At 36.5% G+C, this 121,896-nt stretch overlaps 2 protein-coding genes and 1 pseudogene across 7 annotated transcripts; 1 reads left to right on the top strand and 2 right to left on the bottom strand.

The window, feature by feature from the left end:
* Positions 1–3,836: 3,836 nt before the first annotated feature.
* On the top strand, positions 3,837–24,327 carry DIMT1 (DIM1 rRNA methyltransferase and ribosome maturation factor). Of its 3 annotated transcripts, XM_090276306.1 has the most exons (13): positions 3,837–4,118; positions 4,465–4,538; positions 5,863–5,949; positions 8,575–8,636; positions 8,719–8,812; positions 8,898–8,947; positions 10,006–10,129; positions 10,265–10,357; positions 11,412–11,476; positions 12,110–12,173; positions 13,231–13,337; positions 14,812–14,837; positions 24,219–24,327. In XM_090276306.1, the coding sequence occupies exons 1-13, from the start codon at positions 4,040–4,042 to the stop codon at positions 24,317–24,319; spliced, it is 1,026 nt and encodes a 341-aa protein (XP_090132432.1). In that variant the 5' UTR covers positions 3,837–4,039; the 3' UTR covers positions 24,320–24,327. The 3 variants fall into 3 exon arrangements, with proteins under 3 accessions (XP_090132432.1, XP_090132433.1, XP_090132434.1); XM_090276307.1 differs by lacking the exon at positions 24,219–24,327 and having other exon boundaries at positions 3,839–4,118; positions 14,812–15,889; XM_090276308.1 differs by lacking the exon at positions 4,465–4,538 and having other exon boundaries at positions 4,055–4,118.
* KIF2A (kinesin family member 2A) lies at positions 16,753–81,489 on the bottom strand. Of its 4 annotated transcripts, none has more exons than XM_090276301.1 (21): positions 81,120–81,489; positions 48,587–48,681; positions 48,100–48,219; positions 46,085–46,139; positions 44,905–45,027; positions 44,242–44,342; positions 41,735–41,830; positions 37,985–38,039; positions 37,470–37,632; positions 34,884–34,974; positions 34,686–34,749; positions 34,039–34,130; positions 33,542–33,684; positions 32,971–33,175; positions 32,103–32,213; positions 30,900–30,967; positions 27,297–27,410; positions 26,245–26,395; positions 22,860–22,961; positions 20,497–20,632; positions 16,753–18,446 (listed from the first exon to the last, which is right to left on the bottom strand). In XM_090276301.1, the coding sequence occupies exons 1-21, from the start codon at positions 81,181–81,183 to the stop codon at positions 18,361–18,363; spliced, it is 2,235 nt and encodes a 744-aa protein (XP_090132427.1). In that variant the 5' UTR covers positions 81,184–81,489; the 3' UTR covers positions 16,753–18,360. The 4 variants fall into 4 exon arrangements, with proteins under 4 accessions (XP_090132427.1, XP_090132428.1, XP_090132429.1 ...); XM_090276302.1 differs by having other exon boundaries at positions 44,962–45,027; XM_090276303.1 differs by lacking the exon at positions 27,297–27,410.
* On the bottom strand, positions 56,356–57,088 carry LOC150008415 (large ribosomal subunit protein bL9m pseudogene; annotated as a pseudogene).
* Positions 81,490–121,896: the final 40,407 nt, after the last annotated feature.

Below are 121,896 nucleotides of genomic sequence, written 5' to 3'. Positions count from 1 at the left end.
TGAATCAATTGTGCAACGCAAATTGAAAAAATAATTATTTTTAATTAATAAAGAATATAAACATGAACCAGAGAAGCATGAAATTATTTCTTATAATTACTAAGCCATTTGTAGCTGCAAAGATAACTAATACATTCCAGCCTAAATTTCCAATGCTTATTTCTTTATCACAGCTCATACCCCAGCACCACACAGTTCCCTAGGACTCATGGCTCCATGTTGCATCCAATATTGTCTCACTTCTGCATGCTGCCTTGGCTAACAGAAAAAAAAAAAGAAAAGAATGAAATTTGGCCAAAATAATGTGATCCCAATTATTAGAACAATTTCCCTGTATTGACGATGGTAGCGCTCCCCACCTTTTTTCATTCTTATAGAAATTTATCGTTTGTTATCTTAATGCAAAAAAGTAGTGAATCCCCCACCTTGTATGTGGGCCACAAACTCCTAGAGCAGTGGTTCTCAACCTGTGGGTCGCGAACCCTTTGGGGGTCGAACGACCCTTTCACAGGGGTCACCTAAGACCATTGGAGAACACATATATAATTGCATATTGTTTTTGTGATTAATCTCTATTTGTGATTAATCTCTATGCTTTAATTATGTTCAATTTGTAACAATGAAAATACACCCTGTATATCGGATATTTACATTACGATTCATAACAGTAGCAAAATTACAGCTATGAAGTAGCAACGAAAATAATTTTATGGTTGGGGGTCACCACAACATGAGGAACTGTATTAAAGGGTCGCAGCATTAGGAAGGTTGAGAACCACTGTCCTACAGTGTCAATTGAAATGCATTTCCTGGAGTCCAATCCTACTCTGATCCAGAATGTTTAAGGTGGGGTTTGGTAATAGGAATTTTCATTACATGCAATATGAGTTTACTAAGGCTGTCATAACAAAATCCCCCAGACTGGGTGGTTTAAATGACAGAAATTTATTTTTTCATAGTTCTGGAGACTAGAAATCGATGATCAAGGTGTCAGCAGAGTTGGCTCCTGCTCAGGCCTCTCTTCTTAATTTACAGATCGTTGGATTCTCCCAGTGTTCTAACATAGTCTTTCCTCTGTGCACACACACCCCGGGTATTTCTTTGTCCAAATTTCCTCCTTTCACATGGGCACAAGTCACTGAATTAGGTCACACCCTGAAGACCTCATTTTAATTTAGTCACTGTTTTAAAGATCTAGTCACATTCTGAGGCACTAGAGATTAGGGCTTCGACATGTTAATTTTGTGGGGAACAATTCTGATGTAGGAGGCTCATGGGTCACAGCTAGATAAACACCAGTTTAGTCACTATGCAAACTGAATGTGTACATTCACCTTAGTCATTTAGTTTATGTGGCTTAAAATATGTGACCTCTTCCAGGATGGTCTTGCTATTTTACTTCAAAAGAGAATTATTATTTGGCTTCCATTCTTATTGTCAAAATAGCCTCATTCACTCACCCTGTTGGTCTCTTTCTCCTTTGTTTTGCTTTTTTCTTCACACCAATCACCACCTGACATAATGTCTGTTTTCTATTTAATTATTTTAATTTATTGATATTGAGAGAGAGAGAGAGAGAGAGAAACATCAATTTATTGTTCCACTTATCCATGTATTCTTTGGTTGATCCTTGTATAAGCCCTGACCAGCGATACAACTTGCAACCTTAGATATTGGACGATGCTCTAACCAACTGAACTATTCAGCCAGGGCCATAATGTCTGTTTTTCAATACTAGGATGTAAGCTCCATTTTATTTTGCTTATCACTATACCTCCAGTGTGTAGAATAGTGACCCAGGAAGAAGAGAATTTACTTAAGTTGATCTTGCATTCCTTCTGTGATATAAAAGGCAAGGTCTTCTGCTGAGGAAGTGGGTGGGTGGTAAGGAAGGAAGAATGAGAAGAATCAAGAAAGTCTGAAGATCCTTTATGGAGAATAGGAGAGGAAGATTAGAGGGTATTCAAAAAGAGAGGCGGGCAGGGTTCAGAAAATTAGCTAAATGTGGAGGCCAGTGAATGTCTATTTACACTGCTCTGTCGTCTTCGGCAGTCTTACATCCTGGAGGAGCGCAGTGAGGACAAAGCAGTTATTTTGATTCCTCAGTGACCACCATTCTTTAGCATAACATATTAACTCCTTCACAATAAATGCCTATTTACCTAACCTACTTATTCCTCAACTATACCAAGTTTCTTTCTCTTCCTTAAATATCTTTATATCTAGGCTTTGTTAGTGCTGTTCCTTTTGAAGTCCCAACTTTCCCTTGGCTAACTTTTTCTTTTAATGTATTTTTAGAGCGAGGGGAAGAGAGGGAGAGAGAGAGGGAAACAGGATGTGTGAGAGATAACATTGATGGGTTGCCTCTCTAGTGCCCTCAAGTGGGAGCGCAGCCCGCAACCCAGGCACCTGCCCTGAGTGGGAATCACATGGGCGACCTTTCGATTTGCAGGCTTGCACTCAACCCACTGAGCTATACCATCCCTTGGCTAACTTTTGTTTGTCCTTTAAAGACACAGCTCAGAAAAAAAAATTTTTTTAAACTAAAAAACCCCGAAAACTATATATAAAAAATAGAATAAAGACTAAGCTCAAATATTTTATTTTGAAATATTCCCCAATTCCCTCATATATTAATCACGGTGCTATGATCATACCTTTTTTAAAGGCTATCTTCATAATATAGACCTAGGTACAAAATGAGGCTGTCACCTTTACAATATGATCTTCAGCAAGGTATTATACTTTTTTGTCCTTCAGTGGACAAATGGATATAATAAGACCTATTTCAGAGAACGGTTTTAAAGTGTTAAATGAGATAATATAACTAAAGCACCTGGAACCCAATTGATGAAGAAATAGTTCCATTATTGCAATTATTTTCAGGTCTCCATCTTGACAGAAAGTTCTTTAAAAGCAGGGATCGCGTCATGTTCATCCTTTTATTTCTAACATTTGACACGGTGGCTGGCACACTAGATTCTCTTGATGAAATAGGTAGTTGAAGATGCTATTAGGGTATATGAATTTTCTCCTGAGTTAAAATTACAGCAAAGAAAGACTAAGGTTTGGGAATGCACACAATTAATTGCACAGGGAACAGTCAGCTTTGGTAATGACAGAAAAAAACTTGCTTCAAGGAAAATAGGGTACACACAGAAACATTATAAACTGAAGCCATTAATCAGGCAGGCAAAACAGGCATTGAGCTTGAACTCATGAGCTTATGGTTGTATACACTGGCCTATCACAACTATACTTACTGAATTGAGTATTTTTGTCTCTCTCGTTGGAATAAACTTTGAGAAGAGCAGTTTCCTATTTAACTTTGAATCTCCACTACCCAGCAGTATTTAATAAACAGCTGAAGCTCAATAAATGTGTAGGGAGAATGACATAGCACAAAATGAAGCGAAGTGACTAGTAGCTCTAGTGGAACTAGACACTTTACAGTCTCGGAATTACTTTCCACAACGCAAGAAGCAGAAAATTCACTGCCACAAAGGAGCAAACTCCTCATTCTAAGATCTTGGGTTTCCCACTGCAACATGTGCTGAGAAACGGAGCGAGGTACGTGACAGAAAGAAGCCTTCTTTGGACATCAGTGATCCCTGGCGTGATAAAGAATCCGCAAAGCATAAACACATTATATAATTCAAACCTCCTCCACAATCTCGAAAATTAGCTGACCAAAACCTATTTAATTGTGCGCAGAGACAGGCCACGCCCCCATATCCAAAGTGGCCAATCCAAACTTCCAGAATCGGTATCGCGGTGTCTTCTGGGATCTGTAGGCTCCCAACGGTAGGCTTTCCTCTAGCACGGACTACAATGCCCGGCGGCCACTAAGCTCCAAAGTCTGTCCTTTTCCTGTGTGTGGAGCCTAGGAGATACCGGGGGCGGTTACTCATCTCTCTTCCCTAACCCGGCTGGGTGTGGTGTGGTTTGTGCGAACTGTGATTCCCACGTGGTGCGGAGACTTGGTACCCAGCGTCGGTTTTCGCTGACCTCCGGGTTTGTGGGCCGGCTACCTGCACAGATGCCGAAGATCAAGTCAGGGGCTAGCGGCCGCCGCCGCGATCGGCAACAACAACGCCGCGAGCTGAAGAGCGTTGGAGGTGGGTCAGTCAGGGGGGAGATCAGGGCTGGTCTGGTTTTCCGGCAGTTCCAAGCCTGGGGCGCGGACAGAGTTCTGGGCCCGGCCAGAGAGGGTAGATAGGAGCCGTGCTTCTGCAGCGCGCAAGTCCCGGGATTCCGGGGGCGCCGGCCGCAGGCCCTGCTCGCTGTCTCTGGTTTACTTTCCTAACGGGATGGACTTGGTGTGTCAGTCCCGGCTCCAAGGACGACGTTGGTGCCTCTTGGCGTAGAAATCTTCCGTCCACCAACCCGCTTTCTCCTCTGGGACGGCCTAATATCTGTCGAATTTTAGTTGGAAAATTAAAGCTGTTTCATGTTTTCTTTCAGGACTCATGTTCAACAAGGGGATTGGGCAGCATATTTTGAAAAATCCTCTCATTGTTAACAGCATTATTGATAAGGTGGGTGTGGAAAAGGAAAGGGAGAGTTATTGGGTAATTATTATTAGGAATATTGAAGTGCTGAGGAAATGCCTAGAACAAAATAGATGCTCTATAAAGACTCGTTTAATGAATTGAAAAATTGTCTAGGTTTCACAAGCTGGCTTTGCCATGATTTGCGTCATTCTGCGAGTCTGGGCTTCTACTAGTTCCAAGTTATTTTTCTTTCTATAGATTGTTTACTTCGTAGCTGAACATTTGTTCAATTCAAGATTATTATTATTCCCAATCACTTTTTCTAGGCATTATCTGTAACTATTTTTATATACTTCAGAGCGTAAAGATACATCTAAACAGACATCTTAGGAAGTTTATTTCCCCAGAGACATTTATATGATTCAGTTACACATATAAACTATTTGGAGTATTCCACCTGTAGAATGTTCCCTTATTGTTATGGATGATTCGGTGCGGACATGAAATACAGGAGGTGCAAATTACTTTTATAGCTATGAAGGAAGCATCCCTGAGCTGTAGAAAGAGCATTACACAATTAAAGGATCTCATCCTGACTTTCTGTTACTTACAAAATGAGTGTGGTCCTAGCTTTGTAACATTTTTGGCTCATGGATTCTTTTGAGCACCTGATAATAGCTGTGGACCCCAGAATACCACAGCTGTGTAAATACAGACACCCACTATTGTGTACAATTTCTGGTTACTCCTGCATCCCTAAAAACATACATGGGTTGAGAATTCAGAAATCCTGGTACAGCATGCTATGATTCTCAGGCAAGTTCATTATATACAGTCATTTCCAGTTTAAACTTACTGATTACAGAACTGGTAATAAGATGCTATTGAAATCATTTCCAAGGTAGAAAGTAGAATGCCAATCCCAGAAAGAACTGCTTTTCCTTTTTTAAATTTTTAAAAATTTATTGATTGATTTAAAGAGAGGAGAGACATAACAATTTGTTGTTCCACCCACCTTTGCATTCATTGGTTAATTCTTTCATGTACTCTGATCCAGTTCAAACCCACAACCTTGGTGTATTCGGACAATACTCCAACCAACAGAGCTAGCCGGGCAGAGCTATTCTGCTTTCCTCACTCGTAATGTTTTCTGACTCCTATTGCCCCAAATTAGGATAGGTGTCAGTTTTCCACTTGTACCAAATGTTTGACAGGTTTTTTAAGTGTATAGATTATGAAGGAATTCCTAAAAATGAAGTTAGAATAAACTTTTAACTGAGCACTTCCTAGCAAATCTATTCATGTGTAAATTAAATTACGTGTTCAGATGTGCCAGTAAAGTAACGTGGTGGTTTGGTTTTATTTGCAGGCTGCCTTAAGACCAACTGATGTGGTGCTGGAAGTTGGACCTGGAACTGGCAATATGACAGTTAAGTTGCTAGAAAAGGCAAAAAAGGTAAAAAGGACTTTATGTTTGGTATCAGAAATGATTATGTGAGTAAGCTCAGGTGGTTTACAAATATGTCTATTTTAATTAATTGCTATTATTTGAATAGTAATTCTTTATCCTTTGCCAGAAACTATCTTAGAAAATATGGATGCTGAGGGGAGAGAGGTATAAGGAGACTAAAGGTAATATTTAAAAAAATACAATAAATAAATAAAGGTAAAAATATAAATAAAAGAAAATATGGGTGAAATTGGTAAAGGTGGTCAAAAGGTACAAACTTCCAGTTATAAAATACCTGGTGACTATAGCTAACAATACACTACTGTATATTTGAAAGTTGGTAAGAGAGTAGATCTTAAAAGTTCTCATCATAAAACAAAAAATTTGTAGCTTTGTGGTGATGAATATTTAACCAAACTTATCTTGGAATATATACATGTTTTCATTATGTTGTATACCTGAAACTAATATAGCATTACATGTTAATTATATCTTAATTTGAAAAAATTGAGTAAAAGAGGCCAGACCGGTGTGGCTCAGTTGGTTGAGTGTCACCTGCAAAGCAAAAGGTCACCGGTTGTATTCTGGTCAGCGCACATGCCTGGGTTGCAAGTTCAGTCCCTGGTTCGGGTGTGCACCAGAGACAACCAATCAATTAATGTTCCTCTCTCACAGTGATGTTTCTCTCCCTCTCTTTCTCCCTGCCTTTCCCTTTCTCTATACATAAATAAATAAAAGCTCATAAAAAATTAAAAATAGATTAAAAGAAAATATGGGATATATTGATCAGTAAAAGAGAAACCATAATAGATATCTCAATACAGGAAAATTAGTATATGGGTTGGTTACATAGTTGTTATAGGACTAAAAGAATAAAATAAGAACATTGAGGTAATCCAAGAATAATAATTGCAAAGAACAGCTATTATCTCTAGGCTCAGAGAAACAAAGTTAGAAAGTTGGAGTTATTGAAACCTAGAACTTTGGAGGAGATCTAAAGAGCTGGAGCACAGGCCCATGAGTTTGGAGTGCTACCTGGCCACTGCTGGTACCTTCTTTGTCTCTTAGCTGACCCAATGTCCAATTAAATGAAACCACTATTGTGTCCTCTGGTAGAACTAGGTAGCACATTTTAAAGCACTTATTTGAAGAGAGTTTAATGAAGAGACTATTTACAAATTTATGGCAGAGGTGCCTCACATACCCTAGGCTCAGTTGGAAGTTGCTCTGTCCAGCAGAGGCTTCGTGACCACGGCGGAACAAACTTTTACCTAGGACATTTCATTATGTCTGGGGGAAGGAAGGTGGCTGCCTCTCTAGTGGAGAACAGCAATTAGACCTTCTTCCCTCATGCCTTTTATTGAGGAGGACACACATGAGAGATACAATTTCAAGATTCATGAATCATCAATAGTTTGGAGGCGTTAGGATTACAGTTAACAGTAACAGATTACATGTACTAGTACAGAGGGTACAGTGACTAGTCTGTGTCAGGGTCTATCAAACATCTTGACGCCACACTGGCATTAGGTGCAAGGTTTCATAAATTCCTTGCTAGAGATTGTTTATGTTACATTAATGATAAAGCAGAGCAAGTTCTAAAGCATAATAAGCATTCTTTAAATCTAATTCCCACGGAAACCCTGAGTGGCTTTCGGTTATGTTTCATATGTAGCCTTATGTTGAGACTTAAAGACAAGCACAGCCGGAATGCCGGCAGCAGTCATGCTCAGGCCGGGGCTACAATTTCCTAAACCACAAGGAGCTGTTCCCTGCACAGATTGATACTTTGTAATGGTGGGAATAGGGTTAAAAGGAACCAGTAAGCATTAGTGAAAGACACAGGGACTAGCAACAGCAGGCAACAGTTACCATTCAAAGGACTCAAGGGGCAAGAGGAGGCCACTGTGTTACTGAACCACTGAACAGGGGCCACTGATAGTAGAACACAGCCTCTGTCAGAACACCTCCAAGGCATGGGCAAGCCTTAGGAAATACTCAGCCTCTGTCCTTGTGCTCTGTAATACTGGTTCCTCTCTGGCCGATCCCAACCAAAAGTCAAAGAGCAAGGGAGCTGGACTGCATCACTCTATGGGGCACAGGAAAAGCTGGAGAAAGGAATCAAGAACCACATAAGCTAAGCAGCACATAATCTACTCTGTAGACATGGACTTCCTGCAAGTCATTAAATCTCAGCTGTTCGTGAGTTAAAATTACATTTTAAGCATCACCTGGTATCCCTGTACATTTACTTCTGAAAATATCTATTCTATGTACTGTGGACTTAGTAGTTGAGAGAAATGATGTACTCATTCTAGCAACAGTGCTCTTGTCTGCTTGTGTCTAGAACATTTACTACACAGACTTCTTGTGTAATTTTTCATCTTCTGTTCAGTTCCAAACCATGGAGCGAGATGAGCATGATAATTCTGTCTGTTATTTGGGTAGAACTTTCTAGCTGACCACATTTCTAGGTGGTGTTTTTTGTTGTTTGAAATGGTAGAGAACAACTGAAGAAATATTGATGATAAAATTGGGAAAAAGAAGTTTAATTCATGTAAATCATGTGAGAGTTACTATTGAGATGAGAAAAGTTTTATACTACATAATTAAAAAAAATTTTTAATTTAGGTAATTGCCTGTGAACTTGACCCAAGGCTAGTAGCTGAACTTCACAAAAGAGTTCAGGGCACGTGAGTATTCATAATAAAATTAAAGTGCATTTGAATTTCATGAAACAATATTCTTTTTTAATTATGTTTTTCTTATTATCAGACCTCTTGCCAGCAAACTTCAAGTCCTGGTGGGTGATGTGTTGAAAACAGATTTGCCATTCTTTGATGCATGTGTGGCAAATTTACCTTATCAGGTACGTTTTCAAATTGTCAGGAACATTATGTTAAATGTTTCTCTGGTGTGTCTTTCCCAGAAATAACTAGTTAATTCTCTTACAGATCTCTTCTCCTTTTGTCTTCAAACTGTTGCTGCACCGACCTTTTTTCAGGTTTGTGACAAATACCAAAGTGACTGCCAAAAGATTGACAGTTTAGGCCATGAACACAGACAGCCAAAGATGGAACTTAGTTCAATTGAAAAACTACTGGACAATTTTTGTTGTTTTTTTGTTTGTTTGTTTTTCTTGTAGAAAATACAATTTGTGTAGAGGTCTCTCTCTCTTTTTCTCTTTATTTTTCCAATTGATAGTTATTTGGGGGAGGTGTGGTGTAAGTCCTGCTTCTGAGACCAGACGACCTTTCTCTAGTTTCTCTAGTTTCTCCATTAGCCTGGGTTAGACTTTTCATTGCCCTATGTCTATACAAGCTCAGGGGCCTTCTCAGGTGTTTCTAATACAGTCTATACCAATTGTTTTCAAACTGCAAGTCAAAAACCTTAGTGGTTATAAAATAAATTCGGTGCATCATGACTTTATTTTTTAATGACGCGGAATAGAATATATCTGAAGGTATTACGTACATGTGGCCCAGGTGATTATAGTTTACAAAAGTTTTTTTGTGTGTTATCTGGGTTGCAATGCCAAATGTATTTCTTAGTGTGGTCAAAAAGTTTGAAAGTTGAAATCCAGCTGTGAAAATGATCATCTTATGTTTAAGAGCCTCCAAAAGTCTTCCCATTGCTTGCTGAATAAAAAAGAAAACCCACATTCTTTAATCTGGAAACCACTGATTTCACAACCTTCCTCAGCTCTTCTGTAAGGGTGTTTGTTACCCCATGAATGCAGTTTGTCTATTGTTTGTTTGGGTTTTGTTTTCCTAAAAGGGGTGATATAAATGAGTGCTGATCTGAAATACTTTCTCATCTGATCATTGAAGGCTTACATTAGCAAGGCATGAGAGGTACAGACATTATAAAATAAAAAAGCCAACTGAATCATTTTGTGGTAATAAAGCTCAGGCTCAGTATTCTGCTACCTTCCTGCTGGACTGTCATGAAGTGCAGATATTGCTTTGCTCTGTTTCCCACCCAAGAAAATCTGTTGGAAGTTCAAACACATTTATAGTTGAAAGTAACCCTTTTCCATATTCCTTTCTCTTGTCTTTTCAGATGTGCAATACTTATGTTTCAGAGAGAATTTGCTCTCCGACTGGTTGCAAAACCTGGAGATAAGTTGTACTGCAGACTTTCTATTAATACACAACTGTTAGCACGTGTGGACCATCTAATGAAAGTTAGTGGCTACTATTAAAATAATGTGATTTAACTCATCCTTGAGCATCTAGTGGTGCTGTCTGTGAGGACAGCATATTTGATTACTAATTTCGTTTTTTTTGAGAGGACTACTTAAACATTTTCTGATTAACAGGTTGGGAAGAATAACTTCAGACCACCACCAAAAGTGGAATCCAGTGTTGTCAGAATAGAACCTAAGAATCCACCACCACCTATCAATTTTCAGGTGAGGTCAAAATATTGGGTCATTCAGCATCAGCCTGCTAGCCAAGTGTCGCTGGTTCGATTCCCAGTCAGGGCACATGACTAGGTTGCACGTCAGGTCCCCAGTTGGGGGCACTAGTGAGAGGCAACCACACAGTGATGTTTCTCTCCCTCTTTCTCCTTTCCCCTCTCTCTAAAAATAAACCAAAAAAATAAATAATTAAAAAAAAAAATCCTGGGTCATTCAGTAAAGGGGAAAAAAGATTTCCAAACTGGACAATGTGTGTCTATAGCAGCAGAAAAATAGAGTCAACTTAAATATCCTAACAGGAAGGTGTTAATTTGACACATCTCCCTGATGGAGTAGAAGGAATAATTTGAGTCAAAATAGTTGTGAAAACCACATAAGTGCATAGAAAATGTTTGCAAAAGTTAAAAAGATTAGAATGCCATTGCATTTTCCTGAAGGTTATAGCTATGGAAAACATGTTTCTATTTGAATAAGACTTGGAAAACAAGTGAAAATAGTTATAGTAGTATTATGGGTAACACTTTTTAATCAAAATTCTTGTCTTTGCGATTTAAAAAGAGAAAGAAACCAGATCACTATATGAAAAACTTTAATGCAATCACTTGGAATAAAAACGTGATTGCTTTTGTGGTCACTAACTGGTGGTAAATGCAGTGATCTGTCAATTACCCTTTCAAGGAGGTTTAGGTGTGTTGCCCACAATATATTCTAAATCATGTTTGTTTTGAATCATGCTTTTTGAAAATAACAGATGCCATATGACACTTTAGATGCCAAAATGCCATATTGTTTTTTGTTCAGGTGTGGAACAATTATGTATTTTTTCTAATTTTTAGAATTGAAGATAAAATATTCAGTGAGGTGTACAAGTTCAAAAAAGTGTGCATCTTACTTTTGCATATGTGTCAGCCAAATCAAGATAGAGAACATTTTTATCTCTCCAGAAGTTTTCTTCCAGTTTTATATATTAAATGACAAAATAATACCTAGCAGTCCTAGGAAGGAAGTTTGAGGTTTTTAAGAAAATATCCATCTTCTGTTTCAGGAATGGGATGGCCTAGTAAGAATTACCTTTGTTAGGAAAAACAAGACGCTCTCGGCTGCATTTAAGTAAGTATTTAATAATTTACAATGTCTGAAGAACCTGTGCTCTGGATACTGTGCTAACTGCTAGCATTTGGTCCTTTTCCTGAACAGATATCCTGAGCATAACGACTGTCCATGTCCAGACACACTTTAACTTTTTAACTGACTTTGTACTTTGGGCAACAGTCAGTTAAAGAAAGTTCCTGGAGTTGGGAATTAGATCAGGTTTTTTGGCAAAAAAACAAACAAAAAATACCATACATCTGCCTAGATTTTCCTTGGAAAAATGGAGTGATGATGAACCCCTTCCACATTTGTGTACAATTCATTGAATTTTATTAACTTGGAAAAATGTAACAGCATTTTGGGGCCTAAGAATAAGAGAGATGAAAAGCCATAATATTAATTTGTGTGTGTGTGGATGGTAATGTTTTGTGGAGTCTAGAATTTCCTTAAGAATTAGAGATGTTTATTAGGACTTTCTTTAATTTTAAAATATAACTATAGTTTGTAATTGTTTTATAAGATTAAGTATTCAATACCTTTTTTAGTTTTTTAATTTCATCATATGAAACATAGATTTAATCTTACCATAAACTGAAATTATTGATAATCTCTAATTTTGGAATAATAATAGTGATGTCATTTATGCTACAGGTCAAGTGCAGTACAGCAGCTATTGGAAAAAAACTACAGAATTCACTGTTCTGTCCATAATACAGTAAGCAGAAAATATTTATTTCAATTATTTGTTTTAAATGTCCCTCTCATTTCTTTTTATCATTAAAAGATTCTTTAATTTTGTACATTCCAAAAGATTCTTAAAAAACAGCATGTAATGTATAACTAGCACAACTTGAACAGATCAGTGCTGATGTATATTCTGTGGAACAGAGCTGAACAATTCCACTCTATCTTTAACCACTGACGGTTGTTTTAGCCAGAGATTCAGCTGAGTCACAATTTCCTCAGAGGTTTAGGCATGTGCAGTTTGTTGAGTTTAAAGTAATTGTGACCATTCCTTCTTGTTACCCATATAGCAATTATAAATTTAAAGTTACCATTTCTCAGTAACTTTAATACCTAGATATTGATTAAAGTACAGACTAGATTTCTGGTTGTGAGCCTCATGCTTCTTAATCATTATCAGTGCAACATTTTTCTGAACCAATTTTGTGTTTGTGAGCACGCATACATATCCATATATAACCACTATGTGATAACTTATTCTTTCAAATTAAACAACAGATAGATCAAAGCAAATTTGCCTTCTATATTTGGACTCAGATCTTATATGGTTTAATGTACCACATTGCTACCTCCATTTTCTTTTATGGACATTGCCTAAGAAAATATTAAGCAAGATTAATAAAAATCTTTGGATTAAAAATGTGAAGTGTGATATACTTAGTATTTCTGAAGGGCTGGAGAGGCCATCTCTTAAGAGGAAAATTAAGCTGGTAAAATGAGATTTGTGCCAAGAAAATGAGTAAGAATTGCTTTAAAATTAGTTTACAGCACAAATTATTTTTTTATGAAGCCCAAAACTGATAGAATATATGAGGGCAATATACTTAACTAATTCAAGGCCTTCTAAGTATTTGGTATGTGCTAAAGATCACTTAGAGATCAAGTTTTATCTGCACAAATAGGCTTTCTAAACTGACGTGGACAGATCATAACTATTTTATGACTTACTGAACTAAAAAACAAAAACAAAAAAGAGTCAAGGTGACTTCATTAAAGATATGTTGTTCATTTATTCCGAATCTTGATAGATAATACCAGAAGATTTCAGCATAGCAGATAAAATACAGCAAGTCCTAACCAGCACAGGTTTTAGTGACAAGCGGGCCCGTTCCATGGACATAGATGACTTTATCAGGTAATTACATTTTTCTTTTCCTAGGTGTTTACATTTCTTTACTGTGACACCTTCAGATTAGAAATGTAAAGGCTTTTAAGCGGTGTAAGGTGCTACCTGGGAATTATTGCATAGCACTTCCATGGCATGGAATAATATTTGGTGTAGAAGATGGATGCTAGGTAGCTGCAGCGGAACGAACATTTTCTTTAAGAACAGTAATAAGTAACAGTCCTAGCCTGGAGATAGCCTCTATGTCAATGTGTGTTGTATGCTCCTACCCTAACTCCCGTTCCTAGTCATTTGTTTGTCTCTTCAGGTAGCTTGTAAGGCAGAAGAATGATAATACTTAAGAGCTGGACCTCACTTTTTTCCTTTATTGCGCATAGCTATTGTTAAATAGACCTTAGGCATAAAATAGTTTGTTACAATCATATTTGGTTATCATTTTTAAGTGGTTTAGTAATAGTTACTTTTTTTTGTTTTTTAATATTTATTTTTAGAGAGGGGAAGGGAGGAAGAGAGGGAGAGAAACATCTATGTGTGAGATACATCAATCGGTTGCCTCTCGCATGCCCCCAACTGGCCTGCAATCGAGGCATGTGCCCTGACTAGAAATCAAACCAGGGACCTTTTGGTTCACAGGCCAGCACTCAGTCCACTGAGCCACACCAGCCAGGACTTAGCTAATTCATTTTTAAAGTGTCCACATTCTAGGGGCTAAATAAAAAATGAGGGTAGATTGTTACAAAAGCCATTGATTGGTTTGGTTCTTCTAAGCTGGAAACACAGTTCTATATAACAAATAAATAGGGTTTATATTTTATACTGGCAGGTTAGTAATACTACTGAAGTAATCTTTGTTAAGATGTTAATCCTAGGAGTTGAGTATTATTTTTAAGTACCTACCTTCCTTTTTCAGACATCTTAACCCATCTTGACCTGTTCTTACAAGACATCCTAAGTCATCTCAGGTCTAAATAGAAATATTTCATCTTAATTTTTTCATTCTCACCAAATTTCTTCAAGGTCAGTAAGCATATGTAGTTTGTTAACTCGGATCTGATTAAGTATATAGGTACACAGATTTGAACTTTGGCAACAGTGAGCTCAGAGAGGAAGAATAGACATATAAGATTAGCTCTTCATCTTCTTGTTTCTAATTCCAAATAGGTTCTTTTTCACCTACCATGTTGAAACAAGTGCTCATGAGCTCTTAGGCCTGGGATAGTAGAGGTATAAGATAATTCATAACTTAAGACATACAGGCTATGTGACAAAAGGGGGCACCAAAAAGATGTGATTTTAACCAATATATGTCTTATAAATTTAGTTGACAAACAATGTTCCTTTAATGACTGGTGTTAGAAGTGGGTGAGTTCATAGGTTTGCTGATGTGTTCATGTTTTAGAATTCATGGTATGGGAACTATATGCCTTATTATGTGGTGTAAATTAGCTTTTCAATACCATTTCATTTTGGTTTCTTTTTTCAGATTATTACATGGATTCAATGCAGAAGGTATCCATTTTTCTTAGGTCTGGAAGACACAATTTTTCAAACTCAAAAGAAACTGGAATTATATATTTTTAATAATTTGAGAAGCTGAATTATGCTTTTCCTCCATTGGGATACTATTTTTGATTTAATACTACTGTTGTTATCAATTATCACTCTGAATTTCTAGTTAAGTCGATTTAAGTATCAAAGTTTTTTGGCTTGAGTTAGTTTTTAATTCTTACATAGGCCAGGGGCCATTCTATACATGATTACGTTCAAGTTCAAGAGCCGCAGACACGCACAACTTTACCCTTAAACTTACCATTTCTAACAGGTTGTTGTATAAAGATGTTACTCTTCTATTTTCTATGTTATATATTACTGTGAGGACCTCTTTAGACTCTCAGCTCTTTAAGGCTTTGTCCCTCAGGTGTGAAGTTGAAATATGCTTAACTGAGTTGCTATTCCCCATGCCATTTCTTCTTGTTATTTGTGTGTAGAGCAAAACGATTTTCTTAAAATGTTTTAATTTTGTTCTGTTTATCCTACACAATTTCTGTCATTGCTTACTCCTAGCCTGTAGCATTAGTGTATACATTAGGGCTCTGGGTAAGCCTGCGTTGTCTACTGAGGCCATATGATGCCCCATATATTACTTCTGAGCATGATGCCTTACCTGTAAAAATGAGGATGCTCAACTAGAATGTGAAATGAATAATAAGAGTTATGTTTTTTTTTTCCCTTGGGGACATAGTCATAAGTTTAATGAAATTTTCCAGAGGTTTGTAAATCAGAACTTGATTTAAAATTTAAAATCTCTGTCCGTTGACTCCAAAACAAGCAAAAAACCTCAACCAGTCATTTTCCCACAAGTATTTCTGTCACTTCTGGATAATTACTTTAAGCCAGTTCAAAAATGTATGGTTGAGAATTTCAATAGATGTCATTACCAAGTCTTAATTTAGCTACTATGTTTAAATCATTATCAATAGAATACTGATTGTTAATGCTCTTTATTAAAGAATTATATATAATAGCTGGTTATTTATATAAGGAAATAAAAATATCTTCATTGATACTTGGCTTTCTTTATGCCTAACTTAACAGGAGTGTTTCCAAATTATTTTAACAAAGATATACTGAGTAAATCTAGAAGGGAAGTTGTTTACCTAAACAGATTTTTTTTGAAATCTGGCCTCAAAGTGATATATTAAAATATTCCTATATAGTGAAAATAATGTATGTTCTAAGTTACTTACTAATAGTGATATCAGCTTTCAAGACTGAGAAAGTGAAGAATGTTTAATTCAGATCCAAAATTTTATTTTTAAAATAGCTGCATCAAGCTACTTTTGCTTTATAAATATTAAATACACTTAAGAGTAGGTTTTTAAAAATATCACAGAACTATTCTTCACAAAATTCCTTTGTCTTATCTTTATTCTTATAGGAAAATTTTAAGATTTAATTCAGCCTTCCCTCTGCGCCTTAGTAACTGCTGGGTTTGTCCCTTTTCTGGCTTTTAGTTTTCCCTATCTGTAAAACTGAAGGGCTGGATTATACTACCAAGACCATTTCTGGTATACTGATTTTTTATATACTTTGATTACTGATCAGAATGAAGTCATTATAGGATAAGGCAGCAAATTTGGATATAAGGGGACCTTCTAGAGATAGTGCCCGTCTATCTTAAATAATGAATTAAGACTAATTTGTTGTGCTTTACAATGAGCAAGCTCACATCTTTTTATTGCCCTTTGAAGGCTGGTTAGGCTCAAAAACTACCTTTTTAAACAGACTCGGCAAGGTCAATAGTAACAGCTCTCCATTCTTCTTTGAAATAAAAACAAATAGAACATATCTTACAGCTGCAAGAAAACCTGAGTCCCTTCCAAAACAAAGGTGATTATATTGAAAAAAATTATCTCTAAACTCATTCCATAGATTCCATTTATTAATAAGCACATTGTGAAAATCTACATTTGTTTTAGATTTCAAGTTTACAGAGGAGCATTTCACCACGGTGTTAGGATTTCCCACAACTACCCTCTTAGTTCAATGAAGTGAAGTAGGGAATCTGGCTCATGTGACTATTCATAGTTTCCCTTTGGCCCATAAGAGTGAGCTAGTAGATATCCTTGGGAGACTTTTTTGTTGCTGTTAATCTACTCCTGAACTCTCCTAGGAAACTGAGGGAAACCTCCTAGAGAGATATATAAATCATTTAACAAAATATTTACATGAAAAGTGGCCAGTTTTCTTCCTTGGAGTAGCAATCTGTAAAAATAAGTGCTACCATTTAAAAAGTAGCATACCTTAGACCAGTTTATTAGTGAGAATTTGGTGATTCTCATCAAGTAATGGTGAGACAATCACACATTAGGTAATGGATGGAGCTTGTGTTAGATCTGCCTTTTAAGGCAAAGTCAATTTCTTTCTAGCTTAATTCTTTTTCAAGGGAGTTACTGTACTGTCTACACTTGGCTTAAACTAACAGTTCTATTATGGACTACTTTCAATGTATTATGTAAATTTTCATGCATCAGAAGCCAATTTCCTTTAACAGTACATTTAAAAGATACATTTTGGGGTGCTAATGGACACTTCAACTTAAGTAATGGTATTGGTAAGGAGCAAATTGCACTATTAGTCTTGTTAATAACACACTGGAACACACTGCATATATATGTATTATCCTAAGATAAAACTCTTCTTGGAATTTCATTACTTTTTATTATACACCAACTAGTTTATATTTTAGTTTTTTACAAAGAAAATGCTAAGAAAATTATATCCACATGTTATATGTTTTAAAATCATAATTCCAGATTTCTTTACATATAAGATGGAGTGGTCCAGCAGCTATGTCCACTGTCACAGACTTTAGTTCCATTCAATAATATGGCACATCCTGCAAAATTAACTAGCAACACACAAAAAATGTCTCAAATACAGTAAAAATGTACACACAATAAAGGTAATTTACAACAACAAATAAGGAATGTAATTTAAGTTGGCTGTGCTTCAGAAATTTAGGGTCAATAGCCTTCGTCAAGGCACAAAGCAGGAAGAGGTGAGCACAGCTGTCTCTAGGAGTGGGCAAGGTATGTACAATCACATATGAGGTATGCATGCACGCAAAGGATTCAAAACTGCTCAGTCTTGCTACGAAAATTGAACTGAGTTAAAAGGAAATGCTGTGGCTTCCCCCTACTATTCACTCCTGGATCAAGACCACAATCTTCATCATATAGAAAATAAAATTGGCAGGGATCTCCAAAAGTAAATCACTATTTGGGTAAATGAAACAAAATGCTTCACCATCCCCAAATCTTGGTTGTGCCTCCTGGACTAAAAGCACTTTGTAGATATAAGTTGTGTTTCACAAAATTGAAATGTCATTCAGGTGAAGGGACAAGACATTTTCCACAGATACTTTAAATTCAAACTTTCAAATGGCCCTTACAGCTGAAACTTGTATGTTAAAATAGTGAGGGTTCTAGGGTTCTGGGGTTCTGGGGACCCATTAGCAGTGAATGCCAATTTAAAGGGCACGGGGTCTCTTCGGGTTGATTTGCTTGCTGGCTTGCTCCTCTTCTTGTAGAGCTGCACGAAAAGATTTCACTTTATCTTGGAAAAAGAAAAGAACAGGGAGTAAGTATTGCATTATACGCAACAGGGTATACAACTTTATGGGTCCTATCAAGTCAGCACTCTCATAACCTTAACTCAAGATTTTTCTTTTTGTTCTTTGTTGTCCAAAAACTCGAACTACAATAAATACAATGCTCAACTATAGCAGCAGTTTAATTATGAATTCCTGGAAATACCTATTTTTTCCTGTTGCCAACAGTTTTCTGTTATGTGACACATTTTACAGTGTTTTACAGTGTTCAGTTTTAATTTATTTACATTCCCTTCTGAGTGTAGACAGGCTATTACCTATATGTGTAAAATATGTATAGTCAATCTTACTAAACTGTAAAATAGACATTTCTCTCAATTTTAGAAAATTTCTTTTCCCAATTACTATTTTACCTTTTTCAAGCTATGAATTTTAAAAAAGAAATACCACTTTTCTTTATCATGGATTGTAAAAGGGGAGAGGGAAGGGGGATTACAGGGTAATGCATTTCTTGGTCTTTAAATTCTGTCTTACCATCTATCATGTACTGATTCAGAGTCACTTAAGAACAAAAAATTGGTAATTAAATTAAATTGGCAGAGGCAAATATCAGCTATCGGCTATAAAGATGAGGTATCTTCCTATAACAGTGGTTCTCAACTGGTGTGATTTTTGCCCCACCTCTCCACTCCGGGGACATTTGATAATTTCTACATTTTTGATTATAAAAACTGGAATGGTGCTACTATCATCTAGTCAGTGGAGACCAGGATGCTGGAAGCACTGTGCAATACACAGAACAGTAACCCGCAATGGAATTATCCAACAAAAAATGTGTTAATAGTGCAAAGGTCATGGTCTTCTGGAGAAAGATAAAAATTTATTTTCCTTCTCTAGAACTACAATGATGTTTTTTCTAAAGCTGACTTCTAAAATTTAGGAAGGAATTTAAGGATGCTGGAACTGGTGACTGCTAATGTAATAACTCCCAAACTTCTTATATTAATACCAAAATTATCTTTGGATAGTAAAAAACTACTTTTCTAAGAAAGGACCAAATAATACAATATCTAGATAGTAACTTCTTAAAAGTTATGGATATGCTTGATATACATGAATTCTGATAAAACTAATGAACAGAAGTCAACTAAATTGAATGCTACATATTAACAAAATATTAGAATGCATTATGTTCTATCTTCTGAATAAAATGCCTACAGAAAAGTTGTGAGTTATGGCAGATTAGAAAAATGATCAAAACACTTAAAATCAAGACTTGAATATGAAGAACATGAAAAACAAAAGTAAATTTTAGAAACCCTACATCTGTAAAAATAGTTCTGGAATTAGGGGAAATGGTCACTGCTGACTTCATAGGGTACAATATCAAATAACTTCACAAAGGACCTGGTTTTAAAAATTAAACTGCTTCCGATCTGATTTCCTGTTGCATTGCATGTACACACACAGATAATGACTTGCATATAAATGGAGATAGCTAATTTGCCAATGCCGAAGAAATCAGTACATACAATAAATGCATATCTGAAGCTGCAGATAAGCTAACTGAAAAGCCAAACTGACATGATGTGCGGAAGCCACATACTTCCCTTCCTAAGCAAAGCAGAATGGATATTTGTCTTGAAAGCTTCCTCTTTTTCAAAACAAGTGTTCAAAGGGAAAACATGACATAAGAAAGGAGGTGTGGGTAACAGGCTATAGATTTAATCCCAAGAAAATAATTCTGAAAAGCACTGACCTACTAAACTAAAAACACAGACGGGTATATAAAATTTATAAATTTCTTAAAATACATTTTCCCTCTATAATCATATCTTCTCAAAAGACTGAAAGAAAAAGAAAAGACTAGGGAACAGTTGAAATGATACTCCATGTTTCTTTTTTAGAAAAACCAGAATGGTTAGTGTGTCTATTTACCTTTAAAAAAGATGTTAAATGTTGCCCATAATTTTCACTTAAGATGTGCTCTTGCAAATACTAAATACATACAAATATTAAGCAGATTTCAAAACACTAAAATGAAAAAAGAATTACCCCGCAGTTCTGTTAAAATGTCTATTTTTTGCTCAAGAATAGCTTCAAGTTGTGTAGCATATGAATCTACATCATAGTCTACTTCTTCAGTCATCTCTAGGAGAGCCTTTTCATCTTCTAACCATCGAATAGATTCCTAAAAGGACAAAAATTCAATGAATCTAGTAAGCCTCATTGTAAGATAAACCAATTCACAAATTTTATATATCATCAAATATACTCAAGATGGTTTACTCTAAAACATTAATAACCATAAAATACCTTTACTTACAGAGAAAAATTAAGTATTTCTAGATTCAAACACATGACAGGCCATGCAAGATGACTTCATTTTTCTACCTTAATTCTACCTTATATATGTGCGTGTGTTGGGGGAGGGGGGAGCATGGGGCAGAGGATGGAAGTTTCAAAACCTCAACAGCTATCCCTAAAACAGGAAAAGAATGGGTATAAGAAAGCTACTGAGCAATTTAATGAAGTCTATGGTAGGTAGCCTAGAACTTGTAAATCATCTGTAATTAACACATCCATCTGGGACCTCACAGAGGCTGAGCCAAGAGGTACCCCTAAATTCTAAACACTAATCCTTCAAAATAATTGTGACTATAAGGGACCAATGGATAATCCAGTCTTACAGGAGTCAAATGAACCACTAAATAGTAGTTACTCACCGTTCATAAATGCTTCAAGGAAACTCATGCTTAAATGATTTTACATATGTGTAATTTATGAGTTTCCCTATCAATGTCTTGAATCATCTGAATTATTTAACAAGGTCAGATCATTCTGAATTAGAATTTTTGAATATAAAAAAGGACACTGTCTAACTTTTTAGGGTACATACAATTTAAAATTTCCAAACATCAATGCAATCTAATGGCTAATTATAACCAGACTATGTATCATTAGGCAGAAAGCATTAACTTAGGTATAGATATGTATTAGAAAACTACATATGTTTTGATTAAAACACACCCCAGGAGTTTTTCTTCCTTCAGCTACATACTTAATTTTTAAAACACAAACCTTATTTTGAGAAATGGCAGATCACAGTATGGAGGAATAATAAATGGAATTGTAAAAAGAATACTAGCTTGAAAGTCAGAACATGCAGTTCTGCCAATAACCAAATAAAGAACTTTTAAAATCCATCATAAAATAGGATAGGAGGAAATAATTTTTAAATGACACCCTGTTCCAAAAGGACATGATTTTTAAAAAAAATTACAAAGGCTCTTTCATGATTTAATCTAAACACAGGCCCTCTAAAGTGATTCTCACGATAGGGTTTGACTAAAACTAAGTTTTAATGTATATCCTATCCGAAAACAATAAAAGTTTCTTATATGCAAGTGCTTGAATGCCCTAGAGCTGAGGCACATTAATAATTGTTTATAGAAGATTTCTTCAAAATCAGAGAAGGAATACAGGTCAATAGGGAGAGAGTGAATTATTGTTTACTCTTTTCTCAGGTTTTATCGTACTGTAGAAAGGCAGGGTGCGAGGTGGGGGTGGAGAGACAAGCCAGTTGTACAGTTTCTGTAACGATGTCCCATCACTTCCTCATAGACATCACCCTCCAGGACAGTTTCTTGTTTAAAGGGGGGGTTGGGTTGGGAGGAGGATCATACAGTAAAAGTGCTTCTAATAGGTTGAATACACAGTGAAATGAATACTGTATCCAAGGCATTACTGCTACACCCCTCACTCATCTGCCACAGACAGCTCAGTCAGAGCAGTAAGTCTCCCTTTCCTAAAGCAGTTTTCCTTTTCTGCCAAGACAGGCACCTCCTCAACTGTTCTGATACCCATTATTTTTAAAGAACACTTTGTTAAATATTTTTATAGAGAAGGGAGGGAGAGAAACATCAGTGTGAGAGCAAAACATTGATGTGTTGTCTCTCTCACACCCCCAACCAGGGACCTGGCCCGCAGCCCAGGTTAAGTGCCCAGAGCATGAAGCGCACTGGTGACCTTTTTCTTTTAGGATGACACCCAACCGAGTCACACTGGTCAAGACGCTCTGATACCCTTTAAAAAATTTTTTTCTGTACTGCTGTCCTGACTTGAAGACACTCCAATATACTGACCTAACATAAAAAAAGGGATATTGGAGAGCAGTTCAATCCTCTAAAAATGGACAACTGATAAAAGCAAATAAAATGGGACAATGGTAGTAAATAAACTAGATCTTTAAAGAAAGGTTATTTGTATTCAAAGTTTGACATGTCATATGCCCTACAAACACACATCGGTATACATACAAATGTTTTTTAGACTTGTGTGATAGTCCAAAAGTTATGAAAGTTTTTAGTTAATTTCTCTAAAGAAACATTCTGATGAAAGGTCCTGTCTTATTTTACCTGGAACACTGCCCTGTGATCTTCTACAACTTGTTCTTCCATTTCTACCATTTGTGAGACAGCTTCATGGAAAGTAAACAGTTGTGGAGAAACCTCTTCTTCCTTAAAATAAAAATAGTCTTAAAACTAGGACAGTTTATATTTTAAATGTTATAAAAAAAGTAAGTTTTCTATATCATTTATAAAAATGTATTTAGAAACTGAGGAAGCTTGAATGGCAAAGCCTCCTAAAATATACTATGAAAGGCAAAGCCACAATTTCTTTTTACGGGTCAAAAATATTTAATGTGACATTCAAAAAGACAACCAAACTTAAGCATATCAGTAAATGATATTTTTCACTTAGTCCAGGTGCAGTATTGCAAAATTACCCTAAAAAAAGCGATCTCTTTTAAAATAGTACAACTTCTCAAAAATATCTTTATTGCTGATCTCAGTATTGTTTAATTTTCACTAACAATTTAAGTCATAAATATCTTAAATTTCTTTTCCATTGGAAGAGAGATGTATGTTTTTCATGACCGTGACTATCAAATTGGTGTTCTGAAAGTCTTAATTCTTATTAAATCTTAATTTCTAAATTTCATTACATAATTTGTTTACTAGTTTTCACAGAAATTTTAATTGACAACTCAAAACTTCATTTAAAAAAACTACATACATATACAACATATTCATATTTTGTTCCTACAAACTTCTCTGGCCTTGCCTTCTTTTTTGAGTATCTTTTCCAACTCCAATGTCTGTGATTTGTTTGTGTAAAATGTTGCTTCAAAATTGTTTTATCTGAGTAGAAAAAGCAACATTTTAAAGCTAAAATACATGATGATAAATATTTGTGCATATTTTGGTTAAATATATAAGTAGACATTTGATTCCTTCATCAGTAAGCTACCACCCCTAAAAGTTTATATAGTCAAGTCGGCCAAAGAAGTTTCTATCTTCTTTTTGGGAAAAGAGGCACCTGTTTTTTTTTTTTTAATTGGGACATGTAGGCATTATTCTTTCACATTCTCTCTGATAAACACACACTCAACTACCCTCATTTTATCTGCCCACCTCTCCCAGCCAAGCCCAGAATGTCTTCTTTCTTTCCTTTGCTTTACGATTTTATGCAAGTTTGTAACACTTCCTACTCAGAATTATTTTTTGTCTATACAATTACTTCTGGAATTTTAATGCATTTGATTATTCTCCCTGTTTGTTTACCTGTATTAGTTTTATATCTAGCACATGTCTTAGACCCTATCCCATTTTAATCTACCTCGTTAGACTTAATATGGCAATAAGAATGTGTACACACTAGTATCAATACTTAACTAAAGGCTAATGCTGATTCATCTCACAATACTTCCCTAGGGGTGGCCAACTTGAAAGAAATCCACACTCTTAAATATGGAGGAGGCTGCAAGAACTCATCGTGGCATGCTCAAAGCCTCTGCATTACTTCTTCAAATTAAGGTCCTGCACAGACTCAACAGATACGAGAATAACATGGAAAAGGTCTGCTATAGGGAGTGTCTATATTGATAGTTCTGGTTTTCCATATCTCAGGTAGGTACCATACCTGGTGCAATGCAGGGTTTTAATAAAGGTTTTATAAGTAACTGTAGTCTCCTTCAAAACTTTTGGGGACGGAGGACAGACTAAGGTCAGGATATCATTTTTAGTTCTTTATGTTCGACGGTCCAAGGTTTAGAACTTTTACTTTAAACCAGGTTTCTCAACTTCAACACAGCTGACATTTTGCGGGGAGGAAGACTGTCCTGTGCATTGTATGACGTTTAGTGGCTTGCCTGGCTTCTACCTTCCAGACTTGGCTGTCACTCCAGTTGAGATAACCAAAGACGTCTCATACATTTTTTTCCTGAGAGGCCAAGTCACTGCTGGTTGAGAATTGCTACATTAAACCCTGCTTTATTAATAGAGAGTAATTTGGAACATGAAAATAAAAAGTATGTCCATTTGTATTATAGACTTTAATAATTGCTAAGAAAAGTTATATTGTTTCCAAAGAATACAGGGGTGGGCAAAAGTAAGTTTACAGTTGTGAACAAAGAGTTTATTTTTGTATTATTATTATTTTATTAATTGTATTATTTTCCATACAAACAACTCTAAACCTACTTTTGCCCACCCCTTATATTTCTCTGCAGCTAGCAATAAATTTAGTTGACATAAGATTTAGCTCTGAAATAATAAAGATCCAAGTTTCAATCCTGCCTAGCTTTAGTACTTACCACTTGTATGATCACAGTCAAGTTATTTAGCCTTTTAGGAAGTCAGTTAAAAAGCAAGGATAATTATAGTACCTACTACATCAAGTTGTGAGGATTACATCAGATAATAAACGTTTAGCAAATGTCTTGAAGTAAGCAACTAATAAATGCTACTTTTTATCATTATGAGAAAATGCCAATATAGAACTTAGTGTGAAATGAATGATACAAAATGATCCAGATTATACATTTTGAAAAAAGTAAAACAACTATATTTGTATAAATAACTTTTACATCTTACATACAGTATGGAACCCCTCAATACAGTAAAGTAATTATGTGAAAATGTATATTATGTGTCTTTATTTCTTTACACATTTGTCCTTATGTAGTGAGCACATATTTTTGAGTAACTGGGGAATCAAAATTTTAAATTATGAAATGTCAATAAACAATTCAAACATAGAGAAAGCAATCAGATTAAACAAATAATAGCATTTTGCCATGTTTGATTTTTGATGTAGTTCATGCATCCTTTTAATATATGTGCATGAGTCCACAGTTAATTTTGTTTTTAAGCTTAATATATGTTATAGTGTATGTATAATTCTTAAACCTTTTCCCCCTACATTACTTTAAAAATGCCTGAGTGTTAATATCAGTATAAAATCTGAGAAAAAGAAAGTTTAGATTGGGGGCCAGTCAGCATACTTTCTTAAAGGGCCAGATACTACAAATTTTGAGCTTGTGAGCTATATGGTTTTTGTCACTTCTGTTGTGGTAAGAAAGCAGCCAGATAGTCCATAAATGAATGAGCATAGCCATGTTTCAATAAAACTTTATATGTAAAAACAGATGGCTGGCTCATAGCCTATAAAGGCATACTTTAGACGTATTGCAGTTTCAGTTCCTGACCATTTCAATAAAGTATCTTAATAAAGTGAGTCCTAATCTTTTTTCTGGTGGAGGGTCTTGCTTTCAATTTGTAGAAATAAACTGCAACATCTGAGAAGTGCAATAAAGAGAAGCGCAATAAAGTAAAGTACGCAATAAAGTAAGGTATGCCTGTAGTTTGCTGACTCCTGGTTTAGATGATAGATTTCAATGATCAAGTTGTTACTGATGAAATGAAGATTATATCATTACAACGGTACTAAGTCACTCACATTTTGTTCACAAAGAAGTTTTAGATCATCTCTCTGAGGGGAACTCCCCACACCCCACTGGGCCTCTAACTCATCAATCTGATTTGGTGGATGGTGCATTATTGGACGAACATCACCAGCAGCAGTTGGATCCACAGTCAATTCTTTCACCCTATAAACACATAAGAAGTACCTAAAATTATCAAAGACTTATTCAGAGTAACAAGAATATACCAACTTATTCAATATAAAGATAATTCAATTAACATATTAAGATTGATGATGTCAGCTTTCCAGATCAAATTTACCTGAAATCTGGCAACACTAAAAGGATGCTTAGTTGTATAACTTGACATATTAATTTAGGTAACTTTACAATTACTTCAAATATAATTATTATGCATAATAAATGAGAATTATAAAGTATATAGATTCATTATTTCAAAGTAAGAGACTGCTGCTGAAATTAAACTATATGAACAGAAAAATGCTAACAATGGCACTTAGATCAATAAATGAATCTTTGCCAACATCAGAGAATTTAATACACTTTGCAGATTTTTGGTAGTTCTAATGCTCAGTTTAAATAGTTACATGAGCAATAATCTTATTCTAATGTATAAAGATTATAAAATGTGAGTTAGTCACATCATAAAAAAAAATGTTTACCCATTGTACTGAATTTACACATTTGGGAGAGTGTACATTTTCTAAGTCAAAAAGATCCTTGTTATTTCCTTGCAGATAAGGAAATTACAATAGCATACAGAATAAAGAAAAACTTTTCATTTTAAAGGAGGGTTATCTTTCAATGGTAAATTTGCAGAGATGACATCATCCTTAAAAATGCGAGGAAAAATAGGAAGCCTGAATTCTAAATCAATATTTTAAAGCAAATAAATTAATAAAGTACACAGAAATGAAGATCATGCAGTACAACCATCACCTGCCAAACAAAATGAAAATGAAAAATAAAATGGTTGAGGACAAAAAATGTAAATGAAATATTTATACACAGCACAATTCAAATGAAGCTATTATAATAAATGTCTTATGTACAGAATGAACTAGACCTGGTAATCGAAGGAGAAAAGTCGTCATACTCATAAGAAGGAGAGAGATCAGGGCGACTGCCACTACCCTGTGAGAAGGGAATGTCTGATGGACTAATTCCAAACTCCTTTACTCTGCAGCATCAAAACAGCAACAAATTAAGAGAAAATGCTCTTGTAAAGACAGCAATGCATATTTCAAATGTGCATTTAGTACTCAGTTTGATTTGTTTAGCAACGGATATCAACATTGTAGTGACAATGTATTTAGGATATTTTTTAAATAATCCATTTTAAGATATAAAAACCTCTCTGTCCTAATTCCTTACAACACAGTCCCTTCCTTTCTGATATTTTCCCCTTTCCTCATTATCATATTAGAAGTTTAACTAGACCTTCACCTAAATTCAAAATGCCCCTTATTTACCTACATGACCACTCAGTCTAACTTCCTTGTGCAATCAATACCATGAGTAGTTTATTAGCATTAATGAGTCCTCAACATTCTTGTAGTATTTTCAAACTGAACACAAGACAATTAAGTCCTAATGGCATCCACTGTTTGTAATGATTAATTTCTTTTTTTATGCATATAGAATGGTATTATCTATGAAGCATCCTTTGGTACCAAATGAGAAAACAGTCACTCAAATAATTTTGTGTTTGGTGATTCAGATGAAAAATGCCAGTTAAGAAAAACCTTTAGCAATGGAATTTAAATTGCTTTTGCTAATGTCTCTACATTATATTTAACCAAATTATGGCTTTTCTGACCCAATCTTTGTGATTCCCTATGTTCTTTTCGAGCCAATCCCATTTCATAATAGTAGGCAATATTTACTAAGTACTTCCTATATGTCAGGTATTATTAATAATTTTTAGGCATTATATTCTTTAATACTGAAGATAACCTTTCAGATGAGAAATTACCTCAGAGGACTACAGTATCTTACCCAAGGTCATTCAATGAGAATGGGGCATAACTGAGGTTCAAACCTAGCTTTTACTATAAATCTTATGTTAAACACTTCACATACTAACCATATTGTTTCTTTCACTACTTCTCTTAGATGGAACTAAATAAAATTACTGTTTTAAGCATCAGAAATAGTAATATATGTCAATCTAATCGTTTAATGTACACCAAACTAATGTATTTCTTCTATCTACAAATCATTATTTGACCTATTGGTAATGCCTGTGCGAAAGGTTCAGTACTGGATTCATCTACCTTTTATCCTGTATAGTCACACTGGAAAGCTCATTTACCACAGATGCTGACAAATCTAAGTTTCTAATACTATTTAACTTGTTTTACTCTCAACCCCATTTCTCATCTTATTCTTTTAAGAATCTCCTATTGCCCTGGACAGTGTTGTTCAGTAGATTAAGTGCTGGCCTGTGAACTGAAAGGTCACTGATTTGATTCCCTGTCAGGGCACACGCCTGGGTTGCAGACTGGGTCCTCGGTTGGGGGCCTGCAAGAGGCAATGAATTGATGATTTTCTCACACATTGATGTTTCTCTCCCTCTCTTCTTCCCTCCCCTCCCCTCTCTCTGAAAATAAATAAAATTTAAAAAGAAAGAAAAGAAAAAAGAATCTCCAATTTTAGATACCCTGTTAGCCCCTAACCACACACTTTCCTTGTATTCTAAGCCCTCTTGCCCAACCTAAATTTTACTATATGCAGGAATTATTTATATTCCTCCAATGAGCACTATCAAGGGAGGTTGAAAAATCATTACTCCTAGAGATCTGGAAATAAAAGGCAGAATTATTTGTCCCAGATGGTTAATCATATTGAAAACAAATTACATTACATGATAATAAGTTAAAACAATTTCCTTGGACCTAAACAAACTAGAGAAATGACAAGACAGAGCATTCTCACATTAAGGGGACTCCTTTGCAGCAAGAAGTCTGAGGACATGGAGGGTTTTATTTGTTTTAGTTCTACAACATGGCAATATTCTACTATATTAAGCTGTTCCTCATCTCTCCCATAAACAGTTTTGAAATTAGAGACATTTTAAATGAATGATTAATACCCCACAATACCAAAAAAGTTTATTACAGGCTTGCAGCTAGAAGCTCATAATTCAGTTATAAGGGATTAAATTTAGAAAGTTATATATTATATATTGAAGAAGCTATTATATTTTAACCTTTTTACAAAAGGTTAATAAGTTTATACTAACAGTTTTTACTTTGATTTAAATAAAAACATCTTTTTAGCTGAAGCAAAAGCAAGATACAAAAGAACAAAGGGTATGATCTAATTTATGTAAAGCCCAAATAAGCTACAATGTTGTTCAGGGATAAATTCATAGCTAGTACAACTATTTTTAAAAAGAGAGGGGAAAGAAATCAAGAAAAATTTTCCATAGAAGTAAGGGTAATAGCTGCCTCAGTGTAGAGATTAATAAATTTGGGCATGTTATTCTGGAAGAGACACGGGGGAACTTTCTGGGGAGGCTGGAAATGTTCTCTTTCCCAATGTAATGACAGGAATTTTCATTTTATAAGTATTCATTCAATTATTCACATATGATTTGGGTACTTTTCTGTGTGCATGTGTGTTTCACATTTTAATAAAAAATTAAATTTTTATAGTGATTAAAACAAAGAAATAGAAAATACTTTTATTCAGCAACATTAAGAGAATCTTCACACTAGAAAAGGATTGCAAAGAGCAATTTTATCTCTAGGTTGAAATCACAAATGCAGTATGTGTAATAAATGTAAAACTATAGTCACTTCAGCCCTGGCTGGTGTGGCTCAGTGGATTGAGTCCTGGCCTGTGAAGAGAAATGTTGCCGATTCGATTCTCAGTCAGGGCACATGCCTGGGTTGATGGCCAGGTCCCTGGTTGGGGGCGTGAAAGGCAACTGATTGATGTATCTCTTGCACATCGACGTTTCTCTTCCTTTCTTTCTCCCTGCCTTCACCTCTCGCTCAAAATAAATAAATAAATCTTTAAAAATAATAATAATAAAACTACAGTCATTCAAAACAAGTGCAATGGAAACAATCTATGGAAGAAACATAAATATGCCCATGATAATCTAAAATTCCAAGGGCATTTCATGACTACCAGAAATAAACTGCTTTAATAGTCTGTAATGCTTTTTGACCTTTCATCTGGGAATTCCAGTTACCTATTAAAATTTATAACACCAGTGACACGAATAATAAAATGTAACCTATATAGAATATGAGAAAGAACTGTGCTGTCACTGCTTACTTTAAACCTGAAATTTCCATGTATAACATTTAATATCAGAAATAACTTTCAGCATATAGCAAAACAATTTAAGAAATACAGATTGGCCCCCTAATACATACTTTAGAGTCTTAACATACTAGGAAGAATTTGCATGATTCAAAAATAGTAAAATATTACAAAATGTTCCAGAATAGAAAGACCAATTGTACTAAAAATATGAATCTCTTCCCAAATTACACATTTCCAATTATTTTGAGAACGTGACAAAATGATTCAAAATAGAATGCAAATTTTTTTTGAAAACTGAAAGCACAGTAGTTACCATATCAGAGAGTAAATCAAATCATATATCGCTCTACTCCCTTCAAATTTCAAAATGGATAAACATTTCTCATACCTATTTGCATATCTTAATGTATTAAGAGTATTTTCACAGGATGCCATTCCTGGAGAGATTGTGGCAATCTATGGGGTAAAATGCAAAGATAAATAAAATGTTATAAACAATGAAGACAGTAATGCTGATATACAGGGTGGGGCAAAAGTAGGTTTATAGTAGTATGTGAAACAGTTTATTCTTTTTATTATTAGTAATTATTGTATTATTTTCTATACAAACAACTATAAAGCCAATTTTGCCCAACTCTCTATGTGTGTATATACATATATAGCTCATTAAAGTCTAAACACGGCTATTAAAAAATTTATTAACAATATCTGAACTCGAAGATAACCTGCTATCTTAGGCCCACAGTCAGATAATAATTATAAACTCCAGTTAAAATATAAACAGCTGTCTAAATGCACCACCAAGTGATCAAACTCAGGCAGAAAATGAGGTCAACACCTAGAAGAATGAAACAACATTGAAGGATTTCTCCCCTAACTCCCTTTAATAGCTTTATATGTGATCACATAGGACAACTAAAACTTCATTAGAAACCTAGTCTCATTTGTTAAGAAAATAAAGGAGAGTTAAGAGGTGGGGATCATAACAGCTGGAAAGTGAAGTTTGTCTGAGAAGAGATAACTACAGAAGGAGAAACTAAAATTCTGCATATAAACTACCCAGATGTCCAGCTGATCTCTAAACTATGTGTACATAAGGCTGACTCCAATCACATAATTAAGTCTAAGAGCTAAACAGATTTCAATTTCTATTGCTGCCCACAGCAGGGGAGATAAGAGTTTAGAGTCAAGTGCAGCTAAGTTAATTTACTGCTACACAACAAAAATCAATAACCTTTAAAAGAATATTAAGAGAATCCAGAGTGTCTATAAGGTATTCATTCATTCATAATAAAAATGATATCCAAAATTACTAGACAACTAGACATATGAAGAAATAAAAAGCATAACTCATACGCAATGGAGACTAACTGGAAAAAGACTCAGATGTGGGAGTTAGTAGAATGCATTATAACTGCAATATAATCCTCTCTACCAGACTGTGAGGGGCCACATCTTAAGTATCCTGTCTCTCTCATAATAGAAGAGTTTAAGTGATTGTCATTAATGTATATTATAATTTTTCCATAGATATTATGTAATTATTCATTTGGGATTAAAAGAAATAAACAAAATAAACCTATGAACTTACCATGCAGGTACGAGAGTTTTCACCTATGAACGAATCTCTTAACACCTGAGTAAGTTTACTTGCTCGGAAAGGAGTATGAGGTTTATTTCTACCTAAGGCTCTGATGCACTCCTGAAAATTAAGAAAGCAAGTTTCAGAGATTATGTTCCTTCTATAGAGTAGTACTCTTAACATATTTTAACAGATCTCTTACTATAATTCTAATATTTAAGATCTGATCAGCTCTGGAAATGCTATTATACTAACAGGTTTACAGCATAGTAAAGATATTGCCATAAATCCCAAATCAAGAAAATTTAAAAAACAAACAACAAACAAACAAAAACAACCAATGAACTATTATTCCAAAAAATTCTTCTGGAGACTATGTCTAGTGTTTAGAAGTGACAGAAAGTAGGATAATTGTAAAAAGAAACTTTTAGTTAAAGTAGCACTACAAAAGAAAAACACAGAATGCTTTCTTGTAGCCCTGTCAATCTTTGCTTTTCTAGTCCAGGAAGAGATATAATACTAGCCTAACTTCTTGAAAGCAATTCCACATTTTTCAGAGAAACTATTTCTTCATTCCATTTTGTGGTTCCTTGCCCTTCTCCATGAAAACATGACTGATTAGGGTTCTTTGGAATCTCCCTACTAAGTAGCCTTAAAATCAGCGTGCCAACTAACAGATCTTTTATTCACACTAAAAAGAATGAATAATATGCAAAGAAAATTTCTGGGTACAATATAAATCCATCCCTGCAAATATAAAAAACTAAATTCTTCTAAACTCTCTTACTTATTAAACAAAGTACTATGATTTTGTAGCTGATTAAATGTAATTAAATCAAAAGTAAAAGATTTTTCACAATTAAAAACATTTTATTACCTTGAGTGCTAAAAGGCTTTTATTAATTTCAGCACCTTCAAGCCTAGTTTGCCTATCTGCACTGGAAGTATCAGCTCCTCTTTCATTTCCAGCCAAATCGATGAGAGAAAATTTGCCATGTAGTTTTCCTTTCCTTCTAAGGATAATCTGAAACACTGCATGACTCCGAGATGAATGTGCATTTGCAGATGTTTGCCCGGATGTTCTACAATGTGATTGAGGACATTTTGATACATAAAAACTTTAATTTATGTTCAACCCACAGTAGTTTCATTGAAAAAAAATAAATTATCCAGTTTTCATTATTTAAATGCAAAGGAGACGTTTTGAGTTACAACACTTAAACATAACCAGATTCATACAATTTAATCTTGCACACTGCTAGTATATCTGTAGTATGATATAACAGAACAGACCACTCAAAGTTACATGTAACTTAACATGTTTTATAAACAATGGTTTTTACTGCCAAGATGCACTAACATCCTTGCTTTGTTTGTACGTTATAGCCAAAGTATCTAAAACTGATAATAAAGTTAAGTTTCCCTTTCTTAATTAAAGTAAGATTTACCTGCAACTGTTGCCTATGTCAATAAGTTTCAGTACATCTTCAACACATTTGACCTCCCGTTCCTGTAATCCTACCACTTGAACCTGCTGTTTTCCATCTTCTAGTACTCTTAATTTTGTTTTCCTGTTTAGCAAGTCGAACACCTAAAAAGGAAATTCAAATTAGAAAACTAGCTTTAAAGAAAAAAAAAATCAGTTCTATAAAAATAAGTCATTTGAAATCTGAAAATCAATTTAGAAAATAGTAACATTTACAATAAAATGTTCAATATGTGAATTGGAGAATTTCAAAGGGAATTTTTAATATCTACCAAAATTCTATCATAATATTCCAAATACATATTAAAATTATGTGGTGGCAGTGGTTGTACAACAATGTGAATGTACATGCGGCCAAAACTGTATACTTCAAAATGGTTAAAATAGCAAACTTTTTGTTACATATAGTTTAACCACAATTTTAAAAATTAAAACAAAAAATTTTTAGTTTCCACTTACCTTTCCACTATAAATTTCAAAAAAGGTTGCATACACTTGAAGCTCTAATTTCTTATAGTTTGGCTTCTTTAGCATTAAAAAGACATCTCGAGCTATCAAGAATTTCATATGGAGAAAATTTGTTAAGATGCAACAATACTATCTTTAAAAAGCATTTTAATTAATCTTTACCTAAAATAGTAATATCAATAATGAAAATGAAGACTAAAGTAACATTAATTTTATAAAATGTAGTAGTAAGTTTTATTTTATTTTATGCTTAAGGTTTAGATGCCATAGACTTCATTATTTAATAAAAGGATGCTACCATCTATCCTTATAAATTGCATAAAATGGCAGGTGGTATAATAAGGTTGCTCTGATAACCATATAAAATGGAAATTTTTCACAAATCATTATTCAACAACAAATAGTAAGTTCCAACAATGTGACAGATTATAATGACATAAATATAATCAAGATTCCTACCCCAAATGCACAGTTCTTTTCAAGCAGTCTGAAAACCTAACACTGACATAAAATATAGTAAATATAGTACTATATAGTTATGCTTAAAATCCTGGACAATATGTCCAAGTCTTATTTCAAAGCCACCTGAATAATAGTCAAGAAGAATGTTATAAACGATATGCAAAAAGAACTGTTACCTGCTAATGCATAAATTCCTTTAGAACAATCTTGGTTCTTTCCTGAAAAGTCGCCTCCCATAGTCTTTATGTTAAAAAGAAAATAAAGAATAACAGATATTACTCAGGAATAAATCTTAAGAGTTTAGTTCTAAGAATTAAGCTGTAAGGAAAATAAACTAGCTTCATATCAGGATGCAACTATAATAAATTACTTACATGAGTTTTTCCACTTCCAGTCTGCCCATAAGCAAAGCATGTAGCCATTCCCCTTTCAAATATAGTTTCCACCAGTGGTCTAGCTGTAAACCTTAAAAGTAATATGCACCAGTCAGAAGGTGCCTTCAATATTTAAACAAATAACAAATAAAAGTAATATACTCTTATTAATAAATAAAACTTATACCAAGATTTTTGATAAAATAAGCTCAAACGTGAGGCCACCATTGAGTCCATTAATTTGTCAAAAACTTTAAATAACTAGATTCTAAGAATTGCTTAAAGTTCTTTAAAGCAAAAATTCTAAGCAGTAATTCCATAATAAATAATGATCACCATATTGATAGACAATGAAACCTAAGAGTAACTGAACTTTGACATATATAAAGACCACAGGAAAAATATTAAAAATAACAAAAGATGGTAATATTAGCCAGACAAGTAAAACATAGAGGATAGGGCAAAAGTAGGTTCACAGTTGTTCATGATACAATAAATAAATATTACAAGATAAATTCTGTGTTTCGTGTACTCACAATTATACACTTACTTTTTTGCCCCACCCTGTATATAATGGAAAAAAATAAAAATAAAAAACCCATAATCCAAAAGTTTCAACAGAAACAGAATTAAGAATGTGGTAATCACAATAGTGAAAAGCTAAAAGGGAAAAGAAAAATAAAAAAACATTATTTTGGATCACCTAAGCATGTAAAAAAGTGATTAAGATTTCACTGAATGTGGACAAGTAAAAATAAACTATACTTATAAGCCATTGAGTTCTGAGTCGATAGTCTTGATTTAAGAAAAGGATGCCAAAACATCATGGTTTGTATTGTTTTTCAAACCTACTGGTGTAATCACCACTAGAGTTAAAATTAAAAGGTAGGAGGGACAAGAAATATTTTATTGAGCAGAGAACTAAAGCAAACCTTTTTTTTTTTTTAAGGAAGATTTTATTTACTTTTAGAGAAAGGGGAAGGGAGGGAGGAAAAGAGGGAGAGAACTATCCACCAGATGCCTTTTACACATTCCCAACCAGGGACCTGGCCTGTAACCTAGGCACATGCCCTGACTGGGAATCGAACCTGTGACCTTTTGGTTAGAAGGCTGGTACTCAATACACTGAGCCACACCTGCCAGGGCCAAATCTACTTTTCATATAGGCTTCAAAATAATATATGTGAAACACAATAAGCTCTGATTATTATTTTTTTTAATTAATTTGTATTTATTAAAAAACTTTTATTGTATTGATTTAAAAATTTTTTATTTTATTTTTTCCATTATTTTTTTAAAAGGCACAAATGGATAGAACAAAAGGAGCAGAAAAAGTTCTAGAAATGAGCCTGATTAGACAAGAAAAGGTCTAACTCCTCAATCCATAAATGTTAAGGATAAGAGGAAGGGTATAGAACCAATACTGGTAAAGTTAAGAAGTATAAAAATAAAATTAAACACAGAATGTTTATTACATCTAGCATATACACAAACATACCTTTATTTATAATGATTTCTTGAAAATGATTATAAAAGGGAAACAGACATATGTTATAGGCAGGAATGGAAATAGAGAAGAGAATAAGGGGGAAGAGTGGACTCCATTCTCAGAAACGGTAAAAATATAGAATTTATAGTTATAATTTGCTTTTAAAACAAATTCTTCACAATATTTCTTTTTAACATTCACGTTATTTAATTTTGTCCTTTCTTTGCAACTGAACTCTGAGTACGCTAGCTTAAGACCAATGGAGATGGTTTCAACAATATATTGTTTGTAACATCTTCAATTCCTAGGACTCTTAGTAATTCTCTAATTTTGTTTGCAGTCATATTTATACAGAAAAAGGACAACAAAACATAGCATTCAAGTAAATTGTCAAGTTCTATATAGCAGTATTGTTATTTCAAATTGAAATAAACTGACCTGTTAAAATAATTAGAAGTGAATGTTTAAAAACTATGTATAAAAATCTAAACTTGGCATAAAAATTTAGAATATCAATATACTGTACATGTAAATTTGAGTTTAGAAGTTGAATATGTTGATACACAAGAATTTCATGTATTAAAACTATCCCAAAGCTTAAAGATGATAAAAATTAGACAATTACAAGTAGATTTATAGCAACTTCTTTTTTCTTAAGTGGTAGTACAAGCTAAATAAAGTTTTAGACAGACTGGACTGATGTATAATAAATATTTCAGATTTCTTTACTAGTACAGGAGTTAAAAAAATAAAAAAATAAAACTCCTCTTTTAATCACTTTCCATTTACAGAGGTATGAAAATGTGAACATCTTATTATAAATGTCTTATCCATATGTATGCCACAACATATATATATATATATATAACATATATATTTAATAAGTTAAGCGGTAATGAAAACTATGACTTGGGGAGCATTAATGAGAACAAGTGTTAATATTTATTATAGTGTTTATAACAAGCTGTTTGTTTAAACTCAGAATACAAAGGCATATTACACCTCTGGAGAAATATGCCAAGATCAATATAAGTTTCAGAGTAATGATGAATACATAGTATGAGAACAAAATTTGAATTTAAAACAAATTTACCTACCTGTAAACCATTTCATTAGGAGCTGAGTCATCAAAGGCATAATCAAAACGAAATGTTTGGTTTTCTAGGTACCTTGTTAAATCTACTTTCTGTTTTGGTTCATGTACCATCACAACATCTTTACTAGGGATTGTGATTACATCAAGATCTTTCATTTGCGTTTCTAAAAGAATAAATGAAAATCAATGCCCAGAAACTTATAGAGCATTTCAATTAAAGTACAAAAAAATTAGTTTTGTATATATATACTTCCCATAAATACGCTATTCAATAAGACAGAATATTTCAACAACAAAGTAAAAAAATCAAGATTTCTGTGAGGCAAGAACCAGGAATGGCAATAACTCAGAGCAGTAACAAATCAACAGACTAATCACAGAAATCTGCATAATGGTTATATACAAATTAAATTATTTACATTTTACTTTCCCAAACCAGACTGATTTCTGCTATTACAAAATAAATTACAAAGAGGATAATATCAACCATTTATTATAGCTCAATGAGCATCATACCTTTTTTATTGAGTGGTCGTTTTCTTACACAAACACATATCCTATGTTCATCAATCTAGAAATAAAATATTTTATTTCAGTGATTATCAGTGGTATGTAAAACACTGAAAAAGTCAATTATGTAATATTTCCTCCAAAGGTTTTAGAAATTTATGCATGGCATAAATAGTATAAGTAAGCTTAAAAAACAAATCAGCTTGCACCAATTTTAAGTTATCAGACACAATTCTTTATAAAATTCTGAGTATAATAGAGACTCCCTTATTTTGTTACTTGGTAAATAATTAGAAAATAAACTTGCAGGACTTCCGGCCAAGATGGAGGCTTAGACTGACATGTTCTGTCTCCCTCCACAACTAAGAAGGACTACAATTACCATAAAACCAGAAATAACCAGAAGTTCCAGAAAATAAAACTACATGGAATCCAACGTATGAAGTTATAAACAAGTGGTGCTCATCCAGTTGGGTAGGAGGGGTGAAACCAGAGCGGAGAGGTCAAGCTGTGCTGTTGGCAGCAGCAGCAGCAGCAGAGACAGCAGCGGGACTGCAAGAAATGCCAGGGGAGCAATCCCAGCTACAGTCAAGACCCGTCAGCTTGCGATTCTAATGCTGGGGAAGACAGACCCCCATTGCCTCAGATTGTGAAGCCCAGAAGTTGTGGGGACGGAGGAAGAGGCTCCCGGTCTCTCAGCTAAGAGTATCGGCTGGAATCCATCTTGGACCCCCGCCACGACACAAAGTGTCACAGTGTGGTGAGAAGGGTCACTGGGTTGTGATGAGTGCTCAGGGCTCTGCTCCCGATAGTGTAGGAGGTGTGACAGCCCCGCCCAAGAAGAAAAGATAAATTAAAATGGTCAGAGTGGCAGGAATAATGATTGAAATACCAATCATGCAGATAACCAAAACGCAAATACGGGAATTAACCAATGAACAAATAGAAGATCTTTCTGAGGCTCAGTTCAGAGCTATAGTCATAAGGCAGCTTACAGAATTAACAAAAGATATTGAACACGACGGGGAAGGAATGAAGGCTAGCCCTGCTGAAATGAACAAAAACACATACAAGACAAGTGGTGAGAAAACGAAAACCAGAGAGCAAATCAACAAATTGGAACATAGGGAAGGAACAGTCAACCAGTGCAGAAAGAGGAAACAAAAAGTGAGGAATATGAGGAGAGGCTCAGAAACCTCAGGGACAGCTATAAGCGGACAAACATTAGAATAATAGGGTTGCCAGAAGGTGAAGAAAAAGAACTAGAAATTGAAAAATTATGTGAAAAAATAATGAAGCAGAACATCCCTAACTTGGGGAAGGAAATAGACTTACAGGTCCAGGAAGCACAGTGAGTTCCAGAAAAACTGAACCCAGGGAGAACCACTCCAAGACACATTATAATCAAAATGTCAAAAATTAAAGATAAAGAGAGAATCTTAAAAGCAGCAAGAGAGAAGAAAAGAATCATGTACAAAGGGGTCCCAATTAGACTATCAGCTGATTTCTCAAAGGAGATTCTGCAGGTAAGAAGGGACTGGCAAGAAATATTCAAAGTAATGAAAAGCAAAAACCTACAACCATGATTACTCTATCCAGCGAAGCTGTCATTCAGAATAGAAGGGCAGAGAAAGTGCTTCCAGGATAAAGTAAAACTGAAGGAGTTCATCAGATCCAAACCACTCTTATATGAAATGTTAAAGGGACTTATTTAGGAGAAGGAGGATCAAAACTATGAACATTAAAATGAAAACTATATCACAACAACCAACAACAGAAGCTAGGGAATTAGAACAAAGGCAGACTAAGTAGGCAACAAGAGTGGGAAAAGAATTATAGGTATGGGGAACATTTTGGGGGGAGGTCAGCAGGGAGGGGGAAGGGAAAAAGGGAGTGAGATGATGTAGGAATTAAGAAGCATAGCAGGAGAGAATGGAGTATACAGGAAGAGGTTGAGAAGAGCTATATGCACAACCAATGGACATGGACTAAAAGGGGTGGACCAATGGAGGGAGGGGGGGTGACTGGGTTGAGGGGAGTAGAGGGAAAAGAAATTGGGACAACTGTAACAGCATCATCAATAAAACATTTAAAAAGAAAAAAAAGAAAATAACCTTGTAGAGAGGGCACTAATATTCTTGAGTAGCATTAAGTTTACATTAAGAACCTGCCTATTCACTTCAAGACGTGCTGTATACAACAAGAGTAAAATTTCCTTCAACAGGCATAGATTCAGGTGGATTACAGTAGTCCCTCTCTATTTCACGGTTCAGTTATCGCGGCCTCACTGTATCGCGGGATTTTTTTAAGTTATTATATTTAATTATTTATCACGGATTTTTCACTATATCACGGGATTTTGCAGTACTATATACATATGTTGTTAAAGTTACGTAGGTTTAAGAGTGTAGAATATGTTTAAGAACATAAGCAGTGTTTAAAAAAGTGTGGAAAAGATTTATAAAGGAGTGGGAAAGGTTAATAATGACCTGGGAACGGTTTATAAGTGTGTGGGAAGGGTTTATAAGCCTTAAAATATATATAAATACTAAAATAAATGTAAGGTTCCTACTTCGCGGATTTTCACCTATCACGGGTCGGGGGGCGGGGGGGGGGGTCTAGAACGTAATACCCGCGGTGAGGGAATACTGTATAGGGAAAGGTGTTGGCCAAGATAACTAACTACATAGATAAGAAACATGATTTCCAGGAGATTACTGAGCAAAATAATTTGAATATGCCAATTCTTATACATAAATATATTTCATAAAATTTGTTTCTAATAGTTGCCTTTTAATAATAATTAACATAAAGCAGGGACTGGCAAAGTATGACCTGCAGGCCTAATCAAGACTACTACCTGCATTTGTAATGTTTTACTGAAACAGTCACACCCATTTGTTTTGTCTATGGCTGTTTTCATACTGCAAATGCAGAATTGAGTAGTTGTGACAAATATTGTAGTATATGGCTCAAAGAAGCAAACCTATTTCCTGTCAGGCCCTTTTCAGAAAAAGTTTACCAATCTCTGTTCTAAAGTATGAACTCAGAATTAGTAGGTTACACACATGGAAGAGTAGCAAGTAGGGGTACCCACAAGAAGGGGAACCAAAATATATGGGATACAAATGTTATAAACAACTCTATTAAATCCTATATAATATACCTGCTGAACACAGATGTATTCTGTGTTCTACATTCTGTAGGTGCTAGGTCAGATGGATTAATTTTCACAAGTACCAATTACTCACAAAACTACTCCCTGTCCAATAAACTCTCATTCTTCGATAGGAAAGGAGTTGAGTAATAAAACAACAGAATGCTTTTTGAGCACTGAATTCATAGGCTACTACAGTCCTCAACAATCACCACTTATTGCTAAAAGCCAAAATAACATTTATTGAGCAAGTAACATGATAATAAATTGGACAATGGGATCTACAGCACAAACCAAAAAACAAGTAAAGGAAATAGGGTGTTCAGACATAAGTCCTTTAACTGTTGCTCTGCCCTACCAAAGATAGAAAAGGCTTTGCTTTAAAAACAGACAGTTCTGTTGGAAGCATGTCTGATACATCAAATTATGGAAGAGAAGCATAAATGTGGATGATTTCTTGATTTTCTTAAAATGTAGGAAACAAGAACAGAAAGAAATGAAAATTTACCTAGTAAATACAATATTAATTTAGTGGGTATCAAGCATGTTTTTAGTTCAGCACAGAGTTCCAGAGCAATGATTTACAAAAAAAATCTTACAGGATCTGCTGTTGTTAATGGTCTATAATCCAAACTTCCTCTAAAGTCTCTGATCATACACATAATTTCATAATTTGGGTTTGTAGCATCAACATCCTGTAAGAGAAAGAGAATCATCAGTTATTATAATTATAGTAATGTGGTATTTGTTGCATTTGTGTTACGTATGGTTTGAAATTTTTAAAAATAGATGTGTCTTTTGCTCTAGCAAAGCCCACACTCAAACTGAAGATGTAGTATAATTTAGTTTCAGAGTTATGACTAATCATATACTCAGGAATCACTTTCATATTAAAAATAAAATTTTATTGGTCTACATGCATTCTGTTAATCCTTTTAAAATTTTTATTTATTTATTTGTTTGTTTGTTTGTTTGAGAAAGGGGAAGGGAGGGAGAAAGAAAGGGAGAGACATTAATGTGAGAAACATTGATCAGTTGCCTCTCACACGCGCCAGACCAGGGACTGAACCTGAAACCTAAGCATGTGCCCTGACCCAACTGGCAACCTTTCACTTTGTGGGAGGACGCCCAACCAATGAAGCCACACCGGTCAGGGAGCATTCTGTTAATTCTAAACCAAGCATTCCTCATTAAAGCCAGCCTTGACCTATTTTAAAAATTCCACTGTTATACATATACCTTAATTATCCTAGAAAATGGAGCAAAGGAGAAATAGTGCTCATCTTAAATTCTAGAAAAGCTGAAATTCTAGAAAATTTCATTTAGTCAGATTCTTTTTCCCTATTAATCCAGTGTTTCATCAAGCAGAAATATGGATGTGTTTATGTTCATTTTCTATTTTTGTTGGCTCTTTTTAAAAAAATGAAACTAAGGCATGGTAAAACAGTTCCAAATCAAAAGGACACAGAATTTAAAGGAATGAAAAGCCAAGATAATTTTTTAAATCTTTATTATTCAAATGATCGAATACTGACTGCTTGGAGGAGAGAATGTTCTATCATGACCATTTCCTGAAGCTGCCTGACTGCTGCTGACCCTCCCACTAGATTCAAATAGATGCTGCTAGATAAAGGCCCAAACAGTGATGCTTCCCTTAAATCCCCTCAGTCTGACTCCTCCCCTGAGTCCTGGAACAGTCCTGGGCAACTATATAAGGCATTTTTCACATCATCTCGGGCAAGTTACATGCCAGTACCCCTACCCATCCTGCCCCATCCTATATAACTCCTTAGCCCCTGCCACATGATAGAGGATATCCATGTCTCCTTGCCACCGATCAAAACACACCTCACAAATAAGTTCCCTTAATAAATTTTAATGCAATGATGGTGTTGGCAGTCTCTCTTTCTTTTGTTTCTTTGCCCTGGGGAAAAATACAGTAACTGCAATTTACTTCCTTGCTTCAAAACTGAGAAAATTCAGATTGAGACATAGTAAACAAATTGTTAACAGCCTCTCCCAGCCATGAGTAAAATTACTGGACATTCTAAGAAGTCATATTTTTTCATACATAACATGCAGATTTGCTTCAAATGTAATTAAATTTCAAAACTGTTAATGGAACTTACTTTCAAGTAATCTTCTAGGAAATAATACCAACTACGTCAATTGAGGAGTAGTATGTAAAGTGAAAATTAAGATCACAATATTATAAAGTACCCACAGGAAACACCAGGTGGCATCTTTGCTAAGCTATCAGTAGATCTATCTATTTTGTGTATTCTTTCTTTCAAAACCCAACTGGTCATTGTCAGATCATCTTCAGATAGAGGCTGATTTACTTGGGCTGAGTATTATACTGGTTCCACAGTTCCCAAACACAACACATCTTTATGATTAAGGGCATCTGAACACACTCCTAAATTAAATAAATAAATAAATAAATAAAAATTTCCTGGTGTTTTATTACAGGAAATAAGTTCTGAGGATATAATGTAAGTACAATGAAGGAATTATATGTACAATAACAAAATTTCTAATATGTGAAGACCTGTAGAAAGATAAAAGACCAGTTCTCAATGCAATTTTTCCAATGCTAATCAACAGTTTTGCTACCATCTAAAGGGAACGAGAGGGGCACAACATAGATACAACTTTCAATATCTAGTATAAATCAAAACACAAAGAATTTGACAACTTTCAATGTGTTATGTTGACCTTATTATTAACCATGGGAAAACAATAATAAAATCTATAACATAATCATGTACTTTACCTCAATATTCTTCTAAATGTATTTTCAGATATTTTCAAAAAGTCAAAATTCTATGATGCTTATTTTAAGAGTTCTGTAAACAATAGCTTATTATGCAAAATGGAACAAACTTTAGGACTAACACATACCCACTAAAACATGGAAAGTATACATAATGATATCCATTATAACTTATCTTCACAAGAGTTTATATTATTCCTCAATATAAATTTAAGGAACTATATTAAAATCTTTAAGTGAATACAACTACTTTTTCCTAAGTCAATTACTTTCACTGACACAGTCTAATCTTCAGTAGGTGCATAAACAAAATATGTTTCTTTTACAAACCTGGGCTCTTTTTTCTCTAAGTTCTTGTTGTTGTAGTCTCCTTTTTTCTCGTTTTTCTTGTAATTTTTCTACTTCTTTCACACAATTAGATTTTCTCCGTGCTGAAAGAAAAAGATGAGCTGTACAAGTATACTTTTCTTTTTTAGAATACTGTACTTATACACAAAATTTTATGTATAATTTCACCACATAACCAAAAGAAAGTACAGAGTGACAAAGCATGCCTATTAACAACTATGTGAACTTTGTGAGCTGCTTTAACAAAACTAGGAACAGGACAATATACAAATAAAGAGTCAAGAAAAATGACTCTAACACACTAATACATGTCATCTCTTGGTCTAGAATCACAGATCTTTGAAGCAAGAAGTATAAGAATTTCTTGTACAACATCTGTCAAATTACCATCTGTCCAGAATTTTAAATGCAAAGCAACTGAAATGCTTACAATTTTATAGTAATAAATTATTTTTCTCCGAAATATACATTGAAAACCCAATTAATAAACTAAACAAGAAAAAAATAATTTTCCATCATGATAAAATGAAATCTTCAACCAAGTTGTCAATTAGACTGTTTACCATTTGGGGACTTATAAAGATGACCAAGAGAGAATACATGTATGCCTAAAATGACTGAATCCTTGATACACGATTTACATACAAGGGGGTCCAAATTCCTTTTTTGCAGCTTGAACTGGAGATATATCTGAAACACTACCATTCTGTTGTGCCGAGGAAGATTGTTCAGGAAGCTGACTAGGCCGTGCACGTGCAGAACCAACCACTGTAAGTAGAAGAAAAATTTTAAATTCAGAACAAAAAATTTACAGTAAACCTTAATAAAATGAAGAGCTATATCTGAAAGAAATATTTAAAAGCTGCATTAACAAACTGCCTGGTTTTCTACTGATGTGTATTTGAATAGAATATACAATAATTCTGTTCAATAAACTAAGCTAAGAGGTTTCACCAATGTAGTTTTAATTACAAAACTCAATCTAAATAATTTATATAAAAACCAAATCCAAGGTTAATTTTTAATAACAACTATAAGTGTACAAAATATGAATTTTAAATGCATTCCCATTTTGAAAAAATCACACAATTCAGAACTACAAAAAGTAAAAACTTAAGTCCTTTAACACTCCCTATATTCCAAATCCAATTCCTGGCTCCTCAAATACGCAGAATTTAAGCAGAGAATTTCCTACTGTGGATGTTAAAAAAGTGGAAAAGGCATATAAATTAAATATAAATATCACATTTTACAAAGAAATATAAATTTTCAAAAGACCCAAAAAACAGTGTGTGAAGTATTGGGTTTCCCTCTACTTCTGACCTCTCCTCTAATGCCTATGCCTGTCCTTCCTCATCGGCCACATGTATAGAAAAATATCACTATTAGAAAGTACCATTATGAACTGCTGAATAGTAAGTAAGAAAGTAACTATACATCTCCTGGCTGAAAATATATGTAAGACCTGCAATTAACTAAAATGTATACCTGTTCAACTTTTTTTTTTTAGCTGACTCCAAGTTACCATGACCCTTGTTGGAAGCTTGTTAGCCAAAAAATTATATAAAATGCTATGATGATTAAATTTACCTTAATCAACAGACTACTTCCCCATTCCCTTCTTTATCATAACACTCTCCTAAAATCTGAAAATTATTGGGTAAATGAGATGAATCAAAAATTCATCACATACCTTTGTAAGTCAACATTAACACTCTTAAAATTAGCCATGTAAACTTTAAATAAATAATAATGTCAAGGGTAATATTTACTTTTATTTACCTTGTCAGGGCTAATAGGCAAAATTAGTAAAATTGTACTTTACCTCTATTATCCCTGGGAGGAGGGTCATTCTTAATAGAAGCCACAGTCCGTCGATTCTATAAAAAAGAAATATTCATTTTACTTTCTCTCTTTACCCTTCATCAATATATCATAATTAGCTTCCTTTAATTAAACAAAATTAGGCAGACATAGCTTAAAATTAAATGGAAAAGAACTATAAATAATCTTTTAATATTCAAATTTCTTTATGTGTATTCTGTGCACCTCAAAATATTCAGAAATAATGAGCCAGGCACCGCTCTAAGGATTTTATATGTATTAATTCATTTAATCTTCACAACAACCCTACGAGTTCACTATTATTCCTATTCTGGTTTCATAGAGGAGGAAACTGAAGCAAAGAGAGGTTAAGTAATTTCAATGAAGTGTGCTCTCTTACTCACAATGCTATCCTGCCAAAACTATGTAACACATTTCATCTTTGGGTGTCAGGGAGCAAATAATAAAATACTAATTTTAGACAACTTACAGTCCATTGTTAAATTGAAACATCAAAATACTCTGAGATGCACACTGTCAGTTATATCGAAAGGTTTCATTAGACTTTAAAAGACTGCATACATCAGGGCAGTAAATTTTTGTCCTATTATTTATTTACTAAGAGATGCCAAATAATGCAGTGGTTCTCAAAGCTAACAGCACATTCAAATCAGAAGGGTACTATGAAAAAAGTATCGATGCTAGAGCTTTTCTTCAGATAAAAGTAAACTCTGAGAACAGGCCTAGGAATCAGTATTTTAAATCTTTTTCCCTAGTGATTCTAATGGACTGCAAATGTTGCTAATGACATACTCAGAAGTAAAAACTATGAAAATCAGCCCTGACTGGTGTGGCTCAGTGGATTGAGTGCCAGCCTACAAACCAAAGGGTCGCAGGTTCGATTCTTAGTCAGGACACATGCCTGGGTTGCAGGCTGGGTCTCCAGTTGGGGGCTGAGCAAGAGGCAACCACACATCGATGATGTTTCTCCCCTCTCTCTCTCCCTCCCTTCCCCTCTCTCTAAAAATAAGTAAATAAAATCTTAAAAAAACAAACAAAAAAAAACCCTATGAAGATCTTTCAGACTGTGAAGCCAACTATAAAAAAATAGTCCACTTACAAGGGGTGACTAATGATCTCTAAGCAGTGACTCTCAATATGTTGAAATAACATGAACTGAAAAATCTGCCTTATGTTCACATGCATGGTTTAAAAAGCAGGCTTTGTTGATATTGTTAAGCTTCCACGTATGTTCTTCCAGCAAGACAGCAAGTTCCTATAGGGTTCAAGCTATGTCGTATTCATCTTTGTAGATGACAAAATCAATCATATTGAAAAATCAACACATGTCGGTTGAACACAAAAACCTGTTGCTTCAACAACTTTGAGGGACTGCTTGGTTTAAAGAGAGTTGTATGTTGATACAAAATTTTAACAGTGAGTTGTTTCAATAGCAATGAAGGGGAATTATCTTTAAAAAAAATAACGTGCCTTTTACTTTTATATAGATAAAACTGTTAGGGAGGATATAGCAGGGCTTTGAAGTTCATTTCCACAGATAATACAGAAAGTTAAACTACACTGTCATTTCCCATCCTTCTTTAATAAACTTAAAATTAACAAAATTACGATTCAAAAGACAACTGGAGTGGGAATTTATTATGAATAATAAACATTCATTCTTTCCTTATCAAAGTCATTTGTATTCACTCAACAAACACTGATAAGCAAATTGTTTTGACCCATATCTCCTGAGAAGCTATCAGTCTCAAGAAAAATCCTAATCAGGCAAGAAATTTCTACAATTTTATTTAATAATGGTCATAACTGTGAATTAGACAACCTCAATCCTCAAAAGTATGTGCATGTGAATGGTAGAAAGCATTAAGTTTTTTTTTTAAACAAAACAAATACTTAAAACATATTCTCACAGCCCGCCAATTTCAAACCATAACACACTCGTACATGCAAGCACACAAATGCATACACACTCTACTCTGAATTTTCATCACTAACCTTTACAATTTTGTTTACTTTGGCTGAGGATGTTGGAGGTGGAGGTGTTTCTGGACTGGGTTCAATTTCTTCATCAGGTACAAGGTCAGGGTTAAGTGAAAAGATGCTCTCCAAGTCAATCTGTTTTAACAACCGCATGTATTTTGAGTCTATTTTGACAATTAAGTTTTATTTTTCAAATAAATTTACAGAGAATAATTGTTAAATAATTTAGCTAATGAACGGTATTGCTTTAAAAACCAGATGACCTAGAATTATAACTCATATATATGTAAAGAATCTTTAAGACTGCATTCTGTGGTTTTGATTTTATGTCCAATCATATAAGATATGTAGAAGAGAGATAACTTTGAGGGAAATTTTTTAATCAGTTGAAGCTTTTCAAGGAATGAAACATTACTATATAAAAATTATATGCTTTTCTGTTTGGTTTATATTCAAAACTTGATTGCAGGACTAAAAATAGGACTTAACCCAGTGATCTTACCTCTTTGCCTTTTGTATCTCCATTTTCTATCCATTCAACAGTTACGCTTTCATTATCTTCATTTAAAGATGTTACCATTGCTTGATGTATTCGGCCTAAGTAGAAATAAAAAAAATATATATTTTAAATGTCATGAATTATGGAATGCCTACTACTGTCAAATACCATTCTATAATTTACAAACTATTAAGACTATATCTTACTGCTTTTCTTACAAGGCAAGTCCTACAGACTCTCAGGATTAGGGAATGAACTCTGTCAGTGGCAAATCAATTTACTCCTTGTCAAAATCAGGAACTCAAGAACTTGTATTATAAAGTTTATTTTCAGCATACATGATAAACGGTTACACCATGACACAGAATATCTACAATTTTATATTGTTAAACAGCTATAGTTATTAGAAAGTTTCCTTATGGTAAGCCAACAATGATTCTGTTGAACACAGAATATTCATAAAGCAATTTTAATACTCTACTGATATAAAATATTTTACGTAAAAGTTATATTACACAAATTAATGTTATTAATATAAAGTTATTGATAAAAGGAATCAGAGTCCAAAAGGTTGGGAAATGCTAACCTAAAATGATTCTTTTTCTGCACGTCTCCTATTGAAATCCACCCTACTCCTTTGCTTTCTCTGTTGACTCCGGTATTTACCATCCAAAGAAACAACATTATATTTAATACATTAAACTTGTTTTCCCTTTCTTAATACGTTGTGGATCTTATCTGTTAATAACTAGATATAATTATTTTTAATTATTACATAATATTCCATCTTTATCACAGCTCGTTTAATACTTATTAATGGTCACTTGGGTTATGTGCAATGTTTTACTATTATAAACATTGCAATGAATATTATTATTGCACGTTTGTCATTATGCACTTGTTAGATTGTTTCTTTGGGATAAATTCCTAAAAACAGATCAACGGGTAATATATGTGTGTGCGCGCATGCACACACACATGTGTATGTATATACAGTTGACCCTTGTACAACACAGGGGTTAGGGGCAGTAACCCCCAATCCAACAGTCAAAAATGTGTGTATAACTTTTAATACCCAAGAACTTGGTTGTCCCTTGGTAGCTGTAAGGTAGTTGTTCCCAGACTCTGAATACCAAAATATGCAGATTGGGCACAGTATAATATTTAGTGAAAAAAAATCCACTGCAACTGTGCAGTTCGATCCTGTGTTGTTCAATGGTCAACTGCATACATAGGTTTACATACAAATATACATTTTACTTATTTCATTTGTTTTCATCTTACCCATCCATCTGACTACTAGTCAAGTAAGGATAGAAACTATTTGTTACGTAGCTGCACCTTTAATATTACATAATAAAAACAACATATGTAATTTTTATATATATTCCCTAAATAAAATCCTTGGGGCATCTATAATTTCCTTAGGATAATTTATAGTTATTTAAATACCTTAAAAAAACCCTGCTGTATGGTACATAAACAATATTAGTGAAATAACAAGGCATACAATATCTTAAAAAACATGAACACGCCCTGGCCAGTGTGGCTCAGTGGACTGAGCGCCGGCCTGCGAACTGAAGGGTCGCCAGTTCAATTCCCAGTCAGGGCACATGCCTGGGATGCGGGCCAGGTCCCTGGTTGGGGGTGAGTGAGAGGCAACCACACATCGATATTTCTCTACCTCTCTTTCTCCGTCCCTTCCCCTTTCTCTAAAAATAAATATTTAAAACAAAAACAAAAACATGAACACTAATAATTTCCTAAATATTGTTATATATGAAATTATTGTCAGTCAATATCTTTTCTATATGGGCTCATAAAAATCTGAATAAATGAATATAATCTTGTTTCAAACGTTCATGTATTGAAGTACTTTCATGTCACATATTGGTGCTCTTTTAAAAACTAAAATATATATCGGCAATCTTTCAACGATAGACCAACAGAATTATTTAAACAACTGTATAGCAATCCATAAAAGGAATGTATAACCATTTATTTCTTTACTAAGAATAATTTAAATGGTTTCCAACTGTTTGCCATTAAAAGATGTTGCACTGAGTATCTGTACACAGATGTGAATGGAATTAATGGGTCCAAGAAGTTGAAACTGATATTCCAAAACTGCTCTCCATTTACCTCTCTATGAACAATGGGACTTATTCCTCCAAACCCTCATGGAAACTGAACATTATTAATTTAAATTTTTTTTTACCAATCAAGATAGGCCAGATCTTTCTTTAAGCTACTAATTTCTAAGCATGTATGTCAGGAACTAGCTGTATGTCAGAAACTAGCTCATTTGATCTACATTAGTTTATTAAATGTAATAAATATACCTATGAAGTAATTTCTCCATTTTTAAAATATGAACACTGGAGCTCTTAAGTAGGTGATTAGCACAGATTTGAACCCTGATCAGATGCAAAAGCTGCTATTATCAGTACGCTCCTCTCTGTCCTTATATTAAATTGATGTGGCTTACATTACAAGCACCCTTGTAAAAATTTATAAACTGTAGCATAGATTCTCAACCCTCATTGTACATCAGAAACTCCTAAGGAGCTTCTACAGAATTAAATGATGATGCCCAAGTCTTATCCCCAGATAATGAATCATTTCTTACCAATTCACTGCAACCACCTTGGTGCAAGCCACCAATGCCTTGATCCTAGATTTATTACAATTCTCTCCCAACTAAGTCAGTCTCCTTGCTTCCTGAATATTTTTAGTAAAAAGTAAGTTAGACATCACACTCCTTTGCTCAAAGCCTTCCAGTGACTCCCCATCTCACACAAGAGTAAAAACTAAAGTTCTTCCAATGGCCCTTTAATGACCTATAACACTCTTACCTCTGATCTCATTCATTCCTGACTTCTAATTCATTTTACTGCCTGATCCCTATCTTACGCAATACTTTCTTCCCCCACCAAAAAATAGCTGTAGATGGCTCAAGGACTTAAATGTGAAAGGCAAATGTAAAAGCAACTGAGTAGATAGTGGTGCCATTTAGTGAGGTAAGCAGACTTTAGTGGAGAGGCAGGCGTTGAGAGTGCAGTGAAATAATGAGCTGGAAAATACTGGGAGGATTCAAAAGAGGAACTTAAAAAATAAATTAGGTAACACTCATTGCAATTTGATTTGGACATAAATTAGATAAATAACCAGAAGTGCTACGTATCAGTTGGGTTCTCTGGAAAGCAGATATTGAGACATTTAGGAGGACAAGAGGTTTACTGTGAAAGTTAAGAGAAGGAAATAGGACTGGGCATAGAAAACTTTCAGATCATGATATGGATCTGAAACCTGTGAAGGAGGGGGGTTATGAGGCTGTCGAAGCATGTAGTACAGATAAGGGTTTCCACGCAATTACCAACAGGATTGAGCAGAGAAAGCCTCAGACCTTGATGCAGATTTAACAAAGTCTTGGTCAATCCAGCAGGGAGCTCCAGAACAAAGACTGCTGATTGGAGGAGTCCCATACTGGGCTATAATGGAAATACCTTAGTAGCCACACACTGTGCTCAGTCACAGGCTAAAGGTTTCCTAGGAAAAGCAAGGCCTCAACTCAAAAGCTAAGGAGCCTGAAGGTATTACAGATGGAGGCTGCCAGCTAAATGTACTCCCTGGAACTGAATAAGTTCTTTCTTAAAGGGGGTTCCAAGCAGTGTATCTACATGGTTGTCACAGGATATGAAAGAGAGAAGATTGAGTATAACTGACAGTAGAAATGGAGAGTGGATTACACAGAGATATGAGCTGCCCTGATGGCACCATCATTATGGTGCAGATAGGGGTTTTCATGCAATTACCAACAGAATGATCACAATGAGAATGGGGGAAAGCATGTGTATGTTCCAAAAGGCAAGACCAACACTGCCATTCCCAGAGTTAAGCACCTACCACAATATCCCAACTTTCGTAAGGAGGGAGGAGTAACATAGTGTACTTACTGATAACTAGGTGTGTGAGAAAAGGCAAACCAGAGGGACAAAATCTGTATAGAACTATAAGTCACAATTTCACAGGGACCTTAATCTCCAAAAGCAGCCTAGAGAAATCAGCAATGAAGAGGATAAGGAAAACCAGAGATAACACAGTATCAGCAATCTTTTCAATACTGGTACCTCCACAACTTCAGTGACCAATGCAAGAGCCTTAAGCGACAAGTAGCCGAGTCAAATGCAGCTGATCCACCAGTTAAGACTAAGCTCTGGAAGTTTAGCAGGGCAGCACTGAGAAAATGCTGGCTTATTGATAACGTGGTCTTCTTTATTCACTCATGAAAAGAAAATAAATATGAAATCCCTGCAATAAGAAATGATTAAAAAGTCTGGAGCTGAATGAAGGCTTAAGTGCTTGCTTTATGTCAGTGGATCAGATTAATAGAAATATCTGCAGTACTTAGGCAGCATGGAATTTTTATTTTTATTTTTGTCTTCAAACAGTGAACCTGATTCTGATTTTTTTTTCTTTTTTTCTTTTCAATTTGGTCCCCCTATCATCCTACAGCCAAACTTCTGCAGTCCTTGCCTGCTTAGCTTCATCCATCCCTTAGTATTTCCACTGTTTCTGCTCCCTGGTGATGCCTTGTTCTTGAGCACAGCTATATGCCCCCCCTCCTTTTTTAAATGTTTCTGAGGCAGAAAGATGCCAACGCGTGTACATGTACTACATTGTACTATTTTGACCAGAAGCCCTAATCCATCTTCAAGTCATACATCATATTAACAGAAAACGGGAGTCAGATCTAAAAACTAAGTTCACACTATTATATAAAATCAACACTAATAAATTATAACTGCTGTAGTTTCAAAACTATGACTTTTTTAAACTTTAAAATCTAGAGGCATATTTAAGTTTACAGCTTTCTTTCAACCTACTTGTAAAGATAAATTACAGTGTAGAAAATGTCATTTGTTAAGAGTGAAGAAAAAAAAAAGTACTTGCAAAGACTTTTAGAAGTACAGTATCCCCACTCCCACAACCATTTTCCCAGTAGAAGACCTCTGGGTGTTTAATATCCAAGTTTCATAAAACTTATCTCTCAATGCAAGATATTTTGGCCAATGTTCATATAGGATAAGATTTATATTTGTATATGTCAAAACTTAATTCACATTTTAAACAAAAGAGTGTGCAAGAAAAGTTCTCAGTAACAGTCCAAATATAATTGAAAGATGGTCAGAATATAAAAAAGCACACCAAGTATCAAAATGTAGGCACAGGACAATGTATGAGCTATTTTCTGGCACTGTGTGCTTGTCCTGAATGTATTTCCACAGCCTCTCATATTTATTTAGTCCTTGTTTTGCCTAGTGTTAAATGAGTCCCAGAATGTTTAAGAAAATGTTAAAAGAAAACACAAGGGAAGGGCAAAAAGCAATTATAATGGTAGAAAAGATTTTACTGCATATAAAACTGATTTGTTACCCTTCTTGTTAAACATGGCAGTATTTCACTTATATGTAGGTGATTTATAGTGTCAGTTACAGTTTTGAAATTGGTTATAGAGTATGGGTTGATTATTAACACTGTAATTTCCATTTAAAATAAGGGCAAATAGGCTCCAAGTCAGCATTTTCACACACATCTGATTTTCAGGAACAGATTTTGACCTTCGTGGGTAGTGACTGTATTGTTCAAAAACAGGATACTCACAGGTATCTGCTATTGAAAATAGATTTTTAAATAGTTAAATTATATGAGAACTACAGTAATTCTAAGGAAAAAAATCACAACGTGTCCATTTGATCATTATAACCTAAAAAAAAAAAAGATAATTCTATATGGTTCGTTGTACGTTAATTTTACCCCAAATTTAGATGTTAGGATAATTTATAAAAATATTACCTGCAAAAGCAAATTATATAAATAATTATTTTGAAATCATAACCTTTATTTCAAAGGCACTTTATGCTTAGTCCATTTCTAAAATATCTTAACACAATTTGTCTCCACTTTGTTATGGTGAAATCAAAGGGAGAATAGTTCAAATCTCAAGTTTTTAATATGTTAGTAAATAAGACAAATAATTTTAAAAAAATAAACCGACAAGTGACAGAACAGAAGAACAAATGTGAATTCAAGCTACCTCTGCCCCAGTGAACAAAGTAACAAATACATGAGTTCTGTATTTCGAACTTTCTAACCTTTAAAATTAAGATGGTTATTTAAGATTGCTATTTATGCTATTTAACTTGCCATAATCCCTCATATATTTACTGAGCTGTCAAAAACAACTTTTACGTGCTGACAATTGCCTTTTGGTCTTTGAAAACAGTATCCTATTATATGTTTCCTAGTTCACAGCTGAATTCACAGCAGCTGTGAGGCTAAGAAATGCCAGCAACCAATTAGGCTGGCATAAACTTTGTCTAGCATATAAAGTATAATTTGGTTGCAAATGCAGAAGAGCCAAAATAAAACAGCAAAGAATACAAAATATATATATATATATATATATATATCATTATAAGTATTTAAAAGTCTAAATGCTCAAAATGCTAGCAAATATATGTACTGTATTAAAAGGATACAGTGGTAGAACACTAGGAAAATATGAAAAAGCAACAATCAATTCTTTTCACACCCACGATGTTTTAAAAAAAGGTTGCTGCTGTTTTGGCATACCTAGAATTACAAAATCTATGCTCTTTTAATTTCTAATTACCCAATTGTTGAGGTATGCATGAGCGTATATATGTGACAAGTCCTCCCCAAAGTTAATATTTTATCAGTTCCTCTTCAGCTGTTTCTATGAAAGTTTCTTTTCATAGTTCTAAAATAGTAAAGTTTTAATAAAAACTTCAAAACAAAATCATGTATGCATAACACAACTAAAACAATTAGTAAAACTAGAACTTGAATCCTAAGATCGTTTATAATGGTGATGTTCAAACCCTTTAAAGTTGTTAAAATCTGTTTTTCTTTTTAATTAAAAAAATGACAAAAAATGAGTTTTTATAAATATCATTACCCAAAAATACTATTTGCCAGTTTGATTCCAGGTCAAGGCACATGCCTGGGTTGCAGGCCAGGTCCCTGGGTTGGAGGCATGCGAGAGGCAGCCTATTGATATTTCTCTCACACATTGGTGCTTCTCCCTCTCCCTCCCTTCCCCTCTCTCTAAAAATAAGTATGCATATAAAATCTAAAATAAAAATTAAAAAGTGGTCCTAAATTTAAATAAATAAATAAAATAAAAATACTATTTAAAATTAGTAAGTCATTCCAAACCCTACTTAGTCACTGGTCATTCATGTGTACATAGGCATGTAATGAAAACTAATACAAAAATCCAGTTTATATGCTAACAAATTAAAATATATAGTTCTCAAATATATCTGTTCTTTTTTATTTTTTTAAGAACATAACCTCTTTATTTCTTCTTAAGACATACATGTTCAGTTTGGATGATGAGGATGAGCCAAGTACTAAAGACAATAGCCAGCTCTTCCATTTGTTCCAATGAATTCCAATGGAGGAAGAGGAAGCAGGATCTAGGCTGTTTTGGTCTAGTAATATTCAGCTTATCAACCTATAGATTAGTACTTCTTGAAAAGAACTGCCCCAACAAGGCCGGATGTGATAACAGTCGAAGATGAAGATGCTAAGATGAAGAATTCAACATGAACATGCAGTTTATTCCAATGTCCCCATGTGCCCTCTGAAATTCAATATTTGGTCAGAGCTGGCCCATCTTTGCTCCACTGTGCCTCATATTCCGCTTTGCCGCTTTTGAAGAATAGTAGGTAGGTTCAGATCATCTAGGAGCTGGTGGAATCCATTCCCTTGGCAGCTTGCTGGGCTAACCAGTGCTTGTATCTTTTGGCCTTGGGCCTCTCAAAGTTCACCACAGACATAGGGACCCTGACAGTGTCAAGCCCATTTACCATCACCTTGCACTAATACTTGCCCCACTGTGTGATGGGCTCTTCTGGTAACTTTAATACATGTGGGGCTACCACAACACAAGATTTTTGAGAAAGTGGCAGGCAACTATTTCAGGGTTTAGTTCCCACTTGACATTGTTCTTCATCCCTACCTCCAGGCAACAGCTCCTCAGAAATTTCACTGTCATTTCACCTGCCTTGGTCTGGATCTTTTCTAATTTTCCTTCTTGTCTTAGCAATTTCTCCTCTTCAAACAACTTCTTGTTTTCAGGAGATGCATATACAGCCAGTCCTTGAGGAAGCATTCGATTATTGCCCAAAGATTTCTTCACTGAAACCAAGTCACCCCGGACTACAAGCTCCTCTACCAACTGCATGAGGATAAGCTCCAGGTTGTCTTTGGGCTGGTGTTTCGCGTCCTCCACCAGCTTGTAGACCCAGTATCACCGTGCCCCACAACCAAGGGGACGGGGGACGGGGGGGGGGGGGTGCGGGGGGGGGCGGGCTTCAAGTTGCTGTGGGAGCAGCAGCGTGACTCCTCCTTGCAGCACCGGCTCTGAGGCCACCTGCAGCAGAGGCTAGCCCGGCCCACGATGGGGGCCGCCATGTTCCCAGGCGCGAGGGGTCAAGTATATCTGTTCTTGATAAAACCTCTAGTAACCTCATTTTTCAATCATAATACCACTGCATAATTTGAAAGACCTTTAAAAATAGTAGTACTATCTAGTTTTCTCCTTTTGTATCTTCACAAGGAGAGACTAAAGAAAAGCAAGCATCAATATCCATTCTTAGAAGAATAAAGATACAAATATTACTCTGAATTATAAAATAACACATTCAGAACAAGTGCTTTGCAGAATAATGTTATTTCTAGAGAGTGATTAAAATACATATACTACTCCAAGTAGCTGGTAAACAGGTATCTAAAAGAAGCATCTTCTTTCATGTTAGTTCCTACCAGAAGAGAATCATCTTCAATTATCTTTTCTTAATTTTAGTTTTTTTCAATTACAGCTGACATTCAATATTATATTAATCTAAAGTGTACAGCACAGTGGTTAGTCATTCATGTAAATTACAAAGTGATCCCCCTGGATAGGTAGCACCCATCTGACACCATATATTGTTTGATAAATTATCTTAAAACACACCTCAAAACTTTTGGGACTTCTTGTGTTTGATAAAAATCTCTCTTAAACAGGTTTCTCGTTTTTTTTAAAATTTTGAATAAAATACTGATTATAGTAATATAAGTCAGTGGTACAGTTAGTTATAAGAACCAAGTGCCAGTGTAAAATACAAATTCAAAAATTTGAGTGCATCTTTCCAAGTAGTCATAGCAAAACATGTTAATTAGCTTTTGTTGTCTAAGGAAGCTTGTTTAAAACTGTCTTTTAAAACAGATACAATTCTTTTCTTCAACTTATTAGAAGGATGTTCCCTCAGGAACATAAAAATCATCTGATGGAAAAAAGTTAGGAAAATGGAAATTTCCAAAATGCTGCTTAGGAAAATGGAAATTTCCAAAATGCTGCTTTAAAATAGGAAGACTAATTGACAATCAAAAAATACTAGTAAAAAAGCATTATTTAGAAAATGAAAAGCATTGTTAACTACACATTATTTCTTGTCTTGTCAACTACTTCAAAGCAGTTTATAATTTATTATTTATATTTACTCAAACAGTAAATGTCAATCTGTTCTTAGATGTCACCGACCAGGAAATGAGGACAGAAAAGAATTTGATGCTTTGTAAGAGATCATTACAGGAGACCCAGCAGAAGTCATATTCCCAAACTGATATCCAGGTTTTGTTAGGTAATCTAAGTAGCAATCAAAAGAATCCTTAATGAGGACTATGAAGGCGTCACACCTTCTTCAATAACTTTGGGGGAACAAGAAGCCATTAGAGAAGAACATAAATAATGCCTCAGCTGACACTGGTAACAGTGCTGTTGCTGTTTAGTAAATCCCTGGGGAATGTGACTTTGCTGAACATAGAGACCTTTTGTTTTGGTTTATCGCATTTAAGATGTTACTGTTTATAACTAAATTTAAAAAGTTCTAACATTTCCCTTCTTAGACTTTAAACACAAAGTTGGAATCACGTCACAAGGGACAAATGAGTATGAGACAGCTAAGAATTCTCATGAAGAAAATACAAATTAAAAATGGGATAAACTTCATTCATATAGTAAACTACTAATTTTCAAATTATTACCTCCTCTGTCCATCGTTTGAAATGGATTGAAAAAATTAATACTGCTCAGTTTCTCTGGGGTGACAGGGAAACTGGATCTTTTTATGGTTTTGGTAAGGACTGCATCACACTGCACACTAACAATTTGGTAGAATTATCATTCAGAAGGATATACTGTGCAGCTCTTTAGAAAATTTCCATCCTAAATTTGCACAACTATGACATTTAAGAAAAATGTCATAAAGGTGCCATGATTCCATTAAAAACTATTAAATCACAAGTTTCCTGATATGATTCTGTATATTTGGAGTTGGGGAAAGAGAGGATTAAAAACTATTCAAAACCACTAGTGAAAAAGAACATAAAAACTGAACTTCTAAAATCATATGATTAGGATTCCAGCTGAAATGGTGAAAATGTAGGAAAAGCATTTAAAAACTTCATAAAGCTTTTTTAACTAAAGTTTATTAACTAAATCTCAACACATTTTAATTAAAAGGCCATGATTCATATATACATTCCCCTTAGTGACAAGAGTATCTGAAGCGTATCTTTATTCATTGGTTGAAAAATAAAGTACGTATTTCCTATCTAGAAGACCTGAGTTTTACAAGTGGTGTTAAACTAACATGTTGCTGATTGTCCAAAGTTTTTTAGTATATGTGCTGCCAAAGCAAACACTAGTCCAAAATTTTGAGAACTGCCTTTCACAGATGTTCTGCTTGGATATATTATGCAATACTAGCTATCTGATTGCTCCCTGGCTTAAATTCTTATTTATTCGAAAGGGAATTCCAAACCAATAAATCTGCTCTATTCTGTGACCAACCATTTCATAGCTGCATGCAGATATCATCTTTTATGCTTAAATCTATCATAACGAGACAGGGATCTTTAAATAAATGTTCCTCAACAGTTTTTAACAGAAGTATCACAGGCATTGTAGAATTGTATATATATATTATCTATTAACAAATTTAAACATAACTCAGAAAGCTGCAGACTGTGGTAATGAGGATACCAAGCCAACTGATAACATGAGAATCTTTAAAAACAAATAAACAACAACAACAAAACCTCTCACTGATAAAGAGGCTAAGCAATCCAAATATTCTGAGATGATTCTTACCATATAATACTTCAGAAGAGAAACTTGTACTTGTCTTCAGAAGCAGCAGCATATGACAACATTAATAAGAAAAAATCCCATGTGTTGAAAAGTTAGCCTGTCTACCTTTTTTGTCTTTCAGGATAATGGGACAGAAGAGTTTCCCTGGAAACCTTACAGACTGTTTATAACATAAACATAAGTGAAAATCATAAGTGATTTTCAAAAACACAAATTCTAAAAAAGTATTTTGTCACCAGAAAAGGAAGAATATGAGAAATGACTAAGCCAAACAATGATACCTACTCCTAAATATTAAAAGTAAAACTGCTACAGACATAGATGAAAGCTTCATTGAAAATGCTGACTCTCTTGGACATACTAGTACAATGTTAAACCAGTCATCACTGAAAATAAATCAGTTTAATTTCAGAAGTCACATTCTTAACCACCACACAGAAATGGGTCTCTTTGTGCAGTATTGTGATGCTGTGGTCTTGAAAAGCTATCCATATTCAGAATTCTGACTCGTAACTCCTTTGCTATGAACTGAATTGTGCCCCTACTCCCCCCACCAATTCATATGTTGAAGTCCTAAACCCCAACATGATGGTGTTCCAGAGGTAATTAGGTTAGGCTTGGATGAGATTATGAGGGTGGGGTCCTCACGATGGGACTTGTGGCTTTATAAGGGGAAGAGGGAGATTTCTCTCTCCACCATGAGGAAACAATGAGAAAATAGCCTTCTACAGAAGAAAGAAAGCTCTTACCAGGAATCCTATCAACCAGCACCCTGATCTCTGTTGGACTTCGCGGCCTCCAGAACTGTGAGAAATAAATGTCTGTTGTTTAAACCACCTAGTCTGTGGTGTTTTGTTACCAAGCCCAGGCAGAATAATACATGAATGGTAAAGGCCATGATCAGACAACCGAAGTACAAAGATACGAGTAGGGTACATACTCTGCCCTGTGCCTAAATCTCAAACCCTGATAGCAATGTTACTACTTCCCCCAGGAATTTGTCATCACAAACTCTATTCACTCTACTTATGGAAGCCTATATGGTAGTGACTTTGAGCCAGAGAAATTTCTACTTTCAATGCCTGGCCAAATTGGATTAAGAGAATAGATAATCACATCTTTAGGCCCCTTTACCACTAGGGTCAAGTGTGGAATAGCAAATTCAGTGTTGCTAGAGCCACAGAAACATATTATGGAGGGATACGCTAAAGTCAGATTATGAGTTTGGTCTTATACATTTAAGTATGAGATACCTCCTAGACATGTACTGGAGAAATCAGTAGCTCCATATATATATATGATATAATAAAGGTAGTCCAGGTTAAAGATAAAAGTTTAAGAACTGTCAGCATATAAAACATGCCTTCTCAACAGGGGGCAAAAACTGGTTCCTTGGAATGTGAGAGCTTAGAGTACAATGGTTTGTGGCCACCCAAAGGATCATAGCACATAAACAAATGCACAGGATATGTGATATCAAAATTTCATGGGTCCATTGATAAATGGATAAAGAAAATACACACATACACAATGGAATATTACTCAGCAATAAAAAAGAATGAAATCTTGCCATTTGTGGCAACATGGATATGTTAGAGGGTATGCTAAGTGAAATAAATCAGACAGAAAAGAAAAAGACTATGATTTCACTTACAAGCAGAATATGAAAAAATAAAACAAATGAATAAACAAAACAGAAACAGATCCATAGATATAGAGAACAATATGAAAAGGAAGGGGATTGGGGGAACAGAAAAAAATAAATATAAAACAAAATTTCATGGGAGGGTATGATTAGGAAAAAATGTCTAAAATGACTCTTTAAAGGGGATCAATAATGAAAAAGGATTTGAAAAACTAGATGTAGATAGTATTTAAGGCAATGAAAGTGAATGTGATCAGCAAGAGAAGGAAGGTAGAAGTCCTTATTTTCAATGTACAGAGATCAGGGAAATAATGAGTTACCAGCAGAGATCAAGAAGTTGCCAGAGAAAAAGAAGAAAAATCAGAAAAGTAAGGGTCCTAGAAGTCAAATAAAGAAGTTATTTGGAGAGAAAGAGAGTGAATCAACTCTCTCAAATACTGTTAACAAATCAAGTAAATTAAGAGCAATGCCTAAAAAGGAAAGTGGAATCAAGGTTTTTTGTTTTTTCTTTTCCACATGAAAAAATTAATAACAGTCCAGTATATTGATGGAGATGATTCAATGAAGAAAATATTGATGATGCAGCACAAAGAAAGAACAAATGAAGTGGTAACTTTGGGCAGGTAGAAGGGTATAAAATCTAGTGTATCCATGGAGAAAATCAGCCTAAAATAGGAACAGAGTTTATCCATGCAAAAGCAGACAGGCAGGGTTACAGGTGCAGATATTGGTACTTGGGTAGATGTGGCAGACTTGTAGAAGTTCTTTTCTGATTGGTTTTTATTTCTCAGTGGTAAAATGACAAGCAAGATCATCTGCTGAGAGTGAGGGTAAGCAAATAAAGAATTTTATGACAACAGTCAGCTAGGAAAGAGTGAATGGGCTAGAGACATGACTGCTCATTTAAGGAAAGTAGCCATGAATTTAAATAATGATCAATTATTGCTTCTCAACCTTTTGGCTAAAATCAAGTATAAACTGATCAGTCAGCATAATTACAATTCTCTATTCGCCCCAATCAATTTTTAAAAATCAAGAAAGGGCAAGAAGATTTATTATATATAAAGGGAAGAATTTTGATCAAGACAGGAACAAGGCAGTAGAGAGAGTATACATACAAACAGGGTTTATAAGGAAACAAGTGAAGACATGAGGGGGCAAGTAAGGAAAAATAAAAAGTCGTAGGATTAGGCCCTGGCTGAGTAGGTCAGTTGGTTGAAGCGTTATTCCAATACACTGAGGATGTGGGTTCAATCCCAGGTAAGGACACATACAAGAATCAACTAGTGAATGCCTAAATAATTGAAACAACAAAAATCAATGTCTCTCTTGCTTTCTCTTTCCCCCATTTCTAGATCTCTCTAAAATCAATAAATAATTCTGTTTAAAAAAAGTAGTAGGATTATAAATCTTGGTGGGGTGAAAAGATTAGTGGAGTCAGCCAAAATATATAAAGAACTTATATGACTCAACACCAGTAAGACAGAGAGCCCAATTAAAAAATGGGCAAAGGACCTGAACAAACACTTCTCCAAATAGGACATACAGAGGGTCCAAAGGCATATGAAAGAATGCTCAACATCATTAGCCATCAGAGAGATGTAAATAAAAACAACAATGAAATACCACCTCACACCAGTCAGAATGGCCATCATCAACAAATCAACAAACAAACCTGTGTTGGTGAGGATGCGGAGAGTGCACTGCTGGTGGCGTAGCCACTATGAAAACAGTATGGAATTTCCTCAAAAAACTAAAAATGGAACTGCCTTATGAACCAGCAATTCCATTGCTAGGATTATATCCGAAGAATCCTGAAACATCAATTCAAAAGAACATATGCACCCCTATGTTCATAGCAGCACTATTTACAATAGCCAAGTGCAGGAAACAGCCTAAATGCCCATCTGTAGATGAGTAGATCAAAAAACTGTGGTACATTTACACAATGGAGTACTATGTAACAGAAAGAAAGAAGGAAATTCTACCATTTGCAACAACATGGATGAAACTAGAGAATTATGCTTAGCGAAATAAGCCAAGCAATGAAAGAAAAATACCATACACTATCACCTATTACAGGAGACTAATGAACAACACAAACAAAATTGAACCAGAGGCATGTAAACAAGGAGAAGACTAACAGTGACAAGGGGGGAGTGGGGAGGGAGAAAAGGTGGGTAAGAGAGGGAAGGGTCTAGTCAAAGAACATGTATAAATGACCCATGGACACGGACAACTGGGTGGGGACTGACTGGGAGAAGGGGTGGGCAGGGTGTGGGGAAGCAATAGGGGAAAAAGTGGAACAACTTTAATAGAAAAACAAACAAAAATTTTTAGTGATGGAAAATAGAATGAAAGCAACATAAATTAATAAATGAGCCAGAAAACCCCCCTCCCCTCTCCAAAAAAAGTCCTCACATGTAGGAAAGTGAACATAAGAAAATGTAAAGTATGGAAATGCAATTTTAGTGATTAGAAGGACAAGGATTTTCCTTCACACTGTGTATTTTTCTCCCTACCTGATCCCTCCAGAATTTGGCATTCTGAAGAAGTAATAATTGAAGATTCTTTGCATAAAACTAAAAAGGCCAGTTGTTAATAGAGGTTTTGTTGACCAAGACTTTGACTGGAATGTCATGCCTAAAGGAGGCATGCTTGGGCTCTGGCTGTTACCAAAAAGCTCTGAGGAACTGGGATTGACTTTCGAAGGTAATAAAAGCCCACGAGATAAAAGGCCTGGTACCTTGGTTGGTTGTGTGGTTCATGGCAATCTTTCCAGGGAAGGAATGAAGGTTGCTTTCCTGAAAAATGGTAGAAGGGACCTTAAAGCACAATGGAAAACCCAAAGGACTTGGAAAAAGACAGGTGTTTACAGGCAAGTCTGAATGGCAGTTATGTGGCTCAGCTCCTGTGCCCTGAAGAGCAGACTGAAAGTCACCCTAAAGGTTCCTTGTGTAAGTTCCAGCAAAGCACACGTAAAGATCATATGTGATCACTTGCTGCTCTTATTGTGTTTATGCAAACAAACAGGATAAATTAAAAATGGACTCAATGCAGTCCCTTTAACGACGAGAGGAATCTTAAGGAGAAAAACCGCAATTCAAGGAAAATCACAATGCTCAGTGGTAGACTATAAAGTAGTGCAGTGAACTGTCTTTAAAGTTTATTTTTATTTAAAGTTTGTTTTCACTTGAAAGTTAAACTAGATCTGTGACATCATCAAAGATGCTTAATTTACCAGCAAGAAGAATGTCAAATGCCTTGCAACTGGATGTCTTTCCAATAAGTCAGTCTTGCAGATTTAGAGACTGGTTCGTGGGTTATGTTGTGTAAATTAACATGTGTGTTGTTTTCATAAGGCATAAGCCTATGATCTCATTACCTGAGTGATTGTCTGTATGTATAGGCCTCACTTAATCCTGTCTGCATCGCTGCCTCCTGAGACTCAACAGTTTGGCTGAACTAAGTGGCTGAGCTGGTGAAATATGGGGTGTTCTGTGGGCTTCACTTTAAAACTGGTTTCTCTTTTCTATCCTAATGGCATGGACAGAAAGGGTTCAGAGGTCTGAAAGATGGGAAACCTAAAATAGTCCCCTTGGCCCAAACTAAGTGTAGTGGGCAAAAGGGTTTTGGACAGGTGTGACGTGCCTTGAACACCTTCCTCCAAAGAAGCCTTTTTATTTTCCTAATGTGGGACATTGAAAAATTAGTCCCTGCCTTTTGTCTTCTAGTGGTTATGGACTGAATGATTCCTTTTAACCCCGTTGCCAAATCTGTTGCCCCCAGAATACAATAAGGATGTCAGCCTGTTAAAACAAGAATGTCATTGTCCAGGAACAGCCAACTGACCTGGAGTCTGCAAGATCCTTCCCCATGTGGGAAGGCCACCCTCTCCTCCACACCCCTACTCTTATTAGGAATTTCTGGACCCAAGAGTAGGTAGGATAACAACCGTGTCCAGCTTGAAGCAGCTAGAGGAGCAATGAGACCTTCGCTCATTGTCCTTTATAAGATTATAAAGGGTCTTAAGTCTGAGAGGGGGGAATTGTTACAAAGCAGGGGTCCCCCAAAAAATAAATTAATTAATTTAAAAAAAAAGGATTAGTGGAGTCAGGATACAAGAAGAAATATGCTGGACAGAATGGTGACTGAAAAATGGAATGCTTACAACTGAGATTATGGAGACACTGCATGGAGATGCCTGGATATGGTGAACTATGGGCAAGATTACTGAAAAAAAGGGAGGAAATAAGTTCAAAGTTCTGACAGGCAAAGGGACAGAACTATCATCTACAGATGAATATTGCAATTACCAAAAAAAATGATAAGAATACAGTAGGAGAGGATAACAGTGAGACAGGAGTTCTTTATATATTTTATATAATAACCCCTTATTGGATGTATGATTTGCAGATATTTTCTCCCATTTGATAGGTTGCCTTTTCACTTTGTTGATGATTTCCTTTGCTGTGCAGAAGCTTTTTAATTTGATGTAGCCCCACTTGTTTATTTTTGCTTTTGTTGCCTAAACAGGATGGATTTTATATGAATTATACCTCAATTTAAAAAAGAACAGGTCACAGTAATTAGAGAACACAGGGAAATAGAAAAGGACCAATGACAGAACTCTGGAAAACACCAACATTTAAGAGGTAGACAAAGAAGAAGAATTTAGACTAAGAACAGTTCAAGTGGTAGGCAGAGAAGTCAAAAAACAAGGTAAAATCAAGTCCAAGGAAATAGTTTTTAAAAGTAGGAGGAGAGAGACAAAAGGTACTATGATGGACAAAAAGAAAAATGTTCACCTTTACTAGTAATAATGCAAATTTAAATAACAATTCACTATTTCTGCCTATGAAAAGGTTTTTAGAAAACAATTTTATTGAGAAAGAATTCAAATAACATACAATTTATCCACTTAATGCATACAATTTAATGGTTTTTAGTATAGTCAGATATTTGCAATCATCACCAAAGACACTTTTATAACATTTTATTCACCTCAAAGATATTCCCTAGCCTTTATTTTTTAATATGTATTTTTCAACTTTTAGAAAATATTTATTTTTTGTCAACTGTATTTCCATTCTGTTAAGTTTGATGAAGAACAGCTTAAGATCACTCAGTGCTTGTTCTGACCCACTCAGTAGCCTGAGCAGTGGGAGCTGAGAACCAGTCTTCCGTGGCAGTCTGAGCACTCCAGTCTTCAGTAGGAAACTGCTGAACAGGCACCTAGAGCACCTGCACACTTTCAGACAAGTTAACAACCTCAGGCTGAGCAGCAGTGAACTAGGGAGCTGGAGCAGTCTGTTCATCCTGAAATTCCTCCTTGGTCACAGCCTTTTCACCAGCAGCCTGCTCTTCCTTTTCAGTCTCTTCAGGATCTCTGTAGAAGTAGAGATCAGGCACGACCTCCTATGGGTGTTCACAGAAGACGCTGCCACATGTACACAGATTATTAAGTATGTAGAGGTCCTATGTTAGGCACTGGGAATACAATGGAACTTGAGTCTAACCACAGATAATCAAACAGATAATACACTCCTGTAAGTGTTTTGACAGAGTAAACAGGAGAGTCAAAGAACATAGGGCAGGGAACCATCCTAGTCCAGGAATCCAAGAAGGATAAAATGTTTTCACAGAGGTAAAAAGGGGCAACAGTGTTAGCTAGGTTAGGAAGAAGTGAAGTATTCTGCAGTGCCTCAAATAAATGGCAAGAAATGAGACTGGAGAGGAAGGTCAGATTGTTTAGGGTCTAGAGTAAGCTATGATAGAGTTGGGCTTTATCCAAAGGGCAATAGAAGTAAAGGAAGTAATCAAAAATTTTTAAGCAGGTGATCAGAGAGTCAAATTTATATGTCTGAAGGTTTATTCTGAAGAGTATCTACCAAAGATGAAGAGACATATTAGGAATTTGTTGCAACAGTACAGGCAAGACATAATGCTACCCTGGACGAAGTTATAATGGAAGGATGGAAAAAGTATATGACTGAAGTACTTGAGCAGTTGAATTAAGAGTACCTGATGATAGATACAAGGTTAAGAGAGAACAAGGTGTCAAGGAAGCCATCTAAGTTTCTTATTTGGGCAACAAGGTGAAAATAATGAGAGATATTGAAGAAGTAGATTTGGGGGAACAGGTGATCGGTTGGTTCACTACTGGACATGCTGACTTTGAGATATGTATGTGATACCTTAGTGGAGATAAACAATAATCCATTAGATATACAAACAGTACAGGTATGCAACCAGACTGAGCTGAAGAGAAGCACTTAGTGCACCTAGAGAGAGAATACGGTGCAAGAAGTACTTGAAGAACACCAACAGTTAGAGAATGGAGAGAGACAGAAGCACCTGCAGAGATTAAGAAGGAAAGATCTGAGGTAGGAGGAAAACATTTACTTTTAGTTAAGAAATGGCTGTTAATGAAACCCCAAAGAACATGTAAGGTTAAAAGTATTGTATGACTCAATAATAACTATACCCAAATACCATACAAAGAAAACACACATACATAGGATCTTGTTCGTAGTCAACTCTCAATATCAGCTACAATTGGGGGAAAACAGTAAAAATGCAACCTGTATATTGTCCCCAAAAACAATCTCATACAAGAGTTTTGCAAAAACAAAGATCACTCAACCTAGATAGGTCCCCAAATTCACTAATTATGCCAGGACTCCTAGCAAGTTTCTATGAGCTGTTACATTTTCCAGACAATATAGCTGCTCATCTAATGAGAAGCATTATTTCACTTGACAGCATAAGTACTTGTCTAAGCTTTTAAAATTCTTATAAGTAAGGAAAGAACCAGAATCTCTTTTTCAAAATAAATATAGAGCCTTGACAGGTGAGGCTAAATCGGATGGGTGCTGCCCGCAAATGTCAAGAGATTTGATTCCTGGTTGGGTCACATGCCTAGGTTGCTGGTTTAGTACAAGAGGCAATCTTCTTGCATCAATGTTTCTCCCATCTCTTACTCCTTCCCTTCCCAAATAATATTTTTAAAAACAAGTTAAAAAATAGAGCCACAGTGACCTTGCATTGAGTGCAACAGCTATATAACATTCTGTCATAATTGACATAATAGCCTTTTCTACGAAAAAATCCTACATTTATTCCCTCAAAGGTATGAAATGAAGGAACAAATATTGGCCATGCAACAAATGCTACCTGGATTAATAAAAACATTTGAAAGCAATCTATTCCATAAAAAAAAAAAAAAATGAAAGCACTATTTAATTAATATACTGACTTCCAATTCCGGGAATATCCATATTACACAAAGAATTCTAAAGGAATTAGAGTTTAGAGTACTTTAGAGGCAGACAACCTATGTTCTAGTACTGGGTTGGCTAAAAAGTCTGTACTTTTTTGGGTTTCTTTTGGAAAATAAAGACATATTTTTTATTTTCACCAATAACTTTATTGGTTTGAATATTTTGAGTACATCAGCTATCTCCAGCTATTGGCTTCTAGTGGGTAGAGGCCAGGGGTGCTGCTAAATATCTTCCAATGTATAAGACAGCTCTACAGCAAATAATTATTTGACCAAAGTGTCAACAGTACCAAGAAACTTCGCAAACCACTTTTGACATGTTCCATCAACCACAGCACCTTCTCCATACACTGCACAAATCTATTTTTGCATTTCAATTGTACTTTAACCTTTCTTGAAATAATGAGGCATAATAAGCCATAAATGTTGCATATTTTCTTCCATCTTCAATATTGAAATGGATGCACAAAATTTCACCAATTTGGTGTTTTTTTTTTTTAATGCACACTGATATGACAGCTGTCACAATACAAACTAACAAAATTGTTCTGAATGAAGTTAAAGACAACTAAACACTACTAGAGCCATCATATAGAAAAAACATAACAGATTTTTTTGCCAACCCAATATATTTTTTATTTTATCTGTGATCTTGGGCAAGTCAATTTACTCACTGTAAAAACATAAGCAAATCTGACTAACAGAAGCATTTAATCAGTGAGCAGTCTGTAGTTAAATTCTAAGATTTAGAAATTATGGCCTCTAATTTGTTATTTCCTAAAAATCATATAGGTGAATCACTGTATCCTTTTCTTTTTAGTAGTCCACAGTGATCTACAAGTTAAAGTTAAACATTAAAAAATATATAATGCTATTTACACTCCGAACATAATTAGATTTCATGTGTATATTTTTTAGCAGTAATTCTCTATAATTTATCTGAAACAGACAAACTCTTGTTTAAATTCAATCCTGGCTGATCTCATGGAGGAAGCTTCTAGACAAACTGCTTGTACATTTGTCATGACATTTGAATTTTAAACTCAACTATCCATTGGCCAAAGTAAAGAAATGGGGTTCATGTTGCTAAGCATATCTGAATCCTCTCATTACACTACAGCTCATTTTTAAAATTTTGTCAGCAAACCCTAAATTTCTCATATTAACAAATAAACATAGTAAAAACTAAAAACAAAAATTCACCTTAACTGCAATCTTAAGTGGTTGATCCTCATTCTTAAAACACTATAAAGTTTTCTTAGTGGTCCATTATTTCAAGTGTAGCTTTGACTTCTAACCACCTGAAGTTTGCATACCCCCTCTCCCAATTATATTTATTTTTAGAGCAGTTTTAGGTTCACAGCAAAACTGGGGAGATGATACAGAGTTTTCCCATTTATTTCCTGGCCCCACATATGCAAGCTCCCATAGTATCAACATCCCAACTGGATACACTTGTTACAATTAATGAACCCACACTGGCACATCATTAATACCCAAAGTTCCTGGTTTACATTAGGGTTCACTCTTGGTGGTGTATCTTTTTGGGGTTTTGAAAGATGTATAACATGTATCCACCATTATAGTATCATACAGAATAATTTTATTGCCCCCAAAATCCAGTTTTTTGTCTACTATCCCCCACCCCCTTTATACCTTAAATTGCAAATAGCACTTAAGATTCTAAATGCTGAAATGATATTCCAAATCTTGAGAATGAAAAGGGAAGACAAAAGCCAGGGTAGGAAAAAACAAAAACAAACAAACAAACAACAACAAAGAAAAACAGGCCAAAAACAATAGCAAGGGGAAGTAAATGAGAACAGCTGCATTTCAAGAATCAAAACACTTGCCCTTAGAGCTAAATCCTATCCTTTAAGTACAGTACTCTGTTTTTCCTTCCCATTCCCTTCCAGGAATCCTGAGAGAGTCTTGGCTAACACACTATAACTGAATCTTTTTAAGCAGGCAAAGCAGGTAGCTATATTTTAAGTAAATTCCTCACTTACATATAAACATTTACTGGTAGTGGCTTGCACCTTAAACTCAGTTACTTCTAAGATATTAGTTGCAAAAACTATAAACAGCCTGGGCTGGATGATCTTGTTTTTTTAATATACTTTATTGATTATGCTGTTACAATTGTCCCAATTTCTTTTCCCTTTGTTCCCCTCCACCCAGTAACCCTCCTCAATTCAGCTGTACCCCCCGCTTAGTCCATGTCCATTGGTTGTGCATATAGTTATTCTCAACACCTTCCTATATACTCCACTCTCTTCTGCTATGATTAATTCCTGTACCATCTCCCTCCTTTTCCCCCCTTTCCCTCTCCCCGCTGACCTCCCCCTAAAATGTTCCCCATGCCTATAATTCTTTTCCCACTCTCGTTGCCTACTTAGTTTGCCTTTGTTTCGATTCCCTAGCTTCTGTTGCTGGTTGTTGTGATACAGTTTTCATTTTAATGTTCAGAGTTTTGATCCTTTCTCCTAAGCAAGTCCCTTTAACATTTCATATAACAGTGGTTTGGATCTGATGAACTCCTTCAGTTTTACTTTATCCTGGAAGCACTTTCTCTGCCCTTCTGTTCTAAATGACAGCTTCTCTGGATAGAGTAATTGTGGTTATAGATTTTTGCTTTTCATTCCTTTGAATATTTCTTGCCAGCCCCTTCTTGCATGCAGTTTCTTTTGAGAAATCAGCTGACACTCTTATTGGGACCCCCTTTGTATGTAATTCTCTTCTTCTCTCTTGCTGCTTTTAAGATTCTCTCTTTATCCTTAATTTTTGACATTTTGATTATAATGTGTCTTGGTGTGGTTCTCCCTGGGTCCAGTTTTTTTTGGAACTCTCTGTGCTTCCTAGACCTGTAAGTCTATTTCCTTCCCCAAGTTAAGGAAGTTTTGCTTCATTATTTTTTCACATAATTTTTCAATTTCTAGTTCTTCACGTTCTGGCAATCCTATGATTTGGATGTTGGCCTGCTTATAGCTGTCCCATAGGTTTCTGAGCCTCTCCTCATTTTCCTCACTTCTCATTTCCTCTTTCTGCACCAGTTGACTGTTTGTTCCTTCCCTATGTTCCGATTTGTTGATTTGATCCCTGTTTTTCTTTCCTTCACCACTAGTTTCGTATGTGTTTTCATTCATTTCAGCAGGACTAGCCTTCATTCCCTCCCTGTCTTGTTTAAGATCTGCTTTTAGGTCTGTAAGCATTTGTATAACCAAAGCTCTGAACTGTGCCTCAGAAAGATTCCTATCTGCTGCTTCATTAGACATTTGCTGGGTGGTCAGCTGTGTCACCAGGATCTCATGATCTGTGCCCTTTGACAGTTTTGTGTTTACCTTTGCTTCCTGAGCAGGGCTGTCACACCTCCTACGCTATAGGGGGCAGAACCCCATGCACTCGTCACTACCGGGCATTTTTTGTGGGGGTGGGGTCCAAGATGGATTCCTGCAGTCCACTCTCCGCTGAGAGACCGGGAGCCTCTTCCTCTATCCCCATGCCCTCTGACCCTCACAACCCGAGGCAATGGGGGTCTGCCTTCCCCAGTGTTGGAATCACGAGCTGACAGGTGTGGTCTGCAGCCAGGGGTGCTCCCCAGGCGCTTCTCACCTCCCCTTAAATACGGGTGTCTGTGCTTACTGCCGTCCCGCCGCCGTCACCGCAGCTGCTGCTGCCAGCACAGCTTGACCTCTCCACCCCAGCTTCGCCCCTTCTACCCATCCAGACGAGCACCACTTCCTTACAACTTCATACGCTGGACTTTCAGGTAGCTTTATGTTTTGGAACTTCAGGTTATTTCTGGTTTTGCGGTAGTTGTATTCTTTCTTAGTTGTGGAGGGAGATGGAGCATGTCAGTCTTTGGATGATCTTAAGATATTACATTGTACACAGGCTCCACACTGTATTCATGAAAAGGATTAGCTTGATTAAACAGAACTGAAAAAACTATAACCTACACTCTGACTGTCCAAATGTTAAGTCCATTCCTTTCAACACATCTGTCAGTTATTTGGCATAAGTAATATATCACCATATAACATCAATTCTTTTTGCATTGTTCTGCATCTCATCTGTTCCTTAATCATTGCTCACCTCCTAGTCTGATGCAATGGTATCCTTGCTAGCTCTTGTTTTCAGGACTACTTGCCCTCTAATCTATCACTAAGCACTAGCTAACTCCTATTACTGCTTTTAGGAGATTAAGTGCTACAGTCGTTTCCAAGTGTCCTAGAAATCAATTCCAAGATGCCTTACCTTACCTTTGTATCCAAGTCTTTAACAAGGTGCCCTAGATTACCCCTCCTTCCTTTATTCTCTTTATCACTCTCCTGTCTGCCTGTTCTAAATGCCCTTTACCTGACAATCCCTTCATTTCCAGCTCAGGGACCTCCCAACATGTGCCACATGTATGGAATGCCTCCTCCCCCTCACAGAATCTATTGATTATCTCCTTCCCACCATTTAAACTTTACTCTCATGAAATCTTGTCAGATCACTGATAGGAGTCCCTACTACTTTTTCCAAAATAATGGATCAGAATCTTGGGTATAAACTGGAATCACCAGTGTATGGGGCATTTTAAAATAAAATACTGATGTTCAGGCTTCATATTAGACCAATTAAAGTAATTTCTATGCAAAGAACCCAGATACTGGTGGTATTAGGTGTGTGTGTTGGGGGATGGGGGTTATGTTGTTGGCTTTTTTTTTTTTTTCAAAGCCCTACAGGTGATTCTAATGATCAGCCAAGCTTATGAACCCTACTAACCCTACCCAGTCTAGAAACAGAACTCCCACAGCTATATTTTCTCAGTATGTTCTCTAAATATATCCATATCCCACACTCCCAAAAATACTTACCACATAGCCTTGACTAATTAATGTAATTTAAATATCTGAAATAGGTCTTTATGAGGCTTAAACACTATACAGTAGTTTATACTCTGAGCATGTTTCCTCTTCTGTAAAATGGAGACAATACCATCTACCTTACAGAGCTGTCATAAAAATCAAACAAGATACTGGATATCATATATTTAGCAAAGCAACCAACTTATCAGGGCACAAATGATAAAGCCCTTTAGGTAGTAAGAGTAACACCTGATTCACTTTAAAAAAATACTTTTTAAAAAAAGTCTTTAAAAAATTTTTTAGATAGAGAAGGGGTAGGGGGAGAGAGGGAAGAAGACGGAGAAAGAGTGGGCGAGGGGGAGATATCTATTTGTTGTTCCACTTATTGATGCATTCATTGGTTGATTCTTCTGTGTGCCCTGATCATGGATTGAATCCATAACCTTGGTGTATCAGAACGATGCTCTAACCAACTGAGCTCCCCAGCCAGAGTGGATTCACTTTTTAAGAGAGAAATAAGTTCAAGTGGCAGTATGGAAGATACAAGTTATCTGGATGAGGCTGAGTAGATAGCTGTTGGCCAAGAGTTATAATCAAAAGGGTCATTGTTTGCCCTGTATAGACACTCAGCAAATTTCACCATAAGAATGCCCCATTCTGATCCTGTCTTTCCTTAAAAATTTTGATCTATAGGTGAAATCTGGTTAAAATTCACACCAAAACAATGAAAACCTTGAGAAAAAGTCTTTAAAAGTAACTAAATAGAGCCCAGTGAACCGTCTGATCCATATAGTCCCTTGGCCATGCTGTATGGAGAGGATGTTCCCAAATTACACACAAGCACCAGCAGTTGGCTGAATCCGTTTTCATGCTCAGCTTCCTTGGTCCCCGTGTTTACAAACACGCTTAACCCAGGATATCTAAAGAGAAAGTTAGAACTGAATAAACCTATTCCTTTAAATATCAAAACCAAGATAAAACATTATAAAGTTAAAACTCAAATGGGTATAGAGAACAGAATACAGGCCAGTAATGACAAATAAGGCCAATTTCAATGGACTGACAAGAGCTACCAGAATTGGTGGTGTTGTGTTAAGAAAAATTCTAAGGCTGAATATGAGTTCATCAGGAAAGCACACCATGAGAAATAATGGATATTGATCACTGGGAGGAGGTGAAAGGTAGAGTGTATGACATATATTTTCTATACAGAAGACTCACAACTTCAGGACTAAAGAGCTTAATCTTAAAAAGGTAAATGGTAATGATGTACACAGAGAATGGCATACTTCTATCAGTATGAATCAATCATTTATTTAGTTGTTTGAGGGCAGGAACTGTGTATTTTTTTTTTTTTTTTTTGTATCTCCAACATTTTTCAGACTAATATATAATATAATAGGCTGTTAATAAAAGTGCATTTAATTAAATTTGCAATAAGAAAACAGATATATGAGATCCCATTATTTTATGATATGGTATAATCATTTAAGGTCTACTTACCAAAATACCCTGACACCCCAGTAAAGGCCCATTTAACTGCAAGCTTGATTGTAGTGGGTAGTGAGAAAAATAAGTAGTACCAAAAATGAGAAAGCCCTAGGCAAAGACTAGCTTAAGGAGCATGACTTTTAAAGGGGACTTCTCTATCCTCATTTTACTCTCAGGAGATAGCAATAAAAGTTAACTTAAACTTAAGGTTAAGTAAGCAACAATGAAACAATACTCTATTTCATTTTGTTTAAATTTCTACTAGACAAATCCCAATGACCATGAACTTGAATTTATTTAGCTTTCTATATTAAGTACATGACCCAGCATGCACTATTTGAAATCAAGCACTTAAATGTTTAACATGGTGAGGTTGTAATGTCTATTTTCAGTTAGTTACTATAACACCATTAGTGTTACTTTAAAAGAAAAAGAAGTTGGTGTGTGATGCAAGGACAACCTAACCTATACTTGCTCCACAACTGTACCAGAGAGTACCAATAGGTTTTACCTAGAGCTTAAAAATTATATCGAAGGTCAGAACTATGATCTCAAAACAAACACCTTCAAAGGTGATTTTAGGTCACAGGACAGAAAGGGAGGGGTGCTGAATCCAAAAATTAAGCTTTGTAAAAGACTTGTGTAATTTTAATGACAAGTATATTTGTGACTAGAAAGAATGGGACCAGATGATCTCCTGAAGAATACTGATGTTCTACACTCACTCTTCCTTCCCTAGTTGAACAGACACAGGTTTAACTGGCTCTTTGCTGTTTTCTCCAGTTTTTAAAAAATTATGGCACATAAAACAAGTTGACATATAACCTGTCCCCAGAGTTCCAAAATTTTTGTCATGAGAATAAAGTGACTGGGCAATGAATATAAATTCCTAGTTTTCTGTGGTAATTCTGGAGTCAAGTAGTGGCTGCCTATTGAAGAGGGCTTTAAAGGCTTACTTTGCTGAATCTTAATCCTTATAGTCAGAAATCAATCTGATCTCACCCACTTGGCAATTTTTGTTTTTACCCTCACCCAAGGACATGCTTAGAGAAAGGGGAAGGGATGGACAGAGAGAGGGAAAGAAAACGTTGTGGGAGGGGGGCAGAGGGGAAACATTGATCAATTGGTTGCCTCTCGTACATGCCCCGACAAGGGATCAAACTTGCAACCTAGCCATTTGCTCTGACTGGGAATCGAATCGTGACCTTTTTATATGGGACAATGCTCCAACCAATTGAGCCACACTAGCCAGGGCAATTTGACAAATTTTAAGCAATGTTATCAGTTGTAGGCTTTCTGAGCCTCTTTGGTGGCAGTAGTAGAAAGGATTTTATCTTATCTCAAAAACAAAATGTACACATAATATACAACTTCGTACCATTAACAGCAAGCATCTGCTAGTATTTAAAGAGAGAGCTATGAGGGAAACAACTTAGTCTTTGGTTCAGGCTATGCCCCTCATTAACCCTGTCATCATGTCAAATAATCCAACCTCAAATTCACTTGTATAATGATGAATCTACCACCTTCCTACCCTGCTTACATTATATAGTTCCTGGGAGGATCCAATCAGATAACCCTTTTGTAAAACTATGAAGGCCTAACAAATACATATATGGAATCATTATCATTCCAGTCATCATGTAAAAGGAAATTATTAATCCACAAATTCCCCCATTCTATCCACTCCATCATCAATAATATAATTGTACCTAAAGAACAACTACTGAATATACTGCTTAGTGGCTTATTTTTATTACCTCAATTCATAAAATCTACTCTCCAAAAACCTATGTAATGACAGTAAAGATGAACTAGCAGAAGAATAAATGTGGCAAAGTAGGTAGAGAATTAGGCCACTTAAACTTTTCTAAAGATTGTCTGCCCTATATGCCAAGATCCTCAATGAGCCCTTTGAAATCTTTACTTTCCTCTGGATTTCAGATGCTTAATTAACGCACTCTGTTCACCAATGTTTAATTAAGAAACAGGAATATTTTCCTTCCACAATATTGAGTTTTATGACCTTCTAACCATACCACACCATATCACTTTTTTATCAGATCATTCCAACTGGTCTCTAAAAAACTGCTCTTTACTGGTTTTCCCATGAATGAGAAGCAATTTCCTAAATATTTTTTTAAATAATTTATTTATTTATTTATTTTTATTTTTAGAGAGAGAAAAGGAGAAAGAGAGAGAGAAACATCACTGTGTGGTTGCCTCTCACTCATGCCCCCAACTGGGGACCTGACGTGCAACCTAGTCATGTGCCCTGACAGGGAATTGAACCAGCGACACTTGGTTCACAGGCCGACACTCAATCCACTGAGCCACAGCAGCCAGGGTCAATTTCCTGCATATGGTTCCCAAATAACAGAGAATTCCCTCTTTATTGTCACAATTCTTGATAGATAGTCTGGTTGCTATGCCATGCAAGACAAGCTGTATGAATCTTGACAAGTCACTTATGGTTACCTGAGACTGCGTTTCCACATTGATAGAAATGAGAACTAGATTAACTCTAAGTCTTTCTGGTTGAAACAGTCTGTGATTCTCTTCAGATCACATATCAACACTGTGACTAAGAGACCCCAAGAACAATCCCATCTTAACTGCAGCTTTCAAATATTCAAAACATTTCTTATTTCTCCCCTAGTCCCCAAAGGGTAGTCACAGCTACTGTAGAACATTTTTAAAATGTTTTAACAATGCAGTTTAAAATTTCTCAATAAAGACTATCTTGCCATACAACAGTAATATTGTATTAATAGTTTAGTTTTTAGTCACTAGATTCTAAAGAGGAATTGAATCAGAAAGATAACAGGAAGACACATATAAGAAAATAAACTATAATGGAAAAATACAAAGATTTTTTTAAATGAAAGAAAGAAAGAATAAACTATAAATGAGTGTCTCACTTCACACCATGAAACCTAACCTCTGCCATTTCTAACCTTAGAACACCAGAAGTCAGATTCCCCTTAGCAGATTACTCAATATCAGTCAACTCTGGGGATTTTGAACTAAAAGGCCTGTATGGGATGTGAGAGGCCTGAGTCAGGAAGTGGCAACACAGGATGAGCATAGATGGAGGGTTTCACTTCCTGGTAAGAGTTCATCTGAATGGTTACTGAAAATAATATTTGAAAACACAAAATCCAGTAATAAATGATTACTCAAAAAACTACATACTCTGTTAGGCACACAGGGGAGCCACAGATGAATTCAGGGAATTTAAGAGTCTACTAGCATTTTAATCTTATAACACATTGGTTGAAGTGAGTGTGGGTAGCCTGCCATCTTTTTATTGCATTATCCACTCCACCCCTTTGTAGTGCAGCTTAAAACATAATATAAAGAGAAATAAACCCAGCACGGCCTGGTGTGGTTCAGTGGATTGAGCCCAACCTGCAAACTGAAAGGTCACTGGGTTCCATTCCCAGTCAAGGCACATGCCTGGGTTGCAGGCCAGGCACCCAGTTGGGCATGTTGGAGAAGCAACCAACGGATGTTTCTCTTCCTCTCCTTCTCCCTCCCTTCCCCTCTCTCTAAAAATAAGAATTTTTAAATCCTAAAAATGTACCTCAAATATTAATATTTAAGGAAATATTATGCTGTCTCATAAGTGATACAGAATGACCTAGGAATTCAGTGACTAAGTGGCCATCTGATTTTAGTAACCAATGAAGATTTATTGGGATTAGTTTTGAGTGGGGTCTTGAAAGATAGGAATAAATCCATCTTAATTTATCTGTTTGCCCTTGGATTGTGTTTTATTAATAAAGAGCATCACAGGTACAAGAAGTATGCTCTAAAACAAGGACAAGGATCACCATCAGCAAACAATCAAGTCACCAGTTAACAGCAACCTGGAACAGCCCTTCACTCATGTGATTTACATTGTCTCAATCACATTAGTGTTCATCCAACTTTTACAAAGTTTATTTTAGTTACAATAACCACTAGTGTTTTGCCACATGCAGATCTGCTATAAAAGTAGGCAAAAACAAAACAACTTCTTTAAAGTGAAGAAGGGAAACTTAAAGGGGAATCTCCCAGACATCAATTTCCACTGTGAAACACTACCATTCAATGCAAATAATAATTCTCTTCAAGTTCTCTAGTTATCTTTCACCTTTCATCCAACACCATCATGCAACTGAGGTGCATCAATATGTACATGCCAAAGGTTAGGATCATACACATTGAAAAGACTCACATTATTTCTCACGGGCAAACTGCTCTGAAATCTGATTTTGGGTTACTAGCACTTATGTAAGAACAGAAAGCTCTTACTGCCTGGCGTTCTGGTATAGGCAGAAGGCTGAAAGGAGTATTAAAAGCCTCTACCCTAGAACCCTGAAAGAACCAAAATTGTTTCAAGTCCAATACATTTAAAGAAAAAGATATTGGTCCAGAATAAAATAAATATATACGAACCTTCTAAATATCATGATACTGTTTTCCTTTCTTTCTCTGATAGACTTTAAACTAACACCTATAATCATAGTTAAAGGCTTGGAATGTAAAATCCTTACACATTTTATTTCATCCCAAAACTTTCAATTATACACAAACCTTACTTTTGCTAGTATATAATGAACCTACATTCACCTGAGAAATGACACTAACAATATTGTTTAAGGAAAGTAATTTGAAGAGAATAATATAAAGAAACCCCAACCCAAGTAAGGAAGACATCTCCTTCCTACAGGTGTTACTGGTAACTTCTAAACCTCTAAGTGGTATAATTTATCTTTTCACATACAGGATATTGTATCTCAAATATAATGAAGGGAAAAAATCATTAACTACATGGATCTTCCAATATATCACCTAGGTAAGGTGAAAAATCAATCTAGTTTCACGTAACTTGGTCAAACTTGGTAGAAACCAAGAGGATGTAGATGTGACAGTAACACTACTACCGACAAGGACAGAGAATAAGCTGTAAATTAAAGGCATGGGTATAACAAGAGATGGAGTCAAGAACACTGCACACCTCTAATTCACTCTCTATGCCTTTTCTCCTTTACAATATAAATTATTTCCAAGCCTGGCTGGCAGCTCACTCCACACCCTAAGCTAGTGACATAAGGCATTTTCCCCAAGAGGAACCTATAGAAAGATACCTAAGCCTAAAGCTTTTTATTTTTCTTTCTTGCTCTACTTAAGCAAGTCTCTGCACCTCGCCTCGCACTTTTCTCACGGTTACCTCTCCTGAGGGTGTGAAAACATCAACATCCAGTCGCCCACCCCCATCCTCTCAGGGGTGCCTCGCCGGACCAGGCTCCTCTCCTCTCCTTCCCCTTCAGTCCCATCACCTCTGAGAAGCTTCCTTCACCTGCTTCCCCCACCCTTATTCATGGCCGAGCACGACAATCTCCGCATCCTTCTTCCGACGAAGGGACTAGCGAAAAAGGAGGCATGTTCGAGAAACGAAAGCCGAAGAACCTTGACAATCACCACAGCAGTTTAAACTGGCGAGGTTGGCCTTCTCCCTCCACCTCGGCCTCTTACCAGTCGGGTTCTCTAAATACTGAAATCACTGGTCTCCCCGCTCTCCCCAGCCCCCATCCCTCAGAGATGAGGTCGGAAAATGGAAAGAACCGGTTGAAACGCGAGGGTAGGTCATCCCTCATCAAGCCCGCTGCCCTCGACCCCCCTCTCCCGGACTGGAGTCCCCGGGGAGGATGGAGATCGCCGGAGGACCGAGGGGCCCCCGGCCCGGGACCCCGCACCGCGCCCGCCCGACGCCCCTGAACACACGGGTCGTGACACCCGGGCCTTCTGCGACTGCTTCCCCTCGGCCGAGCACCCGCAGGGCCCCTCCCCACCCTCTGCATTGCAGCGGCACCAGAGGTGGACCCCAGACCGACCTCACTAGCACACGAGCCACACACAAAAGCATCGCGGCCGCCGCCTTCCCGCCCCCACAACCCGGTGGAGCAATCAATGAGGCGGCCGGCGCCCGCGTCCCTACGATGCACATCCGAACGCGGGACCCGGCCGGAAGGGGCGGCGGCGCTGCTCACCATCGCTCCGCTTTATCTCCACGTAAATCCCGATCTGGATCTTGCCGAAGTTGGCCGTTGCCATCACCTCATCTGGAGCAGCTGCGGCGGGTCGAGGCAGGGGGGCTGGAGGGCGGAAAAGGCGGGGAGGGGGCGGGGTAGGTGTGGGAGGGGGAGCGGTTGCCCGCGGCCGCGCTGGCCCGGGCGACAGCGTGAACGCGAGCTGGGGCCGCGAGGACCAGCACGGGCGTGCAAGCCGAGGCCCAGGGCCTGCAGGCGGGCGGAAAGACTCACACGCCTGGACGTCGGGGTGAAATAAGGGCCTGGCCGGTTAGGCTGCGCCGGGGAGAGTGGGAGGGTCCACACCACCCGCCAGGAGCCGACGCTGGGGAGGCGGGGCGCCGCGCGCCTGCGCAGAGCGCGCCTCCCGCGTCTCTTCCTCCTCAGCCTGCCTTTCCCGGCTGCCTCGAGGCGGCCCCGCCCAGCTCCGCAGCGGCGCGAGGGACGGCTGCTGGTTGTCTGACTGAGGGAGCGGAGCGCGCGCGGCCCGGCCCATAACGAGCCGGCGTCGAGTTTGATTTTAGCGCGCGGTCTGGGAGAAGCGGCAGTCCGCGCGCCGGTGCCTTCCTATCTCTGGCTTCCGTGCATTGGCTCTTTTGCCAGAATGGACTTAGGTTTCAGGGCTCTCCAAGTGGAACACGGGGCTAAGGGGCAGACCATTGACAGGAAGGCCTCACGGTTTCAACTGAGCGTGTCGTGTCTCCTCTATTGCCAGTTAGAGGTGGCTAGCCCAAGTAACCGAGCCAAGGTTTTCCATTCAGTTTTGGAAGAAGAAAAGAAACACCTCTGAGGTGTCATGCAACCTAAGACGGAATGAAGATACGCTTCTTCATGGCCTTGCCCTAAACTCCTGGCCGTTCAGAAAGAAACCCTGTGGTGGCGTGGCCTCAAGCGTTCTATTTATGATACATCTGTTGCTAGTGTCCTGCCTCTGCTGTAGGGTTTAAGACTTTATTTGCCCTGGCCTATAAGCCAATAACTATGATTCAAGGACAGAGCGCAGACAAGTAAGGTTGACACTAAGTAAGGTATGTGCCTTTTCTACAGAGTCACTTGACTAGTTTGACCACATCAGCATGTGGGAGAGCAAGATTCTCCCCAGCAGGAAGGCCATGTGGACAGGGACTATGGAAACTGTTTACAGCACCCTGTAAAAACCTCCAAACTGTGACTTCTGCTTCCAGTATTGCGACTCAATATGAGGAAACACGCTTTTCAGGCCCTACTTTTTCCAGTTATTGTTAATATCTCTGTGATAATAACTAAAATATAGAGTTAAAAGTTTTAAATTGGAAACTGGATAATGTGTGTTAAGGGCATATTTGCATATATGCATGCACATACCTAGAGTTTTCAGCCTAGTGTAAGTAATCAAATAGACGCTAAAAAGGAAATGTTAAAAGACTAGGGTTCCATTTGTAATTTAAGCATATTGAAGACATACTTGTCAAAAGACCAATTTCTTAAAGCCAGTCTAAAGCAGGAATAATCTCTGTGAAAAAAAAACAAAAAAACACTGGGTAGACAACTTAGAAAGTAACTCTTTTTACATTCCAGAAATGATATTACTATACATCTCACTTCAAGACCTCCTTCAAAATAAGATTTGATCAAACCAAGTCTTTATTTTTTTCGTTTTTAAAAAATAATCTTGGGAGTTTTACTGAACTCTTTGACCTCCTGTCTAGAGAACTCATTCTCTTATGTCTCTGTGACTGATGTATAAAGCATCTATTTATTTGCTTGCAATTTTTTTAAAGAATACAAATAAATCAAGCCATACAGCTATTAAGTTTTAAAATAGCTTCATAAAATGTTTTATCATGGTTGCTGACACATGCATTACACCCTGTGGGTTATGTAATTAAGAAGTCTGAACCTTTAATCCATATACAAAAGTATTTTTAAAATAGGCACATTGTGCTCCATAAAAATGCATTAGACATGCAACTTGTCAAACACAAAAACTTTTTCGTTATAGCTCATATCCAAAAGGCTTAAGTTTTTTGGTACACTCAAGCATGTATATTTACCATAACTTGTATCTTGGACTTTTTTTTTTTTTGCAGGTGCACGTGAAGTGTTTTTCTAGGATAGACCACATGTTAGGACACAAAACAAGTCTCAGTAAATTTAAGAAGATTGAAATAATATCAAGCATCTTCTCTGACCACAATGCTCTGAAACTAGAAATCAATCACAAGAAGAACACTGAGAAACACTCAAAGACATGGAGCTAAGTAACATGTTATTAAACAATGAAAGGGTCAAGGAAAAAGAAAGATACCTTGGAACAAATTTAAATGAAAATACAACAATTCTAAATCTGTGGGACTCTGGGAAAGCAATCCTAAGAGGGAAATTCATAGTATTACAGGCCTATCTCAAAAAACAAGAAAAAACTCAAATGAACAATCTAACTTCACACTTAAAGGGACTTGAAAAACAACAACAAACAAAGCCCAAAGTGAGTAAAAAGAGGGAAATAATAAAGATCAGGGCAGAAATAAACAAAATAGAGTCTAAAAAAAAATACAAAAGATCAATGAATCCAAGAGCTGGTTCTTTGAAAAGATGAACAAGATTGACAAACCAGACTCATTAAGAAAAAAGGAGAAGAACCCAAATAAATAAAATCAGAAATGAAAGAGAAGAAATAACAACTGACACCAAAGAAATGCAAAGGATTGTAAGAAAATATTATGATCAACTATATGCTAACAACCTGGACAACCTAGATGCAATGGATAAATTCCTAGAAATGTATAATCTTCCAAAACTAAATTAGGAAGAATCAGAGAATCTGAAAAGACAGATTACACCTAGTGAAATTGTAGCAGTAATAAAAAAAAAAACTCCCAATAGACAAAAGACCTGAACCAGATGGCTTCACATGGGAATTTTACCAAACATTCCAAGAAGAAGTAACACATCTGCTTCTCAAACTATTTCATAAAACTCAAGAGGTGGGAAGGCTCCCAAACTCATTTTATAAGGCCAACATTATCCTAATTCTAAAACCAGATAAAAAGACACTACAAAGAAAAAATTATAGGCCGATATCTGCGATGAACATAAATGCTAAAATCCTCAACAAAATATTAGCAAACCAAATACAGCTATGCATCAAAAAGATCATACACCATGATCAAATGGGATCTGTTCCAGGAATGCAAGGTTAGTACAACATTTGAAAATCAATTAATGTGATTAACCACATAAACAAAATGAAGGATAAAACTGCATGATCATATCAATAGATACAGAAAAAGCATCTGATAAAATTCAGCACCCATTTATGATAAAAACTCTCAGCAAAGTGGGAGTAGAGGAAACATACCTAAACATAATATAGGCCATATATGACAAACCCACTGTCCACATTATACTCAATGGGCAAAAGCTATAAGCATTCCCCTTAAGATCAGAAACAAGACAGGCTGTCCACCTTTACCTCTCTTGGTCTACATAGTACTGAAAGTCCTAGCCACAGCAATCAGACAAGAAAAAGAAATAAAAGACATCCAAACTGGAAAGGAAGTAGCACAACTGTCTTTATTGGTGGATGACATGATACTGTACATAGAGAACCCCAAAGATTCCACCAAGAAATTACTAGAATGATAAATGTGCCCTGCAAAGTAGCAGGATACAAAATTAATATTCTGAAATAAGTTGCATTTTTATATGCCAATAATGAACTAACAGGGAAATTAAGAAAACAATCCCATTCACAATTGCTTCAAAAAGAATAAAATACCTAGGAATAAATCTAACCAAGGATGTAAAAGACCTGTACTCAGAAAATTATAAGACAGTAAAGAAGGAAATTGAAGAAGATACAAATAAATGGAAGTACATACCATGTTCATGGATAGGAAGAATTAACATCATTGAAATGTTCGTACTAACCAAAGCAATCTATAAATTCAATGCAATTCCTATAAAGAGTCCAATGACATATTTCACAAAACTAGACCAAATATTTCAAAAGTTTATATGGACCCACGAAAAGCCCCACATAACAACAGTGGTCCTGAGAAAGAAGAACAAAGCTGGAGGAATCATGCTACCTAATATAAAACCATACTATAATGCCATAGTAATCAAAATAGCAAGGTACTGGCATAAAAACGAACACATAAATTAATGGAACACATACAGAGCCCAGAAATAAAGCCATACCTTTATAGCCAATCAATATTCAACAGAGGAAGCAAGCACATACAATGGGCTAAAGATAGTTTACTCAATAAATGGTGTTGGGAAAATTGGACAGATATGTGCAGAAAAATGAAACTAAGCCACCTTCTTACACCACACACAATAATAAATTCCAAATGGATCAAAGACTTAAATGTTAGACATGAAATCATAAAAATCCTAGAAGAAAACATTGGCAGTAAAATTCGGACATTGCTCATAACAATATTTTATCTGATTATCTCCTCAGACAAGGGGAAAAAAGGAAAAAAATAAACAAATGGAACTACATCAAACTAAAATGATTTTGCACAGCAAAGGAAATCATCAACAAAATAAAAAGACTTTCCATAGAATGGGAGAACATATTTGTCATTACATTTGATAAGGGGTTAATATATAAAATTCATTAAGTACTTACAAACTCAACAACAAAAAAACAACCCAATTAAAAAAATGGATAAAGGGCCTGAATAGACACTTCTGCAAGTGGGACATACAGATGACCAGTAGACATATGAAAAGATGCTCAACTTCACTAATCATCAGAAAGATGCAAATTAAAACCACAAGGAGATACCATATCATAACTGTCAGAATGGCTACCACCAGTAAATCAACAAACAAGTGCCAGTTAGAGAAAGGGAAACACTTTTGCACTGTTGGTGGGAATGCAGGTTGGTGCAGCCACTGTGGGAAGCAGAATGGAGATACCTCAAAAAAGTAAAAATGGATCTGCCTTTTGACCCAGCCATCCAACTTCTAGGAATATATCTGAACTAATTTGAAAGAACATGAGCACCCCTATGTTCATTGCAGCATTATTTACAATGTGAAAGCAGCCCAAGTATCCATCAGTAGGTGAATATTTCATTTATACAATGAAATACTACTTGGCCATAAAAAGAAGAAAAGTTTACCCTTTGTGACCGTATGGATGAACTTGGCAAACATTAAGCTAAGCGTAATAAGCCAGTCAGAGAAAGTTATTACCATATGATTTCATTCATATGTGAAATCTAATGAACAAATTGAACTAACAAGAAAAATGGGGACAGACTCATATATGGAGAACAGGGTGACAGCTAGTGGGGAGGAGGTCAGGGGTTCGAGAGATTGAGCAAAAAGGAAGAAGGACTCTTGGACATGGTGGTGATTTCTAGGGGGAAAGGGGTATAAGGGTACTAAACGGTAATGTGAAAAAGTACAATGAAGATTAAATATAATACAAAATTAAAAAATAAAAAGTTCTTTTTGCCCTGGCTGAGGAACTCAGTGGATTAGAGCATTGACCCAACATGCCAAGGTTGTGGCTTCCATCTCCAATCAGGGTACACACACAAGAACCAGTGAATGCATAAATAAGTGGAACAACAAATTGACGTTTCTCTTGCTCTCTCAAAAATCAATTTAACATATAAATAAATAAACCTTATTTGTTAAAGATACACACACAAAACCTACATTCACTTTTATTAAAGGTGGGATCATGACTCTTTAATCTTTAAGAAAGATAGAATTTTTAGTCATTACAAGGGGAAAGGTGATACAAAAATGCCCCCTGTCATTGAAAAGGGAGGATTTGAAAATCACAGGTATTTCATAAATGAGTGGCAGAGACTGCTAGTGCTCATCAGCCTCCCTTGACTTAGTGTGGCAGTATGACTGAGTTCTGACCAATAGAATGTGAGTAGAATTGATATGTACCCTTTCATGTTATCCGATCTTTCATGCATTTTTCTCATGTTCTTTCCTTATCACTCAGGGGCAGGACGAGACTCCTAGAAAAGGGTGGAGCCAAAAGCTGAATGAAGTCTGGATCCCTGGACTCCTCTCTCCATTGAACTTCAATGGACCATGAAATGAGTAAGAAGCAAACTTTTGTTGTGTTAAGTCAGTAACATTTTGGGATTGTTTACTTCAGAAGTTAGCCTACCGTGACTAATAGGTCATCATCAAAATTTGAGATTATTAAACAAAAACAGAAAGTGGTGGTTTGATTAGGACTGAAGGAATCCTCACAGATTAGGCTTCCTAGGAAGCAGACTCTGAAACGGAGACTAGCATGTGGGAAATTTACTGTAAGGTGGCTTTGGGATCAACACCTTTGGGACAGTAAAAAAGTAAGACTGGGCAGAAGGAGAAGTTGAACTATAAGGCAGTGACAACAAAGGCCTCTGTCAATTCCATGGGTAGCTTTAGAGCTAGGATGTTCTTTCAAACTTGTCTCAAATTGAGATGAGGAGGCAATTGTATCCTGCACATGGTCCACTTTTTGCATATGGGCACCCTTCAGGGAGAGGAGTGATCCTTGGATAAAGCAGCTTCCTCTCATGGTGAGCACTCCCTGAGGAGAAATTTATCTGTGAGCCCTCAGTAGCCAATACTCTTGCAACTAGGGAAATAAGTGTCTTGGTCTTAAAGATGGATCTGGGCAGTACAACACACATCCACATAAGGAATATTCTAGAAGCTGGTTTGTGAATGGCAATATACTTCTAATGTATAGGCCAAAAAGCTATTTATTACTCATGAAGAAGACTGCCTACTGAGGCCAAGGACTAAGTAAAGTCTGCATTACATGCTAAAGAGTGAGAAAATAATTAATGTCAAGATACCAGGAGATGGTAGATGGAAGAAGCAAGAGAATCTTCCCTGAGGTTCTAACTGAAAGAGAGAGACTTGGCTCAAGATAACCACAAGAAATAAAATACAGCTTGCAATGTTTCCCTCCACTGGCTTTCTGATGATGATAATCGTTTCATTAAAAACCAGTTGGAGGCTGGTAAAACGATCAAAACAATGTTCGGTGAGGTTTTAAAAACTTCATTCTTAATACATTTTTAAAGATGACAATCTTCCTCTTAATGAATCTTTATTATTTGCTGCAGGGGATAGAAAAGTTGCCCAAAGATAAACTCCATTTGGAGCTTAAGTGTAATGTTTTTAAATTACATTCTGAATTCTTCTTGCTTCACAGAGACTGACGAGTGAGGTGTTAGATAGATTAAGCGCAACATTGCTTCAGGGGTGACAAAAGAACTTCAGTAATGGAGTATATATCCTTTCTCTTGAGGTTATTAACACACACCCCAAAACAAATGAAGTAATATAATTATCATCTGTACTCCAACCACCCCTTATTAATAACTAATAATTAGTTAATAAATAAAATAAATATTTTATTTATAGTCAGCCCAATAATCCTTTTTACAAGTATGTTTAAGTTATTTTCTTTGTTTTTTTAATTAAAAAATCATTGGTTGGAATTACACTTAATCATAATCTCATGACTACCTTCCTTATTCACAAGATGACATTTAGATAAACTTTACTAACTCTAGGGACTAATAGTGGAAAAGTGGGAACTCGCCTAAGAGAGGAAAGCCCCCTGAGAGTTCAGAGCTACAGAAGTAAGTCCTAGGGCTAACTCCATGGGTGCTGGCTTGATCTAGTTCATGTTTTATTGGAGTGCTGACTTCAAAGGAAACTTCCTGAACTCTCACAAATACTGACCTCTTTCAGAAGCTGGTAATACAAAACAAAACAAAGTTTCCAACAACTCAGTTGCAAGGAATTGTACTTGAGAACAGACAGTTCCTGTTAGAAGTAACTGTACCCTGTCATGTAACCCAGCCAGCTGTTCTGGATCATCACACTTGAGAATTTCAGGTTTACTTTCTGTAAGTTTCCTATTCTAGGGAACATCACTCTCTTCAATGGCCATCTCTTTGACATAGAAATCACAGAGTTTACCTGGGAAATAAGACATCATAAAATTTAGAGATGTGTATATGAATGTGTGTAAAAATACTAATGAATATAAACTATAAAAGAGGTGGTTTAGGGTACTCCATAAAAATACATGACCAATTGTTTCTTACTAGATAATATAGAATGTATAATACTTAGTGAATCTGCTACCAAAGAATTACTTGCAAACTATTTTTGGAATTGAGGGTCCTGGATATCTGCAAAATTATTTACTTATTCACCCATTTAACAAACATTTACTGAATGCCTGCTATGTGCCAGGCATTATTGTAGATATGTGGGATGCATCAGGGTTCAAAACCAAGATCCCCTCATTCTACTGGGATATTATATCCGACTGGGGCAGAGAGAAAATAAAAACACAAGTAATTAAGTGATTAGCATATTAAAGAGTGATAGGTATAAGAAAAAAGAAAAAGTAGAGCAGGATGAGGAGAATTGGGGAGTGTTGATGGGGCAGAGTGTCTACAGGATTAAGTTGGGTAGTCAGAGCAAGGCTCACTGAGATAGGGAGTTTTGAACAAAGACCAGAAGGACGGGAAGGAGTTTAGCTCTGTGAATATGTGGGTGAAGAGTGTTGTGGCCTGAGGAGCAGCCACACAAAGGCCCTTTTGGTTGGTTTGAGGAAGAGGAGTGAACAGAGGAAAAAGTCAAGCTGCGATATCCATGGCCAATCCTTCAGAGTTGTCTTGAGTTAGTTAGGCTGAAATGGTCATTGGAATCGCTGTGACCTTGATCAAGGTGGCTCTCTGCATTTGAAGGGGCTGAGAGTTGTGGACTGTCTACAGACATCACTCCCAACAGCCTTAATTAAAGGAATTGCTGGAAGGTGCATCTAAGTATCAATCTGTTTGGCTTCCTCATTCTCATGTTCACCTGTGGTCCATGAAAACGTTTCTAATTCCAACATTCTAACCAGCTAGAAGAAAGGAAAGAAGGAAAAGGAAATATCATGATAGTTTTATGCACTACTTCTACTCATAGTCTATTACTAGAATCTAATCAAGAAAAGCTAGATTGTGTAGTCTTTTTCTTGGTCACCTAGGAAAGCAAGCAAACAAAAAAGATATCAAAGTACAACTAGCTGTCCCTGCTGCTATCATACTCCTCATTTTTGTATGGAAGAGAATGTGGCTTCACCAGATAGAAGAATAAATGAAATGCAGTCCTTGGAACATTTTTCTCCCCCAACTCTCTTTTGTCTTATAAAAATCTATTTATCCTTCAAAATTTTATTAGATTTTTCCAATACATCAATGTATTTTATCTGTATCTATATCTCCTTTTCTGTATATTTGGTCTTACACAACTCTGGGAGCTAGTTAACCAGTCTCTGTAAGGCTGTTGTCCCTGTGTCTGCTGATACTTAAGGGAAAAATAAATGTAAAATGGAATCTATAAGCTTGATATTCAACCCCACAAGGATGGACAGAAACCTGTGTTTGTTCTTGTTGCCTCTCACCTGAGTGATGAGGGTTTCCTGCATAAGCTTGGCGTCTTTAGCACAGTTAAACATATGCCCTTGGACCAGGAGTTAGAGGAGCTCAAAGAGGATCCAAGAGAAGATACATTAGTTGCAGGCCCAGCTTCTACCTCCCTATCATCTTCAAAATCTCTATAAAGAATCTTCCTCCTGGCTCACTAACTGGAAACAAACAAGAAAGTGAATTTCAGGAAATGTCTCACTTAGCCAAATGGAGAAGTCGAAAACCCACTACACATTGGATAATCTGTTTTCGGCAGGGTGGTCTCATTGGTGAGATGACATTTACCCAGCAATTAAAGTGAGGGATTGGGCCAAGAAAATAAATGAGAGATGACCAAGATATGCAAAGGCCTTGAAGCAATGCTATCAGAGTGGAAGTCTGTGGAGAAGAGTCAGATACCTAAGTCAAAGAAAGCACAAGATCTAGTTGAATGTCAGGAAGAGTTGGGACTAAGTTCCTAATGACATTGTAGCTTTCTCCCTGTCTTCTTTTTCTCTCTGTGTCAACTTCATTCTCTTTTATTTGAGACTGGTTTTCTTTACCTGGTGAAAACATGGTTACTAATAGCATTTAAGTTTTACATCTTACAATTTCAGCCACAGAAGACAAACCGTCTTTATGTTTACTGAGATATGTCGTCAAAAATTTTGAGAAAAATTACTAATTGACCTAACTTGAGTTAGCTGTCCAACTATTTGTTTATGCATAATAAACTACTCTAAAATTTAGCAGCTTTAAGCAACAGTGAACATCTACTAGCTCACACAGGTCTGTGCAACAGGAATTCAGGAGCAGCTTAGTTGAGTGGTTCTATCTTGGGGAAGGCTGGGGGGATCTCTGATGAAGTTGCAGTCAAGGTGTCAGCTGGAGGTGCAGTCATCATAAGGCTTGACTCAGCTGAAGGATTCACTTTTAAGGGGACTCATTTATGTGCCTGCTAAGATAACACTGTTGGCAGAAGGCCTCAGTTCCATTCAATGTAGACATCTTCATAGGGCTGCCTGAGTGTTCTCATGACATGTTGTTATCTAGCTTCCTCCAGAGTGAGTGATCAAAGGAGCAAGACAAAGGCTGTAATTTATTGTTAAAATTTTATTATTCTATTTATTTTTAATGTTTATTTTTTTGAAGTATAATTGACACACAACATTATAAAGCTATAATATTTTCTATGAACTAAACATGGAAATCATACTCTTGTTTTTCCTTGACATACTTATTATACAGGTCAGCCTCATTTGGCGTTGGAGGGGACTACACAAGTATGTGAAAAAACAGGGGGTGAGACTCTTGAGGGTAATGTGGGACCCTGGATACCAAGGACACAGTAATTTGCACAGCTTTTATTAGGTTCCTCACCCTGGCTGGTTTGGCTCAGTGGATTGAGCGTCGGCCTGCAAGCTAAGTGTCGCTGGTTCGATCTTCCAGTCAGGGCACATCAGAGAAGGAAAACTCTGATTCCAAAAAACCTCCGCCGCCTTGCGGCATACCTCTTCAGGGGAAAGGCTAAGGGAGTAAGCCCCGACAGAAAATCCGGAGCCGGAGTCCCTAAGGCGGTTTGACGTTGTAGTCAACACCGGCAACTCCTGCGGCGCACCTGAAGCCAAGCTGTATTGACTCCGTCTTTCCCTTGGACCCTTCAGCTGCAAAGAGAGGGGGGGTCTGCTGCTTGGACAACAGCAGACCCTCCATATCACCCTGCCCAGGCTCTGTAGCTTCAGCTTCACTGGAGAGGACACTCCAGCGTCATCGCAAGATGTCGATTCAACACGGGAGGAGACAGATACCGTGTCACTCCCGAGTCGGACTGCACAACCATTCTCGGCGGTGCAGATAGACTCTTAAGAAGCTACACCATCGTCTCTCGAGACGGACGGCTGCCGACGACGACTATTAGGTTCCTAGTCTTTGTGTCCAAAGTGGAGACGGAATATATGATCACATGAAAACATTCAATTCTCTTGGATAAAGAGAAGAGGCACTCACTATATGGATGGAGAAGGTGAAGGAGAAATTGCTAGAAAAATTGGGAGAAGAGTGTTGGGGAAAAAATAAGTGTGCATTATTAGAACGTTAATAACTCCCTTGTTTATACCTTGAATGCACCTTCATAGTATCTCTTGGCATTACATCTTACTTATTCATTTATAAACATTTCTTTTCTTCTAGATTTTCTATTCATCTTTGAGTCTATATCACCAAGTACATTGTCTGGCACAAAGTAGACAAAAATGTCTGAACTGAACTGAACCAAACAGACAGAGGATGTTAACAAAGTTCTTAAATAATTAAAGGTATGGTTAGGGTGAACACAAACTTAGTATCACATCTCAGATTAGAAGGCATTTCTGGACAGTTGAAAGACATACTTTTTAGATGAAATGAGTTAAGAGCTTATGAAACTTGTGTCTTCAAAAGGTAGAACAGGCTAAAGTATAAATAATTTATGTTAAATGATTAAAAAAATAAAAATATATTGAATAAATGAATGTTAGTTAGGACTTATTTGTTGGTACAAGAAATAGAAGCCAAAATCAAACTAGTTTAACAATAAAAAAAAAGTGGATGTTTTGAAAGTATATGGAGTACTTAATAGAATCAAAGAGGTGCTGGAACCTCAAGAATATAACTGCCAACTGGAGCACAAAAGGAAACCCAGAAATTCTCCTTTTGACCTTTATTTCTGCCCCTCTCTTCACATCTGTTTCACTTTCTCAATGCAGACCATCTTTCTTGTTTATAATCCACATGTCAGTGGTATCAGTTCTCAAGTTAGCTTTTTTCAATGTAGCTACTTAAAAAGAAATGATCTGTTCCTCTCAGTTCCAATTTTAAAATTTCTGAGAAAGAGTCTGATAGACCCCTTTAAGGTCAGGTGCCCACTCTTAAGACCAATTGATTGTGCCTGGTGGCAGTGTCACATTATAGAAATATTGCAAACCCTGCTGCAACCCTAGAGATTAATCAATGGAGCGGGGGTAATTCTTGGAAAATAGTTACTGGGTAGACAAAACAATAGGTATATATTCAATTAATATTTAGATAAGGGACGACAATTCATTATAAAACACTAAGGTTGTTCAAGGTCCGACAACAGTCTCTGGAGTTTAATATGATATCATAAGATACTTTCAGTGTCACCATAAGAAACAGTTGGTTGGAATCTTGGTCTGAGATAGGATAACATTTCTCATGTTCTAGTCATTTTATTATATCACCATCCTGGTTAGGGTAAAAGCATTGTCTTCATTTCTCCATCTAATGAAAGGGATTTAATTAAGATTTTAATTTCCTTTGCTGAGGTGTTGAGGAAGGTTTCGGAAGAGACAGACCAGATTACAGCTTTAACTACATTATTTAGCTATAAAGGAGGATTCGGATGGCTTTTATGACACCTACCTTCTTCTAAGATTTTGGTGACAACAGTAGGAGATTTGCTAATAACTGACTTCAGCATCTAGGAGTTTATTGCCTATGCTTAAATGCAAATGCTTTTTTATGCTACCTACTCTTTTTTTGTTTCATGTACTTTGGCAAAAAAGAAAGTATTCTCTAAAAGGTGTAAAGACTGCCAATACAAATGTTGTTATTATGGTAAAAAAGAAAACAAAGCTATTGAATGTGAAAGCGTGGAAGAATGTTTCTGATCTAGTTTTTAAAAGAAAGAGAAATTATGATTAGAGTGAAGTTATTTCTGTAAAACATAATTGGCCTAGTCTGTTCAGGCTGCTATAGCAAAATGCCAGTGTCTGAGCAGCTTATAAATAGCAGAAATTTATTTCTCACAGTTCTGAAGGCTGGCAAGTCCAAGATCAAGGTGCTGGCAAATGTGGTGTCTGTTAAGAGCTGGCTTCTTAGACGTCTGCCTTTTTCCTGTAACCTCATGTGGCAGAAGGGGCAACGGAGTTTTTTGGGACCTTGTTGATTAAGGCACTATTCTCTTTATGGGGGCTCCACCTTTATGATCTACTCACTTCCCAAAGACTCCAACTCCTCTTCACATCACATTGGATGCTAGGATTTCAACATATGAATTTTAAGGGAGCACGAACATTCAAACCATGGAAGTTACTATCAGATGAATGGCTTCTAATCAGCAGGGATATTGTGAGTAGAGGGGGAACTGGGAAGAATGAAGACTATTCTTAGATTCCTTCTTCAATGCCCCTGAAGAAAAACATTCCATTTTATTGTTTATAACATACTGTATTCACTACCACTTTTTAGATAGTACCACTGAAGTCAGCATTAGAACCAAAACATGATCTCAGCAACACTGGTGTACTCTGCTTATCCCTGCGTTTGTATGGGCTGAGAGAGGAGGAAGTAGTGCCAACCTCCTCCACTGTCTGTTGGGTTGGGTTGGCTTGTTCGTTTTTTCCCTTGGGCTCCATGTTTCTGGGCTTCAGGCCTTTTCACATTGCTGGGGCTTTACTTTCTGCCATTAACTCTTTCCATCAAGGTTTAGCTTTCATCTGCAGTGTTGTCATTCATTTACTTGGTTTCTGTTTTGAGGTTCAAATTTTAATGTATTGATCTTCTTAATCAAACCCATCAATGCCAATGTTTACTTCCCATTACAACTATGACTTTATCTCTTTCAAATAAACAAAACTGAGTTCTATGAATTTTGGCAGATTTACACTTTTTTGATGTTCTCTTTTCAGATAGTTTATTATCAGAATGTCACCCATTTTCTAAAATGTGTGTTTTCTACCCTTATGAATATAATATTTAAAAATAAATGATAGACAAAGTAAATGTGCTCTTATATTCTTGATAATTACTGCATGCAGTGTCTGTAGTTTAGATGAGAAAAAGTATAAAGCTTTGTCAGCCATACAGAGGCACAGACAACCCAAAGGGAGGTAGGAACATTAAATTGTAACACTCTGCACAAAGATGTGAAGACAGACTCCCGAAAAACTAGAATTCACTTGTTCAGACCTGCCCAGTATTAGTCATTTGTCAGCCTGATTATATAGTAATCAGAAGCTTAGCAGCAGCAAATAATATAGTGCTAAGAAATCCTTCAAGTGGATTTGTCCCTAAATTCATGGCTTTCCTTGTGTCACTATTATTGTAGCATTTATGTTGCAGTTAAAATTAATACTTTACTATGTTCTATGTTTCTTTTTCAAAGTTGACCCCCAAATTCATCCAAAACATTATTGATTAGGAGTTTGTGCATGGAATAATGTAAGTTCTAATAAAAGATTGTTAATTGAATAAATATAAATAAGGCAGAATAATACATTCTTTTATTCATGGATTCTTAAGTGTTTTTGGTTGGGCCCTTTTGACAGTCTGATGAAGCCTATGGAGCTTTCTCAGAATATTGTAATGTTTTTATTACATAAAATGAAATACAAAGGAAATCAAATATATTTCAGAAATAAAGTATTTTTAAGAATTGAGATAAAATAATAAATGTTTCTTTATCAATCCATTAAATTAAACCATCATGTCCAATAACTTTCATAATTTCAAAGTAGTGATGAATATAATGACATTGAGATATCTGAAGCCACTGTAATGAGATGTGAAAATATCTGAAATTTCTATTGGTGATGTGTCTGTGCTAAGATTGCCATCTTATGTTGTTGCCAGCATCTGCTTCTTTATGCTGGGTTTGTGTCCTTTCTTACCTGGGTCTCAAAGTAACACTACTTGTGCACAGTCTCTCAAAGGCTCTCCCGAAAATTGACCCTTTAGACCTTTGCTCTTTGCTTTTCATTTTCTGCAAGGAACTCTCAAAAATTCCTTTATTCCCACCCTCTCCAGAGATCAAGTGATATTTCAGTCAAGTCAATGAATGTTTATTCACAACCTCCTCCCTACCCCCAATCAACAAAATCTTAAAGACCATAGTTCTGCTTTTGTGTTTCACCTTGTAGGGTTTTTAATCCATGTATGACAACATCACTTTATTTCTTTGAGATTCATTTTCGGGCATTCTGGTTTTGGAATTTTGGAATTTATATCAATCTTGTTTTCCTGTGCTTAATTGATGTCATAGCTCAGATATACATCAGTCTGTCACCCCAGCTGACTGAAATGATGGTTCTAGTTGCTCCTAGACTTACTGGGCAACCATCTACATCTTAATACCAAATGTAGAGTGATCAGTAGGTTGCAACTACATTTTATGGTGAAACCCAAGATAAACCCTTTTATTTAAGAGCCAACCCAATTTTAAATATAGGTATTCTTAGGGTTCACTCCTGAGCAGTCCTCACTTCTTTTTATCATCTTTAATAATTGCCAGGCTTAGTTTCTCTGAGTCCTTTATTCCACTCTCTTGTTTCCTTCTCTGGAGAGTTGGATCCTGCATTTTGTGTTCTTTTTCTGTTGGTTAGAATCCCATCATGAATAGAGGGTATTATAACTTATTGTATGTGTCAACTTGGCTAAGCTATGGTATCCAGTTGTTTGGTCAAACATCAGGTTAGCTGTTGCGGTAAAGGTAATTTAAAGATGTGATTAACATTTAAATCAATACACTGAGTAAAGCAGTTTGCCCTTCCTAATGTGGGTAGGCCTTATCCAAATGGTTGTGAGCATTAAGAGAAAAGACTGAGGTTCCCTGAGGAAGAAGGAATTCTGCCTCCTTACTGCCTTACAGACGGACTCTTTCCTCCATCTCTAGCCTGCTGACATGCCCTGCACATTACTCACTTGTCAATCTCCACAATTGCATGAGCCAATTCCTTAAATCTTTCTCTCTCTTTCTCCCTCACTCTCCCTCCTTCTCCTTTTCCCTCTCCTTCTCTCTCTCTCTCCCTGTCCCTTTCTCTCTCCATCCTAATGGTTCTGTTTTTCTGGAGAACCTGAAAAAACAGATTCATTGCCCTGAACCATGATGACTTCATCCACCTGACTTTGATTTTTGCTCTTTGTTTTGGCTTCTTCCACTGTCATGTGATTTGGACCTGTACTCACCAATATCTTCACCTGTCTGTCTCAAACATGATATTTTTTTTCCATTTCTTGGAATACTGAACATTTTTATTTTACAGAGAACCTTGCTGGCACCAGTTCTGCAACAAGATCAGTTTTCTCCCGACCTTCTCCCATTGTTTCTGGTTTTCTTCTATCTTCTCTCCATGGGCTGATGAGGTTCCTGAAACTCCAGTGCATAAGTCCGGTTATGAGAGGAAACTTATTCCTTTTAAACATAACTCTAAATGGTCTAAACATATCATTGGTCCTAGTGAGTAAAACAGGGATATTTTCCCTGGTAAATAAATATATTCATAATCTGCTTTCCAATTCATTTCTTGTGAATTTGATTGCTGGGTGGTACTAATCCAGAATCCGTGCCCTTGTGGCTGAACTAGTAAAATTGAGTTTTCAGGACTGGCAAAGCTGAGGACCATGGTAAATTCAGTCAAGTTACTTGTGTTAACTTCCTGAGGCTGCTGTAATAAATTACCCAAATTTGGTGGCTGAAACAACAGAAATTTATTCTGTCACAGATCTGGGGGCCAGAAGTCCAAAATCAAGGACTTCTCTTTAGAGATTTTAAGAGAATCCCTCATTGTCTCTCCCATCTTCTGGTGCCTGTTAGCATTTTTTAGATTCCTTGGCTTGTATTCCCATCGCTCCAATGTTTGCCTCCATCTTCACCTTACCTTGTCTGTGTATCTATGACTAATTTCCCTTTGTATTTCTCTTATAAGGACACTTGTGTTGGCATTTAGAACCTGCCAGGTCCTTCAGAGTAATCTCATCTCATGGTAACATTCTCAAAATCTAGAGATTAGGACATGTACAGATCTTTGAGGAGCCATTTTTCAACCTACCATTTCTAGCAATAGTTAGTCCTTCTTTGGCTTTTGTTAATTGCAACAGCAGTTTCTAATATAAGTTCTATTGGAAATATGCATTGGAGTTCTTCCAAATGGGTCAGTATAACACAGGAAATACAGTATACCACAAAATGGGGGTGTGAAAATATATCAAGCTAAAAGTGCTATCTCCACATTTTTAGCAGATTTCTTTGCAGATTCAATGAGATGAGGTAGAAATTCTGTGAAAAAGTTTCTCTTGATAGAGCTTGCCATGCAAAATGCATCAAAACAAGGCTCAAGAGCAGGGAGTATCCATCAGTTGACTTCTACTGACCCTAATTATTCACAAGATAATGAAATCCAAATGTATAATTTCAGGTTCAAGATGAGATAGGTACTCTACTAAAATGAATGTTTGCAACATTATTTTTAAGTATATTTTATTGATTATGCTGTTACAGTTGTCTCAATTTTTCCCCCTTTGCCCTCTTCCATCTAGTACCTGCTTCGCTCCAGTAATCCCTCCCCCTTAGTCCACCGTGGCTCCTCCATGTAAGTTCTTTGGCTTCTCCCTTTCCTATACTATTGTTAACATCCTCCTGTCTATTTTGTTCCTATCAATTATGCTTCTTAATCCCTGCAGCATTTCCCCTATTCTCCCCCTTCCCTCTCTTAGCTGATAACCCTCCAACTGATCTCCATACCTATGATTTTCTTTCTGTTCTAGTTGTTTGCTTAGTCTGTTTTTCTTTTCTTTTTTTTAGGTTCAGTTGTTGATAGTTGTGAGTTTGGTGTCATTTTACTGTTCTTAGTTTTGATCTTCTATTTCTTAAATAAGTCCTTTTAACATTTCATATAATAAGGGCCTGGTGATGATGAATTTCTTTAGCTTTATCTTGTCTGGGAAACACTTTATCTGCCCTTTCATTCTAAATGAGATTTGCTGGATGGAGTAATCTTGGTTGTAGGTCCTTGCTTTTCAACACTTTGAATACTTCTTGCTAACTTCTTCTTACCTGCAAAGTTTCTTTTGAGAAATCAGCTGATAGCCTTCTGGGAACTCCTTTGCAGGTGGCTCTCTTCTTTTCTCTTCCTGCTTTTAAGATTCTCTCTTTATATTTAACCTTTGGCATTTTAATTATGAGGTGTCTTGGTGTGGTCTCTTTGGGTCCAACTTGTTTGGGACTCTCTGTGCTTCCTGGACTTGCATATCTATTTCCTTCGCCAAATTAGGGAAGTTTTCTTTCATTATTTTTTCAAATAAGTTCTCAATTTCTTGCTCTTCCTCTTCTCCTTCTGGCATCCCTATGATTTGGATGTTGGCACTTTTGGAGATGTCCCAGAATCTTCTTATTTTCTCATCTTTTTGGAATTTTTGTTTCTTCATTCTGTACTGGTTGACTGTTTATTTCTTCCTTATGTTACAATTCATTGATTTGAACCCTGGCTTCCTTCTCTTCACTATTTGTTCCCTGTGGATTTTTCTTCATTTCACTTAGTGTAGCCTTCGTTTCTTCCCTTACACGTTTGCCATACTCACTAAGTTCTCTGAGTATCCTTATTACCAGTGTATTGAGCTTTGCATTTGATAGGTTGGCTATCTCCATTTCACTTAGTACTTTTTCTGGAGTTTCGATCTGTTCTTTTATTTGGGCCATATATCTTTGACTCCTCAGTTTGGCAGCCTCCCTGTGTTTGTGTTATGTATTAGGTAGAGCTGCTTTTACTCCCTTAGTAGCAAGGCCTATGTAGCAAAGGCACCTGGATATTGTGTGGGGTGGCGCCTTAGGTAATTGTCAGGGTCGGGCCACCTGCTTCATTGCTTTGTGGCTGTGTTTGTGGTGGGTGGCTCAGAGAGGTAACAATGCCACTTCCTGGCTTCTGGCAATTTGCTCGGCACTTGACCAGTTTCCAGTCACTTCACCCACTTCCTCTATGCAATTGTAAATCTTCCAGCTGCTGCCCTGGGTTTTGTGTATGTTCTAAGAACATGTGGGCCCTTTAAGCAGTGAAAATCCAGCTGCTTCCAACCCTCACTGGTTTTTACATCCAGAAGTAATGAGGATTTATCTTCCTGGTGCTGGAAACCTGATATGTGTGGTCTGGCCTGGGGCTGGGACTGCTGCTCCCAAAGTACCTCTGCCGATTTTTGCATACCACACATGAATGTAGGACTGTCAATTTTGCCACCACCACTGCTTTTCTGAGCCACACCACCTCTCCCCCCACATCTCCGTACTCTCCCCTCATACATGTCTGGCTATGTGACTTCTTTAAATCTTTTGTTGTCAGACTTCCTATAGCTTGATTTTCTGACAGTTCTGGTTGTTATTTATTTTTGAGATCTGGTTTTAATTCTATGGTTGCATGAAGGAGGTGAAGCATGTCTACTTATGCCTTCATCTTGACTGGAAGTCCTAATGTTGTGCATTTTTATTGTTTGTCTGGATTACAGAAGAAGCCTAAATAGGATTCTCCTGCCTCTTTTTTTTGATCTACCACCAATTCTTCCCCCAAATGCTGGGTTAATGGCTTATAGAGATGTAATCCTCTCAGTTGTGATTCCTGGGTGTGTTTGTGAGTGGGTAAGGATTTGCATTCATATATACCCATAAGAATATTTCCAGCCAGGTTTCGTGTCAGTTGCTAGCCTAGCTCCATGCCTCTGCTCCACAGTTGGCCTAGGGTGAAAGAGCAGGTCCACACCCCACCACTCAACCCACTGGCACTGCCACAAAATTATTAAATACATTCACAAGAAGTGCAAGGAAGAAGTCAGGTCCAAAGTTGTGCTTATGAATAATTGGCAAAAACTTTTTATGACATTTTTTCTTAGTGATATTTTAATAGTCAATGAAGCTGTGCTCAATAAATATTTGGTGGATGGATTTCATGGACATTGTGATATTGCTGGAAGCTGTGATGGAACAGCCTATGCTTTCCCTCACTGTTAAGGACAGTCAGCAAAAGTGTTTTAAGAAAGAACTTCTTCACAACAATATGAATCTATGTTAGGAAATCTAATACCACTCATAGCCTTAATTTCCCAATGTGTTTTCTCCTGGCTTAGTAATCTACAAGGGAGAATCTGTGCAATTCCTCTTGGATTCAGTCCTTTCCTCAATAGTCTTAAAATTGAGAAATACACTTTTTGCTCAGCGGATTATTGATGAATTTGAATAGTAATAAAACATCACTTAATTAGTGGTATTTACCTCATAAAAAACACCAATTGTATCAATACATATGATTATATTCAATGAAAGCATTGTTTTGCCTTAAAATACTACTGTAAAATATTTTGAATTTGAAAATATGGTTTTTATATAGCATTTTTATTGATTGATGCCTACCTATACTTGTATATTCCCATATCCTTTAGATGTGTGCATTATCTCCCACTTCAATTTGGGGGTAAAATTATTTTTCTGCCTAGAAGATTGCTTTGGTTATAAGAGGTTGTTGGTCAAGACCCTGAAGAAGCATGTAAAATTTTTTTGGAGAATAAAAATAGTGGCACTTTAGGAGGTATTACTAGGAATTGCTCTGACTAAGCCTTCACAGATGTTTGCCTTCATTGGCTGCTATTTCTTGTTCCACTATCAGCAGGAACCAGAAGTGTGATTCTCTTTTAAGCCTCAATTTTAACAGGAAATGTAATTGAAGAAGCATATGGATGAGGGACATAGGATTAGGAAATACCAGTAATAGCAATATAATCAACATGCTCAACTAAAGATATTTTTCTATTTTAAAATATAACTGAATCTTTATTTTAATACAACAATAAAGTTGCACTCTCACTGTTTTTTTTTTTTTTTTTTTTGGTTTAAGGAAGACACAAATGTTTGCACAAGCATTCTCTGGACTCAACATAAAACACTGTGTAGGAGAAATTATACTCTTTATATTAGGCCAAGCGACTTGCCTACTAGTCAACTTTTTAAAGAATGAGGTGAACTATATTTCTCCTTCTTGGATTGAAGCAAATTAAACTTTGCTATAAAACATGATGGTTATCTGTCAACATCCAGCACATGTTCTTTAATATTTTTTAAGTATATTTTATTGATTATGTTGTTACAGTAGTCCCAATTCTTTTCCCTTTGCTCCCTCTGCCCAGCACCCCACTTCCCTCCAGCAATCCCACCTCCCTTAGTTCATGTCCATGGGTTGTGCATATAAGTTGTTTGGCTTCACCCTTTCCTATATTATTCTTAACTTCCCCCTGTCTATTTTGTACCAATCAATTATGCTTCTTATTCCCTGCACCATTTCCCCATTTCTCCCCCTTCCCCCTCTAAGCTGATAACCCTCCAAGTGATCCCCATACCCATGACTCTGTTCCTATTCTGGTTTGTTTAGTTGGATTTTGTTTTTGTTGTTGATAATTGTGACTTTGATGTCATTTTAATGTTCATAGTTTTTATCTTTTTCTTACATAAGTCCCTTTAACATTTCATATAATAATGCCTTCTGATGATGAACTCTTTTAGCTTTACCTTGTCTGGGAAGCACTTTATCTGCCCTTCCATTCTAAATGATAGCTTTGCTGGATAGAGTAGTCTTGGTTGTACATCCTTGCTTTTCATCACTTTGAATACTTCTTGCCAGTACCTTCTTGCCTGAAAAGTCTCTTCTGAGAAATCAGCTGACAGTCTTATAGGCATCCCTTTGTAAATAATTCTCTTCTTTTCTCTTGCTGCTTTTAAGATTCTATCTTTCACCTTTGGCATTTTGATGATGTGTCTTTGTGTGGTCCTCTTTGGGTCTAGCTTGTTTGGGACTCTCTATGCTTTCTGGACTTGTATGTCTATTTCCTTCACCAAATTTGGGAGGTTTTCCTTCATTATTTTTTCACATAAGCTTTCAATTTCTTGCTCTTCCTCTTCTCCTTCTGGCACCCCCATGATTTGGATATTGACATGCTTAAAGTTGTCCCAGAATTCCTAAGCATCTCCTCATTTTTTTCAATTCTTGTTTTCTCATTCTCTACTGATTGACTGCTGTTTTCTTCCTTAAGTTCCAAGTCATCGATTTGAACCTCGGTTTTCTGCCCTTCACCATTGGTTTTGTGTGGATTTTCCTTTGTTTCACTTAGCATAACCTTCACTTCTTCCCTTATGCATTTGCCGTACTCAAGCATATCTGTCAAGCCTGTGAGCATCTTTATCAGCAGTGTTTTGAACTCTTCATCTGTTAGGTTGGCTATCTCCTCATTGCTTAGTTCTCCCACTAGAACCTTGATTCACTCCCTCTTTTGAGCATACTTCTCTGTCTCCTCATCTTGACAGGCTCCTGTGGTTTTTATGCCTCTGTGTCTTAGGTAAGCTGTCATTCTTGTTGCGTTGTAAGGTGTGGAGCCTTAGGTATTCATCAGTACAAAGTGGCTTGTTTCACCACGCTGTGGTGCTGTGTGTGGGAGAGGGGTCCGAGAAGGAACAATGTCACCTGCTCAGCTCTTGCCCCTCTTCCAGGCACCTCTCCCAGTTCTGTATGGGCCTGGTGCCTCTCTAGCTGTTGCTCTGGTCATCGTTCCCAGAGGACCATGGGGCCCTTCAAACAAGCAAACTCTGCTGAGAGACTGGCAGTTTCTTCCTCTGCCTCAACCCCCTCTGGTTTGCACAGTCAGAAGCAATGAGGCTCTTATTTTCCCCGGTGCTGGGACCGTGAGCTGTGCGGCCTGGTCTGGGAATGGGAGCACTCCCCAGGTGTCCCTTACAACTCTTTAAGACATGTGACTGCGTTTTCCACTGGCCTGCCACTGCCACTGCTGCTGCTGCCACATCTGCTGCCACCACCACACCGTGTCCTCTCTGCCGGACTCTGCCCCTTCTACCTGTCTGGATGAGTATTTCTTCTTTATATCTTTGTTTGTTGGACTTCCATGCAGCTTGATTTTCTGGAACTTCTGGTTGTCTCTAGTTTTGAGGTAGCTGTGTTCCTTCTTAATTGTGGAAAGAGACGCGGCATGTGTGTCTACACCTCTATCTTGGCTGGAAGTCTTTTAATATTTTATTTTTATTGTATTTAAGATAAAATTATTTTTTTACAATGCAACTTGTTTTTATAATTCTCAGAACATCAAAAATATTTGAAATGATAAAAGCAAAGAAATATAATTTTGTTCTCTAAATTGAATTTAGGGAAGGTAATAAGCACACTCAAGCACTAAAGAGTTATATGTCTACATTCAAAATTTCAATAAGAAGAAAAGAACCTCTGAAAAAGGTTACAGTATTTTCAATTTTCTCACTAAAAAGAAAAATTTTGTATATTCAAATTCACATTAATTACCGTTCAAAAGCCTTGTGAAGCTAAATATCTTGTGAATCTATACCTATATATTTCCATCTATATCTATATAACATTTGCTATATTGAAAGATTCTTTTCTTATCTGTTACATCAGCAATTCAAATTTGTGTTCATATTTAAGATATTCAGAGTACCAAAAAAAGGGCTAGTACTGTCATTTCAAGTTAATGTACAAGGTGAGGTAAGGGGTTTGAAATAGAGATAGCAGAATTTCAAGGGAGTCAGTATGCTCAGACGATTAACTCCTCAGAAATAGATTCCGAGTAACTGTCACACTAGGTTAAAATATGTTTATTAGTTTATATATCATTGTTATCATCACGAATCTTCCTAGCTCTGTCTCCAAATTAAAGATATGCCCAGAAATCAGGAGATTAAATAATATAATAGAACAAGTATGAATTTTGGAGTCAGACAGACTTGGATTTGAACTGCAGTTCTGTGCCTTTTTAGTATCTTGGTAAGTTAATCAGTGTTTATGAGCCTCTGTTTTGTCATCTTTAAATTAGAGATAATATCATCCTTTAGAAATTAAATAAGAAAATGTACGTAAAAAGCTAATTAGAGTACCTGATATATCAGGTTCATTATGTATATTAATATTTTCCTACCTTTTGAAACCTGAATTAAATTAAAATAACTTTAGATATAGTTTAATAAAACAAATGTCCTTCTGTATATACATTATTTCAGACATTAAAATAAACATGATTTCCTAAAAGAAATTAAGCAATTAAGCTAAGGTCTCTTAGTAACAAACTTTCTCCTTTAATAGTAGTATAATATGAATAAAAATAATAGTGGTATAGCAAGGATAATAGACATTTATGCAGTACTTTGGACCATACATTTTTGTTATATGTACTCTTGTTTAACCCTTACAATAATGTCATGAGGCAAGTATACTTTTATCCTTGTTTATAAAAGTTCAGTAACTTAATGTCACACATTAGTGCATGGCAGGGTTCAGGTTTATATGACCACTATGACTTCAAGTTATGCACCTTGAATTGAGGTGTGGAAGTGATAATAGAGAGAAGTGGTGAGTGAATAGGTGTTAAAAGTTAAAATGGTTTGGATTTCTTGGCTGTTTGGGTTGGGGTGTAAGGGAGAGAGGGGAGTCAAGGGCACTAGTGGTGCCCTTCCAGGTAGTCAGTTGCAAGTAAAAAAAAAAAAAAAACCCACAAAAAACCCTTACGAGTTAACTTAAGCTCCTAAAAAGAATTTATTGTAAGGCTTTCAGGGATGACCCACAGAACCCAAAGCCAGGAATGGAGCTATTGTAGGAACATAGGAAGTAGTTCTCTTTTCTGAACATCAGTTTTGCTCGTCTTTTTGTAGATGGGCTTCCTCGTCTCCCAACCAACATGGGACAATTCATGGCTAGCCCAGAGCCTCCAAATTTGCATATTTTAGGTTCAGCTTTACAGAGCGACATTCTTTCTTTCTCTCCTAATTCTAAGGGAGTCAAGCTGACCCAGTTGGAGTCAGGTGCCCCTAGTCCAAGAAAATGTTGCCAGTGCTGCAGGGCTATATAATACAAACTCGGCTCTGGGAAACAATCCAGGGCTAGAGATCAATTCCTCAGTGAACAGGGTCTAGGCAGACAACTCCATGTGTGGCCACCATAGTGCCTGCCATTCACTAAGAGAAAATGCTCAGTGGCCTAGGTGATAGTGGTGTCAAGGAGGCAGTGAACTAAGGCCTTCACTCTACTTATAGGGAAAATTTTCCGGGTATTAATGTTGAGTTGGAAATAGTCTCATATTTCAAGACTTTTCATCATGAAGACGTCTTTTGGTATAAATTCCAATGTCTGTTCCTGGGTATGGGTATCAGTAGTATCAACTCTTCATGTCATCAAAGATAGATAATATCATCCTGCATATACCGCTCTTAAATTGAGCTTAATTTTAGAAGGTTTTAGGTGTAGGCAACAGAGTTGTAGTGTAATGGGGTGCTCAAAGTGGTAGTTTGGGGAGAAAATTTAATGGGTATGACAGCTGTAAAGACTTGCCATTTCATAGTTGTCAGCATTTTTTACTTTCTAAGGAATGAGGCTTAAACTTAACCTCTGGAAGTAGCAGACATTTCCTTTATTTTGGGATAAGCTACACTACAAAGCAAATTAAGTTATTTCCATTGTTCTTGGGAAAAAATTTAATCCAGAGGAGTAATTCAGAAACAGATACAGCCAATAGAACAGTTCTATTTAGTAAAACATATTAGGAAACTATTTCCCTCAAAATGGGACTTAGGCTTCCATTCTGGCCCTCATGTGGTCTACCACTCTCCATAAAGAGAGAAGTCTGCAGGGCCAAGGGGATATGCCCACTTGGAGTCTGTTCTACTTTTGGACCACATTTTGAGTATCAAGGACCCCTTAGTTTCATGTTCAAACACTCCTGCGCCTGCTCATGGGGTCTTTGCAGCCTTCTTTACTGAGGCATATATGGACAGAGCTTAAATGAGCAACTTGAGGTTACCACTTGTGAGGCCCCTTGTGATATGGGATAGAGCTGGATAGAAAGGAAAGAGGAGTGGGCCAAGGGCTTCTTTTTGTACTCTTGTCCCAGGCAACACAAATGTTAGTGGTAGAGCTGCCCTCAGAGCAGTAATTCTTAAGCCTTAGTAATCAGAATAATAATTGGAAGGGATGGTATAAAATACAGATCCCCTGGGCCCTGTCACCAGAGATTCTCATTCAATTATGTCTGGTATAAGATCCAAAAACCAGTATTTAACAAGTACCCCAGGGACTTACACAGTGGAAACCATTTCTTTTGAAATCTTATTTTATTCCGTTTGAATTTAGAAATGTTGTGTTTATTTTTCTTGTTCTTGTGGCAATAGTCTATATGTATATGTATTTTTTCTCCAGGAATTTTCCCTCAGGATACTGGCAATAGAACCCTCCAAAACTGTAGGGAATATGCTTAGGCCTGACATTTCAACTTCTTCTTAGGGGACAGACTCCAGGCAGCCTTGGTGTGGCACACCTTGTTGTAGGTAGCAGTCATATGCTGTTAAGACTAGAGCACGTGGATCATGTGAAATGTGTAGATGGTGAACAGTAATGGTTCTGATGACTTTTGGAGGCTATGGTATAAGAACAGTGCCCTCTTGAAGAGAATGAATCATCTAGAACAGTGTCATGGCAGAAAATGAGGGTTTAGGAGGTGCACTTCTCTCTTTTGAACTTGACATTTTGTCCAGGAATCTAAATTGTGGAAATATTTGGATCATACTTGGAGGTAGAAGTGAGTTGGCCCCTAAATAGGAAATAGGTGATATACTCTTTGGGTTGCAGCCCCATGGTCTCAAATTGCCACTTAGAATGACAGGTGTAAGTATTTGCTGGGTTGTTTTTCCCTCTTATTCTACCCAAATTTGGGGAAGTATGTAGAGGCAAGGAGGAAATTGGTTTCCTCTTCTACTGAAGCTAGAGTGGTGGTAGGGAGAGCTTATCAATCCCCAGGAGAGTGTCAGTCTCAAGGGACCATTATCACTGAGATGGCAGCTTGATGGGAGATGAGGAGGTCAAATATGAAGATATATTCCTGAGCACATTTGAGACAGTATTTGGAGAACTCAGAGGTAACTGAGAGACACTTCAAAAAGAGTTAGTTTCTAGCAACTAAGCTGAAGTGGTTTGTGTTTTTATAAATAAGTCTAACCTTATTTAGTAATAATAGGCTGAAATCAGGGACTTTCGAGTCTCATTCATGGTCCTTTTGAATGTTTCCTGGCATTTTTATGCTCTGACCACATTATGATGAGGGAAAATTGAAGTCTGCTAATAGATTCAAAATTTCAATAATGAAACAGTCTATAGTTAATTAAAAGGGAATGAAAACCTGAAGGCCTGGAAAGCCCTCAATATTTTAAGGGATGGGGGGTTTTTGGAAAGTCACAAGGTCACAAGGACTTGAAACTTACATGGTTATTTCAGCCGGAAGGAAAGGTTTGGAAAGTGCAGAAGATGTGAAGGTTAAAATGACCATACACTGAGGCTCACCCCAATATTCACTGACTTAATCTTGGAAGAGGCACCTACACTCTATGCTCCTATGACAAGTAGTCTTGAAAGGGTAACTTTGTTCTTTTTGCTTGGGTAAATGAATTATTAACCCATGAATAATATAGAAATAGTTAACAATAAACCCAAAACCTATTGTTTCATACTCATATTAAATTTAAGAACGAGTTTAGTAACTAGCCTTGTAATCAAGTCACTTTTTTTATGTTCTGTTTCAATTTAGGCTTAAGAGGATTTGAGCTTCTAAATTTAAAGATCTGGTGTCTTACATATAAAAATGCTTATGAGAAAAGTTTTTTAAAAAAACTATTTTATTTATTATCCTATTACAGTTGTCCCAATTTTCCTCCATTGCCCTACTCTACCCAGTACCGTCAATTCCCTTCAGCAACCCCCCTTTAGTTCATGTTTATGGGTCATGCATAGAAGTTCTTTGGCTTCTCCATTTCCTCTACTATTCTTAACATCTCCTTTCTACTATGTACCTACCAGTTTGTAGTTCTCAATTCCTGCACCTTTTCCCTCATTATCCCCCTTTGCCCTCCCAACTGATAACCCTCCATATCTATGATTCTATTTCTGTTCTGCTTGTTTGCTTAGTTTGTTTTTGAGATTCAATTGTTGATAGTTGTGAATTTATTGCCATTTTAATGTTCATAGTTTTCATTTTTTTAACAAATAAGTTCCTTTAACATTTTATTAATAATGGCTTGGTGATGATGAACTCCTTTAGCTTTACCTTGTCTTGGAAGCACTTTGTCTGCACTTTGATTCTAAATGATAGCTTTGTGAGACTTCTGGCCAAGATCGAGGTGTAGGTAAGAATGCTTCACTTCCTCGCACAACCATAAGAAGAATTACAACTCACTTCAAAACAAAAAACAAGCAGAACTTCCAGAAAATCAAACTGTGTGGAAGTCTGACAACCAAAGATTTAGTGAAGAAATATTCATCCAGACAGGTAAGAGGGGTGGAGAAGGGAGCCTGGGCAGAGAGGACATGGTGTGGCAGTGGCAAGACAATGGCAACAAGGTAGCAGTGATGGCCAGTGTAATCCCACATTCACATGTGGTGGATAAAAGCCAGGAGGGACACGTGGGGACCTATCCCAACCCCAGGCCAGATGATGCAGCCCATGGTTCTAACACTGGGAAAATAAGGCCTCATAGCTTGTGGTTATGAAAACGAGTGTGGGTTCGAGCAGCAGAAGAAACTACCCATCTCACAAGAGAATCTGTTTAGAGGGCCTCCATGGTCCTAGAATGTATGCAAACTCTGGGAACCACCACCACCAGGGCAACAACTAAGGGGCACCAGTCACAAATGAGAAGTGGGTGAAGTGACTGCAAAAGGGGAAAGTGCCAAGCAAGGAGCATTGTTCCCTCTCTGACCCCTCCCCCACATGCAGTGCCACAAAGTGATGAGAAGTGTCATCCCAAAACTGATAAATACCTAAGGCTCTGATCATTACAATGAAACAGGTGCGCCAGACAGGGAGTCAAAACAGGTCTTCTTAATACACAGAAACAAACACAGGGAGGCTACAAAATTGAAGAGAAACAGAACAAATGGTCCAAGTTAAAGAACAAATTAAAACTCCAGAAAAATGAAGATAGCCAACCTAGTGGATGCAGAGTTCAAAACACTGGTGATAAGGATGCTCAGAGAACTCAGTGAGTATGGCAAACGTGTAAGGGAAGAAATGAAGGCTACACTAAGTGAAATAAAGAAAAGCCCACAGAGAACCAACAGTGAAGAGAAGGAAGCCAGGGTTCAAATCAATGAATTGTAACATAAGGAAGAAATAAACAGTCAACCAGTACAGAATGAAGAAACAAAAATTCCAAAAAGATGAGAAAATAAGAAGATTCTGGGACATCTCCAAAAGTGCCAACATCCAAATCATAGGGATGCCAGAAGGAGAAGAGGAAGAGCAAGAAATTGAGAACTTATTTGAAAAAATAATGAAAGAAAACTTCCCTAATTTGGCGAAGGAAATAGATATGCAAGTCCAGGAAGCACAGAGAGTCCCAAACAAGTTGGACCCAAAGAGACCACACCAAGACACCTCATAATTAAAATGCCAAAGGTTAAATATAAAGAGAGAATCTTAAAAGCAGGAAGAGAAAAGAAGAGAGCCACCTGCAAAGGAGTTCCCAGAAGGCTATCAGCTGATTTCTCAAAAGAAACTTTGCAGGTAAGAAGAAGTTGGCAAGAAGTATTCAAAGTGTTGAAAAGCAAGGACCTACAACCAAGATTACTCTATCCAGCAAAGCTCATTTACAATGGAAGGGCAGATAAAGTGTTTCCCAGACAAGATAAAGCTAAAGGAATTCATCATCACCAGGCCCTTATTACATGAAATGTTAAAGGGACTTATTTAAGAAATAGAAGATCAAAACTAAGAACAGTAAAATGAGAACAAACTCACAACTGAATCTGAAAAATAAAAATAAACTAAGCAAACAAGCAGAACAGGAACAGAATCATAGATACGGTGATCATAAGGAGGGTTATCAGTGGGGAAGGGAAGGGGAAGAATGGGCAAAAGGTACAGGGATTAAGAAACATAATTAGGAAGTACAAAATGCAAGGATGTTAAGAATAATAAAGGAAACAGAGGAGCCAAAGAACTTATATGCAACAACCTATGGACATGAACCAGAGGGGGGACTGCTGGTTCAAAGAGGGTGGTGGGAGAGAGGGGGGAGGGAAAAATTGGGACACCTTTAATGGCATAATAAATAAAATATTCTTTAAAAAATAATACCTTTGCTGGAAAGAGTAATCACTTTGAATACTTCTTGCCAGTTTCTAGCCTGCAAAGGTTCTTTTGAGAAATCACACGGCAGTCTTATGGAGACTCTTCTGTATGTAACTTTTTTTCCTGCTTTTAAGATTCTCTCTTTATATTTAACCTTTGGCATTTTAATTATAATATGTCTTGGTGTGGTCCTTATTCTGTCCATCTTGTTTGGGACTCTCTGTGCTTCCTGGACTTGTATGTCTAGTTCCTTCACCATTGTTTTTTCAAATATGTTTTCAATTTCTTACTCTTTCTCTTCTCTTTCTGGCACTCCTATGATTTGAATGTTTTTATGTTTGAAGTTATCCCAGAGACCACTTAGCCTATCTTTGTTTGTTTGTTTTTCATTCTTATTTCTTATTGCTGTTCTGATTGTATGTTTTTTATTCTTTATCATTGATTTGATTCTCAGCTTCATCCCCTCCACTATTGGTTCCCCGCAGATTTTCTTTATTTTACTTCATGTATACTTCATTTCTGCCTAAGTGTTTTTTTATGCTATTGAAGTACTCAATGAGTTTCTTGACCATCCTAATAACCAGTGTTTTGAACTCTGCATCTGATAGATTGCTTATCTCCATTTTGTTTAGTTTTTTTTCTGGAGTTTTGATCTGTTCTTTCATTTGGGCCACATTACTTTGTTTCCTCATTTTGGTAGCCTTCCTCTCTTTGTTTCTCTGTATTAGGTAGAGCTTCTTTGACTTCCTGTCTTAGTAGCATGACCTGTTGTAGAAAAGCACACTGGTAAGTTGGATGGGGCAGAGCCTTAGGTATTCGCCTGGGTGGGGTGACCCAGATGTACCAGGTTCCTGCGGTCTCCTATATGGTGTTGCTGTCCTGTGGCTCTGTGTGGAAGAGAGCTCAGAAAGGGGACAATGTGGAGGGGGGTGCTGGGTGGAGGGGAACAAGGGGGAGAAAATTGGAACTGTTGTAACAATATAATCAATAAAAAACATTAAAAAAAAAAAAAAAAAAAGAAAGGGGACAATGTGGCTGCTGGCCTCTGGAATTTTGTCTGGGAGGGAGCCATGCCCCAGCACTCACCCAGATGCCAGACACTTCAGTTTCTCCCCATATGCCACTGGTGCTCTTCATGGTGTTGCTCTCATGCTGGAGCCCAGAAGAGTGAGTCTGCATAAGTCCTAAGTCCATTTTGGGTCCTTTTAGAGGAGACTCCTGAGAATCCCGCATGTTCTTTCTCTGCCCCAACTCCCACTGGTTTTTATAGTCAGAAGTTATGGGGACTTATTTTCCTGGCAGTGGTACCCTGTCCTGGGTGGTCTGGTGTGGAGCTGTGATCCCTCACTCCCAGGGCATCCCTCCCTATTTTTATCCTCCACACACAGATGTGGGACTGCCCGTTTTTCATCTCTATGTCTCAGCCTGTCTCTGCATCTGTGCCCCTCCTATCCATCTGGATGAATGTAACTTCTTTAATTCCTTCGTTGTCAGACTTCTATACAGCTTGGTTTTCTGATGATTCTAGTGGTAGTTATTTTATAGTTCAGTTGTAATTTTTGCTGTGAGTAGGTGAACTGTGTTTACTTACACCTCCCTCTTGACTGGAAGGTATGTTTATTTTTTGAATACTGACTTTTCAGGTGCTTTAAGTGTTTGTTATTATAATTTAGGATGTCTAATAGAATCTGAGTAATAAAATGTATAAATATCTAAATATTTAAAAGTGTTGAGCTGTCAAATGTAAGAGATATTTGAGCATTAATCAAAGATATACACTAATTATTTCTGTTTGACATAAAAATTTATAAAGTATATTTAAATTTGCATTTTAATAAAATAAAAAATAATCAAAATGTAAGTAATTGTAAATATGCTTTTCTGTACACAAAAGCCCCCTCATATAATAAAAACTCACTCAGACCTTGGGTGGTGCAAATGCTGGCTTCAGTATTCCCTTTCTTGTGACTTTGAACAAGTTACTCAATCTCTCTGTTTCTCTCTCCTCATTGTAATGTGGAGATAATATTAATGATATCTCATAGGGTTGTTATGAGTCTTAAATTAGATAAAAACAAGAAAAGCACTTAGAACAGGGTTTGACATATACTAGGTACTCAATAATTAAATGTTATTTCATTGCTATGCATATTAAAATTTAAGTCTCGATGTATAATAAATAAATATAGCTGCACATCATTGCTGTAGCACTGGAAGGAATTCTAGTTAAGGGCTCTGGAGAGAGAGGGACACAGATGACTCTGGTCTGTAGCACTTGAAGCCTCACCTGATTCTTCACTTCAGCAATTACCTGGCTTTTGAAATTCAGCTCTTATAGAACATTTTTACTTAAATAGTTTAAAATAATCTGTATTATAACCAGAAACTTCCTAATGGAAAATCAGATATATGGCTCTGTGTGGGCATTTGTACATGGTAGTGATGGGATTACCATAGTAAACCAGTAAAACATATAAATGAAACAATAGTTGACTTCAAAGGTAATGATAAGGGTTGCTGCTATGGCCACTGGATGGCAACAATTTGATTGCCATCTAGTGATGCAACTACTAGCATGTGATTACTACAGTGAATTGTATGGAGAAGTCAAGTATGGAAACTGATTGTGTCTATGTCAAGCTGAATTCTGTTTTAGTTTAATAAGAAACAAGAGGGAGCTATATTCAAGCCTTATACTCCTTAATGCAAGAGGGTTAGAGATTGAGCCGAGAGTCATAAAGATTAATAACTTGACTAATAAACAGCCACATCCTACATTCTACCCACATCAAAAATCTTTGTATGCTACCAGAGATGGAAACCACATGAGAGGAGGGTGACAGGTTACTATCCGATATTAAATAGCAAGTTCATCTTGCTATTTGCTTAATTGTCACTACTGTATCCCAAATCAGGTGAAAAATTTTATTAAGCCAAAAGAAGGTGAGAATGTAGTTAGTATAAATCTGTGGACAAAAGACCCAGGAACCACCAACTCTGTCAATTGATTTTTTCTTCTTATTTTTAATTAGTAGTTCATCTGTTACTACAAAATCATAGAATCAGATGACACGTCACCTGTTTCAAGTTTCTCATCTCCTCCTAATATTGCTTCTCAACAAGACCCATTTGATTTTGCTTTTCATAAAGACTCCCAGGGAAGAGATTTTATGGCTTCCCTTGTTAGTACTTCTATAGCTGTCAGCCCTCATCACCAGCAAATCTTTCCTGGTGTCTCTTAGGAAATCCCCTTAAAATTAATGAGTAACTAAATCTTGCTCCGGTGTGGGAGGGAGAGATAATGGAATATGAGTGTGCTGAAGCAAAGGTGAATGGAGCCTCAGTTTGTTATTTAGTGTTGAGCTTCCAGAAGTGGTGAGGCAACTTCTGCAGGTGAATCACAGATGAGGAGATGTGACTGGTCCTGGCCACCACCCTCTTTGTATTAGGGGGAGTCAAATGGAACTGTGCCAGAGAGTACTACTGTAAAACACAACAGAACTCAGCTCTCATCAGAAACCTTTACTAATTAGGAGATAGTCACATATATATGTAGTATTTATTGTTTCTAAAAATATTGTTTTATAGTAAAGAAACCTTAAAGGATACTCCCTAATTTTTTGTACACAGACACACACACACACACACATGTATATCTATATGTAAATATATTCAATTTTCAGTGAATACTTTGAAATTATAACACATCTCAAAATAGAATGGCTTACTAAAAAGTCAGGTTGCTGAGTCAGGGTTGGGAAAGATGAGACTATTCTAGAAATGTCACAGGTAATCTAGTGACATTATAGGTCATGGCCATTGAAGCAAGGAAAATAAGAAAATACTCTAATGTATCTTCAAATGGAAGTTACTCAAAAAAAAAAAAAAGGCCACATTTGAATAGAGATTGAAAATCAAATTAAACTCAGATTAGAGGACTCCTGGTAACTTGATTAATGGCAAACCTTTTTGCAAACATCCATTTAAACACTTGAAGGAAGGTCCAAGAGAGCTATTGCAGTTTCTAAACTGTGGCTCAGGGGACAATGGAATGGGCCAGACCAGGAAAATTGGGGCAAAGAAATCTCTTTAGTAAAGAACCCTAGAACAAAGTTAAGGGCCTAGGGATTTGAGCAGCATTAGTCCAAGTAGGGTTTGGGTGGAATAATAAAAAAAGATAGGCAAGATTCAAGTATCCAGAGCATAGCTCTAATTCAAGCTGCAAGTTCAGGTTTCTGTCCTAGTAGAAGCAGTAAAGACAGGAGCCAAAAGTTCTAAGTGGCCGGAAATCAGCACAGATCCAGACAAGCAGGAGAGGGCTGCATCAATCTTAAGGTATTTTAGTGCATATTAGAAAAAAGCTAGATGTCAGTCCCCACCACCCAGGACCCAAGTGTGGTACCCAATGTGCACAAATGCACCAGTGGCTCTGCCAGAGTGGTTGTCAGCCTATCACTGTATCATTGGTTCTTACCCCAGAACCCAACTATAGGTCCATTGATTCAGAGTTTCTGGAGTCAGAAATTGAAATATGTATTCTGTTCCTCAAAATTAAAAACATTATGTATATGAATACTTTTTAAAGTTATACCTGAGTATTAAGGTAAAACTCGAACAGGAATATGCATAAGGAATAAAGTTAAGAGCCTACCTTCTCCTTTCTAACCCACTCATGACTCCCTAGGATTAACTTCATCTTATGGATTTTCTTAGTGCACATAAAGATGTATGCATGTTATCTATATTAATGTTTCATATGGTGTAAAAAATTATGAAGTAATATTCACAAAGTTCCTCTATACATTTCCAAATCTTCCCATCATGAATAAAAAGGTCTTTGACTACTCAGAACTCAGGCTTTTGATTGTGGAGATGAAGAAAATTAAGAGTTAAAAGAAAACTTAAAGGACCCTGAGTTGTTTGTATCAGTCAGGATCCTGGCAGGGAACAGATGGCACACTCATTGAGAAGTGCTTAATTAAGGGCCTGTTTACAAAGGGCTGAGCAAGTTTTAAAGAAGCTAACAAGAGATGCACAAGTACTCCAGAATTAATGGCAAATGGGAGCTGTTACCTTCCCTAGGCCTCATGTGGCAAGGAGAGTGGGCTACTACTGGAAACCATGCTGACAACTCAGCCTGGAGGATTTGAGGGAAAAAATAACTGACCCCACTCTCCTCCCTTCCTTCTCTTCCTGCCAAGGTTCCCCACTGGCCAGATCCAACTGGAAGCCAGAAGGCAAAGAGGACTGGTGATACCATCTTTTTAGGACAGTGTCCCAGGTCACAAAGCAGGATAGACAAGTGAATGGAAGGACAATTGCAGGAAAGCTAGCGCAAAATGTTTATAAAAATAAATACTTTAGGAGGCAGGAGGAGGGATGCAAAAAACTTCCTGAGCCTTTTATGTAAAGAAAAAGAAGGGCTGGGGTATTTATAGAAAGCAGAAGAGTTTTGAGTTCCGTCACTATGTTCCTGCTGCCCCTGCTGCTGCTAATGTGTGTGTGTGTGTGTGTGTGTGTGTGTGTGTGTGTGTGTGTATTTGTGTGTGTGAGACGGGGAGAGAGAGAGAGAGAGAGAGAGAGAGGGGCAAAAGGGATTTTAAAGAAATATGCTACAGATTATAAATTGAATGCTCTTTAATGATCTGCAAGACACTCCTATAAAGATTGTGTTTCATTTTAAAATATGCATTCCTTTCAAACATATACTATGTTATAATGACATATTCTTAGATGCAGATAATAAAGACTGGCAGGAAGCAGAAAAATTTTTATTTAATCTCTAGAAAGTAGAATTATAGATGGTGTTTATTTCTTATTTTGTGCTTTTGGGCATTTTCCAAAATTTGGATGTGAACATGGGTTATTTTTCAGTAACTCGGGCTTGGTCCTCCCCCCTTTTCTTTCTTTCTTTACACTCTCCCTGGGTGATGTCATTCATTCTCATGGGTTTAAACATCATCTATTTGCTGAAAACTCCCACATTTATATTTCTAGCCCAGACTCCTCTCCTGAGATCCAGATTTATATAACCAATGGCTCCCTGACATCACCCTTTGGTTGTCTAATAATCTCCAAGTCAACAGGTCTAAAACAGAGGTCTTGATTTACCCCTTCTCCCTCCAAATGGCTGACCTCTCTTTTTGTAGGACTGGGGTTTTAAAAAATATACTTTGCCTAGTCAATTGATATAGTACAAAATTTAAAAAGTACGAAAGGTTAATCATTATAAAATATGTGCCTGTTCTAACCCAAGTTTTGTTTCTCTGCTTCCCACCCACTGATTTTCCATCCCTAAAACATTATCTGGATCTTTATCTTCTTTATGCGTACAAATATATGTGAATATGTATAATTTTCATTTTATGTAAAAGTTAGCATTTTAATACACTGATTAGCATCTTGCATTTTTCTCTTAACCACCCGGGGTGTAGATATTTCTGTACTGGTATATTTAGATCTGTTTATTCTTTTTAATATCTGCATAGCATTCCATCATGTGAATAAGGCTAGGTAAAAAATAATAGACCCTATCCTGAGGCTAGACTATTTATATTACATTTATATTATATGTAATAAAAATTGTAATTAAAAAAACTTACCATACCAGGTTTACTATTATACAACAGTTTTTTTTTACCTGTTAATATGTGTTGGGTATTCTTTCATATGACTACACACAAAACAACCCCTTTCTTTTTAATCACAGCCTTAATATTTTATAATATGGACTGATCTTTGTTTATGAGCATGTAGATTTTCTCCAGTCTTTGGCTTTCATAAGCAATGCTGCAATGAATAACTCCCTCCAATTCCCTATGGCAGAGTTACCATACCTTGCTTCTTTCTCTCCAGGGTGCATACCTAGTCTATATTTCCCAAGTAGATAGGGCCTAACGATCAAGTTGTGACCAAAGAATGTGGGTTGAAGTGATGTTTGCTACTCTACCTGATCCATAAAAGTCTCCAGACCCATTCTCAATATGATCTCTCTTTCTCCAACTTTCAGTTTAATGGATGAGACTCCAAGGACCTTAAGAAAGGTGCAGTTCCCAGATAGATCTCTGATGACTTTATGAGCAGAGATTCCCTAGCATTGGACTGTGATATTAGCACAAAATATACATTTATTGTATTGAATCACTGAGATTTTAAAGGTTTTTTTTTACTTCAGTTAGTCTGCCCTAAATAACACACACCTGTATGTTCTACTATGCATATTTTTGTAGAATGGATTTTGAGAATCATAAGCCTGAATGACCTAAAACATCTTAAATTTGACATTTATTGTTATTTGTTATACAAAAAGTGTATATCAGCTTACATTCGCACTAATAGTACATGAAAATGGTCAAGGAGATTGAAAATATCTCTTGCATTTATTTTATAAAACAGGCATGAAGGAATCTGAAAAAAATTAAAGCTGTGAAATTGCGATAACATTAAAAGTTTAAGTGGTAATATAAAAACTACTATGTCTAGAAAATTATTGGTTTCAAGTGTTAGTGGGGCTGAGGAGGTATCTCCATTTTGTGCAGAAGCTCTCTATGTGATTCTGATGCTACGTTTGGAAACTACTAACTAGCCTGATGTGTTTTGGATTCCAGGTGGTTAAATGCTGTGTGTTCAATGGTGTCCCTCAGAAAGGGTCATGAAATCCATATATACCAATGGAAGAATCTTTTCCAGCTTGGACTCAGTTTGGAAGTTGTACTTCTCTTCTTACCTCTAGGAAGTTTTAGAATTCATCCTATAATAGCACAGACAGGACACAGAGTTAGTAGCAGGGAGCCCTCAGGGCACTAAGAAATGTAGGACTGAGTAAATAGACAGAAACAATCCCAACCTAAAAGTTCACTGGGAGCAGCCATTTGCAGAAAGGCCCTGGTGAAAAGCAAAGTTTCTTTAGAAATCAATTGATGAGGACTTTGTCTGAATTTGTTCAAAATTCAGATGAAAAAATAAATAACCCAAAGCAGGAATTGACTGATTATCCTCTACAAAAGGCATTAGCCACTACAATTCAAGTAAGTAATTATTCCTGCAGAGAAGAAATAATCAGCAGAAACTATCCAATAAGTAAAGAAAAACAGAATTAGACCAGACACTAATCCCTACTCAATAACTGCCAGAGAATTTATTAAATCCCAGTGAGAAAAATTAGAAGTTAAAACTAGAATCCTAGTATGTATACATGTATATGTATATATATTTTCTTTTTCTAAAATGGACTGTAAGTATGCTATATATGGGTCTTATCTCTTAATGTGGGTGGGTTTATCAATTAATCTTATAGTTATCTCTAATAAAATCTCAGGTCCATTCTCACAGATATGCTTGTGAAAGTGGGATCACATGCAATCCTAACTAACAACTGCAGGTATGATTTTGGTGCTTAGAGTAGGCATTTCAGGTCAACCACGTGCCTTCCAAAATGATGTCTTTGTAAGACATGTTCCTGTCCAGGTCACTACATTTTCCAAATGCTGCCAGCTTTGGCAAGGTTTGGTGACAGTGTTAATTCTCAGTCATAGGGGATTGGGATTCAAGGACAAGAAATTAGTTTGTTAGTGATAGGGTCTAGGATGCCCAGAAAGGGCTGTACTATAGAAGAAAAAGCTGGCATTATAAAGAACAAGTGGAAAGGCTGATATGACATTAAACTACTGACCTAGTTCCTTAGTCTCCCAGGTTAACAGCAGTATTGAACTCAGGCTGAAGAAGGAGGACATTAGATAGCTCTAATTGTAAATGTTAGAGGACTACAGGGATAGGGATCCTGCTGGGATGTATGGGACCACTTTGTGCAGTATCGGGAACTGTAGCCTTGCTGTGAGCTAGGCCTTGCAAAGGGCCTATAAGTTTCAACCCGAAAGCTGGAGGCAGGCATGACCCAATAATTGCACTGAGGGTCCCCATGGGAAATCAGGCTTAAAGAATGTATATTATACTTTGAAGCTTGCTCTGCTCTCACCTGGTGATCCTCTGGTGCCAGAGAATCCAGCGGACCTTGACCTAAAGCGATCACTGTGCTCCTTTCATTGTTATCTGTAATCTCTAGATGTTGATAGTAATCCAAGCCTTTGAAGTTGACTGGTGATTTATGAATCCTGTATGTACGCTCCTATACATATCTTTCTCATTAAAAGGCACAGGGAATGTTTGGGGCTTTTTTTCTCCAGAGAGAACTGCCACCTCTCTTCCTCCCAGACAGAAATCAGTGTCCGGGTTAACTCATTTCTCCTCATCTTCGATCCTGAAACCTCTGCAGGACAGAGTTTCCACCAAGCCAGGGTGTGCCGCAACACTGGGGTACATGTGACATCTTACTATTTGTTTGTTTGTTTCATTTCATTCATTTATTAATTCAATGCACATTTGCTCAATATCTACTGTGTGCTGGCCATTGTGCTTTGAAGGATATGATGAACAAGGCAGATCTGCTCCACAGTCTCATGGAACTTAAAGTTTGACACCTTTTTTGGGAATGATGATCAAATTACTTAATGGTTGGCAAGGCATATGGGCATTGACAATCAGAACAGACACAAACCATCATGCCATACTGATATGTACAACTAAGTATCAGCTCTAAGGTCTACTAACTTTATCAATTTGTTTTATAATAAATAAATGTTTATTTTCCTATAAACATGGGTATAGTACTTTTTGGAAGACTGGAAGGAAAGCAGAGTTTTTATTTTCAAGTTTGAAGTAACTGTCTATGACTGTACAGACGCTGTAGAAAACAAACATACATTATACCTTCCTCTTTTATTACAAAACTTTAATATCTGTCTGTAATCCATCTTGCTGTATGTGTTTTATGAAGCTAGTCATGATAATTCCTCTTCCATTGCTACTAATGATTCAGCTCTGACCACTGAGACTTGAGAAAACACTGGCTGGGTGGCTTCTGAGACAGGTTTTCTTCTTTTTAAAAAGAGACACAGGAGGAACAGATATAATTTTTCATATAAGGCAGCCATCTTGCAACTATGAGGAAGTAGTCTGAAGATAAACTCAACAGAGGAGATGGCAGAGTTGGGAAGTACTTGCATCTTTGATGAGACATTGAGTCAGTGATGGCAGCAGCTCTGGAGCTGCCTTTCAGCAAAATTCTAATGAGAGATAATAAATGTTCATTATTACCTGCAGTTAAGAACAAACTATTAGATACTTTTCTGACAAGAATCACTACAAATCACCTGATGGTAGCAACTTGATAGTAAGTACATGATGCTAAGAAGGAAATGAAAGGTCTCCTTTAGAATCTGTCATGAAATTGTAAATAGTAGTGAAAGGGACTTCAATTGCTTGCTAGAAAAACTCCAAGAGGTTTCTATAACTTTTAGGAATTT

The sequence above is a fragment of the Furipterus horrens genome, unplaced genomic scaffold (assembly GCF_987537825.1).
Source record: "Furipterus horrens unplaced genomic scaffold, mFurHor1.1.pri manual_scaffold_5, whole genome shotgun sequence".
Classification (NCBI taxonomy): domain Eukaryota; kingdom Metazoa; phylum Chordata; class Mammalia; order Chiroptera; family Furipteridae; genus Furipterus; species Furipterus horrens.
Note: the sequence above shows the minus strand (reverse complement) of the source record. Positions and strands in the feature narration are given on the sequence as shown.

Excerpts from the sequence above, each read along its gene's own strand:
- DIMT1 (XM_090276306.1), top strand. The coding sequence starts at position 4,040 with ATGCCGAAGATCAAGTCAGGGGCTAGCGGCCGCCGCCGCGATCGGCAA. Across the intron at positions 8,637-8,718 it reads CACAAAAGAGTTCAGGGCAC|ACCTCTTGCCAGCAAACTTC; the intron begins GTGAGTATTCAT and ends TCTTATTATCAG. Across the intron at positions 11,477-12,109 it reads ACGCTCTCGGCTGCATTTAA|GTCAAGTGCAGTACAGCAGC; the intron begins GTAAGTATTTAA and ends TTTATGCTACAG.
- KIF2A (XM_090276301.1), bottom strand. The coding sequence starts at position 81,183 with ATGGCAACGGCCAACTTCGGCAAGATCCAGATCGGGATTTACGTGGAG. Across the intron at positions 34,131-34,685 it reads AGGAATTTATGCATTAGCAG|CTCGAGATGTCTTTTTAATG; the intron begins GTAACAGTTCTT and ends AATTCTTGATAG. Across the intron at positions 22,962-26,244 it reads AACTTCTTTGTGAACAAAAT|GAAGAAGAGGTTTCTCCACA; the intron begins GTGAGTGACTTA and ends TTTTATTTTAAG.